The following is a 144179-nucleotide window of genomic DNA, read 5'->3' on the forward strand; positions in this document are numbered from 1 at the left end:
TTAATTCCCTCCTTTTTACACCTCTATTCTACAAAGATGAGGATGTTGGGGGTTGGTGGAGGGGAATGATGAGCAGAGTATTGATCTCATACCAGGTACAATTCTGCGGAAGGCTATCCTGAGAGCCAAAAGGCAATTCCATGTGAAGTTAGAGACATTACTGGATGCATGACAGCTGTGGCAGGGTTTGCATGCCATTATTTCCTATAAGCAAAACCTAACAGCATAAATTGCAGTGATGCTTCACTCCCCGATGAGCTCAATGCATTTTATGCAGGCTTTGAAAGGGAGAATAACACTATGCCTGTGCAAATCCCCATAGCATCTGATGACCCTGTGATCTCTGTCTCAGAGGCCGACATCAGAACATCCTTCAAGAGGGTGAACCCTTGCAAGGCGTCAGGCCCCGACTCTGTTCCGACTGACTGGCTGGAGTGTTCAAGGACATCTTCAAACTCTCACTGCTGCAGTTAGAGGTTCCCACTTGCTTCAAAAGAGCATCAAACATACCGGTGCCCAAGAAGAGCATGGTGAGCTGCCTCAATGATTATCACCCAGTAGCACTCACATCTATTGTGAAGTGCTTTGAGAGGTTAGAATTAACTCCTGCCTGAGCAAGGACCCAGACCCGCTGCAATTTGCCTACCGCCACAATAGGTCTACAGCAGACGCAATCTCGCTGGCTCTCCACTCTGCTTTGGAGCACCTAGACCACAGCAAAACGTACGTCAGGCTGCTGTTTATTGATTACAGCTAGGCATTCAACAACATCATCCGCTCAGTACTAATCAACAAACTTAAAAACCTAGACGTCCGTACCTGCCTCTGCAACTGTATCCTTGACTTCCTTATTGGGAGACCACAGTCAGTGTGGATTGGTAATAACATCACCTCCTCACTGTCAATCAACACAGGTGCACCTCAAGGATGTGTGCTTGGCCCACTGTTTTACTCTCTCTACACTCATGACTGTGTGGCTAGGCACAACTCCAATGCCATCTATAAATTTGCCGATGACACCACTGTTGTTGGCAGAATCTCAGATGACAATGAGGAGGCGTACAGCTGTACAGGATTGAGATAGCTTGGCTGGTTAAGTGGTGTCACAACAACAACCTCACACTAAACGTCAGCAAGACCAAGGAATTGATTGTGGACTTCAGGAAGGAGAACGCGGGAGAATACACACCAGTCCTCATTGAAGGGTCAGTGGTGGAAAGGGTGTGCAGCTTCAAGTTTCTGCATGTCAAAGTCTCAGAAGATCTATCTTGGGCCCAACACATTGATGCAATCATGAAGAAGACACACCAGTGGCTCTACTTCATTAGGAGGACAAGGAGATTTGCTATGTCACCAAAGACTCTTGCAAATTTCTACATATGCACGGTGGAGAGCATTCTGATTGGTTGCATCACTGCCTGGTACGGAGGCTCCAATGCGCAGGATCAATAGAGGCTGCAGAGAGTTGCAGACTCAGCCAGTTCCATCACGGGCACAACCCTCCCCATCATCAAGGACATCTTCAAGAGGTGGTGCCGCAAGAAGGTGGCATCCATCATTAAGGACCCTCTCCGTCTGGGACATGCCTTCTTCACATTACTACCATTGGGGAGGTGGTAGAGGAGCCTGAAGACCCACATTCAACATTTTAGGAAACCTTAAGAGCCATATTCAACATTTAGGAACGCTTTCCTCTCTGCCATCAGATTTCTGAATGGTCCATGAACCTCATTTTTCCTTTTTTGCACTATTTATTTACTTCTGTAACTTTAACTGTAATTTTTCATGTCTTATATTGTACTGCTGCAGCAAAACAACAAATTTCACAACATATCTCAGTGATAATAAACCTGATACTGAATCTGACCTGAAAAGAATGATGTCCCAGACAGACATCAGCAATCTCTCCTCAACCAGGGACAAAGTCCCAATGATGCAGGCAGAGGAAGCGACAAAATGGAAGGGACAGAAAGGAGGATGAGAGCTCACAGCTGGGAATATTCGATGGAAGCAACCAAGCCAATGTACCCTAGCTCTGGAAAACTAACAGATCGAAGTAACAGTAATACAGACTGATCTCACACGAGTGACACCACAAGCTTCACTGCATTGACCCAACTCCCTGAGGAGACCACTCCCGGTACCTAAGCCTGAATATGGGGCATCAGTTTACAAAAGCTGTGGGCATATAGGCTCAGGACAATTGATAATGACTGCGTCAGTGAACCCTGAACTTCGGAACACCTAAACTATGAATGTAAAGTTCAAATCTCTCAATGTGCGCAGTGTGAAAAGCAATATGCGATATGTAGCTACCTTGGAATACCTTGCCAAAGTCAAGGCGGATATAACCTTTCTACAAGAGTGTGGACTGCCACAACTCCAAAGCTATCAGAGGTGGTCGCGATTGTGGACACGAGTTGTCCACAAGATTGGGAGAGGCAATGATCGACACGCTTCTTGCCTAGGAGGCAACTTCTCAATCACTAAAGTCAAAGAGGTGGTGGTTGGTGGGCGTTTCCTCGTGGCACACGTAATTTACCAGAACACTCCGCTCCGGCAGATTGACACATATGCCTCGCCTGTGCTGAGCGTGCGTCTGGCCATCCTCCAGCAGGTCCTACCACTCCAGGTAATGTCCCAGCCAATTGTTCTGGCCAGTAACTTCAACTGCATCTCGGATGTGGCTGGACGATCCAGCAGTGCTGAAAACAAACTGGACAGTACCTCCAGACTCTTGATGGAAATGGTGAAAGAAGCAAAGTTGCACGACACCTTCAGCACCCCTGCAGGTGGAGCACAGTCGCAACCCAGCTGATCGAGATTGGATGGCTCAGCCTGGTCCCGGATAGACATCCTCTTTGTGTGGGAGGTAGTCATGGTCTGATCCACCAACGTCACACAGGTGTTAATCTCTGACCACTGCCTCCTTTGAGTTGACTGTCACTTACAGGAGTACCAGGAGGCAGGCAGAGAGATGTGGATATTCAACATCAAGCTGCTGACCCCCTAGAACATGGAGGAACTTTTACAGGTGCGTGACAGAAAATATCCTGACAGGTTGTATCTCAGGCTGATATGGCAACTGCTCTGGATTGTTAGAACCTGCAGAGAGTGGTAAACACTGCCCAGTCCATCACAGGCTTGTCACTTCCTTCCATCAAGTCCATCTTGGTGGTGTGTTGCACCAGGACAGCTAACAGTATCATTAGGGATGCCTGCCACCCTGGCCATTCCCCTTTCTCACAATTATCTTCTGAGAGAAGATATAGGAACTTGAGAGCATGGACATCCAGACTTGAGAACAGTCTCTTCCCCACTGTTAGTAGACTCCTGAACCAATCACCTCTTTCACATCCCCTTTCTGTTAGTGCTGCCATGTTGTTGAACCCTTAATTCTACCTCTTTTATTATCACTTTAGCATTTCCTTATGCATACTTCAGTTTCACAAGATCACAAGACAAGGGAGCAGAAACAGACCATTCGGCCCATCGAGTCTGCTCCAAGGAAAGGGAAAAAAGAAATGAGAAATGGGGAATGGGGAAAAAAAACCTATTCTAATGCCAATTTCCGGCCTTATCCCCATATCCCTTGATACCCTGACTATTTAGATATCTATCTATCTCCTCCTTGAACGCCCCCACTGATCTGGCCTCCACTGCTGTACGTGGCAAGGAGTTCCACAAATTCACCACCCTCTGGCTAAAGAAATTTTTCCTCATCTCTGTTTTGAAACTGTACCCTCTACTTCTAAGATTGTGCCCTCTGGTCCTGGACTCACCCACCAAGGGAAACAGCCTAGCCACATCTACTCTGTCCTTTCCTATCAATATTTTAAATGTCGCTATGAGGTCCCCTCTCATTCTTCTGTACTCCAGTGAGTACAGTCCAAGAGCTGACAAACACCCCTCATACATAAGCCCTTTCCTTCCTGGAATCATCCTCGTAAATCTCCTCTGAACCCTCTCCAACGTCAGCACATCCTTCCTAAGATGTGGGGCCCAAAACTGCGCACAGTATTCCAAATGAGGCCTCACTAGTGCCCCGTAGAGCATCATCAACACTTCCTTACTTTTATACACTATACCTCTCGAAATGAATGCCAACATAGCATTCGCCTTCTTTACCACCCATGGTGAAGGCTGAGGTGTACTCATGCTTCTTCTTCCAAAAGCTTCACTGGGGACCTCTGTGATCCTCAGCCTTATGGAAGAGGATGGCTCAGTAACATCATCACGGACGGACATACTGAGGATCTGCAAATCCTTCTATGCCAGTCTGTATGACAGATAGGCCACAGGCAAACACAGCCCCCCAGAAACTCCTGTCCCCTATCATGGAGGTCTTAGCAGCAAGCAGGAGAATCTGGAGCAACTACTGATGCTGGAGGAGCTGACTGGTCCCATCCATTCCTTTGCTTCGAATAAAATTCAAGGAAGTGACAGCTTACTGGCTGAGTTGTACTCGGCGTTCTGGTACTGGATGGGCCCAGACCTGCTGGAAGTGTACAACGCTATCCTTCTGGCTGGTTGCATTTCAGAATCCATGGGGAAGGGCATCATTAGCCTCATCTACAAGCAGAAAGGGGAAGGAATGACATCAGGAATTGGAGATCAATATCACCATTGAATGTGGATTACAAGATCCCATCCAAGGTTTTCGCCAACTAGGTCACATTGGCTCTGGGACAGGTGATCCACCTGCGCTGCACCAGGCAGGAAGATCTCTGACAGTCTTGCACTGCTCAAGGATATCATCACATACATTCAGCACAGAGGTGTGGACACCTGCCTGGGCAGCTTGGACTAGAAGGCCTTCGACAGGATGTTGCATACACACATGATGGACAAGCTCTCCAAAATGGACCTTGGGGAAGGAATCCCAAATTGGATTCAACTGCTCTGCACAGATATTCCTAATGCAATTCAAATCTATGGGTGAGAAACAGATAGCTTTCCCCATTAAGTCTGGAATCAAACAGGATTGTCCACTCTCCCCCATCTTGTTTGTGTGCCACAGAAAACTCTTTGTCGAATCCATCAGGAAGAACAAGAGCCTACCTGTACATGGATGACCTCGCCGCCTTTAGCTCAGCTCCATGGTCGGTTCACAGATTTATCACCATCTGCAACTAGTTTGAGTTGGCATCGGGGCCAGAGTCAAACACAGGAAAAGCGACGGAATGGTCTTGGCAAACTGGCCTGATCGAATCCACTGCCCCCTTCACCATCAGGTTTGACTACCTGAAGGTGCTGGGGCTCTGGTTCAGTGGCCGAGGCATGTAACAAGAATTGGCTGGAGCAGATAGGAAAGGTCAAGCAAAAATTGGGACAGTGGGATGGGTGCTCCCTTTCGATGACTGGGAAGAACCTGGTCATCAGGTGCAAGGTGCTGCTGTGTTTGGTGCAGCTGTGGCCCATTCCCCACAACACTACCCTGGCAGTCACCTAAAGCCATCTTCCAGTTTATCTGGGGTTCCAGAATGGAATGGGTCCAATGGGTCACAATGCACAAGTCCCTGCACAACTGGGGAGAAAGCGTACCCAACATCATGATTATCTTAATGGTTACTTTTGTGTGTGGCTGCATCAAGCTGTGCTTGGAACCAAATTACACAGGCACCAAGTGTCGGTACATGCTGAGGTTCTACCTGCCCCTGGTGTTGTGAAAGTTGGGCCTGTCCTCATTACTGCGCAATGTCCCAGTCAGCTGGGCAGCGGAATGAGAGAGAGCAGAGTGGTTGGGCTTTGGCTCAACAGGCTTTCGCGAGCCAGGGTAAGAGGCGAGATTTATAGAGCGGGTGTAAGTCACTGGTTTATTTATCTCAGTAGTATAATATTGGATAGTGCCATAGCATTATGCATCTGGGATTGGTCTTACGTTTGGAGTGCCAGATGTGGAGACCCTGGGAGACTACCAGCCTCCCCGATGACTTACATCTGCACAAAGTGCATCGAGATGCGGCTCCTCAAGGAACGTGTTGAGAGTCTGGAGCAGCTGCTCGATGACCTTCGGCTGATTAGGGAGAGTGAAACAGGAAATAGAGAGAAGTTAAAAGAGTTTGTAGAGAGTACCTCTGTGGCGGTCTCCCTCGAAAATCAGTATCTCATTTTAGATTCTGTTGGAGAGGATGACCCGACAGAGGAAGACCACAGCAACCGGGACTTTGGTACCGTGCCTGGTGCTGTGGTCCATCGGGGAAGGAGTAATGCAGTAGTTATTGGGGATTCTATAGTGAGGGGAACAGATAAGAGATTCTGTGAACCCGACAATGAATCCTGGATGGTGTGTTGCCTCCCTGGTGCCAGGGTATGGGATGTCATGAACCGGGTCCAGAATATTCTGAGGGGAGAGGGTGATCAGCCAGAAGTCTTGGTACATGTAGGTACCAATGACATAGGTAGAAAAAAAGAAGAGGTCCTGAAGGAGGAATATAAGGAGTTAGGAAGGAAGTTGAGAAGTAGGACCTCTAAAGTGGTAATTTCAGGATTACTACCTGTGCCACGTGCTAATGGAAGTAAGAATAGAAAGATATGGCAGATGAATGTGTGTCTGAGTGACTGGTGCAGGGGCCAGGGCTTCAAATTTCTGGATCACTGGGACCTTTTTTGGGGGAGGCATGACCTATTCACTTAGGATGGGTTACATCTAAACTCCAAGGGGTCCAATATCCTGGCGGGAATATTTAATTTAGCTGTTGGGGAGGGTTTAAACTAATCTGGCAGGGGGATGGAAACCAGGATGTTAGGATACAAGGTGTTAGGGTAGAGGAGGAGGTTTATAGAAACAAGTCCAAGATAGTGTGCAGTGAGGATGGTAAGAAGGACAGGCAGGTGAAAAGTCAGGATAATTTACTGAACAATAGAAGTACAACAAAATCAGTACTGATTTTCGCCTAAATGTACTATATTTAAATGCATGTAGCATTAGGAATAAAGTGGATGACCTAGTGACACAACTACAGATTAATAGATATCACATTGTGGCAATCACCGAGTCATGGCTTTATGATGGATGTGATTGGGAAGTAAATGTCCAGGGGTACACAGTGTATAGGAAGGATAGGTGGGTAGGCAGAGGGGGTGGTGTGGCCCTGATGGTTAGTAATGATATAAAATCAATAGAAAGGAAGGACGTTGGGTCAGAAGAAGTGGAATCCTTATGGGTGGAGCTAAGAAATAGCAAGGATAAAAGGACAATAATAGCAGTTATATATAGGCCCCCTAATAGCAGTCAGGATGTGGACTATAAGTTGCAGTTAGAAATAGAAAAAGCGTGTCAGAGTGACAACGTTAAGGTAATTATGGGGGATTTTAACATGAAGGTGGATTGGGAAATCCAGCAAGGCAGTAGATCTCAGGAGAGTGAGTTTGTGGAATGTCTACGAGATGGCTTTTTGGAGCAACTTGTTGATGAGCCCACCATGGGATCGGCTGTTTTGGATCGGGTGCTGTGTAATGAACCGGAGGTGATTAGGGAACTAAAGGTAAAGGAACCATTAGGAACTAGTGATCACAATATGATTGAGTTCAGTTTCAAATTTGAGAAAGAGAAGCTGATAACTGGTGTATCGATATTCCAGTGGAACAAAGGAAATTACAGTGGCATGAGAGAGAAGCTAGCCCAAATTGATTGTTAGAGTAAGCTAGCTGGAGGGATGGCAGAGCAGAAATGGATAGAATTTCTACAAGAAATAAGGAAAATGCAGGATAGATATACTCCAAGAAAAAAGGTTTAGAATGGAAAAAAGGCACAAATGTGGATAACGAGAGAGGTTAAGGCTAAAATAAGAGCAAAAGGGAGGGCATACAAGGAAGCAAGAATTAGTGGGAAAACAGAAGACTGGGAAACTTTTAAAAACCTGCAGAAAGAAACTAAGAAGGTCATTAGGAAAGAAAAGATGAATTATGAAAGGAAGTTGGCAGATAACATTCGAAAGGATACTAAGAGTTTTTTTAAATATATGAAGAATAAAAGAGAGACACAGGTTGATATAGGACCAATTGATAACGGTGCGGGAGAGATTATAATGGATGATAAAGAGATGGCAGAGGAACTAAATGAGTATCTTGCATCGGTCTTCACTGTGGAGGACATCAGCAATAGTCAGGGGTCTCAAGGGATGGAACTGCGTTCAGTTAAGATTACTAGAGAGAAGGTGCTAGGGAAGCTAAATGGACTAAAGACAGATAAGTCTCCTGGACCAGATGAGGTGCATCCCCAGGTTCTGAAGGAGGTGGCTTTAGAGATTGTCGAAGCACTAGTGATAATTTTCCAGGAATCGATAGACTCCGGCATGGTTCCGGAGAACTGGAGGGTCGCAAATGTAGTTCTGCTGTATAAGAAAGGTGGGAGGCAACATAAAGGAAATTACAGACCTATTAGTCTGACATCGGTGGTGGGAAAGTTATTAGAATCGATCCTCAAGGATGAGGTTATGGAATACCTAGAAGTGCCAGGCAAGATAGGTCCAAGCCAGCATGGTTTCGTGAAAGGAAGATCCTGCCTGACCAACCTATTGGAGTTTTTTGAGGAAATCTCAGGTAGGGTGAATAAGGGAGAGGCTGTACATGTTGTGTATTTAGACTTTCAAAAGGCCTTCGACAAGGTGCCGCACAAGAAGCTGATTAATAAGATGAGAGGTCATGGAATTACAGGTAGGATAATAGAATGGGTGGAGCATTGGCTGGTTGGCAGAAAGCAAAGGGTGGGAATAAAAGGATCCTGTTCTGGTTGGCTACCGGTTACTAATGGTGTTCTGCAGGGGTCGGTGTTGGGGCCGCTTCTTTTTACTTTGTACATTAACGATTTGGATGATGGAGTACATGGTTTTGTGGCTAAGTTTGCAGACGACACCAAGATAGGTAGAGGAGTAGGGAGTATTGAGGAGACAGGAAGGTTGCAGAGAGACCTAGATAGTTTAGGAGAATGGGCAAGAAAATGGCAGATGAGATTCAATGTTGAGAAATGTGCTGTTGTACACTTTGGAAACAGAAATAAATGGGCAGATCATTATCTAGAAGGGGAGAAAATTCAAAGTACAGAAGCACAAAGGGACTTGGGGGTACTTGTGCAGCATACACTAAAGGTTAAACACCAGGTCGGATCGGCAGTAAGGAAATCAAATACCATGTTGGCATTCATTTTGAGAGGCCAAGACCAGAGGGCACAATCTTAGAATTAGAGGGTACAGGTTTAAAACAGAGATGAGGAGAAATTTCTTTAGCCAGAAGGTAGTGAATTTATGGAATTCTTTGCCACGTACAGCAGTGGAGGCCCAATCATTGGAGGCGTTTAAGGAGGAGATAGATAGGTATCTAATTAGTCAAGGTATCAAGGGATATGGTGATAAGGCCAGAAATTGGGGCTAGAAAGGAATAGTGTTTTTTTTTCCTTTAGCTTACGGAGCAGACATTTTTGCCCCACTTCTCATTTATTTTTTCTTTTTCTTTTTCCCTTCCTTTTCTTTGGAGCAGACTCAATGGGCCGAATGGCCTACTTCTGCTCCCTTGTCTTGTGATCTTGTGTGACTTTGCTGCACTACCTGCCCTTTGTGGAAAAGTTCTTTCAGAGAAACGCCTTAAACTACAAGTCCATCAGGCAGTGGTCAGCACAGAATATCATGCAGGCACCCCTGTGGAGTGGTTCCCTGTCCAAACCACCTGGCAGAATGCCTCATCACCAGAACTCATCAACAAGCACCAAGACCTTGCCTGGCTGGCAATAGAGGAGCTCTCTCAGTCAGATTCTTCCTCCATGGGGGGAGTCTCATTCCCAACACAAGCTGCCCTCAGGATGGCTGCAATAAGAGTGAGATGGTCTTCGGAATTGTGTACTTGCAAAAATGGCCTGGAGAAGGATGCAAGTTGTTGTTATGGTTCATCCCAAGCAGCTGTGTAACAGAGGACTCTCTGATCTATGGGTTGTTCCCAGGGACACATACTGAGACAGACACCAAGTGCTGCTGGAAGATCAACTTGGTGAAAGACGTTCTTTGTTCTGCCCGAAACTTGTTGTTCTTCCAATACAATGAGATGTCCAAAAGCAAATGCTGCCAACTGGCACATTCCAGGCTGCAGGAGTACAGGCTGTGAGATGCACTGAAGCTTGGCGCAGTCAATGCAAAGATTTTGTGGGGAAGGACCACAGTCTAAGGTCCTTCTGCCATTGGACACTGAGGGGCTAAATCTGTTGGGGAAGACTTTCAAACACTTAATTTGTATCATCCCAGGAGGCCACATGATTGGTAATGGTGCTCTGTACACAGAATGCATGAACACTACAAAAGTATAGTGTCATAGAGTCATATACAGCACGGAAACAAGTCCTTCAGCCAAACTCATCCGTGCCAACCAATTTGCCAACCTGACCAAGTTCCATTTGCCTGCATTTGGCTCATATCCCTCTAAATCTTTCCTATCCATGTACCTGTCCAAATGTCTTTTAAATATTGTAATTGTACCTGCCACTACCACTTCCTCTGGCAGCTCATACCACATACCCACCACCATGTGTGAAAAAGTTGCCCCTCAGGTCCCCTTTTTGCTCTCACCTTAAACCTAAACCCTCTAGTTTTAGACATCTCTACTCTGGGAAAAGACTGTGACCATCCACCTTATCTATGTCCCTCATGATTTTTAAGGGCACCCCTCAGTCTCCTACGCTCCAGGGAGAAAATCCCCAGCCTATCCAGTCTCTCCTCATAACTCAAGCTCTATAGTCCTGGTAATGTCCTCACGTCCTGCACCCTTTCCAGGTCTCTCTGTTCTACAATACTCTCCATGGCCCTGATATTTACTGTGTTTAATCCTGCAACACGTCACACTTGTCCAGGTTAAATTCCATCTGCTATTCCTTGGCTCACTTTCCCAAAATAGAACCAATAACCCTGTGAATATAGACTGAATGACACTATGAATACAAAGAGAGCCATGCACTGTTTTTTACACTTGTAGAATTTGTTTATGAATTAAGTTTATTTTTGAAATTTAAAAAAATGGTCTTTGGTTGTACTGGGGTGCTTCTGTGGGACTGGATGGGCCCAGACCTGCTGGAGGTGTACAGTGGTTCCATCTGGCAGCATGAAGAAGGGCATCATAACCCTCACCCTCACACGGAAGGGGAGAGGGAGACCAGAAATCACTGTTGAATGTGGATTACATGATTCTGTCCAAGGTCACCATTAAGTGGATTAACTTTGTTCTGGGACAGGTGATCCACCTAGATCAGACCTGTACCATATTCAGCAGAGAGGCCTCTGATACACTTGCAGTGCTCAGGGATACCATCGCCTGCATGTAGGACAGGGGTTAGACAGGTGCCTGGTCAGATTGGACCTGAAGGCCCTTGAGAGAATATCGTACAGTACATGTACATGATGGATGTGCTCTCCAAAATGGACTTTGACGAGGGAATCAGCAATTGGACACAGCTGCTCTACACGGACATCAGCGGCATCCCCTTCAAATCTGGAGTCAGGCAAGGCTGTCTACTCTCTTCCACCTTGTTGGTGCGTTGTATCAAACCTTTTGCTGAATCCATCAGGAAGAACATGGGCATTAGAGGGGTGACAATGTCTAATCCCTGTCTTACATGCAGACGATGGTATCCCTGAGCACTGCAAGTGTATCAGAGTATGGGGGGCATTCAGATCAAAGCCTCCCTGTACATGGACGACATCACCATCTTCTGCTCGGATCCACAGTCAGTCCACAGACTGAGCAACATCTGTGACAAGTTTGAACTGATCTGGAGAACCAGAGCTAACCACAGCCAGATGGAGGCCATGTTCTTTGGCAACTGGCCCAATTATTGTTCTGTTCCATTCTCGTCAGGTCTGACTACCTGGAGCTGTCGGGAATCTGGGGTGGAGGAGCTGAGGCCTATGGCAAGAATTGGCTGGAGCAGATAGCCAAGTAGAAACAGAAGCTGGGAATGTGGGAGCAGCACTCTCTCGCTGGGCAAGAAGCTGGTCATCAGGTGCCAGGTGCTCTCGTGATGCAGCTGTGGCCCAAACCCTGCACTGTGGCAGGCACCCAAGCCATCTTCCATTTCATCTGGAGATCCAGACTGGATCGTGTTCCTCAGGTCATGATGTCCAGGACTCCAGAGAAAAAGGGGAGAAAAACATTCTCAACCTTGCTCTTGTCCTGATGGCCACCTGTGTGTGTGGGTCCATCAATCTTTGTGTTGAGTTCATATACACAAGCACCAAGTGTTATCAAGTGCAGAGGTTCTACCTGTTCCCAGTGTTGTGAACTTTGGCCCTGGCTTCATTGCTACTCAATATTCCATTCAGTTGAACCATTCAGCACCACCTGTCATTCCTGGAAAAAGTCCTGCAGAGGGACATCTATGGTGCATGGAATACAGGGAGAGCTGGTTAGGTGGATTCAAAATTGGCTTGGAGGTAGGAAGCAGAGGATGTTGGTTGAAGGTTTTTGGTTGGATTGGAGGTCGGTAATTAGTGGTGTGCTGCGGGGGTCAGTGTTGGGACCCTTGTTATTCATTATTTATAACAATGCACAAGGCTCGATCGGTAAATTTGCAGATGACACGAAATTAGGTGTTGTTGATAGCAAAGAAGGTTATCATAGATTACAAGGTGATTTTGATCAGTTAGGGAAGTGGACCAAAGCGTGGCAAATGGATTTCAATACAGGTAAGTGTGAGGTGATGCATTTTGGAAAGTCAAACCAGCGCAGGACTTATACTATGAATGGTAAGGCACTAGGCACTAGTATGGAACATAAGGACCTAGGAGTACAAGTGCATTGTTCGTTGAAAGTGGTGTCACAGGTGGAAGGATGGTGAGAAAGGTGTTTAGCACGCTGGCCTTCATCAGTTAAGGCATTGAGTATAGGAATTGGGGCGTCGTTGGTGAGGCTGCACCTGGAGTACTTTGCACAGGTTTTGTCACCCTGTTATCGGAAAGATGTGGCTAAACTGGAAAGAGTGCAAAGACTTACTGGGATGTTGCCAGGACTCAAGGGCTTGAGTTACGGGGGTTGGCCAGGCTAGGTCTTTATGAGCTGAGAATGAGGGGCGGCCTTATAGAAATGTTTAAAGTTATGAGAGGAATAGATAAGGTGGATACTAACAGTCTTTTCCCCAGGGTAGGGGAATCCAAAACTAGGGGGCATAGGATTCGGGTGAGAGGGGAAAGATTTAACAGGGACCTGAGGAGCAACTTTTTCAGAGGGTCGTGAATATATGGAACAATCTGCCAGAGGAAGTGGTTGAGGCAAGTACAATGGTATTACTTAAGAAGCACTTGAATAGGTACACGGAGGGGCGGGGCTTAGGGGGATATGGGCCGAACACAGGAAATTGGGACTAGCTGGGTCAGTACTGTGGTTGGCATGGACTCGTTGGGCCAAAAGGCCTGTATCTGTGCTATATTGCTCTATGACCACAAATCCACCAGTGGTTAGTGGGGTATGTTCCGGAGACTCTGCGGGAGGAGATGGTGGATTCTGTGGGATGATTTCCCACACAAACTGTCATAGACATCGCCAGGACTAACAAACCAAGATCTACCCATCAGATCCTTCCAATATGATTGGAGTCCTCAAATCCACCACATGCTGGCCTCAAAATGGCTATGATGTGGATGAGACGATCTTCCATCTCCTTGTGGATTACGCATTTGCCAAGGTCTGTAAAGGAACATAGTGGTCCTCACTGAGGTTCATCCAAGCAGCTGCATCACACAGGACTCCGCTTTACAAACACCAACTACTGCTGGAAGATCATCAACTTTGTAACAGGCACACCCTGGTCTCCCCAGACTTGTTGGTCTTCCAGTGTAAGATGTTCACAAGCAAACGCTGTTGACTGGCACATTCCAGGGTGTAGGAGTATGTGCTGAGGATTGCACTGAAGCTCAGTGATGCCACTGCAAAGGCTCTGTGGGATCCTGCTGCCACTGGACATTGAGGGGCTGGGTCTGTGTAACAGCCTCTCAATCACTTCAAGGATGCATTATTTAAGAAGGAAGAGAATGTATTGAATTGTTGGTAGAATGAATATAGAGACATGTCCTGGTTGTAACAAAAACAGTGGCCTTTGGTCACATGGTGTGACCTTGGAGCCAATCATGTAGGTGGTTGTTGAATATTTTCACTTCTTTATACTTCATATACTGTGGGAACAGACTGGATTACATTTTAAAGGGCCTTTTCTGAATTAAAAGTTTGGTAGGTGAGCTCAGTCCCATGGGTGGTTTGGCTGGCAGCACGTGGGGATTTTGAGACATTGCTTATGGTCCAGATGACTACATCTGCACAATGCGCCTCCAGTTGATTTCAGAACTTGAGTGGTACATCTACTAAAGCTGCTGCCTCTCAGCTCCTGTGACCTGGGTTCAATCCTGACCTCTTGTACTGTCTGTCTGTAGCTTGCACATTCTTCCTGTGAAAATTCTTTCCCCTGGGTGCTCTGGTTTCCGCCCACATCACAAAGATGTGCAGGTTGCTAAGTTAAATAGCCACTGTAAATTGCCCCTGGTGTGTAGGCAAGGGGTGGTAGAATCTGTGGGGAGTTGATGGGAATAAGGGGAGAGTAAAAATGGGACCTACAATAGAAGCACTACAGTACACCGACGAGACTAAAACTCTTATGTGGCAGCTTAAGGAAACGCATCAGCGAGGGAATGGGTGACTGCCAGGCATAAAAAGCAAGGCAGACGGGTGGACAAGAAGCCCCAGAGTACACCTCCCTCCAATGACATGGAAGAGAGCAAAAGGCTTTCTTTCCCACAGCAGAGGTGTCTAAATCAACAGGGTAAATGTTTAGGGTGAGGGGTTAGACGTTCAGAGGGGATCTGGGGAAAAACCCCCGGTGGGTGGTTGGAATCCGGAAAACACTGCGCGATGAGGTGGCGGAGACAGACTCACAGACTCTCACAACGTTGAAGTATCTTGACAAGCATCAAATAGGCTACAGACTACGGTGCAGATAAATGGTATTGGTGTAGATCAGAGAAGGTCAGCATGGACATGGTGGGCCGAAGAGTCTGTCTGTGTGCTGCAATACTGTTAAGGTGCGAAAATGCGCAACGTACCATAGTCACCGAGCCTTTCGCAGCCTGGCTGCATGGAAGTCTGCCGGACAGCAGTACCGAGGACACCTCCCGCGGCGTGAGGAGAGGCTCCAGCATTACTGTGCATCCACTGCGGACAAGCCGGCCTGTGGCGTGCACACCGCCCGGTGGGCAACCTGAGGGGCCAGCTTCGGGATCACCTTCCTGCCGCTACGGCGGGGCTGACACACTGAACCTGAGCGCGTGCGGCTCCAACAGCGCCCCCTCCCCCACGCGAGGGGCGGGCGCGACAGTGGCGGGCCGAAGGGGTGGGGAGAAAGGCGCGCGTCACGTCCATCAGCCGGCGTCCCGTGGCGTGGATTGTGACGTCCCGGCCCCTGCGCTGGGCTGCGGGAGACCCCTGGCGTTATTGCGTTGGAGACGCCATTGTTGTGGAGGTGGTGTCGGTTTGAAAGTGTCGGGGCTCTCCACCCGGGGACTGTGCGGAGATCGCCCGCCCGCGTCCCTCCACCGCCCCGCTGCTTCCGAGTGTGGTCGGTAGGCCGAGCGAGCGCTGCACTGCGACGATGTGTGTGAGAGCAGTGGGCAGGCCTTCCGCCAGCAACTGAGCCGGGCGCGGCCTTGTCGTCTCGCTTCCCCGGCCCTTACCCGGCGCCCTTCCTTGCCCTCTCCCGCCCACTCTCCGTGCCCCCCCTCCCCTTGCTCCCGCTCGCTCGCCCGCCTTCCTGCCTGCCCGCCCGCCCATGAAGCCGGCCGGCGCGTGAGGATCCACCGAGGAGGAGTGTGAGGCCCGCCCGCTGCCGGTCGTCGGTGGAGGCTCCCCGAGAGAGGCCGCCCGGAGCCCGGATCCTCCCGCCACCCAGTGCCTGCGGCTAGGAGTGCCTGGAGATCGCCACCGCTGCACCGCCGGAGGAGGGAACGCCGAGACGCAGACGTGGACCTTTTTGTGTTAGATTTAAACAAAAACTGCGGTCGAACTTGCTGCATTGCGGCTTTGTCATAAAACAGACCAGAGGGAAAACTCCATAGTTCCGGATTCTTTCCCTGGGAAGTAAATCCTTTGGACTTCTTGGACATTTAAACTTTACCATTGACTTTTGAACTATCCGGTTTATTAGTGAGTAAATCAGCTAGTATATAATTTTTGTGCAATGTGAAGTTAGAAGGAAGCCGGTTGCTTATTGAATTTCGGTCCAGATTAGTGTTTTTTTTAAATATTGCTATACAGCAAAATCTAAATACTTGAATTTCAGATATGGGAATTAAATTGTGAGAAAAGATTTTTTTTGTTTTGTGTTTTGCAGTGTTAAAAGGGTAATTTTTTTTGTGGGTAAGACTTGTCCCATTCAAAAAAAAACAGAAATGTCGTGTATACATTACAAATTTTCTTCTAAACTGAACTATGACACGGTCACTTTCGATGGGCTTCACATTTCCTTGAGTGATCTAAAGAAGACTATCATGGCCCGAGAGAAGCTGAAGGCAGCAGACTGCGATTTACAGATCACCAATGCACAGACCAAGGAAGGTAAATAAACTGCTGTGACTTTTTATTATTTCAGGAATTTATTTGTCCTTTGTTTTATTTTCTCGAAGCGCATTCTGTGGTAGACAAGATGGCGCGTGTTGCTGGACTTGTCTCATTTCAATAGGATATCTTGCTTACACGTCTGAAGGTACAGCAAGTCCGGGGCACTGGAAGCCGAAAGCTTTAAAATATATGCTGGATCTCACGTTTGTAGTTTTATCATGCTCCTAATTTTCTTAGTAGTTTTTACATTTCCTTTATCCTTGTCTATTGTCTATGGTTTTTAATATGAAAATGAGTTCCTTGCCTTTCCTTATTCTCAAACTGACCTTAGGCCCTCGAGGGGTTTATTTGGAGAACTGTAGTAAGCTTTAAAGTTACCCTAGGAAGAGCTCCTTCTGGGAGGTCTCGCCTACACCCACCTACAATCTATCAGGATGACGGTGAGGGACAATGTACTAAATTAAAAAAATACTAAACACAACGAGGCTGGGAGGTGTGTTGGAGTAGTTGAACTTGGTTTGAATCCTCATGAATAAAGTAGTTTTGAAAACTGGGAAGTACATTTTGGATGAAGTCATAAGTTAGATGCAATTACTGCATACTATTAAATGATTCTGCAAAGGTTTCATAATCCATAAGGTCTGCTGGTTTTGGTGTTTAAAATATTTTAGGGAAACTGATCTACCTGCATTTTTAAGATAAGATCTTTTATTAGTCACGTATATCAAAACACAGTGAAATGATAGATTAGTAAGATTGGTTTGTCATTGGGCTGACTGATTCAGAACAAAATTCAAAATCTGATAATCTAATTGTAGAAAATTCACGAAAGGAGGACTTCTGAATGTGTTAATGTTGAAAAAGCACCACCAATTTAAGCCCACTTTTCACTGATCCAAGGCTCTGTCCTTCAGTTCAACTCCATATCCTGGCACAGCATCATCAGGGTTTCTGCCTCTACCACCCTGCCAATTATTCCAATTATAGGCCCTCTGATTTTTCACCCTCAGTCAACGGGGAATGGGTCTTTCCTACTTATTTATATGGGCTTCACCTAATTTAATAGATCTCCATTCAGACTAAGACACTTCTGTTGCAAAGAAAGCAATCACAGCCTATCCGTCTTTCCCTGTAACTACAGTTCTCCAGTTTTAGCAACATTCTCACAAATCTCTATGCCTTCTCCAGTGCAACCACATCTTACTCTACATTCTTCTGAAGTCAAAATGCATTCTTCTTTCCTGTCAACCACATGGCCAATTTTTGTATTGTCTGTATATTTCATTGGTTCTCTCTCACCTCCCCAATATTTGTCTAAATCATTAATGTATACAATAAAAAAACAATTTGAATGAATCTTGAGCCTTGTGGGAGCCTGTCAGCCGTGAAAACATCTGTTAATCATACCTTCTTCCTGCCACTTTGCTGCTACCTGAGTCCCAGGTACATTTGCTCTTTTGATAAGTGTGCAAAACCTGATCAAAAACTTCAGTGAAACCCACATACACTACCTGAAACAGACTGCACTCATCACTCTTCTTACCATTCAAAAACAAATGGTTAAGTCAAAAACATTTCTATTCCAGAAGTGGCTGATTTTATTAATCTGCCTTTCCAACTGAAAATTTCATACTCTTTCCCAACTGATTCCAAAATTTCCACAGACTTTAACTGATTTCTCCCTGGCTTTTTAAACAAAAAATACCACACCAATAGTCCTGCAGCCGTAGATAATTGAAGAATGATGGTCAAGGCCTCTCCAGTTTCCTCCAGGATTGCTTTTGGCAACTGGGATATATTTTGGACATGCTGATTTATCCATTTTCGGATGTTTGATGTTTACTATGTTTAACTAATGCAGTATTTCACACTTCCACCTCAGTCATAGGAGTGGAACAATGCCAATCTTGTGTAGAAAACGGCTAAAAGGTCCTAATCAAGAATGCTATCAAAACTGTCTTGACACAAGGTTACCTCTTTAGTTCCTAATGGACCCTTTAAATTTTTTGATTTTCTGTAATCTTAACTGCCAGAAGTTCATGTCATCTTAACTTTCTAATTTCTCTTCAGTTTCATCCCAACACTTTCTTATTTCCTAGTAGGTTTCTATAATATAAAGTTGTCAGTATTCATGAACTTCCCTCTTAGCCAGCCTATTACGATGACTCTAGATGTGGCAGTACTGTCCTTTTTTGTTTGTGGGAACAAGGTTATGCTAAACTTCAGACTCCTTGAATGTTTCCTGTTTCTCTGAAGCAGGAAAACTTAAGTCTAGGCATGCCTTGCTGCCCAAAGTCAATCTGCTGCCATTTGACAAGTTTGTGTTAGTGAAGTTGTCCATTTAAGTGTTTGGTATACTTTCAGAGCCACTTCAGTCCATTGGATGCCATTTCTGAATCTAATGATAATGAACTGCTTGCATTGTTTGGTTAACTACACCATCCTCTTTCAAAACTTTGTTGTCCAGCCAAGTAAGAATATTGTCACCTGGTTTCACTCTTACCTAAGCAGTTTTACTTATTATTTATACTTCATCTAGAGAATGTTTAATCTGCTTTTAGTATCCTTCATGACAAGCCGAACTCCTCGGGTTCCCTGTCTGTATTGATAGTGCTCATCTCTCAGTCACCACTTTTAACCACCCCATCTCCTGCAAAATTGCTTGCCTGATAATCAGGGTTATTGAGATTTTCTTTTTTCAATGGCAAATCTAAAGTAATTTTTGGCTCTGCTACAAATTATGGTTGATGTAGTTATACCTATCTAGTGTATCAGGCTGTTCACAATGTTGATGTCTATTAAACTCAAACTGGTTAGCCTCTCATTTCCCACTCTGCTTAAGCACAAGCTCGCCATAAGCACTGCTGTCCGTGCCCTAATTTGCTCAATTTCCATTTTCCCACCATCTCTAATTACCAACATTGCCGCAACATCTCAGTTTTAAGATGTTTTGGTCTGTTTGTGGCTTTGTTCCTTTATAAGTACTCTATTCTTTTGTGTTGTATCCTCTTTACTTCCCTAAACTCTGGAGTTCCTTAAGTCTGTCCACCAACCTTTGAGACATTTTGTTGAAACCTGTATCTCTGACCCATCTTGTCACTTGGACGAATTTTGTTTCAGGTTGTCAATTTTTGCCTGATTACTTTCCTGTGAAAAGTCTCGGACATGTATTACATTGGTGGTTGCATAAGTGTAAATTAAATGAACGGTGTTAAGTCAATCATAACGCATGTTCTATTAAATCTTTTTGGTGTATGTGCAGTGTCATCTAAGATGGCTGTAGTATTTTGCATCTTGCTGTTTGAATGGCAGACAAATTAGTCATTATGGATGTTATTTTATGATTTGCATTTCTCATGTCACAAAAGATGGAAATTTTATAATTCAAACAATTTTGAATGTGGTTATTTGTAACTCTGTTTTAGCACTTAGTAATGCAGAAAATCATACATTGTAGGAAAATTAGAGGAGTTAGAGGCTGCATATTCAAGCTCTATTCTCCTGCAGCTATCCCCTTTTGTCTGGACCTTTTGTTGTTTTTAAAATTTGTGTGTTTAAGCAGCCAAAAGGGGAGGAATTTTCCCTTGGATTGTTCTGGAGTTGAAAGAATATATTAACTATTTCCTTCTAGAAAGGAAAGGTGTACATTTTAAAGCTAGATTACTTCTGAAACAGTGACAAATGCCTTGCGTTTTGCAAAAGTCTGTTTAATTCTGGCTTTTCGTTTTAATAATTCAATGGAGGGCAAAACTAATTTAGTTGTGTAATACTGTATGATATAACTTGAGTATGACTTGTATAACGAATTTCAGAATATCGAAAATTTAGCCTCTAAATGCTGTTAGGCTTGTGGTCAAGTGAGTGTTCTAGGATGAATTCCTCTTGGATCACAGCTGGGTCGTCTCCAGGTGCCTAAAATAATATGCGGAAAGAGTTTAAATCTCTAAGTTTGAGAATCAGTGTTTAGTATTAAAGGTCTGGTTTTAAAAGCTGTTGGCATTAAAATTGATCATGAAGTTGCCTGATAGGCATTGATCCATTCAATCCATCCAGCTCTTTCACTCATCAATTAGAACAGCAAACCTGCCTTTCTTGCCCACTTTGGCCAATGTGTCTTCAGTCCCACCTGAAGTTGGTTGCTTTTTAACTTCACACTAAAGTAGCCAGGCAAGTTATTTGGCTGGTTGTTAATTGTGAAGTTAGCATTGGTTCAGTTATAAAGCTAATAATGCCACATCCTGAAGATACCCAGCATCCTGAGGTTATGACCCCTGGTTCTGGACTCTGCAGTCCTTGTGAACCTCCTCCCTGCATCCAATCATTCCCCTCTGGGATGCCTAGGGTCCCTTCTCATTCTTCTAAACTCCAATAAATATAACCTTAACCAACCCAATCTCTTAATACATAATCATAGAGTTATATAGCATGGAAACAGGCCCTTCAGTCCATACTAACCAAGATGTCTAACTGAGCTAGTTCCATTTGTTTGTGTTTGACCTATATTCCTCTGTCCTGCTATTCCAGAAGTTGGTTTATTAAAAGCAAAAAACAAACTGCTGGAGGAATTCGGTGGCAGCATCTGTGGAGGGAAATGGACAGTTGATGTTTTGGGTTGACACCCTTCATCTGGACTGAGATTAGAGGAGGGATAGCCTGTATAAAGAGTTGAGAAGAAGTGGAACAAGAGCTGGCAGGCAATAGGTGGATCAGGTGAAGAGGGCTGATGGGCAGATGGAGGGAAGGATGGAAGTAGTGAAAGGCTGGAAAGTGATAGTTGAGGGCAAAAAGGGCTACAGATAATGGAATCCTAGAAAAAAAGGTGAAGCATGGGAGGTAGGGACGGTAGATGGGAACAGTGGGGGGGGGGGGGACGCGGAGAGGAGGGTACCCATTGGGAGCAGTGTGTGAGTGATGGGTAGGTGGCGGAGGGGGAAGAAACTGAATAATATGGGGCTACGTGGGGGAGGGTGGAGTTGGGGTGTGTGTAAGATGAACTGAGTAGACCAAGGAGGGGGGGGGGAAGAAGAGACGGGGAGCAGGTTACCTGAAATTGAAGAATTCAGCATTCATGCCATTGGGTTGTAGACTACCTGGGAAGAATATGAGGTGCTGTTCCTCTAGTTTGTGGTTTGCCTCACCCGGTGGTGGGGGAGGCAGAGGGCAGACATGTCAGTGTGGGAATGGGGAGGTGAATTAAAATGGCTGACAGGAGTTCCAGAAGGGCATGGTGGATGGAGTGCAGATGCTCGGCAAAGCGATTGCCTAGTCTGTGCTTGTCTTCAATTAGTTTATTAAATCTTTGTTGCATTCCCTGCATGGCAAACACCTCCTTTGTCAGACAGGAGATAAAAACTGCACATACAATTTAATGAGGGTCTCGCCAAGGCAATGTGTTGCTGCAACAAGATAGCCTTGCTCCTGTATTCTAAACTTGTAATGAAGGCCAACTTATTTGTCTTTCTAACTTGAATGTTTGTTTTTAATGGTGTATGATTCCCAGTCCAATCGCGAAATAATCAGTGGTTGTATTTTTAAGCAGAGTGCATAACCTCACGTTATCTACATGAAACTGCATTTGCAGTGCCTTTGCCCATTCACCTAACTTTTCTGAAAAACGTTGGAGGTTCTTTGCATCTTTCTCCCAGCTCATTCCCCTCTCCCACAACTCCTCCAGTCTTCTGTCATCTCTAAACTTGGATGTTACATTTGGGTTCTTCATCCAAATCATTGATGTATATTATGAATAGCTGGGGCCTGAGATCTGATCCCTATGGTGCCCCACCAGTCACTACCTACCACAGTAAAGAAGATCTGTTTATTTTTTCTGTTAACCAATTCTCAATCAATGCCTATATATTTCTAATCCTATGAGCTTTAAGTTTGCTCATTAATCTCTAATGTGAGACCTTATCTGAAGCATCATATCCAAATACACCATATCTGCTGTTTCTCTATTATTTATTCTATTGGTGGATGTAGACATAAGCATGTGTTTCAGAAACCCAAGCTGACTTTGTCCAATCCTTTTCATGCTTTCCCAGTGTTCCGTTCCATCTTTTAATATAGATTCTAGTATTTTATCTACTACTTATGTAAGGATTAATAATGTGCAATTCCTTTTTGCCTTTTTTAAAAATACTGGGGTTATGTTTGCCACTCCAATCTGTAGAAACTGCTCCAGAGTCTAAAGAATTTGGCGGATGACCACCAAAGTGCCCACTGTGAAGTTCATAAAAATGAATTTTTAGTTAAGTCAGAAGGTTTTGCCAGTTTGATGTCTCTGCCCATGTTGTCTTCATTGTTCCTTCTTATCTGGTCTGGATGCAGGCCTTTTTTGTTGGCCTGAAGCCTTTTGGACTCCAGCAGCATAATCTGCGGAATCTCTGGTACAGTGTGGAAAACTGTTGCTGCTGTCAGTTTTCTTGGCTGTCTAAATTGAGGGTAAATCAGAAATATTTTAAAAGCTTAAGTTATTTTAAGAAATGTTTTATTCTGAAAACGTTTTAACTGAAAACAAATTAGACATTGAAAAATAATTTGAAGCAATGAGTTTTACTTCCTAGTCTGCATTCCTTCAACCTGAGTTGAAGTCTGAGCACCTTTGCATCCACATTGAAGCATTGAATGACTGATTGCTGTACGATTTGAAAATCTCAGCATATGTGAAATACAGAAAATAAGTTTATTTTGGATCTCAATATATTTCTTCAGAATTTGAAACCAGGCTGTTAACCCCAGGATTTTAAGCAAAAGAAAAAAAAAAAAAAAAAATTTTTGACAATGATGTGGGAATAAACTTGAGGCTTTCCTGCATTGGCAGGATAATTGTATGTCTGTCCACTGTTCCATAAGCAGTGCTTATACTTTACTAAGCTACTGTATCCCAAGATGTTTCACTCTGATCAAATGTTCATAATGCTGTGTACTCATTCAAGATAAATCAGCATTGAAATATATAGAATTTTATGGTGGTATGCTTTAGGCTTGTATCCAAAACCTTTAAGTGTCAAGCTTCTAATCAAACAAACTAGAATAACTAAGAATATATAATGCACATAATCTGCAGCCATCTTCCAAATTGTTCCAATAAAGCCAACACTGTTTTAATGTAATATTTTCCTACTATTGACCAGAAGTCTCAAGACACCTTATCTAAAAGCCATTGCTGGACGAAAACATTTAGTTTGCAGATGAATTCATTAAAGTGAATAAATTAGTCATGCACCTTTCAATTATATCAAGTATGTCTAAGATTGAATGTTCTGGTTTTTATTTTGACACTTAAAGAATAATGGTCTGCTGATTCTTCACAGAATATACAGATGATAATGCTCTAATACCCAAGAATTCATCTGTCATTATAAAAAGAATTCCCATTGGAGGTGTGAAATCTGCTGGCAAATCATTTGTCATGTAAGTCTGCAATTTTGTTTTAACAATTAACTTACTGCATGTTTAAAGGGAGGCAAATTCAAACAGTTTGGCAGGATTCTTTCAGAGTTAAATGTATTCTTGAATTCTATTTTTGCAATTAACTTGCAGTTTACTGAATGCTTAAGGGATGCAATTTTACATTTATATGACTAATAGGCTCGGTACTGATTCATGAAAGTGAAAAGAATTGTGTGGAATAGATACTGTATAGTCTTTCAGTTTTTGATCATAGATACAGGGTTTTTCCATTTTATGTAATGTGGCAATATATTGGTCAAATATTTTGAATACTGTGATTCAACTGCTAGGGTTAGAGTTTGAGTCTGAACATACGATGATAGACCAAAACCTCCCCCGAGATTTGAACATAAAATTGTAGAGTACCACTCTTGAATACCAGCATGTTGAATGTGACGGAAATGTCTTGAGATAATGTGTTTTAGATAAATTGTTAAATAAATGCGGAGGCTATTTCAAGAAAGAGTATTGAGTGATCTATAGTGGCTAATTGTTAAATTTTAATCATTAAAAATACTGTCTTGTCTTTTTAAAAAAAAGTTTGACTTACTATGAACAATTTAGTTGCTGCATTATCTACATTACTCTGATTAAGTTTCCAAAGTACTTCATTAATTCTAAAGGGAGTAAATGCATCCAGAGGCTCCAATAATGCTGTAGAAATGAATGTCACATTTTATTATTTGTGTTGAAGGGAAAACCTGTCTATTTAGATTGTCTTGAAACACAAAACGAAAACTGCACATTAAATGCTTAATATTTAGAAATATAACTGGTACGGTTTCAAATTTGTTCTGTGAAGTTTAGCATTGCCTTAAATTTGGGGTGTTACTGATAAAGTCAATACAATTGCAGCAAAGCACAAGTTTGCAGAATGGACATGTATTTGCCAAGTTAATTTCATTGAAAAGTATGGTGCTGCTTTTTGCTTGGTGGATTGGATTTCACAAAGGAGGACACAAGTAACCTCTCCAATATGTTAGGAAACTGGGAGTCTAAAAAGAGAGGAACTGAAGGAAATCAGTAGTAAATATTGCCAGGAAAATTAATAGGGCTAAAAGCTGATAAATCCCCAGGGTTTTATCTACATCCCAGAGAATTAAAGGTAGTGGCCTTCAAAATAGTGGAAGCATTGGGAGTCATCTTCCAAAATTCTTTAGACTCTGGAACAGTTCCTACAGATAGGAGAGTGGCAAGAAAATTGTGGATGGCAAGAAAAGGTTAGAAAATCTTGAATTGTGTTCTCTAGAGTGTTGGCAGCTGAGGGGCAACCTCATAGAACTGTGTAAAGTTGAGAGGTGTGGACAGATAAGCAAGTCAGTCTTTTTCCCAGTGTTGAAATGTCAAATACTAGTGGACATCGCTATAATGTGAGAGGCATTTAGAACACTGGCCTTCATCAGTCAGGGCATTGAGTTATAGGAGTTGGTACACTATGTTTCAGTTATACAAGTTGTTGGTGAGGCTGCACTTGGAGTACTCTGTACAGTTTTGGTCACCCTGTTGTAGGAAAGATGTCGTTAAACTAGAAAGAGTGCAGAAAAGATCTGAGGGTGTTGACAGGACTGGAGGGCCTGAGTTATAGGGAGAGATTGACCAGGCTAGGTCCTTGGAGTGTAGGAGAATGAGGGGTAACCTTATAGAGGTTTATAAAATCATGAGGGGCATAGATAAGGTGGATGGTAGCAGTCTTTTCCCTAGGGTAGTGGAGTCCAAAACTATGAGGCATAGATTTAGGGTGAGAGGGGAACGATTTTAAAAAGACCTGAGGGGCAACTTTTCCATGCAGAAAGTGGTGAGTATATGGAATGAGCTGCCAGAGCAAGAGGTTGAGGCAGGTACAATAGTATCATTTAAGAAGTACTTGGACAGATACATGTAGGGGCGGGGCTTAGAAGGATGTCGGCCGAACACAGGAATTTGGGACTAGATGGGTGGGCACTGTGGTTGGCATGGACTTATTGGGCCAAAGGGCCTGTATCTCTGCTGTATGGGGCACGTTCTGGAGAGAAGAATAAATGAGCAGTAATGTTGTTAAACTTTGGAAACCATAGAAAAACTACAGCACAGAAAACAGGCCATTCGGCCCTTCTAGTCTGTGCCAAAACATTGTCTTGGAGTCTTGGTTACTTGATGAGTGTGGGTGTTTCAGAGGCTAGTGTTCATTGGGCAAATCTAGTTGCCCTTGGGAAGGATTGAGAAATTGGAGGAAAGATTAACAAACTGAAACTTAGGGAAAATGCAAGGGTGAAAGAAAGGTCTTTCCAATGATGGAAGAACCAGATAGAGGCTGCGTAGACCAGAACTAGTTTTTAATTTTTAGGTTCTGGGATGTGTGTATGGCTGGCAAGACCAACAGTTAAAACCCATCCCTATTCATCTTGAAGATGGTAGTGGGCCATCTGAAACTGGTGAAGATGCTTCTACAATGTTGGGTAAGATTTAGACTAGCAACAATAGATGAGCAGCATTCTATTTTCTGGTTAGGGTGGTGAATGGAAAGGAATCTACACACGGTGATATTTGTATGTGCCTGCTGTTATCATGATGCAGGTTACAGATTTCGGAGGCCTCATGAGTGCCATAAAAATAATTCAGTGGGAAATTCGGGTGAAATTTCTTCACTTGTGGTGAGAATGTGGCACCTGCTGTTGCAAAGAGAAATTGAGGTAAATAGTGTTGATGAATTTGAGGGGAATCGAGATGAACGAAAGCAGGAAAGCAAATGAGGGATTTAAATGGAATAATGTGAAGGTTGGGGGATTAGAAGTAATTGGGATCATGTGTTGAGCAGCATGAGTTGTGTACTGTGTTTGAAATATTATGTATCTATGCTGATGGGGTTAGCATAGATACATAATATGCTGGAGCATATCATTAATACATTTCAAAGCAGTAATTTTGCAATTTACTAAGGCATTGAGGCATTCCTAAGAGGTGCAATAGGCAGAATTTATTAGGTTGTATGTGTTTTGGTTCTTAGGATTTTGAGTGAGTTCTGCATTGACACATTTTTAATTGTCATAAGTCATAGAATAATATAGCATGCAAACGGGCCACTTGGCTCAGCATGTCCATGACAACCAGCAGTTGGACCATAGCTTTCTATGCCAGGGTGATTCAGGTGCTCATCTGGACACTTTTTAAATGTCATTAGCTTCCACCACTCTCTCTGGTAGTACCACCACTCTCTCTGGTAGTGTATTCCAGGTACTCACTACTCTCTGGGACGGAAAAAGTCTCCCCTTGTATCCCCCTCTAAATCTCTCACCCCTTACCATAAATTTATGTTCTCTAGTTTCGTCTATCTCTGATATGGGGAAAGGTTTCCTGCAGTCTACCCTATCTGTACCCCTCATAATTTTATATACCTCAATCATGTCCCCTCTTAACCACCTCTGCTCCAGGAAAAACAGATCCAGCTTCTCCAGTCTCACATCATGCCTGAAATACTCCATACCAGATGACATCCTGGTGAATCTGCATCCTCTTGAGTGCTGTCACTTTTAGTGTGGTGATCAGAACTGCAAACTGCTCCAGTTGAAGTCTTTATAAAGTTGGAGCATAACCTCTGTTCTTGTAATAATTGCCCTGATTAATGAAGGCCAGCATTTCATGTGCCTTAACCACATTATCTACCTGCTACTGCCATGTTCAGGGATCTTCAGGCTTGTACATCAAGGTCCCTCTGTTATTCAATAGTCCCTTGGACCCTACCATTTATGGTGTATGTCCTAGCCTCCTTAGTACTCCTAAAATGAATCACCTCACCTCACATTTATTAGGATTAAACTCCATCTGCTGTTTCTCAGCCCTTGCCCAACACATCAATATTACCCAGTAGCATAAGACAGCCCTTCATACTGTTGGCAACTTTGCAGATGTTACAATTGAAACCAAAATAATGGTAATACAGAAGCCAAATTCTGTGGATGGTTGAGATGCGAAACAAAGACAGAAAATTCTGGAAATAAGCATGTTGGACAGCATCTCTGGGAAGAGAAACTGCATATTCATGATTTTCCATCATTCTGAATTAATGGTAACACTGGGAATACTGTGCATTTCTGACACTTTATTCCTAAACTGAATGGAATGAACACAAGGCAAGTGTGAAAAAGACAAATACTTACAAATCTATAATTTAAAAACAGAATGCAGCAGAATTGTTGGACTGGGAGAAAGCTGCTGGGTCTGTATTGGACCAGGAATTTCTTGGACCTTTTTAATGTATTGAAATTGGGTGTTTGTAGAAGTTCTCTCTAAATATTTTTAGTCTTTCCCTTTTAGATACAATATTTAGTGCAATGTTGAATTAAGCCTGAAGCAATCTGGAAGTTAAATACTGGAGATGTTAATTACCTGGCATTGATTTAAGATTGATTTGAAATATTGAATTTAGGGGTTAAAATGGGGATTCTTTGGAGTGTAATATTTGTTGGTAGGTGATGCAGTGTACTTGGCCAAATTCCATAAGCAGCAATGGGATTTGGTCATGTATCAGTTGCTGGCTAAAATGAAAATTTTCTACTCTTTGCATGTCATGAAGTACACATTTACTTGAACCACTGAAATTGGCAGGTAGTGCTCCCCAGTACTTTTTGTTGGCTTCAAGTGGACAAATAGACAAATAGAATTTTAATTTTAAAAAAAAGTTTTAGTGCCATGTGAAGGTCCTGTTTCAGATAGTTTGTGGAGTAGTTCATAATTCTGTGACTGATATGTGACTGTTTTAGATGAAAGATTTCAGTATTTCAATTTCTTTCATTGTCAATCCCCAAAGGGGTGTTTTAACTCTGTGGATTAATGTGTTATGGATGGGTTTCTGGGTTGATGTGGAAAAATTGAAATAATTTCAAAGTTAGAATTTGGAATGTATTAGCCACAGAGAGAGACTACACAGAAGTAGATCCTTTGGCCCAGATTCTACCACTCACCTACTCACACTAGGATGAGTTAACTGCACATCTCTGGGTTATGCTGGAAACCTGCAGAAAACCCATAAGGTCATGGGGACCATAAACTTCACACAGACAGCACTGGCGGTCAGGATTAAACCTGGGTCTCTGACACTGAGGCAATGGGCTCTGCTAGCTGTGCTACCATATGATCCAATGGGGGTTTATGTTTTGGAGATTTATTACCTGCAATCCATCTATTGTCACTTAATAACTTTTAGCAAGAGGGATAAGACTGTAAGATTACTGCCATTTCAGCAATCGCCTTAATTCAGGAACACTTCTCAATAAGGGTGAATTGTATTCCCTTATTACTGATTCAGACAGTCTATGGTTTTTAAAGCTTCTATACTAGCCATTCCTAAGGAGTTCTCAAACCTTCCTTCATATGCCCACTGTTGCAATATTATCATTGAGAATTTGCAAAATACATGAATTCTCTCATTCATTTTGATGTTGTGTATTTTGTCAGGAAATCTCTCCAGATACAATTTTGATTGCAAAATGAAAATTGCATGACTGTAACAATTTAAAATACTTTTGCTTTCCAGAGATCGTTCTGAACCAACAAGTGGGACATCGAAAGCAGTATGTAAAACAAAAATACAATCTGAACCTTTCTATTGGTTAAATCTAAGTTACAATTTTTAAGAAATGCTGATTATAAGTCATTATGTTAATGATTTTGAGTCATTTTCAAAAATGCTTAAAGCAAATATACCATGATACATACTTGGCAAGGTCACATTTTGTAATGCCTACCAAAATAGGTAATATTTTTAAATACTGTTGGATAACATTTAGTGACGGTTGCCATACCTACACATTAATTGTGTGTGTGACCTGAGTGCAAGGTAAAGCACTGTATTTCATATTGAAACTGCAAGTTAACTTATTCAGGACTTGGTCTGTACAGATTGGTGTATGACTTTTTTTTTAAAGAGTCTGTGGTTCAACAGTTTGCTATGGTGAACATGGAAGTGTTCCTGTGATGTCTGTCTTTTAGTATTACGTGTATAGGGTATTTTGTGCATTTTCCTTCAAATAAAGAATGTTTGAAGTGTTTTATCTTCCATTTCACATTGTATCACTCAAGTTTTTAATGCTTTTATAGGTATGATTTAATGGTTAAATGCGTTGCTTTACACTATGATAAGGCACATGAAAACCATACTAGACGACCGCAATTAAAAATTAAATGCTGAATTTGTGCAGTTAACAATTCCTACTATAACTTATTTTCATAACAGCACATTTTATATTTACTTTGAGCTCAAACTAAAATTTGACGCGCATCAAGAAAACTGTTTTTAAAATTAAAAGTCATTTCAATATTTTGATTTCCCCCCCCCCCCCCCCCCCCCCCCCCCCCAACCCCCCACCCTTTCTGGTCACAGCTTCACAAATGGAAGTTAGTAGGCTTTTGTGGTGCTCTTAAGTTGAACTGGTGTATATTTTTATGTATGTATTGTAATAAGCTGATGTTTCATACATTATGTACTTGAATTCTCACTGGCACACCACAGAAATCTCCTGACTTGTCAATTTAAGGCTCAGATCTGGCTGTTTTGTTGTTCTGTGATCTTGATGTAAAAGTTGGTTTTGTTTGAGCCACATCATAAAATATGGATTCCTTAAATTCACATTAAACATACCTAGTTATTCACACATGGAATTAAGTTGTCTCCTAATAAATGTACCACTGAATGCTTGATTTGATTTTCTATATCCTTACAATGAAACGTCATGAAATGTAGACTGCACAGGTTTCTACCTAACTTTTTTTTTTGAGGATTATTTTGCATTGTTGGAACACCTTAACTGAGACAATTTAACATCTGCTATGGCTATTGCTTTGTTAAATTGGTTGTTAGTACAATGGAGTAATATTTCAAAAAAAAGGTTTTCCATGATAGTTTCATTAAAATTACAGTAGATTTGAAAATGAGATCAATAAGTTTTTTTGTATCATTGGCTTTATGAACCAGTTATATTTAGCCATTGCAAAGTATTTAGCACTACATGGATGTCAAAAGAATAAAAATATTTATAGTTGTTTTGCACTTGGAGCTAATGATTTTAGGAAGTCAGCTTTGGGGCTGAACAGCTGTGAATTCCATAAACGTTGCACTGACATGTCTGAGCACCATGTTGATTTTGCTATCAAATTCCTAAGCAATCTTGTCACTTGCTTGGCCCTTACCATGGTAGTGGAGTAGCTTTATTGTACACTTACTAGATAAATTGTGATATTTAACTGATGAAACCTATGGCTTTTGAAATTACTTTTTAAAAACAAAGCTGAAGCACGTTTGAACACATCAGGTGAATTTGGAAGTCTTTTTTGGTTTCAGTGAGTAGATCCATTTGACCCAGGTCTGAAGAGACCGTTTACTAGAATGTTAATTATGAAGTTTTCTAATGGGTTCCCTAACAGTATTTAATGGTTTAACTGATCTTATGAAAAGTAAACTAAGAGTCACAAAATAAATCTTTGCAAACTAAATCAAGCACTTTGGACTTGTATCAAAGTTGGAAGTGTTTCATGAGTGGTTGCTTTGAACTCCAACATCCACTTTACAGTGTTTCAACAAATGAGTGTGATGAATGACCAATGTCTCTTACTAATGGCATGTTATATTGCAATATTGTAACGGTATTTTCATGTCTGGGAAGCTTCATAGGCACTTTATCAAACAAAATCAGCCACCAAGCTATCAAAGGTTATGTTCACCTAACACAAAGCTCACTGGTTTTAAGGGACAACAATGAGAAGAAGAGTGCAGAGATTGAGGGAGAGAACTGCTCAGATTAGGGACTAGATAATTGAAGGGTTGACTGCCATTTGTGAAATGGGTGAAAATCAGATTGCTTGTGCCAAAAATTGAGTTGTAAGACTTGAAGTAAAAGAGGGCAAGTTTTGGATTTAACTACAAGGATAAGAATATTAAAATCGAGGCACTTTTTTCCTGGATGTAAAAAAAAGAAAACAGAGCATGCTGGAAAAACTTAACAGGTCAGGCAGCATCTGTGGAAAGGGTTAAAATTTTGGGTATGTGACCCTTGTTCAGAATATCTTGTCCTGATGTGAACTCTGAGACGTAGAGATACTGCATGAAAACAGGCCTTTCAGTCAAGAGTCTGCACCAATCATCAACTACTGATTTTGTTTTAGTTCTCCCCACATTCTCATCAACTCCCCTAGATTCTACCCCTCACCTATCTACTACACACTAGGGTCAATTTCCAGTATCCAATTAATCTACCAATCTGCACATCTTTAGGATGTGGGAGGAAACGCACCTGAAGGAAGCCCACGTCATCTTGGAGAATGTACTCCGACAGGGCCTGAGGTTGCGATTGAACTTGGGTCTCTGGTGCTGAGGGGCAGCATTTCTACCAGCTGCACCACTGCCGCTCCATTACTTAGTCAATTCTTTGTCTCACCCAACTGGGGATAGATACAATGCTGATGGGTGAATTGAGGGATACGATTTAGGATAAAGACCATGTAGTTTTGAGGTATGTTTTTCAGAGGGTAGAATGGGAAGAGGTGTGCAAAAGTAGATGTGACAAATGAAAAGACTAGTGTTTCAGTAATTGAGAGTTGGAGCCAAGCAATGTCACAAAGATGACATTAGTTCAAAGTTTGTCTTGGGCTCAAATGAAACACCCAAGATGACAAGTCTGGTTCTTCATTTCCAGATGATTGTTGACTGAGGCAATGAATTGGCTAAAGAATGGAGTTTGAATTGGGACTGAAGATAATTTGAAGAAAATCCCTGTTCAACAGAAACTTTATGGGGCCAGTGGCGTAATGATTTAGTGTGTGAGAATGAGTTCCGGAAAGGTAGTGGAGTCGTGCTCTAGGTAATTAGAGTAATTTAGATGTTGCAAAATGTGTAGATGAGAGAGCGATCCAGCAGTGGAAATGTGGGAATACTAGATATGAAGAGAAGTTGTAGTGGGTTATGGGTGGTTGTTGGAATGGAACACTAGTGATGTCTCAGCCAGCCAGAAGATGGTTGAGAAACTTTGATCAACAGTGTCAAAGACTCGATGAAGATGAAAAATAGTCATAACCATACAAGATGTCTAATTTTGATATGAGCTGTTTTGGTACCTTGATTGGACAGAAATCTGATTGGAGAGCTTCAAGTATATGGGGCTATTGTGATTTGGAAGATGGTAGCATTTCTGGAGATGAAGTGAGCAAGGAAGGTGGTGGAAACAGTTTGAACTTCATGGTGAGGTGGCTGTTGTATATAGTTGTAATGTGCATGGTTATGATGAGAATTTTTAATACCCACCACCCACAAATTTCATGGGCACACATGGGAAAGCATTATCTTGGTTTATATAAGAATTTAAAAAAAAAAGGCAGAATGGATTACAGTGTCATAATTTAAGTGAGCTCTTCAGTTCACCAGTTCTTCGTCATAGAGAACAGAAATGGGCCCTTCGGCACACTGTCCATACTGATCATCAATGACCCACTGACACTAATCCCACACTAATACCATTTTTTTTATTCTACTCTCTCCCCCCCCCCCCCCCCCCCCCCCCCGACATTCTTGTCAACTCCCCGCAGTTTCCACCACTCACCTACACACAGTGGGCAATGTACATTGGCCAAGTAATCTACCATTTTGCACATCTTTGGGATATGGGGGAGACAAGTGAACCTGGGGGAAATTCTGGTGGTCACAGGGAGAACATGCAAATCCACAAACGGTGGGTCTGGCCCTGCAAGGCAGCAGCTCTATTAGCTGCACCACTGTGCCACAAGTGGGTTGGTGGTGTCATATATTACACTTAAATGTTTCCTTGAGTGCCTATCTTCCTTTTGGTGTCTAGACATGCCCTTGATTTGATATTTTTGTCATCCTAATGTAAATTTGATAGTTTTAGAAACCTGTATGCTGTAATGTTTAACTCATTAGCTTGATATTTGTACCATTGTTTTTCATGTGATTGCTTTATCTATTTCTTTTACATGTAATGTTTGTTTACTGCTTCAAATTCATAGTATTTTTTTTATTCTGTTTTGTCAAGTTTTATCCCTTTGCTCACGGAAACAGCAGGGAAAGGCAAGAGAAAGAGGTGTCAGACCTAGTTGCCAGACTGCAGGGAAAGCTGAACGAGGTCAGTGTTGAGCAGTAGTAGAGGGATATACAATGCATTAAGTAGGTTAACTATGGAAGGAACAGAAAAGGTAGATGGATTTCAATGGAAGGGAGGTTGTTCTCTTATTCCTGGTAAGGCAGACTCTTGTCTATTTTTTTAAAAAAATTTATCCAAGTGAAAGCCCTTCTTGATGAATTTACTGTGCTGGATTCTTTAACTTGTATGTATAAAACTGCATATTCCTATGTATAAGGCTTTCCCTGGAATTATTGATTTTAAAAGTGGTCATGTTTAAATGAGGTTCAGAAACTGATGAAGAAATTTTTAGCCCGATTACCTGCCCCAAACAATTGCTTAAATTGTGTATTAATTGACAGTAGAGTGACCAATGTAATATTTTTATAGTATCAGGTTTTTGCTCAGCATTTATCGACATCCAAGCGGCTGACAAGCAAGGCTAAGCCACTGATACACACAATGAATTAGCATTTATTAACAGCAAACTGCTAATTTTAAACCTATTAACAGCAAATGATTTTCATTATGTCAGTGGTGATCATGGGAAACCAGATGGGCAGTGAGGATAGCAAGTGCAGGGAGGTCAGTGTCCTCTATTTGCTGTGCAACTGTTGAACTTTTGAGCTCAAGCCTCAACAACACTCCCATTAGAGCTGTGCTTGGCAATTTCCAACTTTATTTGTTTGAAAGAAGTATTTAACCAGTTTGTAATGGGTGGTACAGCTGCCTCACCATTCCAGTGACCCAAGTTTAATCCTGATGCTTGGTGCTATGTGGAGTTTACATATTCTCCTTGTGACTGCAAAGGTTTCCCCCAACATCCCAAAGATGTGTGGGTTGGTAGGTTAATTGGCAACTGTAAATTGCCCCTTGTATGTAAATTAGTGGTAGAATCTATGGAGTTGGGCTAAAAATAGAATTGAAACTTGGGGAAAAATAAAATATTGGGGTAGGATTGGTGTAAGCAAGTGATTGATGGCATGGCTTTGGTAGGCTGAAGAACCTGGTTTCATGCTGTATTCCTTACTATATCGGCTGTAGATAATGTGAATGCCAGTGAATAATTGTGTTTTGTCATGGAGCAAAGGGCCTAACATCAAAGACCAATTTATACATTCCATTTATTCTCTCCTCAATACTATCAACCAGCTAGATTCTACCATGCTGGGACAATTTACAGTGCCAATTAACCTACCAATGTGCATGTCTTTGACATTTGGCAGGAAACCAGAGTACCCAGAGGAGGGAGACCATGCAAACTGCACACAGTACCAGAGATGAGGATTGCTGGGGCTGTGAGGCAGCACATCTACTGTCTTTACCACTTTATTAAAAAAATAAAAATAGCACATTTTAAAAATTCTTCAAAGTTTGTGAATATCAGAGTATTCACAGGTATTTAAAAGCTTTTGGCAGGCTTTTAATCCAGGGAAGCATTCCTGGGATGTCTGAATTTTCTAATCTTGGTAGTTCCATTGTAACATCATTGAATTATTGTGGCAACCTTGTTTCTGGAACATCAGTATTGAACACTAGCTGTTAGTAGTTAATCCTTGTTCTGTTCTTAGGCATTTATAAAAACAGGTGGAAATTGGTTGATTTAAAAAAAGCAAAGAATGCTTGAAACACTCGGGTTGGGCAGCATTTGACAAAACTGTTTCTTTTTCCACAGATGCTGCCTAACTTCCTGAGTGTTCCCAGTGTTTTCTGTTTTTGTTCTGGATTTCCAACATCTGCAGTTTTTTTTTGATTTTCATTCATTAGAAATTGGTTTCTGTATTAAATGCGCAAAAGAAAAATGCATATTATTACTAAATAGGTTGACTTGAAATGGTGTAAAGTTTAAAAGTTATTTTAAATGATTGAATTACTCAGTTGCGAAATTTGGTGTTCCCCTTGGAGATATTTGGAACCTTTTGGAGTATAGCTGGCTAGTTTGGGTAGGAATAGGTCCTAATATGTAGAAAGGCTGTTCTTTAGTGCACAGTCACTCAGTGAGGCAGACTATTCTGTGAGCAGGATGTGGCCTGTGGGCCATAAATTGTTCATTGCTGCTGCAGCATCATGTTTAAACTGCCTTGATTTGGAAGAAACTATTCAAAGATTCTGCTGTAACAAGAGGCTAAATTGCTATGAGCTGGAGGTTCCCTGTGGTCTGATGACTTCATTGGGTGTAGGTTCAATGTGCAGTGCTTCTAGACTTTATTTCCTATACCTTAGACCATGTCCTGTGTTATCATCAGAAGGAGATTGTAGAGCAGGATCCTTGGATTTAGGCTGAAAGTGCGCAGGCAATAGTTGCTTGTAGGGAGCAGTTATCACAGTGGGTTAACTGGGCTGAATTTCTTTTGATATCAGGATCTGGTGTCTTGGGCAATGCAAGTGACCTACCCAGTTTAAAGTTTTAACTTAGCATTTTGGTGCCTGCTGGACCATTTTCAAAGCTACCTTGATATGTTGCTGAAACATTTTTAAGTTCCTGAATTAGTGTCCAAGGATCTTCACTATTGGCCTGGATTAAATCCCATTATAGAGGAATATGAATAATTAAATCTGGAATAAAAACTTTGGTAACCATTAAACTAGCAGCCTGTGGTTTATTATTGTCCTTAAGGGAAGGAACTCTGTCTTGACAAGGTCAAGCAAATTTAATTGTTTTTGGGTGATATGGATGTTACTGGCAAGACAAATATTTGTTCTTCCCCAAATGCCCCTTGAACTTTTATTTTGGCATTAAACAGATGGTGGTGAGTCAAATACAATGACAACAGATTCCTTTGCCAGCAACTCCCTCATAATTTTATGGTTATCGTTCATGAAACAAACTTGTTATTCCAATTTATTTTAGTTAGCAACAGGAGTATTGAAATTGTTGTGCGACTTGAGCTCCTCTGGATCATTGGGCCATAACTCTGGATAACATCCAGTAACCAAGTCATTAAGCTATCAACACTGCCATTTCATGGAGGAACAATGATGTCATTGTTCCCTAATGGTTTGGTTAACTTTCAGTTCCTGAATACACTCTAGCTGTTACATTTGGGTTTTCTGCAGCAGATGTCCTTCCTCCTTCTCTGAAAGAGAAAGCTTGCTTTGTATGGAGCTTGTGCCTGCTGCCTTTGTGATCTCAGGATCTGGTACTTGGGACAATGCAGGTGGTCTACCCTGTTTAAACTTTTGACTTAGCATTTTGGTGCCTGGACCGCTATTTTAGAATCTATTCAAACATCTGTTTAAAAATTCCATGTATTAGTTTGAACAGACCAAAACTGAAATGCACTTAATCATTTTATCACAAATTGACTGCTATGACAATGCATGTAATCCTACACCCCAAAACAGATATTGTGCAGCTTGCTTCAATCTATGGGTGAAGTTGATACGATTGAGTAGACTTGGTTTCTGTCAAATCTTCCCCTCACTGCGTCAAGGAAGCTCATAATGGTAACATCCATAATGAAGGCAGGACCTGTATAAGGATCCTTTGCTGTAGCACGGACAATGAATTGTGTGAAAGCAGCTTAACTAAAACCCCTTTGCTGTAAAGAAGACCCCTCCCCTCCCCAATAATCTGTCACTTCATAGGAAGGCTGTCTTTGTTCTCCTAATTTAGTGTAGACATCATGCAGGCAGCAGCTAGTGGGTCACCATTCAGGTGTTTTCAGATCGATAAAGCTTTTTCAAATATTAGATCACAGAACAACTTGACAGTTTTTAAAGTTGCTATATATGTGGTTTCAAATTGAAGGCATTCATTCACAGGTTATTGCTAACATCGTACAGGGATGCTAGCCAGCATACAAGGAATTATTGTAATATTGCTTACGCATGTAATTGATGATAGAACATAGAAAACCTACAGCACAATTCAGGCCCACAAAGCTGTGCTGAACATGTCCCTACCTTAGAGGGCTATGGGTAAGCCGAGTAATTTCTATCTTTCTCAGCTCCATGTACCTATCCAAAAGTCTCTTAAAAGACCCTATCGTATCCGCCTCCATCACTGTTGCCGGCAGCCCATTCGATGCACTCACCACTCTGAGTAAAAAAAAAACTTACCCCTGACATCTCTATACCTACTCCCCAGCACCTCAAACCTATGTCCTCTTGTGGCAACCATTTCAGCCCTGGGGAAAAGCCTCTGACTATCTACCCGATCAATGCCTCTCATATACCTCTTATCAGGTCACCCCTCATCCTCCGTCGCTCCAAGGAGAAAAGGCCGAGTTCCCTCAACCTGCTTTCATAAGGCATGCTCTGCATTCCAGGCAGCATCCTTGTAAATCTTCTCTGCACCCTCTGTGGCTTCCACATCCTTCCTGTAGTGAGGCAACCAGAACTGAGCACAATACTCCAAGTGGGGTCTGACCAGGGACCTATATAGCTGCAACAATATCTCCCAGCTCCTAAATTCAATTCCACGATTGAAGAAGGACAATACACCATATGCCTTCTTAACCACAGAGTCAACCTGTGCAGCTGCTTTGAGCGTCCTATGGACGCGGACCTCAAGATCCCTCTGATCCTCCACACTGCCAAGAGTGCTACCGTTAATACTGTACCTATCATCATAGTTGACCTACCAAAATGAACCACCTCACACTTATTTGGGCTGAACTGCATCTGCCACTTCTCAGCCCTCCACACTATCTACAACACATCCAACCTTTGAGTCATCCGCAAACTTACTAACCCATCCCTCCACTTCCTCATCCAGGTCGTTTATAAAAATCACAGAGTAAGGGTCCCAGAACTGATTCCTGAGGTACACCACTGGTCACCAACCTCTGTGCAGGATACGACCCTTCAACAACCTCTTTGCCTTCTGTGGACCAGCCAGTTTTGGATCCACAGTGCAACATCCCCTTGGATCCCATGCCTCCTTACTTTCTTAATAAGCCTTGCATGGGGTACCTTATCAAATGCCTTGCTGAAATCGATCAGCTTTAGCATTTTCAGGCTGGTATTAATGGGAAGGAATGCCAAGGCAGATAAATCTGTTTGAGGTGAGAATTGAACAAGCGTTGAATATAGAAGAGCAAACCTGTCCAAGCAAGATGCCTACAATCACTGGTACAACTGTTAGCTGTTGTGTGTGTGTTAGTCTTGGAACATGACATACGTTAGAAAACAGAACTTGGATTTGGAGAAATTTCGGTCATTGATCTTTTACTTGACAATGCAGGTTGATCTTTGATAGTTGGCCAGTCTGAGGAATGTCAATGGATAAATTGTTTGTGAAGCACCAAGTGGACTTGAAATGTCTAACGTGGTTGAAGTGTCATGTCTTGTGCATGAGGAGATCTAGCAATCCAACACTCTGCTACTGTTCTGAATGAATTAAAATTCAGGAAAAGGGGATTCTAGATATCAACTGGTGCATTTGCATGGATGTGTCCAAGATTGCATTGTGAAAGTGACAGGATAAATCTAAAGCTGTACTCCTGAGAAGACCACCCAACAGTGCTTTCAAGAAAATTTAAATGTCTTCTTTAGTCTTAAAACCATCTTTTGCTCCAAAAATCTTGTAAAGCAGATATTTTTTAAGTGGAGAGTGTTGCAATTGCCTATCATGTATTTGCAGTCATGATTTTTCTGAAGCCATAAATTATGCAACTTAGTGTTGGAGCATCAGGTCTGTAAGCCCCTTATTCCAACAATATTTGTCATCCACATTTTTTGATAATTTCTAAATGACAAGCAGATTTACCCATTTCCTCAAACATGGGTCTGTCCAAATTCTATATCCTTAACGTGTTATCAATTTTTTCCGGCTTACCATTTTTCCTGTGACCTAATACTATTTGCTCTTATTCTCTGTGATACCTGGGGACAAGTTCTGTCTATTGTCTGAGATCAACTTGAGAAATCTGTTGTGTCTTCGTAATTGTAATCCCTGTAAATGTCTTCCTAGCGAATCTTTACAGTCTTTTATGTATACACTTCCTTTAAATGTGCCCCAAACCGTCCACAACACTCAACATGTATAAAAGAACTAAAACAATGACTAATGTCCTCTCCTTGTATATTTTCTCCATCCAAAGTGGGGAAAAATGGTTCCAACTTTCATTTTAAGGCCTAACTTTGAATATGCTTCAGAGATCAGCTCAAAATTATGCCTTTTAGCCCACAAAAATCTGTGCTATCAAACAGTCATTTCTACTCACTTTATTCTCTCAATTCCCCTAGCACTTGCACTTAGGTCAATTTACACCAGCCAATTAACCTCCCAACCAGTGCATCTTTGGAATATTGGACCACTCGGAAAATCGAGCGGTCATTGCCCTATTCCACTTAACACCTTAACTCTTTTAATGTAAGTGCCATTCTGTTATGAAGTGTTGCTTCATTTTTAATTCTGCATTAACCTGCATCTTCTGCCTATTTCTCTTTCCAGGTAAAATGTTATGTTTCAATCCTTCATGTATTAATTCCTGATTCACAGGATCATATTTGTTGCTGTTCACATGCAAAACAAATTCAATGGAAATAGCTTTTTTTTGTCATTTCAAATTTGCAAATGTAGCTGTCCCTTATCATTGAGGCATTTGTGTATGATGGAATGCAAATAATTCCATTGGAAGTCCATGTTTACTGCTGTTTCTGCACAAGAGGAAAATAGCTTCATTCCTACAACACTTTTTTTCCCCCCAGGAAGTTTAAGTACCTGGTTTTTGGCTGAATGTAGGATTATTTGAGACAATGGCCTTGTGGAATCAAAGAAATTGTCTGAAAGTACAGAAATAAGTGGTCAACCTAGGTTTTAAACACCTGAAGCTAAATAACTAGTTGATATTCTGATATTATAACTGTTTTGCTGGTTTTTGACTTTTAATTTTATCAGTGTGTTATGGGAAGGGGTCCTGAAGCTTTGAGTCGTGCCCCTCTGTGACAATGACGAAAATCTTTGTTCTGTAAGTGGAGAGGTACAGAGAAAAGAAAAAATCAAAATAAGTTTTAAAAATTGATAATAGTTCCAGTCCAGCTGCCAAAAAAAAAATCACCACTTTCTGGTGCTGTAATTGATAATATGCTGTTTTTTTCATTGCTGTTTTGTCAATTAATTTAGTCTTTAATGTTGTTTACACTAACTTTTAATTGAATTATAAGTTATTATATGGGTAACAAGGTATTTTTATGCAGCATTTTAATCTGTTGAGGAATGTTCCAGGATGAAGAAAAAAAATAATTTATTTATATATGTAGCTTCCATCCATGTACATGACCTGCAGCTTTTAAATTTGTTTTTGTCCATATCAGTAGAAATTGCCTATTTCAACTTGTACTATAATTGCACTTTGCTGCTAGTAGTGACAGTGAAACGCTTTACCTTCAGTTTCTCATCCTGTTTTGTGTTCCACCCAAATCTGCTTCCCAAATACAATTAATCTTTTATATGTAAAATAGAAAAAAACATTTATAAGATAAAGATTAGATTGTGTGACATAAATGGGAGTCAATAATTTCCCTGCAAATATATAACATTTGCTTGTGGCACTGTGTACAGGTCTCACCACCTGTATAGAGTGCCATAGGATTGACATGTTTAGAAATGTTATGTCAATTTCCAATGTTCCTTTTCCCCACTATAAATAGTTTTGTCCAGATTTGTCATCTTCCAGGTGATTATCCATGCTGCAGAAGTATTGCAGTGTTGCAAATAATTCTAAAGTTTCCTTGAGTTTTTCACTTATTAAACATGGAACAGTACAGCACTGGACAAGCCATATGGCCCATGATGTTGTGCCAACCTTGATCTTGTCAAAGTGATTTTTAAAAAAAACAAACATGTATATCATTAGCTCCTAACTTTCTAACCTTGGCCTGATGACAAGTGTGATTGATTCCAAAAGCACCTATCATCTGTTCCAGAGTTTAACTTTGTGTCTCTTGGTGCATGTCTTGGGGAAAATTATTGTACTGTATTTGTGAAGAGGGAAATGTAGTTAAGAATGTAGGTTATGCCTTTCATCAGAACTGATAAAATGAGAAATAAGTTTTTAAATTAAAAAGAGGGGAAGAATTGTGAACAGAACTAAGGTTGAGGGAATGTCATTCAGTCTCTCCTTGTCCATGTCCTATCACAAACTTTCTCTTAACCTCGTCAACCTTCTTTGCAATTTAAACCCTGTTTTATTTTTGACTTTTCATCAGTTCCAGCTAATAACCTGAAATATCAATTTTATTTCTCTCCTGTTGTTGCTTGACTTGAGTATGTCTAGCAGTTTCTGTCCTTATTTCATATTTCTAACATCAGCAGTTTTTTTCACTAGGCTCACTTTGTAGTGCTGCTGGTCATTGTCATGGTGCATCTGAAACACGTTATCCTTTGTAGACACTATTCTTGCACATCAGCTCTTAAGTCATGTGGGTTTGGGTCTAAAAATACCTGGTTTGCCAAGCCTGCTCATTGTGTTTTAGTTTCAGCCTAACTTTTATGATTGCTTGGCAAAAAAAAGCTAAAACCCTTGCATGTATAAAACTTTTTTTTACAATTAAACCTGTCATTTTATTACACTAAAACCAATTGCATCACTTGAGTTATAACTTTAGTAATACTTCATCACCATTTTAATTTTTGATCTTCATATTCCTTGCAACTGCATGGATTTTGTCATATCCTAAACAGTTTTAAAACTTTTGTTCAAGACGCATGCTTTTTCTCTTGTAATTGCAGGATTGATAATTAGGTTTGGTATAAAATTCTTACTTGCTGTGATATTTTTTTCTGCAAGCCACACTTTCTTCAAATCCTTTTCTCTGCTGAAGCAACTATGGATTCACTTGCTGCTTAAGAGTTAAGCTTTTGCTGTGATAAACACTTCTATTAAAGTGCACTGTTATATTAGTGATTTTCCTCTTTTTCGTGCTTGTCTCTCTCTCACTCGCGCGCAGACACACACACACACACACACGTGTGTGTATATGTGTGTGTGTATGTGTGTGTATATATATATATATATACACACACACACACACACACACACACACACACACACACATATATAAAAAAAAATTGCGCACTAGATGTAAGGTGAGTTTGTAACTGGAACATTAGTAGTGACCAGGTATCTATTTGGGTTAAAAATATGTGCCTTATCATGGTTTAAATGTGAATGTCTGTATTTAATTCTTCCATTAACAGATTGATGACTCTGGAACCTCTATCTCACTGGCCCAGCTTACAAAGGTAGAAAATGTTTTTATTTTGTTGTTGTTAGTGGTGATTTTTTTCCCCTGCAAATTCAGTTCATTATGATTTAATTGTATTAAACAGCTCTCTAATCTGTAATGTGACATATGGTACACAGTGAATTTACTTCAATGCCTTGTATTACTTTGCGTTATGTTACTTGTTCAAATGCATTTATTTTGTCACTAAAGGTATTGTAATTGTGTGTAAATGTTAATAATGGAGCATTAACATATTCTGAATATCCTGTAAAGAGTAAGTGAAATGGGGTGATGGAAAGGGAGTCCCTCGATAGCCTGACCTGGGTACCATAGTACTCACCTACTTTGGTCAGTTTTGAAAATACAAGTAAAGCCTTGCCTTAATGTTGTCTTTTTAATTTGAAATGTGGTGATTACTAAACTGGTTATCTCACCCTTGGCTTTGAACACTTCACCAGTAAAGAAGGTGGTAGAAGAATGAAAAAGCCCGAATCACTGGATACAGTGATTGGTATGAAGGTTCTCACCTTTCGCACCATCAAATCCGTGTACGGCTGTAAATAAAAAGACTGTTATCTCAGCAACACATCCAAGAATTGAAAGCTTCTGTGATGTTATCAAAAGTATAAATTCTTTGTGTAAACTTTACCTGATTTTTTTAAAGCAATGTCAATGCAGTCAAATAAGTCAATTTAATAAGTGTATGACAATCCCCAGTGTTGTACTGACCCAGCTTAGTTTTGACCATGTAAATGTAAACCACTAAATAAAATAAAATTTATTTTCTCTTAAGACCAGATGTTGGAGAGGATGTATATGGGTGGTCATTTGTTTGAACACAGACTGTAAACCAATGTGAAATTCGTTTGCTGACTCTTTATATAGTTGCTTCATAGGAAGAGACAAGTATTATCATGTTAGCACATGCTTGTGGCATAGGGTTAAAAAGGTGTGCATACCAATTACTGCTCAGTGTGCTTACATAATCTTTTTGTATTTAGCCTTCTGGTGTGTAGAAATATGTGGATAATCTGAATTTAAACCAAGTGTGCATTAAGCACATTCCCATTTGTAGAGCTGCAGAACCATATGCCCATTCACCAGTATCTGCAGTTGACCGTGACATTCATGTTTTATTAAGTAAAGTTGCTGTTTGGGTTCAAACAAATCTGTTTGTATAAGTAGTACAGTAAAACCTTGATAGGATCATTTACTGCATCATGGAACTAGAACTTAAAAACCTGGAAAGTGGGTGAGCAGTGAGGTTTTCTCATCTGTGGGGCTCTTGGCATGCAAGACTCAACATTGTGTTATTAAGTGTTCCAGTGGGAATTTCCTTTTCAAGCACTGAGATTTGTACACTGAAATCGTGAATGGTTTTGCAATACAATGCTTTTTTGCTAATAGCTTCTGAAATAAATTGAAATGTATGTGAATTCTTTCCAAAATGAAGCGGTTGCTCATGAACATTACATTTGTTCTCAGCATCGCAAATCACGTGGTCTATTATGACAGATAACAAAAGTTCAAAAGTGAGTAGTGTCCCTCCCTCTCAGTTGTTATGCCACGTGAATTTTCTCATCCAGGTTCGTAGGTTGCACTTGTACTTTCTGGAAGAGAATGAGGACTTCCTACTGAGTTAACATTGTCTCTGAAGCTCTGGGCCTGGCTTGGAAATCTGAGCAACTATCAAGAAGTCATTTCCTAGTTATGGCCCATGTTCTGCGAAATTCTGAGGATTTGTCATCAAAAAGTAATTTAGCTAACAAGAAAATCATCTGAAAAACTGCACAATGGTACATCAAGTGCAAAAATCCAAGAAGGAACCTATTTTCTATCCAGGCAAATCTCCAGATAAGATGAGTGCTTTTGGAAAATCGTGGAACATTCATGACAGTATTAGCGCTGGACTATGCTGAGACAGCATTTAGGGTCACAGAGATATAATTGGTATTTCTCAACTAAGCATAAAATCTATGAAGTCCTTTTTACAGAAGAATCAAATCTGCACCAGATTATGAAGGTAAGTGGTGCATCGATATCCTGGTTCCTTACTGAGAGGCATTAGTCTTCCAGCAATTGGGAAACCAGAACCTTGCTCACCTCACCACCAGCTCTGAACCCCAACCCCTCCCTTAGCTGAAGCATACATTCCAAATCTGGTAAGTATCACTAGATAATAAAAACAATCTATACTGCTGTGTTTAATAATTGCATATCTTATTAACACATTCACCATGTGAACAAACTACAATATTTGAATGTTGGCTGAAACTTCTGAAGATCATGTCTGTATTCCAAGTAGTTTGACTTCTCAATTTGTAATTGTTCCTGAAATCACTTTTCAGTCACAACTTGTAGAAGACCCTTGCCACATGAGCACAAACTTTAAAAAAAAATTAGCTGACATATTTTTCCCCTTATTGATATGACACCTGTATTCTGCAGCACCAATAACCAGCATTAAAATTGCTTTCTCTTCTCTGAAATTAGTAATGGTTTATAAAGTTAATCATATGTTGTGTTCATCATTCTTCATGTCAATGATTCCTGCAATTTACCCATTTTCCTTTTTGGTGATTCCCTCCTGATTTGATTTCTGTATTGTATTCTACCAAGTTTCAGCATGGCAGTGTTGAATATAATTATGGCTTGGTGTCATTGCTATAGTCCTAGCTTTTTTTTAATCCTTTATATATAAAGCAAATTCTGGAGATCACTGTGGGAGTACTGCTTTAGGAAGGAAAATCTCAGTGTGTTTAATTTGCATCCTTGAACCTGTCTGGAGTCACAAAAGGATGAATAAGTAATAAAACAGCAGCACCAAAAGCCCTGTGGGTCAAGTAACAAATTACAAGCCCACTTTCTGGTCACCTGGAATTCTCAGCTGAAATGGAAAATTTTGCCACGAAGTAAAAATCCTGAAGTTGGAGGGTACTCTGATAGAAAGAAGCCATTAATACAGTGTTTAGCAGTGACAATACTTCTGTTTGAAAAATAAAGTTTAACCATTGTGCTTATAGTTTGTTTTAGTAGAAAGTATGACTTCAGGGAGATAGGATGCAAGGGCTTGACTTGATTTGCAAAAACCCGTCGGAATTGTGTTGTACTATCCAGTTGAAGGGACTGCTTTCTAGAAAATGTAAAAAGAGTTGGATTTGCACCATTTATCTTTTTCAGGATATCCTCGAAGTCTTTGGCTACTGGAATATCTCTGCAGAGTAGTTGCAGTTTGTACAATAGGAAATGTGGTAGAAACTCCCCAGAAGCAATAACTTAAGTAATCTGCCTTGTATTAAGGAGTAACCTTCGTTAGAGTAGCAGTAGAAATTCTAGCTCTTTAATATTAGATCTTTCTCATCTATATGAGATACTCAGGTTATGTGTGAATATGTGGGTAATGATGGAAGGTTGTGTTGGCCAGTGACCTCCATAACCTTGTGTCATATGTTGTCATAAGAGCAGGAGAGACAGGATGATAACTTTTTCATGCACTGGTGTGGTGATCAATAACTCTTGACTTAAAATGGTGTAAAAGTGAGCTGCATTAAAGCTTTTAAAAGGGAAGTGGATTTGAGGGAAAAATTCATAGGGGAAAGAATGGAGCAATGGGTGAGGATTGGTTAGCCATTCTAGTGTTATTAGGTTGTCAGATTTCATAGTTGGAAGATGTGCTGAGTTATGGAAGTTCATTAGAGTTTTCAAACCATTTTCAGGATTGGGGTTTAGAGTCTGCTGTGGTTATGGTGATGGCTATAGGAATGGTAGAGGCAGGCAATGGTTATTTCTCTTTTGTGGGAGGGAGATTACAAGTTTCATTGTGGGAGCTGATCTTGATGATTGGGATATTAGGGTTCACCATATTTAAGGGAGTATATTGTACGAGTCACTATAAATAAAAACTAAATGGCCAGAATAGACGCAATTGGCTTAATGACCTGTTTCTATTGTTTCTCCAAAGTTTTGATCATTTGTAGTTTTTAAGGTGGACATTTTCAGAGGAAATATGCACATTCTGAATGTGTTGGAGGTTAAATCATCGTTTTAATAACTTTGCAGTCTTTGGTGTGAGCAGGATGGTCTAGGTTTTTGTGCTGCTTTAAAATTGCAATAAAATCCCACTGGAAAATAATTGAATAATCACTAATAACCAATGATAATGAGAGAACCTCATTTATTGCTCTCCTGTTACCCTGCTTTGTTTCTTTAGAAACACATGCAGCCCATTTAGATTTATCCAGGATTCACGGGCTTACCACATGGTCCCACATTCTCAGTCTATCTCTTTTCCCCCTTGTCCCTTCCAACACTGGGAATTGCAGTGTTTCCCTTGGGGGCGGCACCACAATTGAGGCTCTTTCTTGGGGAAAATTGAGTACTATAACATGTTGCCTCTGGTTTGTATAATCTGTCCCTCTACAATGTAGTTTGTTTGCATTTGATCTTTATAGCCTGCCATCGATCTGCATTGCAAGAAAAACACTAGTTTGAATATTCAAATTTACTCATCCAAAGAGTTTCGAGTAAATGGAGGCTCAGAAACTGGCACTTTGTAAAGAAGTAACTGTTAATTCCAATGAAATGTCAGCAGGATTGATCTTACCAAAGGTTTTACTGTACATGTGTATGTTTACTGTTTGTGTCTGAGATGGTGCCCAAGGTTGTGTGTGCAAGTTGTGTAGAATGGAACCCAAAGAGCCAGCTATGGGAGCATCAAAGGATTGTTTTATTATAGCTCTTGGGCTGTAGGCATATTACTGTTCTCATGAATGTCACATAAATGGTGGAAGAATACATCCCCTTCCCTTACCAAACAACAAGTCTGCAGTTGCTGTTTTTCATCAATTCCAATTTCTTAGTCAATTGTAACTTTTTGGAGCTATTTTTGATCCTGTTGCTCAGAGGCTGTGATCTTGATTCTGAAGTGAGGGTGACGTTAATGCAACTTCAACCATTGGCTGAAGTCTTGTCTCCTCTAACGTGTCAAAGTTCTTTGAACTATGGACCTCATTATTACTGGCCAAGAAGCCCCCAAATCATCCACTTAAATATAAACAAAAGTATTTGTTTTTATTGTTTTGCAAGATCTTTTTAATTAAAGTTTCATTTGGGGTTGATTGAAGAATCGCAAAGAGACACGAATCTCAAGAACTTCCATGAGATGGTGCTGATAATTTCATTGGGGTCCTGAAATTGATTTGTGTATGATGTTGTTAACCTTGGAAGTATTATAATTAGCTGCAGGTAACAGGCTTGAGGAACTCCCACCCTAACTCCCTACCTCTTCCACCATTTCTTGCTGTCGAGCCAACCTCATTTTCCTAGGATCATTGGCAAACTGGAACAAAGGTGGTATCTTTAGGTAGATTTGTTGATATTATAATAGCAATAAATACAGGGCTTCCTGCTGCTCTTTACAGGATGTGGACTTGAGTGTATAGAAAATTCTGGGTAACTACTTTTTTTTATAACACACACCTGTCAAACAGACGGCCAATCTGGCTGAAGCTAACGCCTCAGAGGAAGATAAAATTAAGGCAATGATGACTCAGTCTGGTCAAGAATATGATCCAGTCAAGTGAGTTGGAAAGATGCAAACTTAAAATTTGGTGGTAATTTTAATATTGTTTTATAATCCACCGATGACACTGTGTATTAACTGTTGGCTAAATTTCTTTTTCTAGCTACATGAAGAAACCTTTGGGTCCTCCACCTCCAACATATACTTGTTTTCGTTGTGGAAAACCTGGCCATTACATTAAAAACTGCCCAACAAATGGGGTGGGTAAAACAATTTCAATCTTTTAACGTTGTTGTAATAGTACTGTGTGAAAAGCAAAAAATAGATGCTGGACATCTGGGGAAGAGAAAAAAGAAATTGTGGAGATGCTCAGCAGGTCAAGGCAGCATCTATGGAGAAAGAATTTGTATTTTGATTGGTTTGCTGCGTATTCCTGGATTTTCTGTTTTTAAAACTGTGTGGCTTTTGAAGGATTGCTCCCTGCCTTCTCTGGCTTGCTCCAGCAATAGTCAAACCAACAAAATGGGTTGGTCCAGTGGGGAATGCTTCAGAAAATTATCTACACCTAGAGAAGAGCAACATTGCAGCAGGCTGTGATTGTATTGCTTTAGTGTTCTTTCAACAACATCCTCAGACTTGGAGTCCTAGTCACTTGTATTCAAATCTGACAGCATTGGGCAGTTCAATTGCCTGTTGTTTGCTGCTGGGATGAATGGATTTCCTTTTGACCTATTGTAAGAGTTGGAGTAATTAACAAGTAATACCCTTAATTTTGTTTGGACCTATAGTCGGAGTGAGCATCCAGTTTGCCATGCGAAGTAAACTCTGGGATTACAAAGCACAGTGCAGGAAATTGACCAGTTTTTGATGCATTCTTGTCTCCACAGTGGTTGCACAACTGGGTTTTTGTAACAAATGAGCTTCCAAATCGAGATTAAGGCTCTATGATGCATGTTCAAGTGGGGACTAAAGTCCCTACAACTACAGAAAATTACTAGTATTGCTGTCTGTGGGAAAGATCAATTGAAGTGATGATTTTTAAAATATATTTGTGAAAAAAATTTAGGACAAAAATTTTGAAGCTGTGCCAAGGATTAAGAAGAGCACGGGCATTCCCCGCAGCTTCATGGTGGAAGTTGATGATCCAAATATGAAGGGTGCAATGCTTACCAACACTGGGAAATATGCCATACCCACAATTGATGCGTAAGTACTGTAAAATTTATCTCCACTACTGAGCTGCTGATTTGTCTTAGTTAGTCGGTCTTGGTCTTGTGTATGTATTGGGCACTTTTAATTAATGTGATGCAAGGATTAAGTTGTTCAGGTCTATAAATCTTCACTTTAACATTTCCTATGCAATCTTATGTTGCTACTCTGCATAAAATATTTAAATGTAAGCTTGTGGGATTTCAGCAAGTGGTGAAGTAGGGGAAAGAGTTACTGTTCTTCAAATAAAGTTAAATAAGTGAAATCACTTATCAAACTGAATGTAGATTTGAACAGTAAAATTATAGAGAGCAATACAGCATGGATACAGGCCTAATTAGGACAGCTAGTCCTAATTTCCTGCGTTCTGCCCATATTCCTCTCAGCCCTGCCCCTCCATGTAACTGTCCAAGTGCTTCTTAAGTTATACTGTTGTACCTGTCTCAACCACTTCCTCTGGCAGCTCATTCCATGTACTGACCACCCTCTGCATAATAAAGTTGCCCTCAGGTCCCTTTTTAAATCTTCCCCCACCCCCCTCACCCTAATCCTATGCCCCCTAGTTTTGGACTCCCCTACCCTGGGGAAAAGGTTGTTACTGTCCACCTTATCTATGCCCCTCATAATTTTAAACATTTCTATAAGCTCGCCCCTCATTCTCCTACATTCTAAATAAGAGACCTAGCCTGGCCAACCTCTCCCAATAACTCAGGCCTTTGAGTCCTGGCAAAATCATCATAAATCTTTTCTGCATTTTAACCATGTCTTTCCTATAACAGGTTGAACAAAACTGTACACAGTACTCCAAGTGTGGCCTCACCAACAACTTAGAGTTGTGGAGGCTGGATGACTGGAGCTACTTAAAGAGATACATTTTTGAATGATCACGAAATTCAGGGTTATGGGGAACTGGCACAGAAGAGGAGATGGGGCCTGGGATAAGTCAGCTGTAATTTTGAATGGTGGGGCAAGCCTGAGGGACTGAGTGACCTGTTGCTGCTCTTCTATTCTTATGTTCTTAAGCAGATACTACTAAAATTTTAGTAGAGATGGTGTTAGGGATGAATAACTAAGTTCTAGAAAAACAGGTGTGCTTGAAGTGAACAAGTCACCTGGTCTGGAAGGGGCGCATCCATGTGAGTAGTGGGGCTGGAGTCTGAAGAAGGGTTTACCATGTACAAGATAACTAAGAACTAGCAAATGTAACAGTGCTCAAAAGGGGTGTAAGGATATGGCTAACAACTACAGGCTAGACATTGTAGCCTCTGTTATGGGAAAAACTTCTCGAAGCAATAATCTGGGGGAAAATTGCTGGTCACCTAGAGAAGTCAATTGATGCAATATTACAGATTTGATATTGGCAAATGACTGACCATAATTTGATTGTTTTTGAAGTAATGTGGTTTATGAAGACAATGCAATAGATGATGATCATGACTTTCACAAGGCTTGTATTAAAGTCCTGCACAAAAGGCCAACGAGCCAAACTGAGGTCACTGGAATAAAAAGGTCAGCAGCATGGATTTTTAAATCGGCTCCTTTTAGTCTAAAAGATTGTCAGTAGTCTTTTCCAGCGTCAGTGCTAGGACCACTCCTTTTGCTGTTGTGTGCAGTAAAAGTTCTCAGCAGTCACAAAGCCAGATTGAATAGGTGTTGGTTAATTAAATATGCCAGTTAATCAAGTGTTGTTCCAGTCAGTTACTGGAACATGCAAAATTCTAAAATGCTGGATAACTTAGCTTTTATTTTATTATTAAGAATGAAGGGTAAAATTACTTTCATCCAGCTGACAGTTACTCCCTCCTCTGTACTTTAAGACAGTTTGATTAATTTTTTTGTGGGCTACCTTAAGTGAAGAGAGTGAGCACTGGTTATCATTATGAATGGAGATCATTTCATCATTTAACTGCAGGGTCATTATCCAAAAGGTTAAAATTTTCACTGGTAATCTTGTTCTCATTTTCAGCATTGACTCCATTTTAGATGGTTGGGTATTTGTTGCCTTTGCTTGTCTCAGTAACCCAACTTTCATACATTGTGTATTCTAGAGAAGCATATGCACAAGGCAAGAAGGAAAAACCACCGTTCTTGCCAGAGGAGCCTTCATCATCATCTGAAGAGGAAGATCCAATTCCTGATGAATTGTTGTGCCTTATCTGCAAAGATCTCATGATGGATGCTGTTGTCATACCATGCTGTGGAAACAGTTACTGTGATGACTGTAAGTGATTTTAAATAATCAAAGTTCAGTGTCTTGGAGAGGAACATGGAGTTGAGGATCAAATTGTTATGGTCCATGCAGGAACAGGTGATAAAAGTAATGTGGGTAGAAGATCTCCAGAGATTAATAGGGTTCAGGCAAGAAACGGAGCCACAAACATTCATCTGAGTACTGTGACCACCTGAAAATTGTGATTGGATCAGATAGGTTAATGTTGAATGCTTGCTTTGCTGTGAGTGGTATGACAAGTCACTGGCAAGTGCTTTCCTGTTGGTTTGAGAATTGGGCCATGACCTGCCAAGGTTGAAAACTCGAGGCCTTGAACTAAAATGGGGTGAGGGAGGAAGAGGGATTTAGAATAATAAAGGGGAAGGTGTGGCGGCCCACATGCGGAACTCGAACTGCCATCGGGTGCCGTGGGCGCATGTGCGGAGGTGCGCCTTGAACTACTTCCCAGGGGTGGACCTTCTGGGAACGTTCTGACGTGGTCGGGGCCCGCGTGGTGGCGGGGGCTTGTGGGTAGAGTGTTTTTGGCATGCTTTGGTGTGGTTGAAGTAAAGTTTCTGGAGATCAGCTCTCTCTGCCTCCGCGTCATTCTTCCGTAGCGTGCCGCAATCAGCTACATATTGGTGACCCTGACGTTCCAGCGCCCAGGCATGAGTTCGAGCATCTCAGAGCGCGGTTACTCTGAAGCTCCCGACTTTCTGGGTCACTCAGCCCCACATTTGGTTCGAGCAGGTTGAGGCCCAGTTCGCCATCAGAGACATTACATCCGACACCACGAGGTACTACTACGTGGTCAGCGTGCTTGACCAGGGCACGGTAGGCCAGATCGTCGACTTCCTACGCCGGCCACCAACGGAGGATAGGTACCCTAGGATTAAGGTGCTCCTGATCCATACTTTCGGACTCTCCCGCCACGAGCGAGCCACGCGGCTCCTACACATGGATGGTCTGGGTGACCGCACGCCATCAGAGCTCATGAATGATATGCTGGCGCTCGTGGATGGCCATAAACCATGCCTTTTTGTTTGAGCAGTTGTTCCTCGAGCAACTGCCAGAGGACATTCGCCACCTCCTCACGAGTGAGGATTTCAGTGACCCAAGGGGGGTCGCGGCCAAAGCAGACGTCCTTTGGCAGAGCAAGCAATGTGGAGCAGCCTCCATCAACCTGGCCACGACCGCGCGGTTCAAAGCCCAAGGCCCCGCAATTGAAGCCGTTGAGACCCATGGGGAGAAGGACGAAGCTTCAGATCAGTGGTGTTTCTTTCACCAAAGATGGGGTTCAGGCACGTGCCGCTGCCATGTGCCTTCCCGGAAAATGCCGGGGCCAGCCATCGCTAGTGGCTACAATAGCTGGCCACCGAGACGGCCTCCTCTACCTCTGGGACCGAAACTCACGGCAGCGCTTCCTGGTAGACACCTGGGCCGAAGTGAGCGTACTTCCCCCCTCGAACATTGACACTCAACGTGGTCCCAGGCCCCGAGCTCGCCGCCACAAGCGGCACCAGCATTCGAACATGCGGCTCGCGAACCATCCCACTGCATTTCGGGTCCAGCCATTTCACTTGGACTTTCACGTTGGCAGCGGTGTCGCAGCCATTACTAGGGACAGATTTCCTATGGGCCAACTGCCTCCTGGTCAACCTGAAAGCCTGGTGTTTGGTCCACACCAAGACATTCCAGACTTTCCAACTCGGAGAAGCCAAGCTACCAGCCCTCCAACTGGATTCCGTGACCCTCTCAGGTAACGAATTAGCCAGGGTGTTGGTGGAATTCCCCTCCATAGTCACCCCGCAGTTCTCCACGGCTGACCCCAAGCACGGGGTGCAGCACCACATTCCTACGCAAGGACAGCCGCTGCACGCCCGAGCTTGCGGGCTCCCACCCAACAAGCTCCACTCCGCCAAGGAGGAGTTCCGTAAGATGGAGGAGGTGGGAATCATCCGTCGCTCAGACAGCCCGTGGGCGGCACTGCGGAGACTACAAGAGGCTCAGCGACACCACAACCGCCGACAGATACCCGGTGCCCCACATCCAGGATTTCACGGTGAGCCTGCACGGAGCGACCATCTTCTCGAAGGCCGTCCTGGTCCGGGGATACCATCTGATCCCAGTGCACCCTGGCGACGTGCCCAAAACAACCCTCATCACCCTGTTCGGCTTGTTCGAATTCCTGAGGATGCCTTTCGGTCTCAAGAATGCAGCCCAAACTTTCCAAAGGCTCATGGACTCGGTGGGACGCGGCCTGGATTTCGTTTTCATTTACTTGGACGATATCCTGGTGGCCAGCAGTTCACGCCAAGTACACGTGGCACATTTGCGCCAGCTCTGCCAACGCCTAAGCGACCACGGACTGGCAATCAACCCAGCGAAGTGCCAGTTTGGGCTGACAGAGATCGACTTCCTGGGCCACAGGGTTAACCAACATGGCGCAGTACCCCTACCGGGCAAGGTCCAGGCCATCCGCCAGTTCCCCAAGCCCCGCACGGTCAAGGGCCTGCAGGAGTTCGTAGGGATGGTCAACTTTTATCATCAGTTTGTGCCAGTGGCAGCACACATCATGAGACTCTTGTTCAGCCTGATGGCCGGCAAGGCCAAAGAGGTGACATGGGACGCGAAGTCCACAGAGACGTTCGAGCAAGCCAAGGAGGTGCTGGCAAAGGCAACCCTCCTAGTACACCCGAGAGTCGATGTACCCACGGCACTCACCGTCGACACTTCTGACACGGCTGTCGGCAGAGTCCTGGAGCAGCTCGTCAAGGGCCAGTGGCGACCACTCGCTTTCTTCAGCCGGCACCTACGGCCACCAGAGGTGAAGTACAGCGCTTTTGACAGAGTTGCTAGCGCTCTACCCGGCTGTCCGGCATTTCCTTGAGGGAAGGGAGTTCGCCATCTATACGGACCACAAACCCCTCACTTTTGCACTGGCCAAGATATCGGATCCATGGTCAGCTCGGCAGCAGAGGCACCTGTCCTTTATTTCAGAGTTCACCACGGACATCTGCCACATCGTGGAGAAGAACAAAGTCGTCGCCGACACACTGTCTCACCCCTGCCTCCACTCAGTGGGCATATCGTCCTCAGGCATCGACTACGCAACACTGGCGGAAGCACAACAGTCGGGTACCGAGATCCCGGCTTACCGCACCGCTGTTTCGGGACTCCAGTTGGAGGATGTCCTCATCGGCCTGGCAGCGATTCGACTCCTGTGCGATGTGTCTACCGGCAGACCCCGGCCCGTGGTACCAGCAGCATGGAGGTGCCGGGTGTTCGACACGCTGCACGACCTGGCCCATCCGGGCGTCCATCAAGCTCGTAGCGGACAGATTTGTCTGGCACGGTTTGTGCAAGTAGGTCGAACACTGGGCCAGGACCTGCATACACTGCCAGACTGCCAAAGTCCAGCAACACGTGAAGGCTCCCCTCCAGCAGTTCCTGCCTACGCACAAGAGGTTCCAACACATCTACGTGGACATCGTCGGTCCCCTGCCAGTATCCCGGGGCACCAGGTATATCTTTACCATGGTGGACAGGTTCACCAGATGGCTGGAAGCCATACTGATGGCAGACACATCCAATGAGTCCTGTGCCAGGACTCTCATTGCGAACTGGGTTGCCAGGTTCAGCATCCCTATGGACATCACCTCCAACAAGGGAGCACAATTTGCATCTGGTTTGTGGACAGCACTGGCGCAGCTCCTGAACATCCAGCTGTATCACACCACAGCGTACCATCCCCAGTCCAACGGTTTGGTCGAGCGGTTCCACTGGCGTCTCAAGTCGGCCTTGATGGCGCGCCTCAAGGGCCCCAACTGGACACACGAGCTTCCCTGGGTTTTACTGGGCATCCGCACAGCCCCCAAGGAAGACCTGGGCACCTCCTCGGCGGAGTGGGTCTACGGCACTCCCCTGACGGTCCTGGGCAAGTTCATTCTGGGGTCCCGTGGTCCGGAACAGTTTATTACAAAGGATAATAAACTGACTGGAAGATATGAAACAGTAAATAGTATGTGCAGCAACAAATGTCGTCCATGTGGGGGAAGAATGATAAATGATACTGCAATCACAGAAACATAGTTGACTGAAGAGTGGGACTGGCAGTTTAATGTTATGGGATATAGAAGTTTCAGATGGGGCAGAGGGGGGTGCAAAAGAAGAGAGGGAGCCTCACTTCTGATTTTAAAAATAATCGCATCAGTATTTTGGGAGGATATCCTGGAGGGATGGTCCTGTGAGGCTATTTGTATAAAGTTAGAAGTTGGGCTTTCTAATAATAGTGGGGACAAGAGGAACAGATAATGCAGGTGAATCACAAAGATATAAAAGCAATAGGGTTCTGTTCTGTATGGCTCTGTCAGGTTCTTTCTCATTTGAATACTTCCCGCTGTGCAGATGTAAACTAATCTGCAAGTAGATGCTTCCATTCTACCTTTGCTAGGTCCTGTTTTATTTTAATGAAATTTACTTTCCTTCAGTTTAAGACCTTTCTTTCCTGGTCTATCCTTATCTTTTTGATAACCACTTTGAAATATACAGAGTTATGGTCACAATCTCCAAAATGCTCTGATGCTGATATTCCCTCCACCTGACCAGCCATATTCCCCAAGACAAGGTCTGGTGATGCTCCTCTTGTTGGTCTTTCTACATACTGTGTCAAAAAAAACCCTCCTGGGTGCATGTCAAAAATTTTGCTCCCTCTAAGCCTTTTATTGCTAAGGCAATCCCAGTTAATATTCCTGAGTATTATAACCCTATTTATATTGCATTTCTGTGCTATCTACCTACATATCTGTTCCCCTATCTCCTGTTAACTGTTAGAATGTCAGTAATACACCCTCAGCAAAGTGACAGCACCTTTTTGTTCCTAATCTCTACCATTATGGCCTCATTTGACGAGTCTTCTAGGATATATTCAATGCATTCCTTGACAGTGCAATTCCACCTCCTCTTGTACATGCTCCTCTGTCTCACCTGAAAATTCCTTAGGAACATGAGAAAACAATTAGCATGTTTAAAAAGTTGTTGTGAAATATCCTTGGCCAATATGATTAAGGATCCCATCATTCTTCAAGTATATTAGGAGAAAGAGGGTAGATAGGGAAAATTTCTGGATAGTCCAGTGAATACCAAGAAAATTAAAATCCCTGGGTCTGCTCAGGGCCAAAAGGGATAATCTATGGGTCAACCCAGGGCACTGTGAGGAGGCACAGGTAAGAACAGGCAAGGTTTTATTTTGTTGCTGATCCTTGATTCAGTGTATGCAGGATGGCACTCATCCTGCAAAATGTGGGAAGTCAGGGAACCTTATGGTCTTCCTGATGACTACATCTGTAGGAAGTGCACCCAGCTGCAGCTCCTGTCAGACCAGGTCAAGGAACTGGAGCTGGGCTTGGATGTACTCAGGATCATGAGACTTTTACTGAGGTGGTCACGTGCAAGGTACAGGCTTCAGATGGGTGACTACTAGGAAAAGTAAGGGGAGTAGGCAATCAGCGCAGGGTTCCCCTGTAGCCATTCCTCTTACTAACAAGTATACTACTTTGTATACTGTTGAGAGGAATGGTCTTTCAGTGGCTAGCAGCAGTAGTCGGGCCTCTGGCTCTGTGGCTCAGATAGAAAGGGCGATAGTGATAGACTGGATAGTAAGGGGGACAGACAGGAGATTGTGTGGCCGCAGAAGAGATGCCAGGATGGTATGTTGCTTCCTGGGTGCCAAGGTCAAGTATGCCTCTGAGCGGCTGCAGAAGATACTTGGGAGGGTGAGCAGCTAGAAGTCCAGGTACATGTTGGTACAAACAACATAGGTAAAACAAGGGATGAGATCCTGCAGAATGAGTATAGGGAGTTAGGTAAGAAGTTTAGAAGCAGGACCTTCAGGGTCGTGATCTCTTGATTACTCGCTGGTGCCATGTGCTAGCAAGGACAGAAATAGAACAACAGGCCAGATAAAGTTGTGGCTCAGGAGCTGGGGCAGGGATTCAGGTTCTTGGACCATTAGAATCTCTTCTGGGGTAGAGGTGACCTGTATAAGAGGGACAGGTTGCATTTGAACCAGAGAGGGATTGATATCCTTGCTGGGAAATTTGTGAGTGCTGTATGGGAGAGTTTAAACTAGATTGGCAGGGGGTGGTAGGACTCTGAGTAGGAGCAGGTCATAGGATAAAGCAGTAGCCAGCATAAGCAAGTTTAATAATCAGGATAGCCAGGGAGGGGCACAGTAAAGGCAGGGCAAAGTATACTCAGTTAAATTGCATTTATTTCAATGCACAAGCTTTAACAGGTAAGGCAGACGAACTCAGAGCGTGGGTTGGCTCTGAGGACTGGGGTGTTTATAGCCATAACAAAACTATGGTTGAGGGAAGGGCAGGACTGGCTGTATTCCAGGTTACAGATGTTGCAGTCGTGATGGGTACAAGTAAGCAAGGAGGGGGTGTTGCCTTTTTGATAAGGGAGGACACAATAGCAGTACTTAGCGATGACATTCTTGGGGGATTGTCCATTGAAGACATATGGGTAGAAGAAGGGGAGGGTCACTCTAGTGGGGCTATATTATAGACCCCCAAGTACACAGTGGGAACTTGAGCAGGTGTGTAGAGAAACTGCTCATTGCTTTAAGAATAATAGGGTTGTATTAGTGGGAGATTTTAATTTTCCTGGTATTGACTGGACTACTCAGAATGTTAAGGGCCTAGACGGGGTGGAATTTGTGAAATGTGTCCAGGAAAGTTTCCTGACTCAATATATTGAGGACCCTACATAGGAGGATACAATACTGGATGTCCTCTGAGGGAATGAGGTAGGATAAGTAACGGAAGTGGCAGTCAGGGAGCACTTTAGCTCTAGGTGGCCATATTTCTATTAGTTTTAAGATAGTGATGGAAAAGGATAGGACAGGTCCACAGGTTAGGGTCTTAATCTGAAGCAGGGCTAATTTTGGGGAAATTAGGATTTAGGAGGTTGATTGGAGGAGCCTGTTTGAAGGGGAAAGAAATGAATAGCAAGTGGGATGCTTTTGAGTGTGATATCAATTCCAGGAGCAGCATGTTCCTGTTGGGGTGAAGGGTAAACCTGGCAAGTTTAGGGAACCTTGGCTGACAAAATATATTGAGGCTCTGGTCAAGAAAAAAGAAGCATACATTGTAAGGAGGTCAGGGATGATCCCTTGATGACTATAAAAAGATTAAGAATATCCACAAAAGGGAAATTAGGAGGGCAAAGAGAGGGTATCAGATGGATCTGACAGGTAGGTTAAGGAAAATCCCAAGAAGAGTAAAAGGGTGGCCAGGGAGAGACTAGATCCCCTTAGAGATCAGCAGAACTGCCTGTCTTTTGAGCTACAGGAGATGGGTGGGATTTTTAACCAATGTTTCTACTCGATGTTTAAAATTCTAAGGACCAGGATTTGTATATGTTTGAAAAGGCAGGGACTGATTAGGGATAGTCGACATCTCATTAATTTGATTGTGTTTTTGAGGTGGTAACAAAGGCAGGGTAGGAGATGTTGTTGACTTTAAGATATCTGACAAGGTCCCTTGCGGTACGCTCATCCAGAAGATTAAGATGCATGGGGTCACCGGTGACTTGGCAGTTTGTATTCAGAATTGGCTTGCCTATAGGCAGAGGGTAGTGGTCAATGGGACTCATTGTCGCTGGAGGTCTGTGACGTGGTGTTCTGCAGGGATCTGTATTGGGACCTATGTTTGTTATAAATATAAATTACCTGGATGGATGGGTAGTAAGTTTGCAGACAATACAAAGATTGGTAGTGTTGTGGGTAGTGTAGAAGATTGCCAAAGGATACAGCGGGATATAGATCAGTTGCAGATATGGCCAGAGAAATGGTAGATGGAGTTTAATCTGGCCAAATGTGAGGTGTTGCATTTTGGAGATCAAAAGTAAAGGGACAGTACACTGTTAATGGCAAGACCCTAAACTCTGTTGATATACAGAGGGATTTTGGGGTCCAAGTCCATAGCTCCATGAAAATGGCTACACAGGTTGATAGGGTGGTAAAGAAGACATATGGCATGCTTAGTCGAGGCATTGAGTTCAAGAGTCAAAAGTTATTTTGCAGCTTTATTAAAAATCTAGTTAGGCTGCATCTGGAGTATTGCATTCAGTTCTGGTCGCCCCATTATAGGAAGGATATGGGGGCTTTGGAGAGGGTATGGAAGAGGTTTACTAGGATGGAGACTTGAGATTCTGCAGATGCTGGAATCTGGATGGTTTACCAGGATGCTGCCTGGACTAGAGGGCAGGTTCTATAAAGACAGGTTGGACAAACTTGTTTTTTTTTCTCTCTGGAACATTGTGGGGAGACCTGATAGAAGTTTATAAGATTAGACATAAATAGAGTAGACATCTGGTATCTTTTTCCCAGGGTTGAGATATCTAATACTAGAGGGCATGCATTTAAGGTAAAATGGGGTAAGTTCAAAAGAAATGAGGGGAAGTTTTATTACACAGAGAATAGTGGTGCCTGGAATGTGCTGCTATGGGTGGTAGTAGAGGCAAATATGATGGAGGCATTTAAGAGGCTGAGAGAATGGAGGATATGGATGTTGTGTAAGCAGAAGGGATTAGTTTAGTTAGGCATTTAATTAGTTCGGCACAACATCATGGGCCATAGGCCTTGTTCCTGTGTTGTATCCTGCATGGTAGGCTGGTCTAGAAGGTTAAAGCACATGGCATCCATGTGAGCTGGCTACTTGGATCCAAAATTGGCTTGTTGATGGGAAGTAAAGTAGATAGGCAGAAGGATGTTTTTCTGATTGGTACCATGGTGACCCATGCTGAGACACTTGCTGCTTGTGATTTAAACAACTTGGATGTGAATGTACATGTGATTAGTAACTTTGTGGATCACAAGAAAATTGGTGTTATGGAAAGTGGAAAAAGTGTATTTAAGGCTCTGAAAGATGTGTATCAGGTGGACAGTTGGCAGGTGGAATTTAATCCCAAGAAATTCAAGGGGATGTATTTTGGGAAGTCAGATAGGAGTAGGACATATACAGTCAATGTAGGGTACGGGGAAATGTTTATGAACTGAGAGAACTTGGGGTCTGTGTCTGTGGTTCCCTGACAGTGGCAACACTGGTTGAGTAGGTGGTGAAGAAGTTTGCCTTCGTAGGTCAGGACATAGAATATAAGAGCTGGGATGTTTATGTTGCAACTTTACAGAACACTCGTAATGCCACAGTTGAGAAGTGTGTGGACTTCTGGTCACTACACTGTAGGAAGGATGTGGTGTTCTGGAAAAAAATGCAGAGGAGATTCACCAGGATGGTGTCTGGATTGAGGACTTTAGTTATGTGGAGAGATTGGAGAGGCATGTAGACACTTAAATAGGCAAGGCATAGAAGGTTATGATCCTAATCCAGGCAGATGGGAGTAGGTGGACAAAATGACCAGTATAATTGTGGTAGGCTGAATGGCCCATTTCTGTACTAAGTTCAGATGAGAGGCACAAAATAGATATAGTTGCTTTGATCTTACAAATATTACCAAGGGGGCAGAGTCTCAGGATAAAGTGGTATTTAAGACACATGCATCAGAATCTCATCATAGCTGTGTGTCTGTCTGCTGACCTGTGAAGTGTGTTCAAGATGGGGATTGTTGGATTACTACAAAATGAGATCTGTTGAATAGACAAGAGTTGAGGTCTAACGACCATATCTAGCATTCATCTTAATGGCAGAATAGGCACCGAGAGCTCTATTATCTGCTCCCATAACTTGTATTGTGAGCATAAGTCACTGGGTGTGTTTTTTACATCAGTGATCTGAGTGTGAGCATTTTTATGTTTTACTGCTAACAAATTGGTTCTTTTTCTCCTACCGCATGCAGGTATCAGAACATCACTGCTGGAGTCTGAGGAACACACCTGCCCTACCTGCCACCAAACAGATGTTTCTCCTGATGCTCTAATTGCAAACAAATTTTTAAGACAGGTATACTTGAGTTTTGATGGTCAGCATAATGCTTCAATTGAAAATCTAATGGCCAGTATTTTAAACTTGAATAAAACAAAATGGATTTATCAATCATCTTAAATGTTAATAGGTTAATCCCTGTACAATTTTGATTTGGAAGTCTGTTGTGTAAACCAAATCCATAAGTTGTTAAAACAAAATTCTATAAATTTTAATTTCATTTGGATGAACCTTTTGATGGTGCATGGGAACAGAAGAGGGTGGAATTTCTGAACAATCACTGCAGTTAGAATTCTTTTACAGGCTGTCAACAACTTCAAAAATGAAACTGGCTATACAAAAAGAAGTCGTAAACAGCTGACCCAGCAGCAGCAACGGCTATCTTCTCATCAATTGCAAAATCAGCAGCCCAGCTTGAGGCCATTGCCTCCCATCAACCCTCAGCCCGTTCTGCCCTTAACCAGAGCAGCCATCTCAAAGTCAGCAGATGTGCCAGTCACCAATGCTCCTGCACCTGGGCACGTTTCTGTCCCAGTTGCCCTTCCAAGTGCAGCTTCTGCCCCTGCACGTGCTCCTTCTCCTGTGAAAGTGAATCGAGATTCCTCTGCTGCTAGCATCCCTGCTCCAGATGTGTTGACAGCTGTTGTTCATGTTCATCAGTTACCTTCAAAACATGAGGAAGGAGATATTCTGTAAGTTTCATTCTTAAGAACATTTTAAAGATTGTTACAGCATCTTATGAGAAAATCATTTAGTAGGCCATGCATTAGAATAAGGATTTCTGCACAGGAGTAGCTGTAGGCCCATTATTCGTGTGTCTCTGGTACATATTAAATCATGTGGTTCTGTGCCATTCTCTATTCTAATCAGTATTTCACCATGCTTCTCCTTCAGTATAGAGTGTGACAAGATTCAAGTTATGTATCTAGTTGCTAAATAAGTTATGTATAAGCCATGAGTGAATCACAATATATCACTGCCAATTTCTCATCCTTTCACTGAAGTTCCCACTAAAGTTTTTAATAAGCTCTTGAACAATTCCAAAATGTGTCCATCATGATTTCTAGAAGACTATTCAAAAGAAATCAATCATGATGTCACAGTTTGATAATCTAATTGTCCATATATTTCAAAACTTAACCTGAACATTTTCTAGTATTATTTGACCAGCTGGGTGAGCTTGTTCTAAACTTCAGAATCCTGCTTGGATAACACTGATCCTTCCTTCCCTTCCAAAAACCTGTTAAGTTTCTGCTAGATTTTTGTTTCCTTTCTAAAGACTTTATCTTCAAATGATTTTCATGATTATCCCATTTAAATTGAAAGATGTGAGTGCAGTTTGAGATGACAAGCTGGTGAAAATAGATTGGGAGCAGATGCTTGCAGGTAAAACAGCATTCAGCAGAGTACTTAAAAAGGAAATTAGAAAGGCACAAAAGGGGCCATGACACATCAATGGCAGACATGGAAAAGAAAAATCCCATGGCATTCTATAAGAATATTGAGAGAGAGTAACCAGGGTATGAGTAGGTCCTCTTAAAGATTGAGGGGACACTCTATGCATGGAGCAGGGGATAAGGGTGATGATTTAATGTTTCTAATTTGTATTCACTCATGAAGTTTAGGGTGAGGGACAGTGGCATTCTGGAGCATGCTAAATGATATGGGATGGATAAGTTCCCAGGGCCTGATAATGTATTCCAGGCTCCCATGCTCCCATGAGAGGTAAGGAAAGAAACTGTTGGGCCCTGACGGGCATTGTTTTGTTTTCATTAGTCATCTGTGGATGGAGGATAGCAAAAGTTCTTCTCTTATTCAGGAAGAGCAATTGGGATCAACAATTAACTACAGGCCAGTGAATCTTAGTATTGTTATTATGTTATTGCAATGCATTACAATAGTAGTATTGTTATGAGTCATCACTGATGGGGAAACTATTGTGGGGGAAAAAAACCCAAATGACAGGATTTATCTTCTCTTGAGAAGATGAGGATTGAATAGGGATAGTCAGTATAGCTTTGTAGGAAATCCTGTCATTCAAATTTGTATTGTTTTAAGGAGGTAATTAAGCATATTGATTAAGGCAGTTTTGCCCTAAGACATGTTGCCCAAGTGGACTTCAGTAAGCACTCTGCCAGCAGGTCCAAATGGTTAGAGCTCATTGGATCCAAGCAAGCTGGCAGATTGAATTTATAATTGGTTTGAAGTAGGAGGCAGAAGGTGGTGTATAACTTTGACTCTCGGTGCTTCTTAAATGTGCTCTCATTTTAGAAACCTCCACATAGGAAAAATACTTTTCCTGTCTATGCTGTCTTTCCCCTCAATGTTATTTCTCTATTGGGTCACCCCTCAGCCTCCACCAGTCTAGAGAAAACAAAGTCTGATAGGGTGGTGGAGGCAAACTCATTGGGGGCTTTTAAGAAGGGCTTGGATGGGCATATGAATGAGAGGAAAATAGGGATATGGGCATTCTGTGGGTAGGAGTGATTAGCTATGTCGGCACAACATCGTGCGCTGAAGGGCCTGTTCTGTGCTGTACTGTTCTATGTTCTAAAGCCTATCCAGTCTATTCTTACAAATGAAAGACTCCAATCCAGGCAACATCCTGGTGAACATCCTCTGTACCCTCTCCAGCACAATCACATCCCCCTTAAAGTGTGATGAGCAGAACTACACACAATACTTCAGATTTGACCTAAACAATAAAGTTGGAACATGACCCAGTTCTTGTAGTCTGTGCCACAACCAATGAAGGCAAGCATCTGGATGCCTCCTTCATCAACATATCCACCTGTGCTGTCACCTTTAGGGATCTCTGGATTCGTACCCCCAAGGTCCCTCTGTTCATCATCAGGCCCTATGCTTGTTTGCCCTTCCAAGTGCATCAACTCACATTTGTCAGAATTAATTTCCATTTGCCATTGCTTCTCTCAACTTTCCAGCTGATCTACATCTTAGACAACCTTCCTCACTATCTGTGACACCACCAATTTTGGTACCATACCTCCTATATTTACCTCCAAGTTGTTAATGTACATCACAAACATCAAAGGTCATAGTACCAATCCTTATAGTATGTCACTGGTCAGATTTCTAGTCAGAATAGCAATAGTCCACACTCTGGTTTAGAGGGTCTCTGAGGGGGAGTTTTTTCCCTCCAAACAGAGTGGTTAGAGTCTGGAATGTGCTGCCTGAAGAGGTGGTGGAGGCAGATGCTCTCATGCCATTTAAGAAGTGTCAAGAGTCATAGTTATACAGCACGGAAATGGGCCCTTCGGTCCAACTCGTCCATATGCTGTTCAAGGTGCATTTGCCTACGTTTCACCCATATTCCTTTAAACCTTTCCCATCCCATATACCTGTCTAAATGTCTTTAGTGATTGTACTCACCTCTACCACTCCCTCTGGCAGTTTATTCCATATACCCACCACCCTCTGTGAAGAACTTGCCCCTTGGGTCCTCTTTAAAATCTTTCTCCGTTCACGTTAAACCTATGCCCTCTAGTTTTAGACTCTCCTACCCTGCGGAAAAAGACTGACCATGCACCTTATCTATGCCCCACATCATTTTATAAACCTCCACAAGGTCACCCCTTAGTTTCCTTCATTCCAGGGAAAACAGTCCCAGCCTAACTAGTATTGCCTTATAACTCCAGCCATCCACTCACAACATCCTTGTAAATCTTTCCTGCTCTACCTTAATCACAATCTGCATCCACATAACGTGACATCCCAACTCTTGTTCTCAGTGCCTTGACCAAAGAAGGCTAGCATGCCATACACCCTATATGATTGTTGTCACTTTCAGGAGCCACTAGGTCTGTCTATTCTACAACATTCCCTCAGGCCCCGCCATTCACTGTGTATGTCCTGGCCTGGTTGAGCTTCAAAATGCATCACTTTGCACTTGTCTGAGTTAAATTCTGTTTGCTGTTCCTTTCCCAGTTGATCCAGATCCTTTTGACAACCTTCTTTACTGTCCACTTTTGGTGTCATCCGCAAACTAACTTATGCCACCAACATTCTCATCCAAAATATCAATATAGATGACAAACAATGGGACTTAGCAATGGTTTTGGCCTCCAATCTGAAAAGCAACCCTCTACTGCCATCCTCTGCCTACTGCCACCAAGCCAATTTTGTATCCAATTGGCTAGCTCAGCTGGGTCCCATGTAATCTAACCTTTCAGACCAGCCCACTGTAGGGGACCTCGTCAAAGTCCTTGTTAATTCTGGTCACCTCTTCAAAAAAAAAACTCAAATCAAATTTGTGAAACATGATTTCCCACACAAAGCCATTCTGACTACTGGACAAGTACTTAAATCACCTAGTCATAAAAGGCCAAGAACCTAATGCAAGTAAATGGCATTAGTGTAGGTAGATACAACAGGAACCTGCAGGGCCTGGTTCTACGTTGTATGACTATGACTCCGGAACATTCAGAAAGTGACAATGGGGGAATTAAAGCAATCTTGAATATAAAGGTAGGTTTCATGGTTTATTCCTGTGGAACTACTGGATTATTGGGTTCTTAAAAATACCGATCTGATTCACTAATTTATAACCCCAGACCACCACCAACAAAGAATGAGCCATTTGGTTTAAGAGCCTTGGGGGATGACCAATAAATGCTGCCTATACCAGCATCCTCCACATTCCATCGTGAATGTGTCAAGGTTCCAAAGTACTTTGCAACCAATCATGCAGAATCAACAGACCCTTCAGCCCACCATGTTCATGCCGACCAATTATGTACCCAACTATACCAATCCCATTTACCAGGCCCAGATTTCTATGCCTTGGTGATTCAAGTGCTGATTAAGTTACTTAAATGTTGCCTACATTACCCACTCAGGAAGTGCATTCCAGATTCCAGTCTCTTAACTGGAAAAAATTCTTCCTCCAATCTCATTTTAGCCCTTGCCCATCTATTGTTCTCGTTTTAGAGACCTCTGCTATGGGAGAAGTTTCTCACTATCCACCTTGTATATACCCCTGCCCCGAGCATCTTGTGTTCCAAGGGGTCCTCGTCATAACTGCTTTATCCTGGTCAACATCCTGGCGAATCTCCTCTGCACCTTTCCTGTATAATCCTGTCCTTCCTATAGTGTGGAACCAATTCTGGATCCAATTTGCTAACCTGCCTTGGATCCCATGTGTTCTAACTTATTGTACCAATTTCCCATATGGGTCCTTGTCAAAAGGTCTTAGTGAAATCCATGCTCTTACTACTATATTTTGTTACCTCTGGGTGGGTGGGGGGAGGGGAGGGTTGGGGGGGCGTAGGTGGGGAATACATTTCAGTCAAAATAGACAGAATCTCTCCCTAACAAATTGTGCTGACTAACTTTGATTAATCCATGCCTTTTGAAGTGTATATTAATTTTGTCCCTCAAAACTTTTTCCAATAATATCCCAATCACTGATGTTAGAATCATTGGCCTGTAATTACCTGGCTGACACCTGTTGCCCTTCTTGAATAACAATAATACATTTGCCATCCTCCAATAATCTGATGCATCACCTGTGTAGTCATAGATTTAAATATCTCCATCAGGGCTCCAGCAATCTCATCCTTTGCCTCCCATAGTATCCTAGGGTACATCTCATCAGACCTTGGGAATTTATCCACCTTTAAGCTGATTTAAGGCCTCTAATGCCTCCCTTATTTTTAATGATAATATCTTTTAAAATTTCACGGTCCCCTACCCTGAATTCTCCAAATTAGACTGATTACAGACAAGAAGTATTAGTTTAAGCCAAAGCACAGATTGTCACTAATTGGGCTCTCCTCTTTCCCAGGTTACCCTCTTTAGGAGCATTCTTACAAAATGCTTTGTGTTTTCTATGACTAGTACTTAATGGCTTCACGAATTTGTCTCACTGCTTCATTTCTTTCTGTTCTAACTCTTTGCAACTTTGAGCAATGCATGTTGTCATCCTAAACTTTAATTGTTTCCACAACTCTTCTACCACCCTGCGCTTCCTACCACTTTTCAAAGTCTATTTAAAATCCTAGACCTTTATTCTGTACGCCAGTTATTTAATGAGATTGGCGAGAGATGACTCCAATTTTTTTAATAAGTCTTTAATGTGTTGGCTGCAGAACTAGGTTTTTTGTTATATTGCATGAACAATTCATTTATTGTCTGTGTTGTGTTGAGTGATCTGGGGTGGGAAATCCATTTATAATTTTAACATAAATTTAGATGTTTACACCTTCCCACAATAATAAGTTTGGAAGTTAAACCTTGAATGTACTTGAAAACAGCAAATGTTATTTCCCTTTTAGTGAAATTGGCAAATCAACTGTGACTGTTACTTCTGGAATAACGACTGCCAATCCGTCCATGCCCACAAGCAGCACCTCTGCACTTAAGGTAAGGTACTGATCTTGTTTATGTAATAGTTAAACGTTGTTTTGCATGTTTCACTGACATGTGGTAGTTAACCAAATTTTTACAAAGTACCTTCAATGCCTAATGCTACACAGCAAGCCATGACGGCTGACTGCTAGTTTCCCCATTGAAGCAGTCAGCTGTTGTGTTGAGGCCAGTTTCCCCATTCTGTTCAACAGCATTTCTCACCAGGCATGAGAAAACAAAGGGTTAACGGAAGGCCAAGAAGGAATATCATTTCAGTGGACTCAAAAGGAAAGCCAGCAAAATAATTTTGTCAAACAAGTTACAAATGTAAAATTAAAAACAGAAAATGCTGGAAACAGTGGATCAGGCAGCATCTCTGAAAAGAGACATGGAGTTAATATTTCAGGTCAAAGGCCATCATATTAGGGAAAAAGTGAGAAAAAAAAATTATAGTTGCAGAGAAGGTGACAAAGGATTGGATAGGAGAAAGTATGCATATCTGCTAGTGAGAGACCAGGGTTGCTGTCTTGAGCTTTTGATGAAGCTGTCTGGTTGATAGGTTAATTATTGCAGTTAAAGAAAGATAAAACACTGGAACATGTAAAAAAAAATTGAAATGCTGAATGCTGAGAAATGCCCAATGGGTTAGATTGTGTTCGTGGAGACAGAAAAATTGAGTTGATGTTGCAGACAACCTATAGCAGAACTGGTCAGTTCCTTCTCTCTCATATCTCCAACTTCTCATCTACCCACGAGATGAGTTAATGGCAACATTGGCCTTGTCCTTTCTTTCTTGTTTAATTTTTTTTTAAGTTTCCAAATTAATACAGATTAATATATAACATCGATGTTTGTATATGTAATACAAGGAGATCAAGAGAACAATCATGACGTAGATAATCATAAAGAACAATACAATATAAGAAAAATCTGTAGATCTCACGATCTCAATAAATATAACACAAAAGAAAGGAAAGAAAAAGATTTGTGTATATAAAAGAAAATAAACCCAAATCAATAAAAAATTATAAACAATATATCAAACCAAAGAAAAATTTCAAAAAAAAGACAAGAAAAAAGGAAAAAAAAAAGACTGGACTGAAATTTCTCAATAGAAACAGAGCAATATTATGTCGTCAACATTCCTCTAAATTGGAAAGTTATTGAAAAGGGATCTATATCATATGAAAATATTGAATAAATGGACTCCAAATGTCTTCAAATTTAAGCGGAGGATCAACAGTACCACTCCTAATTTTTTCCAAGTTTAAACATGATATAGTTTGAGAGAACCATTGAAAAGTAGTAGGGAGTATTGGATCCTTCCATTTAAGCAAAATGGATCATTTGGCCATTAATGTAACAAAGGCAATCATACCGTAAGCGGAAGCAGATAAATGGCCAGACTCTATCCTTGGTAATCCAAAAATTGCAGTGATAGGGTGAGGTTGTAAATCAATATTCAATACAGTTGAGATGATGTTAAAAATGTGTTTCCAATATTTTTCCAAAAGAGGACAGGAACAAAACATATGTCAGAGAAGCCACATTCGATTTACATCTGTCACATATAGGATTTATATGGTGATTAAAAACTGTCTGGCTTATCTTTTGACATATGGGTCCTATGAACTGCCTTAAACTGTATCAAAGAGTGTATGGCACACATTGAAGATGTATTAACTAAATGAAGAATTTTCTTCCATATCTGTGTAGGTAAAGATGTCTGGAGTTCACTTTCCCATTCATTCTTAATTTTGTCTAGTGATTCTGGACATATTTTCATAATTAAATCATAGATTATTGCTATCAAGCCCTTCCAATAAGGATTAAGACCTAAAATTTTTTCTGTAATTTCAGTTTTGTATGGTGTCGGAAAAGAGGGTATAGTAGATTTCAAAAAATTTCTAATCTGCAAATATCGAAAAAAGTGTGATCTAGACAAATTGTATTTGTTAGACAGTTGTTCAAAAGATGAAAAACAGTTAAAAACAGTTATCAATGAATAAATCACGAAAACATACTATTCCCTTCCTTTTCCATATAGAAAAAGCTGAGTCAACTCTGGACGGTTGAAAGAAAAAATTAGATTGAATGGGACTTGACAAATTAAATTTATTCAATCCAAAAAATTTGCAAAATTGAAACCATATTCGTATTGTATGTTTAACTATTGGGTTAATCATATGTTTACTTAATTTGGTAAGTGCAAAAGGGAGTGAAGCTCCTAAAATAGAAACTAATGAAAATCCAAGTACTGATTTGATGCTCAAGGTGTACCCATTTGGGACATTGAATTACTTCTAAATCTTGTATCCAAAAAATTAAATATCTGATATTAATTGCCCAATAATATAGCCTAAAGTTAGGCAGGGCCATACCACCATCCTTTTTTAGTTTTTGTAAATATTTTGGTTAACCTTGGGTTTTTATTCTGCCAAATATATGAAACAATTTTAGAATCAATAGTGTCAAAAAAAGATTTCGGGGCGAAAGTTGGAATCGCTTGAAATAAATATAAAAATATTGGTAAAATATTCATCTTAACCACATTAATTCGGCCTACCAATGATAGAGACAGTGGGGACCATTTAGTAAATAATTGTTTAATGTGGTCAATTAAAGGCAATAAATTAACTTTAACTAAGTCCTTATGTTTCTTAGTAATTTTAACACCTAAATACATAAAGTAGTCAGTTACTAATCTAAAAGGTAATTGCCTGTAAATTGAGGTTTGCATATTTAATGGAGACCTTGTCCTATCACAGGTATTCCTTCCAACCCCTGTCCCAAAAAGATTAAAACTAACTTGTGTTTCTCTTTTCCCATTTCTGATGAGTCTTCAACCTGACACATTAACTGTTTTTCTTTCCATGGTCTGCCTGCCTGCTCTGCTGAGTGTTTCCTGCATTTTTTTTGTTCATCACTTCAGATCATCAACATCTGCAGTTTTCTTTTGAATTGCATTGAGTTATTGAAACGTCACCGGTATCATGATTTGCACAATCATTGTGCAGATCAATGTTCATTACACTATGATAGTGTGATGAGCTGTAAACATTGATCTAAAACATTGGTTGAAATTGTGCACTTTAAATGTGAGGTTTCTGTACAGTCTGTCTCACTGATAAATCATGCATCTCCTACTTGCCAAGAAGTTAATGTTTCCTTTTAGTGGATTGCTGCAAAGTTGTAATTTCTGGTCACTTCTGAAGTGAAGTGTTGAAATTTTATTCTGTGACATGAGATGTTTGACTATTGATATCTTGTGCACTTAAAGTTTGGAATGTTGGAAATTCGTACTCCTGGTTGGAATTTAAATCGCTAGGACTCCAATGTGAATAATTGAGGAAGAGCATAGTTCACTGGTCTATACTTGGTTGAAAATGTAAATTTAGGGGCCAGTTTCAAGATCAGTATTCCACTGAGATGCATTTAACTCTCACCACAGCAATAGAATCATAGTCATAGAATCAGACTGCACAGCAACAGGCTCTTTCAACCCATCTCATCCATGGCAACTGCAAAATCCATTTACCTGCATAAGGCCCATATGCATTTACACATTTCCTATCTATACACCAGTCCAAATGCCTTTTAAGCAATGTAATAGTATCTGCCTCCACCACCACCTCTGGGGAAACTAGCGGTCATGGCTTGTGGTGTAGCATCAGGCATTGCTTTTTACAAGGTACCTTCAATCTAGAAAGGAAAGGAGAAGTTACACAGTTAGTGGTAGGCCCCTTAATAGCAATGAGGTACAGAGGGATCTTGGGATCCAGGGCCATAGTTCACTGAAAGTGGCTACGCAAGTGGATAAGGTGGTAAAGGCGGCATATGGAATGCTTGCTTTCATTGGCAGGGGTGTTGAGTATAAGAGTAAGGAAGTCATGCTGCAGCTATATAAAACTTCAGTCAGACCACACTTGTGCAGTTCTGGCAGTGTGCAGATCTGGCTGCCCCATTATAGGAAGGATGTGGAGATTGTAGAAAAAGTGCAGAAGAGGTTTATCAGGATGCTGCCTCAATTAGAGGATATGAGCTATAAGGACAGGTTGGACAGAACTTGGGTTGCTCTCCCTAGAGCATCGAAGGCTGAGGGAAGACCTGATAGAGGTTTTAAAATTATGAGAGGCATAGATAGGGTAGACAGTCAATCTTTTCCCCACTATACAAATGTCAAACATCAGAGGACATGCTTTTGAGGTTGGGGGGGGGGGGGGTTTTAAAGGTGACATGAGGGGCAAGTTTTTTTATGCAGAGAGTGGGAGGTGCCTGGAATGGGTTACCAGGGTAGTAGTGAAATTAGGCATTTAAGTGTAGTTTGAGGCTTCTGGATAGGCACTTGAATATGAAAGAAATGGAGGGGTATGGATGATAAACAGGAGGAGGATAGATAGTATAGATCGGCACAACATCATATGCTGATTGGCCTGTCCAGTGCTGTATAATTCTATGATCTAATTAAAACTTGGTTTCATGGTTAAAACTATTGGATTATTGTTTTAGAAAGCTTTAAGGGACTTTAGGGATGACCAATAAATGCCAGTTTTAACCCCATTTCTCTCTGCCAGTCAGTGATGTACCATTAAGCTTGATTGTTATTATATTGTATTTTCAGGGTTATCAGGTTCCTGTTCTCGGTCATCCTGCTTCACATGGACAATCCATACCTACGACAGGTTTGTCACTTAGGAAATGCTTGTCAGATTGATTTCTAATTGTAAAATCTGGTTAAACATCCCATTAATTTTGTCTTTAGGTCAGCCAATGAGAACGAGTGGTGTTCGACCACCAGGAAACAGATCAGGCTGGGAAGTGTAAGTAAGAACTACTACGTCCACACTCTGGAGTAGTATCTTCTGGCTAGAGAACCGTAAAAACATGAGAAGTTGTATTCTAATGTTTTTGAGAATTGTTTCCTTTTTGGTGCAGCATGCATTTCCCCTGACCCACCCAGACCTCCTAAATTGACTAGAACAGAATAAGCATAAAGGTCCATGGTTTCTCCATTAATTCTATCATGTTTCAACTATGGAGAGACATCTCTACTGCATGTTCCACAAATCATTATGGTTTCTGTGTGCAATTCATACCTTGAAGTGTCAGGCTTTGGTACTGTCCATTGCACCCACTAAAATCATGGGGCAAGATTAAACTGCACTCCTTTCTCTTGGGAATTCTTGCAGCCTAATTACTCACCTGGCTAAGCTGGATTCAGAACCAGAGCATTATCAAAGGGGATGGAAATCAAAAATAACTGCAGTGCTGGAAATCAGAAATAATAGCAGGACATGCTGGAAATGCTCAGCAAGTCAGACGACAACTGTGGAAAGCGAAAGAGTTAACATCTTGGATCTGAGATCTTTTGTCAGAACTGTTATCTTCCGTTTTCGCCCTCCAAGCCACTCAACATAAGTGCCAAACTAAAGCTGTTTCTTTACCTATTGTGCAGTTTTGGCTGATTTCTAATTATCACTTACGGGTTGGTGGTCACAGAAGCCACCTGCTACGGTGGGAATTCATAGTCTGGCCACATCTGGATCTCTAGGTATCAGTCCAGTAACAACTAGTGAACATTGAAATAATAGAATCCTGAGAATCACACCTGCTACGTCATTCAGTATAAAACTTATCCTGGATTGAGTTCCAAACCCTGTGACCTTGGGTTGTTCTGTGCTTGTAAAGTCTGCAGCAAGTGGAAGCAGCCTCTGAGTTTCTGCCTTGTCAATCCCTCACCGAATCACCACATTTTCCTAACCTCTAGGGAGCTTCGGCCCATTCCACTTGATCTATCTTCACAAGGCAACCCTCATCCCTTGAATCAAACTAATAAATTCACACCACACCACCTCCAAGGCAAACCTGTTCCTCCACAGGTCCACTGTATGTCACTGACACACAAATTCTGAATGAAATAGTTCTGCTTTCTTCCAGTAAATCAATTTGCCATCTAGCTTTAACATGTTACAGTGAGTGCAATTTTGAAAGCAGTTTTAATGTTTGTGGAACAGTGCATGGTAGTGTGTAGTGGTTAGCGTAATGCTACTACAGTGCCAGCGACGCGGTTTCAATTCCAGTCAATGTCTGTAAGGAGTTTGTGTGTTCTCCTTGTGACTGCGTGGGTTTCCTCTGGGTGCTCCAGTTTCCTCCCACATTCCAAAGACGTGCAGGTTGGGAAGTTGTGGGCATGCTTGGCGCCGGAAGCATAGTGACACTTGCGGGCTGCCCCAGAACACACTATGCAAAAGATGCATTTGACTGTGTTTTGATGTACGTGTGACTAATAAAGATATCTTATGTAGTGTGATTTATCAAGGACATTGCTTCCGGTTCAATTTGTGGATTTCAGCAGCCCACGTGCATCTGGAACCAGTGTTTCTCCTAGTGCTTTTTATTCAAGATTTTCCAAAGGGCATGGAGGCATTTACTTGAAAATGTTTTAAGTATGTCTATTGGTGCATCTGTATTTATGGTAACTGCTCCAAGTATTGACAATCAGTTTTAGGTGCTTGTCCTTTGTCTCATCATTTGTTAATTTGTTTAAATCTGCTTCACTAGACCATCCAACAGAGGGCATCAGAGTGATCGGGTTCCAAGAAGTCGGACACAGGGAATTGCAAACCCTCCCCCTGTCTACGTGCCTCCCCCAACCCTGTATCCGCCTCCACCTCACCCAGTTCCTCTTCCTCCAGGGGTGCCTCCCCCTCAATTTCCTCCACAGTTTCCTCCAGGCCAACCACCACCTACAGGATTTAGTGTCCCTCCCCCTGGATTCCCTCCAGCACAGGCCACGTTATCTGCCCCATGGGTACCTCCAGCTACTCCAACAGCTCCTGCCAGTGTCATACCAACTGTCACACAAGCACCTCCACTGTCCAGGGAGGAGTTCTACAGGGAGCAGCGGCGACTAAAGGAAGAGTAAGTAAATGAGCATTGATTTTGGAGTCTGTAGTATCTGTCCTTTCCAGATACCACCATGGTCCTGATGCAGGGTTTCAGCCTGAAACATCAACAATTCCTTTCTTCCCACAAATGTTGCTCGACCCACCATTGTTACCACCATAAAACTCTTAGTCTAAGTTTCATCTTTATATTTATTGGTGTCATTCAGTTAAGAACAGCCTGTGCGGCAGCGCAAGTTGTACATCTTAAGGGATACATATTGCCTGTAATTAAGCTCTGTGTTATTGTAGTCCAGCTGTATTTTAAAATTATTTCAAGAAATGCATAGGTTCCAAACCACTACAGCTTTACCTATAATTACAAAACTTGCAATAAGATACTATTTGATGTGCTTAGGTAGCAGAGTTAAACAGAAAGCATGTAGTGAAAGATGACACACTGTGACCATCATACAGTGATAGAATCATGGAGTGATTCTGGAAAAAAGAATTGACCATCTCTGCCCCTCATAATTTTATAAACCTCTAGAAGGTCATCCCTAAGCCACCTTCTGTTCCAGTGAGAATAAACCCAGCCTATCTAATATCTCTTTATAACTACAACCCTTCATTCCAGGCAACATCCTGGTGAATCCCTTCTGCACTCTCTCTATTGCTAACCACATCCTTCCTGTGTAGTGTGACAACCAGAAATGTACACTATATTCCAAGTGTGGCCTAACCAATATTTTGTACAACTGCAACATGACATCCCAATTCTTATACTCAGTGCCTTAGCCCACGAAGGCAAACATACAAAGTGTCTTCACTATGCTATCCACCTGTTATGCCACTTCCGGGGAGCTATGTACATCAATGCCTCTAAGGTCCCTGATCTCTGCTCTACATCTAACAAAATTTGATCTCCCAAAATGAAATACTTCACAATTGTCTGGATTAAATTCCATTTGCCACTGTTCCACCCAATTCTTCAGCTGATCTATGTTCCACTTTATCTTTAAATAACCTTTGTTGTCTGAGTCCATCTATTTTTGTGTTATTTGCAGACTTATTAATCATACCCCCTACATTCTCGTCCAAATAATTTATACAATATGTACATAAATAATATGACAGACAACAAAGAACCAAGCACTGACCCCAGTGGCACACCCAATTGTTATAGATCTCTGGTCGACAAAACACACATCCACCACTACCCTCTGCTTCCTATCACCCAACCAACTTTGGATCCAGTTCACCAACTGGTCTCAAATCACTTGTGCCTCAACCTTCTGGAACAGTCTACCATGTGGGACCTTGCCAGTAGCCTTAAAGTCCATATAGACAACGTCTACTGCCCTGCCACCATCAATCTCCTTGGCAGGCACGGTGGTGTAGCAGTTAGCGTACTGCTATTACAGCGCCAGCGACCCAGGTTCAATTCTAGCCATTGTCTGTAAGGAGTTTGTATGTTCTCCCTTTGTCTGTGTGGGTTCCCTCTGGGTGCTTTGGTTTCCTCCCACATTCCAAAGACTTACGGGTTCAGAAGTTGTTGGTACTGGAGGCGTGGCGACACTTGCGAGCTTCCACCAGAACATTCTACGCAAAAGATGTGTTTCGATGTACATGTGACTAAAAGATATGTTATCTTTATCTTCTCAAAAAAAAAACTCAATCAAATTTGTAAGACAAATCTTATCCCTACTGCCCTTCCTGAACAGGGGGACAATTTTAGCTATCCTCCAGTGTTCTGTTACCTCACCCATGACCAACAAAGATGCAAAATTCTCTGAGCCCCACCAGTCTTCTCCCTTAGCATCTTGGGATAGATCCTGTCAAGCCCTGGGGATTTATCCACTCTAATGTGTTCCAATATTTCTAGCATTTCCTCCTTCCTGATATAGATCATCAATGTGATTTGCTGGGTGAAAGATTTGAGGGCCCTCACATTAATTGATTCAGTTTTTCTTCTCTTTCATCCCTTTGATACTTCAGAGAGAAGAAAAAGTCGAAACTTGATGAGTTCACCAATGATTTTGCTAAAGAGTTAATGGAGTACAGAAAAATCCAAAAGGAACGCAGACGCTCCTACTCCAGGTAATTAGTTATAATAGAATCCATGAGTTCTTTCGAGCTCATCCTGCAGCAGGTTAAAATAAAAATTCTGAAATTCAATCTTTGTTTGGCCTGTAAAAGGAGACATAAGCTCATCAGACAGCTATTGGAAATACAGGCATAGCAAAACTGGCAGTCTTGTGAAATTAAGCCTCCTCACCAGCTTGATTTCTTCCCCGATCTTTGCACCATTCTGTTGTTTTTGCACTCGTTATGTTTATTATTACCATGTATACTGTTTACTCTGTAAGCTTCACGTGAGCAAGGAATTTCATTGCACCCTGGTTTATGTGACAATAAATTAATCTGAAATCTTTCTAGAGATGTCTCTCAACCTTCATTTCTATGATGAAGTTGCAGAGTGAATGCAGTAATATCATCCAGTTAATCACTATTCCCCCCCCCCCCCCCCCCAGGAGTTTCTGTAGAACACAATAGTCCGTGGATTTAAAAACCTGTATTATAAATTGTTATGAGCAACACCAGACTTGGCCTTAGAATAATCTCACCATTGTTGATTCATTGTTCAAGAAGGGAAATGGGGATAATCCTGGAAACTATAGACCGGTGAGTCTCACGTCCGTGGCAGGGAGCTATTGGAGAGGATTCTTAGGGATAGGTTTTATGAACATTTGGAAATCTCTGGCCTAAGTAGGGGCAGTCAGTATGGCTTTGTGTGGGACAAGTCATGATTTACTAACTTGATTGAGTTTTTTTTGAGGAGGTGACAAAAGTGATTGAGCGTAGAGCTGTAGGTGTTATCTACATAAGGCATTTGACAAGGTCCCACGTGGTGGTCTTATCCAGAAGATTGAGATGCATGCGATTCATGGTGGCCATTTGGATTCAGAATTGGCTTGCCTGTAGAAGATGGAGGATAGTGATTGCTGGGACTTGTTCTGGCTGGAGGTCCGAGACTAGTGGTGTTCCCCGTGTGTGTGGTGGTTAGCAAGTTTGCAGATGATACAAAGATTGGTGGCATTCTGCATAATGTAGAAGATTGCCAAAGGATACAGCGGGATATAGATCAGTTGCAGATATGGACAGAGAAATGGCAGATGGAGTTTAATGCAGCCAAATGTAAGGTGCTGCACTTTGGGCGATCAACGAACAGTACACTATTAATGGCAGGATCCTTAACAGTGTTGATGTACGGAGGGATCTTGGCCTCCAAGTCCATAGCTCCCTGAAAGTGGCTGCATAAGTTATTAGGATGGTAAAGAAAGCGTATGGCCTGTTTACCTTTATTAGTAGAGGCACTGAGTTCAAGAGTCAGGAAGTTATGTTGCAGCTTTACAAAACACTGGTTTGGCTGCATCTGGAGTATTACATTCAATTCTGGTTGCTCCATGAAAGGAAGGATGTGGAGGCTTTGGAGAGAGTACAGAAGAGGTTTACTGGGTGCTGCCTGGATTAGAGGGCATATGCTATAAGGAGAGGTTGGGTTGTTTTCTCTGGAACGGCAGAGGCTGAGGGGAGACCTGATAGAAATTTCTAAGATTATGTGAGGCATAGACATCTGGTATCTTTTTCAGGATTGAAATGTCTAATACTAGAGGGCATGCATTTAAGGTGAGAGGGCAGTATGTTTAAAGGAGATGTGCAAGGCAAGTTTTTTTTAAAGTGGTGGGTGCCCGGAATGCATTCCTGGGGTGGTGGTGGAGGCATTTAAGAATGGTGGGATATGGACATTGTGTAGGCAGAAGGAATTAGTTTTAGGCATTTAATGACTTGTTTAATCAGTTCGGCACATCACCATGAGCCAAAAGGCCTTTTCCTGTGCTGTACTGTTCTATGTTCTAACAATTGATGCTACTTCCTGATCTTTGAGGTGCTGAAATCTGATACTGCTACTACTTGGGGCTCTCAGGCAGCCTGATACTCTTCCTTCTCCTTCCCCAGACCTCCTGATGTTTCATGTTTCCATTCCCTAGCTTGACCTGTGCTTCCTGGCTATAGCCAGCTGGTGTTACTGGTTCTCTGCAACTTCAGTTCTTCCTTCTAGTCAGCTCCTGTCTCCTGCTCACCTCTCCAACTCAAATTGCCATTGCTGAAGCTCTGGAATTTGTCCAGCTATGTTTGTTGAGTTGAAAAGTTCTGAAGAGAATATTTTCTATTTCAATTTTATTGTGGCTATTATGCACATTGGTTAACATGTACAGTAGAAGCTATTGTACAGCAAAGTAACTGCACATCAGTACCACAGAGAAAATGCTTCAAGAGCTTCAGTATTTGAGCCTGTCATAATCGTACATATTGTCACTGTTCCTACCTGCCTTCAAGAGTGCTCACCAAAATAGGGACTGGCCCACTGTGCCAGTGCTTTCTCCACATACAACTTTTAATTGGTTTTAATTGCAGAAACCAGACTAAGTAACTAGTTTCAATAGTTATTCTGTGGAATTCAGTTTTTAAAACTCTGAGGGCCATTTTAATCTGCATCTTTAGAGCTTTTTAAATATCCCTGATTTTTCTCCCACCTAGTTTTTTATTCACTAAATATTATTAGAAATTTTCACCTTTTATCTTGATCTTTTGAGTCTCAAGTCCAATTTGATAACCCCTCTTCTACCTGTATCCTCCTTAGGTTTTGAAAAATTAAAGCCACATTTGACTAAGCCATAACTAAATTGTCACACCTCGGGATCGCATACCACATTGATAGGAGTTTTCTACTATAAGTGGGCTACCTCCTTGTCTAAAGACTCCTGTGTTGTTGATTGCGTTCATTTTGAGCTACTGCATTTCATATTTCATCTGTTTTCACTTCCTGCTCAGGTCCCGGTCACGTTCATATAGTGGATCGTCATTCAGTGGTAGCTCTTACTCTTATTCCAAGTCGAGATCTCATTCCTCACGATCTTATTCTCGATCAGTCAGTCGATCCCCAAGTCGTTCCTACTCAAGGTCACCTTCATATCGAAGAGGCGGTGGGAAGAGTAGAGGTTATCGATCAAGATCCAGGTCTCGTGGATTTCATAGGTCCAGGTCCAGGTCACCATCTTACAGAGGATATCGCTCCCGTTCCCGATCTCCAAATTACAAGCCCCATTCTCCTTACAAAAGAAGTATCCCACAGGGTGAAAACGATCGTGAATATTATGATCGTTACAGAGAACCACCACCACCATTTGACTACAGAGAACTTTATGATAGACCTCGTGATCCAAGAGATTCTTACGAAAGGGAGCGGTACAGAGAATGGGAGAGGCGATGCAGAGCATGGTATGAATATTATAAAGGGTACAATGGTGGTAATCAACCACGACCTCGTTCTCCCACAAATAAGGACCATTTCTCTCCTGAGCGCTTTGTTCCACCTGGCACTAGGCGCGACAATTCACCTCACACTCGGGGCCGCAGGGACGAATATCCAACGGAACAGTTACCTCGGCGTAATGTAGGAGGTGCCAGCAGTTATACTGAAAAGTACTCTTACAGAGAGAGTCACTCTGTAAAGGAACTGAGGGGGTCAAAGGAAAAAGAAGCAATGAGCCTTCGCCCTGACTCAAAAGGTGCAAAGCACAAAAAACACAGGAAGAGGAAAAAGGATGAAACTGAGCCAGTCAGTAACCTAGAGTCTTCTCGGGATGGGAAAAAGGCTGTGGAGACTGTTGGTGAAGACAGCAAAGGGTCTTCCTTGTTTCTGCCTCCCAGCAGAGATGATGCCACGCCTGTGAGAGATGAGCCCATGGAAGGAGACTCAGTTGCTTATAAGACTGCATCTGACAAAGACAGGAAAGAAAAATCAAAATCAAAAACAGAAAAGCTGAAGCGGAAAGCAGAGAGTAGCGTGCTGAAAAAGGAATCCTCTGGGAAAACCACAAAGGCACCGCAAGAGAAGCCTCTGGAGAAAGAGCGGGATAAATCACCCCATAATGAGCCTGGCATGAAGAAAAATAGGGAGGAATGTCCTCCCAAGATTGAGGGTGTGAAAATCCACCCCCTGCCAAAAAGTGAAAAGTTCTTCCTGCCAAGGAAGCTGCAGCTCAAAATGGGCCGGGAATACAAAGAAACAAAAACTGCAAAGGAGGAAAAGCAAAGGAAGGATTATCCCAGGGAGGAAACGAAACATGAGAAGCATGAGAAAACTGTCAGCAGGGATGAAAAATTGAAAAGGACAGTCAAAGCAGATGATAAGCCTGGTAAAGCAGAGGCAAAAGCTGACAAGCGTAAGAGGAAAAGTGATGAAAAGGTGACCGACAGAGAGCTTGGAACACCTCCAACTAAATCATCAAAAGTGGAAATACCAGAGGCAGCAAAACCCTCAGTGAAACCCAAGTCTTCATCTGGTACTGAGAAAGCAACAGAAAATCTTGTAGAATTATCTTGTGAAAATGAGAAGGTCACTCCATCAAATCTCCCAGTGAGGAAGATCAAAATAAACAGGGAAAGTGGCAAAAAGATTCTGAGTGGGGAATCCCCAGCTGCTCAGGAGGAGGTGTCAGAGTTATCGGAAGTAAACGGTGGAAAATCCAAATCAGACAAAGCGAGAACCAAGGCAAAGAGGAAAGTGACTGGGAACGAGACAGCTGGTTCAGTCCTGGTAGATTATACAAGGTTAGCAATTTTCTTGTTTGGATTTGTTGATACCAGGTGATCTGGGTTCTTGGGAGCTAAGCAAGGCCCATTTATTGATTATGGACTTGGTTGTCACAGCCACATTTTGACAGAGTTCTGTTGTTGGCGATACTGATTTTAAATTACCCCACAATAATTGGGTGCTGAATGTGAAATATTGCAATTGTAAAGAGGCAGAAAGCATGGCTCTTTTCCCCGTAGATGTGAATTTCTGGTTATCATTAAACATATTTAGCTGAAATTAGATTTGCTCTGAAAAGTCATCTTCAGTGTAAGAATGCTGCATTCTTTATCTTCGTGTTTCTCACAAACTGCCTCCCTTCTGCAACACCATGCTGCTGACCCTAGAGGTTGCAATCAAGCATGTTATAGTTAATCACGTCATAATGCTGAATGCTTGGTGACATTGCTCAAGAAAATGATAGTTGTTATACCAAATTCTTAATGCTTTGGATGCAGTGTTGGAGCAATGTGAGCATGTTAAGCCTGACTGAGAAGACCATGGTAGTTTCTCAGGTTCTGTACATTCCTATATTTTCACAAGTTAAGATTTCAGGGGCTTTTTCCTTTAATAGTACAGCAACATACATCCTGGGATCTTAGGTAGAGTCTGTGAAACCACAGTGCTGACATTCGCTCTCCTTTCTGTTGGGATTTCCTGCGGGAAGCATGAGGGGGATCACTTTGGTGTGCGGCACACTTCTCTTTTTCATTGGATGAGCCTTTGTGTAAATTGTAGCTATTGATGTGACAGGAGGCAGTACTGACAGTAAAGGTGTAATTATCCTCTTATTTTTCACTCCCAGCACCAGTTCTGCTGGAGGGAGCCCCATTAGGAAAGCTGAAGAGAAGTTGGATGCAAAGAAGACAGTGATCAAGACTATGGAGGAGTACAACAGTGATACCAGGCCCCCAGCTGAAGATGAAATTGTCATTGTCCAAGTCCCTCGGTCCAAGTGGGAGAAGGAGGATTACGAGACAGATGAAGACGAAGGAAGGGCAGCAGCAGTTGCGGCTGCACTGAATGTTGGGAAACCCACCAGTTCTGGGCAAGGTGTGAAGCCTGCAAACCCAGCAAAGCAAACTGAGAAAGATGCTGCTGTTGCTGAGAGAGCTCCAAAAACTACTAAAGAGCTGCATGTGGAGGAAGCTCAGCAGGAGGCCAAAACCCCAGGTAAAAGCTCTGTGCTCAATGAGAAATCTACAAAGACCAAAGATAAGGAGCATGGTATGTCAGACAGAGAGATTTTGGAGAAGAAGAAAGCAGCCATTCAGCCGGACAAGCCAACAGTTGCTGAGAGGGATATTGAGGCAGCAAATGGAAAGAATCTGCCTACAAAAGAGCGGCAGGCTGAAAAACTGGAGTCGGGTAGCCGAGGTACCTCAAACAAAGACTTGCTTGCTAATGTTGATAGCAGCAACAGGCATGGCCCAACCAACAAACAGAGAGAGGAGAGAAGCCGAGATACAAGGAGGCGAGACTCCCCCAGCAAGGACGAAGAGCTGATACATGGTCAAAAGGGAAGAGAACAACACACAGAGAGCAGAAGAGGCAGTACTGAGCCCAGGAAAATCGATCACAATTCTGAGAAAGACAGGAAGCCACAGATGGATCACAGAAGTGGATCAGAGTCCAGAAGTGGCACTGAAGAGGTAAAATCTATTTCTTCCAGCCGAGGCAAGGAGAAACACATCTTGGAAACCAGGAGCAATAAAGACAGGCAAGTAAGTGGGAGTAAGGTGCCTCCTCAGACTGAAGGATCAGCCGAAAAGAACGAGCAGGAGCTTTCTGTGGGGCGGGGGGACAAAGATCACAGCCGTTCCAGACCCCCAGGATCCCTCAACCGCTCATCCCGGATGACCCGCCATTCCTTAGATATGGCCAGGGAAACGGATGAGGCTGCTTTTGAACCAGATTACAGTGAGAGTGACAGTGAAACCGAAGCTGAGCATCCACTAAAGGATGGAAAGGATGTGAAAGAAGCCACAGGTGAAGAGAGAGAGGTCAAGGGTGTGTCTACAGGCTCCAGGAACAGTGCGACTAAAAGCCATACCCAGAGCAGCCCAAGCCCCAGCTGTAGTCGCAGCCACAGCCCAAGTGAAAGTCAGACACGCAGTCACAGCAGCAGTGCCAGCTCAGAGGACACACAGGACAGCAAAAAGAAAAAGAAAAAAAAAGAGAAAAAGAAGCACAAGAAGCACAAGAAGCACAAAAAGCACAAGAAGCATCTTGGGGTTGACTTGGAGCCAGACAAAACTCAGAAACACAAACACAAAAAGAAAAAGTCCAAAAAAAGCAAAGACAAAGATAAGGACAAAGACAGTGACCAAAAGGTCCGATCATCTGTCATTGTACGAACAGCAGAAACGGATTAGACAGATGTCTGGAATGTTTGGTCATACTTTCCAACAAGTACTTTGGAAGCTTTGTAAATATTCACTCAGACATCGCTATTCTGCGCTGAGTCTACTGAACTGCAATTCTGGAGATTTTGTTTTCTGTAATATTGAAGGTTTATAAATTAGCAGTTTTTGTACAGAATTATGTTTGACCTGAGAATGGTCAGATTATGCTGCAGCATTTTTAAGTGAACTATCAGACCACACTGGGAACTACTGTGAAATTTTCACTGAACTTTTTTTTTAATAGCTGTGTATACAAGCTGACAGTGTAATTAATGTAAATGTTTTGCTTGATGATTTGCAGTACAAAGCCTCACTGTGTCATCTTTTGACTGAATAAATTTTCATTGAATTCATTATAGTCGTTACAAATGCTTGTCATTGTGTTTTTCCCATTTCCAGATAATGCAGCCAAGTATTTCATTCCTCACTTTTAAATTTTTTTTCTTTTTTAGGGCGGCACGGTAGCGTAGCGGTTAGTGCGACACTATTACAGCGCCAGCGATCGGGGTTCGATTCCCATCGCTGTCTGTAAGGAGTTTGTATGTTCTCCCGTGTCTGCGTGGGTTTCCTCCGGGTGCTCCGGTTTCCTCCCACATTCTAAAGATGTACGGGTAGGTTAATTTGAGTTTAAAATGGGCAGCGCAGACTCGTTGGGCCGGAAGGGCCTGTTACCACGCTGTAAATAAAATTAAAAAAACAAATAACATTTGACTCAGAAATAGAATTTTTGAGGACTGGGCTAATAGAGTCATAGTCATGGAGTTGTACAGCCCAGAAGCAGTCCCTTTGAACCAATACGTCCATGCTGACCAAGTTGTCTAACTGAGCTAGTCCCATTTCCCTGTGTTTGACCCACATCCCTCTGAATCTTTCCTATCCATGTAACTGTAAGTGCCTTTTGAATGTCATAATTGTACCTGCCTCTGCTGCTTTCTCTGACAATTCATTCCACACACCCACCACCCTGTGTGTGTGTGGGGTTGGGGGGGGGGGGGGGGGGGTGGAGTTGTCCCCTTCCCCTTTCATCTTAAAACCTACGCCTTCTAGTTTTCAACTCCCTTGCCCTGGGAAAAGGACTGTAACCATTCACCCTATCTATGCTGCTCATGATTTTATAAACATCTATAATGTCAACCCTCAGCCTCCCACGCTCCAGGGAAAAATGGCCCAGCCTACCCAGTCTCTCCTTGTAACTTGAGCCTTCCAGTCTGGGTACATCCTTGTGAATCTTATTTTGCACCTTTTCCGGCTTCTTATAGGCAACAAGAACTGCACACAATACTGGCCTCACCAAACTCTCACACAGTTGTAACATGAGGTCCCAACTCTTGTACTTGATACCCCAACTGAAGCAAGCATGCCAAATGCCATCTTCACTATCCTGTCTACCTGTGGTGCCACTTTTGGGGTACCCCAAGGTCTCTCTGTGCTACAACTCTCTCCAGGGCCCTGTCATGTAGTGTGCAAGTCCTGCCCTGATTTAACTTGCCAAAATGCAACACCTCGCACTTGTCTGAGTTAAATTCCAACTGCCATTCCTTGGCCCACTTTCCAGTCAATCTAGATCCAGTTGTAATCTTAGATAATCTTCACTGCCCGCTACACCAATTTTGGTGTCATTGACAAACTTTCAAACCATGCCAACTACATTATATAGTGAATATTTATTTGCTCAGAGCCCTGATGCACTCTCTGACTTTTACTGGATCTTTACCACACACAAATGATGGAATGGTGTGATTCTTGGAGGGGAATGTGCTGGTGGTGGTGTGACCATGCCCCTGTTGCCTTTGTTCCAGATGCTAGAGTTTGTGGGATTGGAATTTTGTAACAGGTATACTCTGGCTTCTGGTTGTGGAGAGAGTGAATACTTGGGATGGTAGGTGGTGTCCCAGTAAAGAGAGCAGCTTGGTCTTGATTGTGTCAACCTCCTTCACAGTTGTTGAAGCTGCAATCATCCACGAATGTGGAGTATTCCATCATGCTCCTAACTTGTGAATTGTAGATGGTGGAAAGGCTTTGAGGAGTCAATTAAGTTTATTGTCAAGGGAACATCTTATCCTACTAGGGAAATAGTCACAACAGCAGGATAGAAGCTGTCCTTGAACATGGTGGTATGTGCTTTCAGGCTTTTGTCTTATCTCTGATGGGAGAGGGGAGAAGAGAGAATGTCCGGGATGGGCAGGGTCTTTGATTTTGCTGGCTGCTTTACTGAGGAGATGAGAAGTATGGACAGAGTCTGTGGAGGGGAGGCTGGTTTCTGTGATGTGCTTAGCTGCATCCATAACTCTGCAGTTTCATGCAGTCCCAGTTGCCACACCAAGCCGTGATGCATCCAGATAGGATGCTTTCTATGGTGCATCAATAAAAATAAGTGAGTGTCAAAGGGGATATGCCAGATTTCTTTAGCCCCCTGAGGAAGTAGAGGCACTGGTGAGCTTTCTTGGCCATGTTATTGAACCACGTGATGATCATTCCTAGTAACTTGAAGCTCTCAACCTTCTTGACTTCAACACCGTTGACGTAGACAGGAACACATGCACCGTTCCCCTTCCTGAAGTCAATGACCAGCTCTTTTGTTTTGCTGACATCTGTAGAAGTTTGTTAGTGATTGGTGACAAGCTGAACCTCAGCCTTCTAAGAAAGTAGATACTGGTGTGCCGCCTTTGTGATTGCATCTATGTGCTGGGCCCAGGACAGGTCATCCATTATGTTAACACCCAGGAACTTAAAGCTGCTTGACCCTCTTCACCACCAATCCATCAATGTAAACTGGTGTACGTTCACCCTCCTCTTGAAGTCAACAATCAGTTCTTTAGTTTCACTGATGTCGAGCAAGAGGCTGTTGTGGGTGTCCTATCTTGCTCCTGTACACCAATTCATCACCACCTGTGATTCACCCAGTGCTGTTGGTGAATTTGCATATGGCATTAGAGCTGTTTAGCCACACAGTCATCTATGTATAGAGAATAAAGCAGGGGTCTAAGCATGCAGCTTTGAAGTTTAGCTGTGTTGATGGTCAGTGAGGAGGAGATGTTACCAATCCTCACTGAAGTCTGCTGATGAGGAAGTTGAGGATCCAGTTACAGAGGGAGGACAGACACCCAGATCTTGAAGCTTGAAGATAGGTTTGGATGAAATAATTGTGTTGAATGCTGAGCTGCAGTCGACGAACAGCCTGGCATATGTGTTCCTGTTGTCCATATGGTCCACAGCAGAGTGAAGAGCCAGAGAAGTCACATCTGCCACTGACCTGTTGTGGCAGTAGGCAAATTGAAGATGATCCAGGTCATCTCTGAGGCTTCATGCCATAGCCAACCTCTTGAAGCACTTCATTACGATTGACGTAAGTGCTACCAGACACTTGCTCGTCTTGGGCACTGGTGCCTTTTTGAAGCAGGTGCAAACCTCAGATTGCAGAGGTGAGAGGTTGAATATGCCATGGTGGTATTGTGGCTGGTCCAATTAATTTTAAAGTCGATGGTGCCTCCTAGAGCTATTGATGGTGGGAGGCAGTAATGATGCCATTAAGTGACATGGTTTAGAGAAGGCTGAGGAAGCTGGAATCAAACTGGGTGCATGAGGACTAAAGGAGCCAGAAGGAAACTAAGGAAGGGACTTAAGAGAACTAGAAGGGTTCATGAAAAGTCCTTGGCGAGTAGGATTAGAGAATCCCAAGGCATTCTACAGGTAGAGCAAGAGGGATAACTAGGGAGAGGGTGGGGCCACTCAAGGATAAAGGAGGGAACATGTGGATGCGGAGTATGTGGGTGATATCACTATTTACTGAGGAGAAGGATGTAGAGGATGGTGAGCTCAGAGTGGAGCATGCTGATGCTAGGGCATTTTAAGATTAGGAAAGAGGTAGTGTTGGGTCTCTAAGAAAAAATTAAGGTGGATAAGTACCCAGGGCCTGATGGGATATACCCCAGATTATTGAGAGAGGTGAGATGAGATTGCTGGGGCCTTGACTTTGTATCTTCTTTGTATCTTCGTTAGTCACAGGTGTGGTGCTGGAGGACTGGCAGGTAGCTAATGTTGTTCCTTCAAGAAGGGAAAGAGGGATAATCCTGGAAATTATAGACCGGTGAGCCTCACGTCAGTGGTAGGGAAGCTATTGGAGACTATTCTTAACGATAGGATTTATGAGCATTTGGAAAATCATGTCCTAATTAGAGACAGTCAGCATGTCTTTGTGCGGAGCAAGTCATGTATGACTAATCTTGATTGAGTTTTTCTGAGGAGGTGACATGGTGATTAATGAAGGTAGAGCAGTGGATGGTACGTACGTGACATTCAACAAGGTTCCGCATGGTAGGCTCATACAGAAAATTAGGGTGCAAGGGATCCATGGTGACTTGGCTGCTTGGATCCAAAATGGGCTTGTCCATAGAAGACAGTGTAATGGTGGATGGGTCTTACCATTGGAGGTCTGTGACCAGTGATGTTCAGCAGAGATCTATACTGGAACTGTTGCAGAGATTGGCAGAGAAGTGACGGACAGAATTTAATCTGCGCAAGTGTGAAATGCTGCATTTTGGGAGATCCAATATAAGGGGAGAGTACACAGTTAATGACAGGATCCTTAACAACACTGATCAACAGAGGGATCTTGGGGTCCAGGTAAATGACTCCCTAAAAGCGATTGTGCATGTTGATAGGGTGGTAAAGAAGGTGTATGGTAAGCTTGCTATGCTAGATAAGATCTTTATTAGTCACATGTACTTCGAAACACAGTTTGTGCATGTTTGTGTAGAATGTTCTGGGGGCAGCCCGCAAGTGTCGCCACTCTTCTGGCACCAACATAGCATGCCCACAACTTCCTAACCCGTACGTCTATGGAATGTGGGAGGAAACCGGAACACCCGGAGGAAACCCACGCAGTTGTGGGGAGAACGTACAAACTCCCTACAGCGGCAGGAATTTAACCCAAGTCGTTGGCACTGTAATCGCGTTACGCTAACTGCTACACTACTGTGCCTGCATTAGTCGAGGTGTTGAATTCAAGAGCCAGCATGTTATGTTACAGCTTTTAAAAAAAACTCTGGTTAGGCCTCATTTGTTCATTTCTGGTTGCCTCATCATAAGAAAGATGTGGCGGCTTTGAGGAAGGTGCAGAGGAGGTTTACCAGGATGCTGCCTGGTTTGGAGGACGTGCTATGAGGAGAGGTTGGACTGGGGCTGAGGGGAGATTTGACGGAAGCTTATGAAATGATATGAAGCATAGATAGATAGCCAGTATCTTTTTCCCAGGATTGAAATGTCTAGCACAAGAGGGCATGTCTTTAAGGTGAGGGGGGAAAGTACAAATGAGATGTGTGAGGCAAGTTTTTTTTTTACATAGTGGTGGTGGTGGAGGTAGGTAGCATAGGAGTGGTTTAAGAGACTCAGGCAGATGAATATGCAGAGAAGGGAGAGATATGGTCCAAGTGTGGGGAAGAGGGATTAGATTAATTAGGAGTCATTGGTTTTATTAGTTCGGCACAACTTCGTGGGTCAAAGGACCTGTTCCTGTGCTGTACTGTTATATGGTTAGCAGTTACATCCTCTCTTGGAAATGATCTCTTGGAAATGACTGACAATATACTGTAAATGATCCATCAAGCAAGATTGCTCAAGTCCTGCTAAATGCAGAAGTGGTGAACGTCAGCAAACATTGCCATGGGGAAGGCAGGTCATTCATGAAGTAAATGAAAATAGTTGGGTCCAAGACACTGCTGGAGGGACTACACTGATGTCCTGCTGTTGGGATGATATGAGAATAATAAACACTTGCTGTATTCGAATGAGAGTGATCAGTAATCGCCAGTGCCTTCAGTGTGTAGAAATGTCAGAAAAACTTTTATGGATATTCTCAAATTCAAGGAGATATAATGCCCCATTGTGAATGGGGACAAAGGGATAGCCTTCTTCCAAAAGACACAAGTTGAATTCCCACATGAGTACACTGATTTTTCAAGCATAATTCACTTGACATTAGCCAAACCAATGTAAAAATTTGAGGGATTCGAGGGAAAATTGAATTGAAATAGTTGTATTTATTGTAGGCAGAGCCATCTTGTGAATATTTCGAAGTTAGATGCACACCTAGACAAAACAGCAATTTATGGTCATTGCTAATTATGTCCATTTGCATCCATCCAAGGATATTTTTAATATTAAATTTTGACACTTTAATAAAATAGTTTTATGTATTAAGAATATGAATTTAATACAAAACTAAATAGATCAGTTAAAATAAAGGACGAGCAGATTTTCAAAGTTATTTTCATTTTTATTTACAATCATTGCAGTTTATGCATTGACACTGAAAATGGTTATTAGGGCAGCAGAGTTGTGCAGCTGGTAAAGCCACTGCCTCACAATGCCAGAGACCTGGGTTCGATTCTGACCTCCGGTGCTGTCTATATGGAGTTTGCACGTTCTCCCTGTGATCGTGTGGGTTTCCTTCGGGTGCTCAAGTTTCCTTCACATCCCAAAGACGTGCGGGTTAGTAGGTTAATTAACCACTTAATTGCCCCAAGTGTGTAGGTAAGTGGTAGAATCTGGAGGAAGTTAATGGGAATGTGGGAGAATTTAAAAAATGGGATTAATATCAGATTAGTGAAAATGGTGGTTGATAATTGCTGCAGACCCAATGGACCAAAGGGCCTGTTTCCAAACACTTTCTAGGACTCATCCTAGAAAGACCCATCCACAGCTATACTAGTTACTGTTAAATATATTGAGTATTTTATTTTAAATAGAAGGAAATTAATTAAAATGCTATCCAACTGCATAGATTCACAGAAGATTATGATGTAGTTTGAATGGAAACCTGGACCAAAACTAACAAACTTGTGAACAGGGTGTCCAAAGTGAAAATTCAACAGTGAGATCAGTAACTAAGAATCATTGACTTGTGATCTGGGACTTAGGATTTTTTTAACAAATGGAAACGTTGTCTATCTGATAGGACCATTTATAATTTTAAAGCGCTCCCTTCCCAAACTCCCTTTTTCTGGCGATGATTCCCTCTCCCACCCCAGCCTGTTTATCCTTGTCCACTCTGTTCTTGCAGAAAATTGTATCGTTTTGCACTTTCTCCAGTATGCCTGCACACATTTTCCACAGCGGAATTTCCTTACACAAATCTTAATCCTTACTCTGCTAATTCATACTCTGGCAAAAGACACAACTGTCAAAGTTGCTGTAAAAGCAAATGCTTTGGAATTGGTTTTAATACAAAAAAAATCAAGCTGCAGGTGCTGGAATCTGAAGGAAAAACAAATGTTGGAAGAATTCAGTTGCTCAAACAGCATCTATGAACAGAAACTGGTTGACCTGTTCTGAGGAAGGGTCTCTGACCTGAAATGTTAACTGGTTTGTCGTTCAAGAGATGCTAAGTGACTGGCTGAGTTCTTAAAGCATTTCTGCATCAACAGAGTTTTGCCAAGTGAGAGGTTTTAAAAAGGAACATGCAGTTGGTATTCAGATAAGAGGTGAGAAGAGATGAACAATGTATAATCTGTATTTAAATTCCTGTGCTATGAAAGTCACTAGCACAGTTGCAGTTCTCCATCCTTGTGGTTCTGCTGGTTATATGTGGTAACACAGCCGTTGTTTCTTGTACCTTTGCCTGTGTTCTGGTCTGGAGTATAACAGTGAAGAGAATCTGCTGCTGACTCCCCATCTACTGCACCGGGTTTTCAGTTGACTGCCAGGAAAACTTCCTGGAATGTTGGTTAGTGTAACTCTTGGGAAGTTTTCTCACCTTCCTCTATAACCTCAGCCACACAGAAGATTTCAAAACTAAAATCAGAACTTTGTTTGGAAGCTGCATTGTTCAAATGGACGGAATAGAATGAGATTTGTTTGAACATTTGCAGATTCTGAGGAGATGGAGCGAGACAGATATGCAGGCATAGAGAGAGGGGGGGAGAGACACAGGCAGAATGAGACTGAGACCAGTGAGTTGAGAGAGTGAAGGGAAAAATGAAATTCTAGTGCAGGTCTCCGTAAGTAACGAGGAGGTACTTGATGCCTTAGCAGGCTTAAAGGTTCATAAATTCCCAGGGCCAGATGAGATTTATCCCAGGCTGTTATGGAAGGCAAGGAGAGAGATTGCTGAGGCTCTGATTGAGAATTTTAAATCTTCACTGGCCAAAAGTGAGGTACCAGATGATTGAAGGACAGCAGATGTGGTTCCTCTTTTCATGAAAGGCAGCAGAGAAAAGCTGGTAATTACAGACCTGTGAGCCTAACATCATTAAGAGGGAAGTTAATGAAAACGTTGAGGGACAGGATTACTGATCAGAGATAGCCAGCATAGTTTTGTCAGGGGCAGATCCTGTCTGACCAACTTTTTGAGGAGGTAACAAAGTGTATTGACGAGGACAGTGCAGTAAATGTGGTCTACATGGACATCAGTAAGCTCTTTGACATGGTCCCACTTGGGACACTGGTCAAAGAGCTTACTGAAAAAGATAAGATATCTTTGAGTCACGTGTACATCGAAACACAGTGAAGTGCATCTTTTGTGTAGTGTGTTCTGGGAGCAGCCCTCAAGTGTTGCCATGCTTCCGGTGTCAACATTAGCATGCCCACAACTTCCTAACCCGTAAATCTTTGGAACGTGGAAGGAAAGCAGCCAGAATTGAACCCGGGTTGCTGGCGTTGTAATAGCATTACGCTAACTGCTACAAAATGGGATCCAAGTCTTTGGTAAATTGGATCCAAAACTGGCTTGGCAATAGGCGACAGAGGATGATGGTAGAGGGTTGTTTTTATGATTGGACACTTGTGACTGTTGGTGTTCCACAGTGATCGGTGCTGGGACTCTTACTGTAATGTATGTGAATGTAGATGTGGATGTAGGAGGCATGGTCTGTAATTTCACAGATAACACAAGGATTGGTGGGGTTGTTGACAGTGTGGAGTCTTAGACTACAGGCTGATATTGATGTGTTGGTGAAACGGGTTGAGAAATGGCAGATGAAATTTAATCCTGATAAATGTGAGTTGATGTATTTTGGGAGTACTGATGAGGCTGGGACGTACACCATGAATGATAGGGTGTACAGAGGGACGTAGAAAAGCACATCATGGACTGAAGGGCCTGTTTCTGTGCTGAACATGATGCCAAATTAAACTAAATCTTTTCTGCCTGCATATGATCCATATTCTTCCATTCCCTGCATATTCATGTGTTTATCTAAAACACTACTATTATATCTACTTTCACCACTACCCCGGCAACCCATTCCAGGCACCTACAACTCTGTGTGTGTGTGGGGGAAAAAAAAACTTGCCCCACAGATCTCCCTCTAGTATTTAATATTTCTACTTGAGGAAAAATATTCTGACTGTTTTCCCTATTTATGCCTCTCATAACTTTATAAACTTCTATCAGGTCTCCTCTCAGCCACCGATGCTCCAGAGAAAACAACACAACTTTGTCCAACCCTCCTTATAGCACATCCTCTAATCCAGGCAGCATCCTGGTAAACCTCTTCTGTACCTTTTCCAAGGCTTCCACATCTTCCTGTAATGGGTGATCAGAACTGCACACAATACTCCAAGCGCAGCCTAACAGAAGTTTTATACAGCTGCAACATGACTTCCTGATTCTTTTACCCGATGCCCCAACCGATGAAGGTAAGCATGCCATATGCTGTCTTTACCACCTTATCCACTTGCGTGGCCACTTTCAGAGAGCAATGGACTTGGACCCCAAAACCTCTCTGCACATCAATGCTGTTAAGGGTCCTGCTATTAACTGTATATTTTCCCCTTGCATTTGACCTCCCAAAGTACAACACCCCACAAGGATGTTGCCAGGACTCGAGGGACTGAGTTATGGAGAGAGGTTGAGCAAATTGGGACTTTATTCATTTGAGTGTGGGGTAATGAGGGGTGATCTAAGATAGTATGTAGTGAAGATGGTAAGAAGGATAGACAGGTGAAAAGTCAGGATAATCTGCTGAACAATAGAAGTACAACAAAATCAATAACAGATACCGGACTAAACGTACTATATTTAAATGCACGTAACATTAGGAATAAAGTAGATGACCTGGTGGCACAACTACAGGTTAATAAATATGACATTGTGGCAATCAACGAGTCATGGCTTCATGATGGATGTGATTGGGAACTGAATGTCCAGGGGTACACAGTGTATAGGAAGGATAGGCAGAGGGGGAGGTGTGGCCATGATGGTTAGTAGTGATATAAAATCAATAGGAAGGAAGGACATTGGGTCAGAGGAGGTGGAATCCTTATGGGTGGAGCTAAGAAATAGCAAGGGTAAAAGGACAATAGTAGCAGTCATATATAGGCCCCCAAATAGCAGTCAGGAAGTGGACGATAAGTTACAGTTTGAGATAGAAAAAGCATGCCAGAGTGACAATGTGAAGATAATTATGGGGGATTTTAACATGAAGGTGGGCTGGGAAATCCAGCAAGGCGGTAGAACTCAGGAGAGTGAGTTTGTGGAATGTCTAAGGGACGTTTTTGTGGAGCAACTTGTTGATGAGCCCACCAGGGGATCGGCTGTTTTGGATTGGGTGCTGTGTAATGAACTGGAGGTGATTAGGGAACTAAAGGTAAAGGAACCATTGGGAACCAGTGATCACAATATGATTGAGTTCAGTTTCAAGTTTGAGAAGGAGAAGCTGATAACTGGTATATCGATATTTCAGTGGAACAAAGGAAATTACAATGGTATGAGAGAAGAGTTGGCCCAAAATGATTGGAAGAGTAAGCTAGCTGGAGGGACAGTGGAGGAGAAATGGAAGGAATTTCTACAGGAAATAAGGAAAATGCAGGATAGATATATTCCAAGAAAAAAGGTTTAGAATGGAAAAAAGGCACAAATGTGGATAACGAGAGAGGTGAAGGCTAAAATGAAAGCAAAAGGGGCGGCGTACAAAGGAGCAAAAATTAGTGGGAAAACAGAAGACTGGGAAGCTTTTAAAAACCTGCAGAGAGAAACTAAGATCGTTAGGAAAGAAAAGATGAATTATGAAAGGAAGTTGGCAGATAACATTCGAAAGGATACTAAGAGTTTTTTTAAATACATAAGGTGTAAAAGAGAGACACGGGTTGATATAGGACCAATTGATAACGGTGCAGGAGATATTATAATGGACGATAGAGAGATGGCAGAGGAATTGAATGAATATTTTGCATCAGTCTTCACCGTGGAGGACATCAGCAATGTGCCGGTTAGTCAGGAGTCTCACGAAATGGTACTGAGTTCAGTTAAGATTACTAGGGAGAAGGTGCTAGGAAAACTAAATGGGCTAAAGACTGATAAGTCTCCCGGACCGGATGAGGTGCATCCCCGGGTTCTGAAGGAGGTGGCTTTAGAGATAGCGGAGGCATTGGTGAGAATTTTCCAGGAATCGATAGATTCTGGCATGGTTCCAGAGGACTGGAGGGTCGCAGATGTAGTTCCACTGTATAAGAAAGGAGGGAGGCAGCATAAAGGAAATTACAGACCTATTAGTCTGACGTCAGTGGTGGGAAAGTTATTGGAATCTATCCTCAAGGATGGGGTTACGGAATACCTAGAGGCGCAAGGCAAGATAGGTCCTAGCCAACATGGTTTTGTGAAGGGAAGATCCTGCCTGACCAACCTATTGGAGTTTTTGAAGAAATCACAGGTAGGGTTGATAAGGGAGAGGCGGTAGATGTGTATTTAGACTTTCAAAAGGCCTTCAATAAGGTGCCTCATAAGAGACTGATTAATAAGATGAGAGGTCATGGAATTACGGGTTGGATAACAGAATGGGTGGAGCATTGGCTGGTTGGCAGGAAGCAAAGAGTGGAAATAAAAGGATCTAGTTCTGGTTGGCTACTGGTTACTAGTGGTGTGCCGCAGGGGTCAGTGTTGGGGCCGCTCCTTTTTACCTTGTACATTAACGATTTGGATGATGGAATAAATGGTTTCGTGGCTAAGTTTGTGGATGACACCAAGATAGGTGGAGGAGTCGGGAGTATTGAGGAGATAGGAAAGTTGCAGAGAGACCTCGACAGTTTAGGAGAATGGGCAAGGAAATGGCAGATGAGATTCAATGTTGAGAAATGTGCAGTTGTACACTTTGGAAGCAGAAATAAGCGGGCAGATTATTGTCTAGAAGGAGAGAAAATTCAAAGTACGGAAGTACAAAGGGACTTGGGGGTACTCGTGCAGGATACCTTAAAGGTTAACCACCAGGTCAGATCGGTGGTAAAGAAAGCGAATGTTATGTTGGCATTCATTTCGAGAGGTATAGTGTATAAAAGTAAGGAAGTGTTGGTGATGCTCTACGGGGCACTAGTGAGGCCTCATTTGGAATACTGTGCACAGTTTTGGGCCCCACATCTTAGGAAAGATGTGCTGATGTTGGAGAGGGTTCAGAGGAGATTTACGGGGATGATTCCAGGAATGAAAAGGCTTACGTGTGATGAGCGTTTGTCGGCTCTTGGACTGTACTCACTGGAGTACAGAAGAATGAGAGGGGACCTCATAGTGACATTTAAAATGTTGATAGGAAAGGACAGAGTAGATGTGGCTAGGCTGTTTCCCTTGGTGGGTGAGTCCAGGACCAGAGGGCACAATCTTAGAATTAGAGGGTGCAGTTTCAAAACAGAGATGAGGAGAAATTTCTTTAGCCAGAGAGTGGTGAATTTGTGGAATTCCTTGCCATGTACAGCAGTGGAGGCCAGATGAGTGGGGGCCTTCAAGGAGGAGATATATAGATATCTAAATAGTCAGGGTATCAAGGGATATGGGGATAAGGCCGGAAATTGGCATTAGAATAGGTTCTCCCCGCCCCCCCCCCCCATTCCCCATTTCTCATTTTTTTTCCCTTTTCCTTGGAGCAGACTCGATGGGCTGAATGGCCTGCTTCTGCTCCCTTGTCTTGTGATCTTATAGAGGTGTATAAAATCGAGGGGCATAAATAGGGTGAATGTACACAGTCTTTATCCCAGAGGTAGAATCAGAATTGGGTTTACTATCACTGACATATGTCATGAAATTTGTTGTTTTGCAACAGCAGTACAGTGCAAGACAAAAATTAATACAAGTTACAAAAATAAATGTGCAAAAGAGGAATAATGAGGTAGTGTTCATGGACTGTTCAGAAATCTGATGGCGGAGGGGAAGAAGCTGTTCCTGAAATATTGAGTGTGTGTCTTCAGGCTCCTGTACCTCCTCCCCAGTGGCAGTAACATGAAGAGGGCATGCCCTGGATGGTGAATGTCCTTAATGATGGATGCTGCCTTCTTGAGGCACTGCCTCTTGAAGGTGTCCTGTATGGCGGGGAGGGTTGTGCCCATGATGGAGCTGGCTGAGTCTACAATCCTCCGCAGCCTCTTTCGGTCCTGTAGGCGGTGATGCAACCAGTCAGAATGCTCTCCACTGTACATGTGTAGAAATTTGCAAGGATTTTTGGTGACATACCAAATCTCCTCAAACTCCTAATGAAGTAATGCCTCCTTCATGATTGCATCAGTGTGTTAGGACATAGGTTTCAGGTGAGAGGGTAGTGATTTAATGGGAACCTAAGGGGCAATTTTTTCACCTAGAGATTGGTCAGTATATGGAATGAGCTGCCGGAAGAAGTGGTTGAGGCAGGTACAGGAACAACATTTAAAAGGAACTTGGACAGGTACATGGATAAGAAAGGTTTAGAAGTTTATGGGCCAAACACAGGCAAATGGGACTCGCTTAGATGAGAACCTTGGTCAGCATGCTCCAGTTGGGCTAAAAGGCCTGTTCCTGTGCTGACCTCACACTTAAATTAAACTCCATCTGCCATTTCTCTGCCCATATCTGTAACAGATGTGTTCTGCAAGTGATGACCACCTTCATCAACAACACCAATCTGCAAACTTACTAACCCACCACCTACTAATCCATATTTATGTATCTATCACAAACAACAGAGGCCCCAGCACCAATCCCTGCAAAATACCACTGGTCACAGACCTCCAGCCAGATTACGTCCTGTCAACCACTGTCTTCTATGGGCAAGCCAATTCTGAATCCAAACTACCAAGTCACCATGGATCACATGCATCTTAATGCCCTGGTGAGGCCACATCTGGAGTGTTGAGTGCAGTTTTGTCCTTGTGAACCTTGAACAGATATTCTTGCAGTGGTGGTAGTGCCACAAAGGTTCACTGAACTGAATTCTGGGATGGCAGTCTGACAAATGAGGAGAAATTGGGTCAGTTAGGGCAATGTACATTGGGGAACAGGAGAATGAAAGGGGATCTAAAGGAAACCTGTGAAATTCAAACAGGATAACAGAGTAGATTTGGGGAAGATGCTTGTGGTGGTTGGAAAGTTCAGAACCAGGGCTTGCAGCCTCGAGATACATGGTGTGTCAGTTAAATGTGAGAGTTCTTCACCCAGAGGCTGGTGATCTACCAATAAGGCAACAGAGGCCAAGTCAGGGATTAAATTATATTTGTCAATGATGGAACAAAGAAGGGAGAAGGCAGGAACAGGACTGAAGTGGATGAGCAACCAGGATCATGCTGACTGATCCAGAGGGTCAACTCCAGCTCCTCCTGTCTGTGTTTAAAGCTGGCGCCAGCACACTGGGTCCCTTCATCCAGGTCACAGTATGGATTCTGAATGGTGGAGGCCACAGCACTGAGCTCTGAGGTTCTCATTACTGATTGCTAATTCAAATTTGACCCATTTATCCCAACTCGATATCCACACAGGTGTTTTAACCTAACCTTGTGCAGCACATACAATAGTATCAAGTGCCTTCTGGAAATCCAAATACACTGCCTCTGATGCACTCCTTCCATCCACATGGTTTGTTACATCCTCCAAGAACTCAAGCCAATCTGTCCAGTAAAACGAGAAACAATATTGAACTTGCTCGATTGTCCGGACTTTTGGATCATAAGATGCATCCTTTTCATAAGTTCCAACACGCGTGTGGGCCTTCAGTTTCCTGTTCAAAGAAGTTAAGGAACCAGTTAGGTTTTCTTTTAACAGCTTCATGCAACATTTTATAGTGCCAACCTGCATGATATGTAACATAACGTTCTCCATAATCACCTGGATGGGATATTTGTTGCTTGCCCTACAAGTGACTGCAGATGGAAACCTCAAATTAGTCTTGACTGGACAAATCTGGACCAAATGTGCGTTAGTATCATGAACTGGAGAGCTCCTCCTTAGAGCCAGCACAGGTACATTGGTCCAAATGGCTTTCTCTACTATGCTTACCTGCTTAGAGAAGAGATAATAGACAGAACTTGTTGGCTGAAATGAGCTTTACCTGATACTGAGGCAATTTAGTTACAGAATAGTTCTGTCAGTTCGTGGAACTCTGATCACAGCTGTAAAATTCAGAGTGTCCTGTGCTGTGGGACCTCATTGGTTGGCCAGCTAAGTATCTGGGGCTGGGGACAGGAGCACAGCAAGAACACTCACCATGTGTGGAGACAAGGACTGAGATCAGTTAAGTGTTTAATGACTAGTTTATATAGTTCAGCACAATGTCCTAGGCCAAAAGGCCAGTTCCTCTGCTGTACTGTTGTATGTTCTATGTAAATGCCTAACTAATTGCATGCTCTGTACATTCATGTGCCTATCTAAGAACCTCTTAAAATCATTTGTTGTATTTTCTGCCTCCTCCACCACCACCCCTAGCAGTGCATTCCAGGCACCCACCACTCTGTGTATAAAAAAAAACTTGCCCCCCCCTCTCAACTTAAATGCACGCCCTCTATATTAGACATTTTAACCCTGGGAAAAACATACCGCCTGTCTATCTATGCCTCTCATAATCTTATAAACTTCTATCAGGTCTTCCCTCTGCCTCCGCTACTCCAGACAAACCAACCCAAGTTTGTCTAACCTCTCTTTATAGCACGTGCCCTCTAATCCAGGCAGCATTCTGGTAAATCACTTCTGCACACTCTCCAAAGCCTCCACATCCTTCCTATAATGGGGCGACTTAAATAAAATACAATAATCCCAATGTAGTCCAACCAGAATCTTACAAAGGTGAACTCAGTGCCTTGACTAATAAAGGCAAACATGCCACGTGCTTCTTTACCGCCCTATCAACTTGTGCAGCCACTTTCAGGAGGTGACGAACTCGGACCCCATGATCCCTCAGTACATCACTGATGTTAAGGGTCCTGTCATTAACTGTATACTGGCCCTTTACATTTGGTAAATTGGTTTGTTATTGTCACATGTACTGAGGTACAGTGAAAATTTTTGTTTTGCATGCCATTCATACAGATCATTTCATCACATCAGTACATTGAGGTAGTACAAGGGAAAACAATAACAGAATGCACAATGTCCAGTCTTGACCATGGATGTCCAGTCCCTGTATACTTCCATCCCCCATCAGGAGGGACTCAAGGCTCTCTAATGCTTTCTTGACAAAAGACCCAACTGTTCCCCTCCACCACCACTTTCTTCCACCCAACTTCTCTTTCAGCTCCTGACACTTTCTCCAAACCAAAGGTGTAGCCATGGGCACTCGCATTGCTCCCAGCTATGCCTGCCTTTTTGGCAGGTATGTGGAACAGTCCATATTTGAAGCCTACACTGGTAATGCTCCCCAACTCTTTCTCCGCTACATTGATGACTGCATTGGTGCTGTTTCCTGCACCCATGCTGAGCTTGTCAATTTCATCAACTTTGCCTCCAACTTCCACCCTGCCCTCAAGTTCACTTGGTCCATCTCTGACACCTCTCTCCCCCTTCTTGATCTCTCTGTCTTCATCTTTTACAATCCACTGATTCCCACAGTTACCTTGACTACACCTCTTCCCACCCTGCCACTTGCAAGAATGCTATTTCCTTCTCTCAGTTCTTCTGCCATTGCTGCATCTATTTTCATAAGGCTTTCCATTCCAGGACATCTGAGACGTCCTCTTTTTTTCAGTAAATGCGGTTTCCCCTCCATTACTGTCAACACAGCCCTCACCTGCATCTCCTCCATTTCTCACACGTCTGCCCTCACCCCATCCCCTCCCTGACATAACAGGGATAGACCTCCCCTTGTCCTCTCCAACCACCCTATGAGCCTCAGCATCCAATATATCATTCTCTGAAACTTCCGCCATCTCCAACAGGATCCCACCACCTGGCACATCTTCCCCTCCCCTCTCCATATTCCTCAAGCATTGCACTCTCCTCGGCTCCCTTGTCTGCATGTCCCTCTCCACCGATCACCCTCCAGGCGCTTATCCCTGCAACTGTGCAAAGTGTCACAACTGCCCCTGCACCACCTCCCTCACCACCATTCAGGGCCCCAGATAGTCCTTCCAGGTGAGACAGCACTTCACCTGTGAATCTATCAGTATCATTTATTGAATCTGGTGCTCCCAATGTGGCTTCTTCTATATCAGTGAGACTTGACCCAGATTGGAGGAATCGCTTCGTCAAGCACCTTCACTCCATCTGCCACAATGGCCAGGACCTCCCAGTAGCCAACCATTTTAATTCCACTTCTCATTCCCACACTGACATGTCTGTCCATGCCCCCCTTTACTGCCACGTTGGGGCCAGATCCAGGTTGAAGGAGCAACACCTCATATTCTGTTTTGCTAATCTTCAACCTGGCTGCATCAACATCGATTTCTCTAACTTCTGGTAACAGCTACCCTCTGTTTTCCCCCCCCCCACCCCATTTTCCCTCATTCCCTTGACCCCTTCTCTTTTCCCTCCCCCATCCTCATGACCTGCCCACCTCCTTCCCTTTATTTTATGGCCTATCAGATTCTTCCTCCTCCAGCCCTTCGTCTCTTCCACTTATCACCTCCCAGCTTCTCATATCATTCTCTTTCACCCACCCTCCCCCACCCACCTACCTTCCCCTCACCTGCCACCTACCAGCTCGAGCTACTCCCCCTCCCCTACCCTTTTATTCTGGCTTCTGCCCTCTTCCTTTCCAGTCCTGATGAAGGGTCTCAGCCTGAAATGTCGACTGTTCATTTCCCTCCATAGATGTTGTCTGATCTGCTGAGTTGTTCCCGCAATTTTTGTTTGTTGCTCCAGATTTCCAGCATCTGCAGTCTCTCTTGTGTCTACAGAATGCAGAATAAAGTGATAGTTACAGAGAAAGTATTGTGCAGCAGACAATAAGGTGCAAGGCCATAACGAGGTAGATTGTGATGGTCAAGAGTCCATCTTATTGTACTAGGGGACTGTTTAATAGTCTTATAGCAGCGGGAGAGAAGCTGTCCTTCAGCCTGGTGGTACGTGCTTTCAGGCTTTTGTATCTTCTGCCCGATGGGAGGGGGGAGAAGAGAGAATGTCCGGAATGGGTGGGGTCTTTGATTATGCTGGCTGCTTTACTGAGACACGAGAAGTGTAGACAGTCCATGGAGAGGACACTGGTTTCCATGATGTGCAAAGCTGTGTCTACAACTCTCTGTAGTTTCTTGCGGTCTTGGGCTATACCAAGTTGCTATACTAAGCAGTGATGCATTCGCACAGGATGATTTCATTGGAGCATTGATAAAAATTGCTGGGGTCAAAGGTGACATACCAAATTTCTATACAGCCTCCTGAGGAAGTAGAGGCACTGGTGCACTTTCTTAGCCATGGTGTCTACTTGGTTGGACCAGGATAGACTATTGGTGATCTTCACTCCTAGGAACTTGAAGCTTTCAATCCTCTGTACCTCGGCACAGTTGATATAAACAGGAACGTGTGCACTGTCTCCCTTCCTGTAGTCAATGACCAACTATTTTGTTTTGCTGACTTTGAGGGAAAGGGAGAAGTCTCGCTAACTTCTTCCTATACTCCTACTCATCGTTATTTGAGATTTGGCCCACTAAGGTGGTATCATCTGCAGACTTATAGATGGAGCTAGAGCAGAATCTGGCATATAAGATAGGTGAACAGAGCCTGGATCAGTACATATGACTATGATGTTGTAGCCATTGATGTGGGCGGCACAGTAGCGTAGTGGTTAGTGCAACGCTATTACAGTGCCAGCAATCTGGGTTCGATTCCCGTGTCTGCGTAGGTTTCCTCCAGGTGCTCCGGTTTCCTCCCACATTCCAAAAACATACGGGTAGGTTAATATGGGTTTAAAACGGGTGGCGCAGACTCGTTGGGCTGGAAGGGCCTATTACCACATTGTAAATAAAATTTTAAAATTTTAAAAATTTTAATTACAGGTTTATGGTTGTGAGAGGGACAGGACCAGCACCTCAATGTTCCTGGATTTCAATATTATAGACAAGATAGTGAGGGAAGTAAAAGAGGAAGAGGAGTTGCTTTACTAATCAGGGAGGATGTCACAGCTGCACTCAGAGAGGACATACTGCAGAGCGCATCCACTGAGGCAATATGGATGGAGATCGAAAATAAGAACTGGTTATACTATATGCCTCCGAGTAACCAGTAGGAGATAGAGGAACAGATATGTAGACAGATTATGGAAAGATGTAAATGCAATAAGGTTGTTGCAGTGGGTGGCTTTAACTTCCTCAATATTGACTGGGACTTCCTTAGTGCAAGAGGTTTAGATGGGGCAGAATTGCGTCAGTGCATTCAAGAGGGTTTCTTGAGACAGTCCATGGATAGTCCAACTAGAGGAGAGATCATACTGGACCTTGTTTTGGGAAATGAGCCTGAACAGGTGATCGCAACTCCTTAAGTTTTAGGGTAGATATGAATAAGGATATTTCCCGAGTGGGAAAGTACTAAATTGGGAGAGGGCAAATCGTGACATTATTAGGGAGTTGGGAGCAGTTAATTGGGAACAGTTGTTATCAGGCAAGTCTACACCTGAATGTGGGAGTTGTTTAAAGAGAAAACATCCAAATTGGATAAAATGGTGTTTCCAATGCAGACTGCATCAATTCATTCCATTGCCACTTTCTACAATAAAACTATGTAGCGACTTGTTGAAAAACACTTTATTTTATGTCTTTCATGGTGCTGAGTCGTTTGGTAACAATTATTTGATTGTACAACTTGACACAAAATAGTTAAAGCTAATGATATGAGAAAACTTCCAAATTGGCTGGAACAGCATTTCCAAAGCAGACTGCATCTATTCATTCCATTGCCACTTTCCACGATACAATGATGTAGTGGCTTGTTGAAAACCACTTTACTTTATGCATTTTATGGTGCTGGGGTGTTTGGTAACATTCATATGATTGTGCAACAGAAAACAAAAAAGTTTAAGTCAATAGTATGAGAAAACTTCCAAATTGGCTATAACCCCGTTGACAGTGCAGACTGCATTAATTCATTCCATTGCCACTTTCTACAATAAAACTCTGTCATGACTTGTTGAAAACAAGTGTATTGTATGTATTTCATGGTGCTGAGTCCTTTAGTAACATTTATTTAAAGATCAGTTAAAGCCAATGGGGATGGGAACTGGAAGGATAGGTCAGTGGAAGAAGTACATGGAGTAAAGCCAGATCTAACATATAGTCAGGCTTTGAGGAAGAGTATAGGGTATAAAAGTAGTAAGGTGGATGGGCTTAAAGTGCATTTACTTAAATGCAAGAAGCCAGGAATAAGGGGGATGAACTGAGAGCTTGGATAAGTACATGGAACTATGATATTGTGGCTTTTGTGGAGACTTGGCTGTCACCAGAGCAGGAATGGATACTGAATATTCCAGGATTTTAGTGTTTTAAAGGGGACGGGGGGATGCAGAGGAGGAGGAAGAGGGGGGCGTTACTGGTCAGGGATACTATTACAGCTGCAGAAAGGGTGGATAATGTAGCAGGATCCTCTCCAGAGTCAGTATGGGTGGAAGTTAGGAACAAGAAAGTACTCTACTCAGAGTGTTCTATAGGCCCCCTGGTAGCAGCAAGGATACTGAGAAGCAGATCATGAGGCAGATTTTGGAAAGGTGCAAAAATAACAGGATTGTAAGCATGGGAGACTTCAACTTCCCAAATATTGATTGGCACCTGCATAGTACCAAAGGTTTAGATGGGGCAGAGTTTGTTAAGTGTGTCCAGGACTGATTCCTGTCACAGTACGTTGACAGGCCAACTTGAGGAAATGCATATTAGATCTAGTATTAGGTAATGAATTGGGTCAGGTGACAGATCTCTCAGTGGGTGAGCATTTGGGGGACAGTAACCACCGCACCCTAACCTTTAGCATTGTCATGGACAAGGATAGGGGCAAAGAGGACAAGAAGATACTTAATTGGGAAAGGGCAAATTATGAAGCTATAAGGCTAGAACTTGCAAGTGTAAATTGGGATGACATTTTTTGAAGGTACTATGGAGATGTGGTCGTTGTTCAGGGATCTTTTGCTGGATGTTAAGGATAAATTTGTCCCAGTGAGGCAGAGAAAGAATGGCAAGGTGAAGGAACCAAGAGAGGTGGAACATCTAGTTAAGAAGAAGAAGGCAGCATACATAAGGTTTAGGAAGCAAGGATCAGATAGGTCTCTTGAGGAATATAGGGTAGCAAGGAAGGAACTTAAGAAGGGGCTGAGGAGAGCAAGAAGGGTTGCTACCTGTGCCACATGCGAGTGAGGAGAGGAATAGGAAGATTAGGCAGATTAATACGTGGCTGAGGGGATGGTGCGAGAGGGAGGGCTTCAGGTTTATGGATAATTGGGATTTGTTCCAGGGAAGATGGGATCTGTTCCAACGGGACGGTTTACACCTGAACTGGAGGGGTACTGACATTCTTGCAGGAAGGTTTGCTAATGCTGCTCAGGGGGGTTTAAACTAAATTTTCAGGGGGAGGGGATCCAGAATGAGAGAGAGGATAGCGAGATGGAGGGTAGAGGACAGGTAGGAACTACACAATTTCGGAACATTAATACGAATGGAGAGAGGAGAAATGGGTTAAAAATCCTATATCTGAATGCATGGAGTGTCAGGAATAAGGTAGGCGAGCTTGAAGCTGTCACAAACCAGCAACAAAAGAAACACACTGAGCATGATTCAGTGTTAAAAACTATTTTATTAATCACTACTTATGATAATACGTAAAATAAAAGTAAAAAAAATGTTAGTATGTTAGAATTCAAGAATGTTAAACCTCGAACGTTAACCCCAAAACTAAACTCTTCGTGTGTGTGTGTGACAAAGTCCAAAACTCCCAGTTCCGGAATGGTTCTTAAAGTTCAGTTCCGCAAGCCATAAGGTGAAATATGAGCAAGGGCTTCTTCAACAACCACCGTTGTCTGAAGATAAGATGTAGATGTAGAAAAACATAGAGAGAGTACATACGAAATCCAAATGTTCCACGATGGAACCCAAACGACACTTCAGTGTTTACTCGGTAGTGACTTCCTCACCCTGAAAAGCATCCGAACCGTGGTCGTCCACACACAAATACTTGTTTCCTTCTACAGGTCAGCAACAAAGTGAACTCCACCGGATTACTTCCAACTTCCATACATGGATTTCAGTGGCAAACACAGTTATTGTTTCTCATCCATCGATAGAGAAAACAAGCAGGCTGGTGTCTCTCTCCCTTCTCTCTCTCTCTCCTTCTTCTTCTTCAACAACGTCATTACGTCCTTTATCTTCTATTGACGTAAGCACGCCCCACACACACATACACACACACTCTCTATCTTAAAGGGACTTTCACTGAGTCCGTAACAAAGCTCAGATACGAATGGGTAAGTATGAGGTTGTTGGGATAATAGAGATATGGCTGCAGGGAGATCAGACCTGGGAAATGAATTTTCAAGGGTATACATGCTATCGTAAGGACAGGAAGGTGGGCAGAGGGGGTGGGGTGGCCCTGTTGGTGAGGAATGAGATTCAGTCCCTTGCAAGGGGGGACATTGAATCAGGAGAAGTAGAGTCAGTGTGGATAGAACTGAGGAACTGTAAGGGCAAAAAGACCCTAATGGGTGTTATCTACAGGCCTCCGAACGGTGGCATGGATATTGGGTGCAAGCCGAATAGTGAGTTAATGTTGGCATGTGGCAAGGGTAATGTCACAGTAGTTATGGGGGATTTCAATATGCAAGTGGACTGGGAAAATCAGGCTGGTACTGGACCCCAGGAAAGGGAGTTTATAGAGTGCTTCCGGGATGCATTCTTGGAGCAGCTGGTACGAGAGCCAACCAGGGAGAGTGCTATTCTGGATTTAGTGCTGTGTAATGAGCAGGATTTGATAAGAGAACTTGAAGTAAAGGAGCCATTGGGAGGTAGTGACCATAACATGATAAGTTTTTATCTGCAATTGGAGAGGGAAAAGGGCAAATCAGAAGGGTCAATTTTGCTGTTGAACAAAGGAGACTATGGAGCCATGAGGGAGGAGCTGGCTAAAGTTGACTGGGCGGGCATCCTAGCACAATTGTCAGTGGAACAGCAATGGCAGGTATTCTTGGGAATAATGCACAAGGTGCAGGATCAGTTTATTCCCCAGAGAAGGAAAGACTCAAAGAGGGGAAAGGGGCCACCGTGGCTGACAAAGGAAGTCAGAGATAGCATTGTGTTAAAAAGGAAGAAGTATGGCAGAGCCAAGCTGAGTGCAAAGATAGAAGATTGGGAAATTTGTAAGGTGCAGCAGAATTTAACTAAAAAGGTAATTCGGGAAGAAAAAATGAGGTACAAAGGCAAGCTAGCCAGGAATATTAAAGAGGATAACAAAAGCTTTTTTAGGTATGTGAAGGGAAAGAAGTTAGTTAGGAACAATGTTGGGCCCTTGAAGACAGAATTGGGTGAAATTATTACTGGAAACAGGGAGATGGCAGTCGAATTTAATAAGTACTTTGGATCTGTCTTCACGGGGGAAGACGTAAGAAATCTCCCAGAGGTAAGGATGGACAAAAGGCAGAGGGTGACAGAGGAACTGAAGTGGATTGACATTAGGAAAGAAATAGTGATGGGTAGACTAATGGGGCTGAAGACTGACAAATCCCCAGGTCCAGATGGTCTGCATCCCAGGGTACTAAAGGAGGTGGCTCTAGAAATTGTGGATGCATTGGTGATCATTTTCTGATGTTCCTTAGATTCAGGGTCAGTTCCTGAGGATTGGAGAATGGCTAATGTTATCCCACTTTTTAAGAAAGGAGGGAGGGAGAAAACGGGGAACCAGTTAGCCTAACATCTGTGGTGGGGAAGATGCTGGAGTCCATTATTAAGGATGAAATAGTGGCATATTTGGATAGCAATGATAGGATTGGGTCGAGTCAACATGGATTTACCAAGGGCAAATCATGCTTGACTAATCTACTGGAGTTTTTTGAGGATGTAACCAGGAAAATAGACGAGGGAGATTCAGTGTATGTTGTATACCTCGACTTTCAGAAGGCATTTGATAAAGTGCCGCACAGGAGATTGGTGGGTAAAATTAGGGCTCATGGAATTGGGGGGTGGGTATTAACATGGATAGAAAACTGGTTGGCGGATAGGAAACAAAGGGTAGGGGTGAATGGTTGTTTCTCAGAATGGCAGGCCGTGACTAGTGGGGTGCCACAGGGCTCGGTGCTGGGACCGCAGCTGTTTACGATCTATGTTGATGATTTAGATGAAGGCATTGCGAATAACATTAGCAAGTTTGCTGATGATACAAAGTTGGGTGGCAGTTGTGAAGAGGAAGTTAGGAGAATTCAAGGTGATTTGGATAGGTTGGGTAAGTGGCCAGATACTTGGCAGATGAAGTTTAATGTGGATAAGTGTGAGGTTATCCACTTTGGGAGCAGGAACAGGAAGGCGGATTATTATCTGAATGGTGTGGAGTTAGGTAAGGGGGAAATAGAAAGGGATCTAGGAGTCCTTGTTCATCAGTCACTGAAAGTGAATGAGCAAGTGCAGCAGGCAGTGATGAAGGCTAATGGAATGTTGGCCTGTATTACAAGAGGAATTGAGTACAAAAGCAAAGAGATTCTTTTGCATTTGTGCAGGGCCCTGGTGAGACCACTCCTGGAGTATTGTGTACAGTTTTGGTCTCCAGGGTTAAGGAAGGATATCCTGGCTATAGAGGGCGTGCAGCGTAGGTTTATGAGGTTAATTCCAGGGATGTCGGTACTGTCTTATGCTGAGAGGTTGGAGAGACTGGGATTGTACACGCTGGAATTGAGAAGATTGAGAGGGGATCTGATTGAAACATACAGGATTATTAAGGGATTGGACAAGATAGAAACAGGAAATATGTTCCAGATGTTGGGGAAGTCCAGGACCAGGGGGCATGATTTAAGAATAAGGGCAAGGCCATTTAGGACAGAGGTGAGGAAAAACTTCTTCTCCCAGAGGGTTGTGAATTTGTGGAATGCACTGCCTTAGAGGGCAGCGGAGGCCAATTCTCTGGGCATTTTCAAGAAGGAGCCAAGGGAATCAAGGGATATGGGGACAAGGCAGGAACAGGATATTGATTGTTGAGGCTCAGCCATGATCTCAAAGTGGCGGTGCAGACTCGAAGGGCCAAATGGTCTACTTCTGCTCCTATTGTCTATTGTCTAAGGGGACATGAAAAGGCAATAAGCCAAGAAGGGTTCCTTAACCCAAGAAGGGTTAAGGAAAACCCCAAGGCATTTTTCACTTATGTGAAGGGCAGAAGAATGACGAGAGTAAAGTTAGGACTGATAAGAGACAAAGGTGGGAAGATGTGCCTGGAAGCTGTGGAAGTGCATGAGGTTCTCAATGAATACTTCTCTTCAGTATTCACCAACGAGAGGGGTCTTGATAAAACTGAGGACAGAGTTGGTAAGGGTAATGTTCTAGAGTATGTAGATATCAAGAGAGAGGATGTGTTGGAGCTGTTAGAAAATATTAGGACAGATAAGTTGGACAGAATATTCCCCAGGATGCTCCATGAGGCGAGGGAGGAAATTGCTGAAACTTTGGCTAGGATCTTTGAGTCCTCGTTGTCCACGGGAATGGTACCAGAGGATTGGAGGGAAGCAATTGTCGTCCCCTTATTCAAAAAAGGTAGTAGGGACAGTCCAAGGAATTATAGACCAGTGAGCCTTACGTCTGTGGTGGGCAAGCTGCTAGAAAGGATTCTTAGAGATAGGATCTATGGACATTTGGAGAATCATGGTCTGATCAGGGACAGCCAGCATGGCTTTGTGAAGGGCAGATCATGTCTCACAAGCCTGATAGTCTTCTTTGAGGAGGTGACCAGGCAGATTGATGAGGGTAGTGCAGTAGATGTGGTTGACATGGATTTTAGTAAGGCATTTGACAAGGTTCCACATGGTAAACTTCTTCAGAAGGTCAGAAGGCATGGGATCCAGGGATGCTTCACCCTGTGGATTCAGAATTGGCTTGCCTGTAAAAAGCAGAAGGTTGTGGTGGAGAGAGTGCATTCAGATTGGTGGGCTGTGACTGGCGGTGTCCGACAAAGATCGTTTTTTATGAATGACTTGGATGAGGGGGAAGAAGGGTGATTTGGCAAGTTTGCAGACTACATAAATGTTGGTGGTGTTGTGGATAGTGCAGAGGATTGTCGAAGATGGCAGGGGGACACTGATAGGATGCAGAGCTGGGCTGAGAAGTGACAGATGGAGTTCAATCTGGAGAAGTGTGAGGTGGTACACTTTGGAAGGACAAACTCCAAGGCAGAATACAAAGTTAATGGCAGGATTCTGGGTAGTGTGGAGGAGCAGAGGGATCTGGGGGTTCATATTCACAGATCTATGAAAGTTGCCTCATAGGTGGATAGGGTAGTTAAGAAAGCTTATGGGATGTTAGCATTCATAAGTCGTGGGATCGAGTTTTAAGAGCCGCGAGGTAATGATGCAGCTCTAAAGAACTCTGGTTAGGATACATTTAGAGCACTGTGTCCAGTTCTGGTCGCCTCATTATAGCAAGATGTGGAAGCGTTGGAAAGGGCGCAGAGGAGATTTACCAGGATGCTGCCTGGTTTAGAGAGTATGCACTATGAGGAGAGACTAAGGGAGCCAGGGCTTTACTCTTTTGAGAGAAGGAGGATGAGGGGAGACATGATAGAGGTATACAAAGTATTAAGGGGAATAGATAGAGTAGACAGCCAGCGTCTCTTTCCCAGGGCACCAATGCTCAATACAAAAGGGCATGGCCTTAAATTAATGAGTGGGAAGTTCAAGGGAGATATCAGAGTAATGTTTTTTATCCAGAAAGTGGTTGCAGCATGGAATGCGCTGCCTGGGGCAGTGCTGGAGGCAGGTATATTGCTCAAATTCAAGAGATTGCTAGATAAACATATGGAGGAATTTAAAATAAAGGGATATGTGGAAGGAAGGACTAAGATAATCTAAAGCGACCTTTAAAGTCGGCATAAATATATGGGCCGAAGGGCCTGTATTGTGCTGTACTGTTCTATGATTCTATGAAAATGTCCAAATGACCTAAGAGAGAGTTTTAAATGTACAATACTAACATTCATTCCGTTGCCACTTTCTTGAAAAAAACTATGTAGTAACTTGTTAAAAACCACTTTGTTTTATGTATTACATGGTGCTGAGTCATTTTGTATCACTTATTTCATTGTACAACTTACGCCTGAAAAGTTACGGCCAAATGTATTACAAAACTTCCAAATTGCCCTCAACCGCGTTTCAATGCAGCATGCTAACTTTCTACAATAAAACTTTGTAGTAACTTGTTGAAAAGCACCTCATTTTATGAAGTTCATTGTGCTGAGTCGTTTGGTAATATTTATTTGTTTGTACAACTTAAGTCTGAAAAGTTATAGCCAAATGTATCACAAAACTTCCAAATTGCCAAAACAGTGTTTTAAATGTAGGTGTTAACATTCATTCCATTGCCAACTTCTACAATAAATCTATGTAAGAACTTGTTGAAAACTACTTTATTTTATGTATTTCATTGAGCTGAGTCATTTGGTAACTTTTATTTTATTGTACGATTTAAGTCTGAAAAGTTATTGCCAAATGCATCATAAAACTTCCAAACTGGCTAAAATGATTTTTCAATGTAGAGTGCTTACATTCATTCCATTGCCATTTTCTACAATAAAACTTTGTAGTAACTTGTTTAAAACCACATTTGGCAATAGCTTTTAAACTTAAGTTGTACAAAGAAATAATTGCTGCCAAATGACCTAGCACAATGAAACACATAAAATGAAGTGATTTTGAAGAAGTTATAGTGTAGAAAGTGGCAATGGAATCATTTTCAGCATTTCACATTGAAAATGCTGTTTTAGCCAATTTGGAAGTGTTGTGAATTATTTGGCAATAATTATTCAGGCTGAAGTTGCACAATCAAATAAACATTACCAAACAGCTGAGCATCATGAAATACATGAGATAAAGTGGTTTTCAACAAGTTACTACAAAGTTTTATTGTATAAAGTGGCAATGTATGTAAACATTCTGCATTGAAAACGCTCTTTCAAACAATTTGGAAGTCTTACCAGAGGACCAGAGAACAATACAGCACAATACTGGCACTTCGGCCTACCATGTTGTTGCCGAGCTTTAAACCTCATCTAAGACTCTAACCCGTTCCTCCCACATAACCCCCTCTTTTAAATTCCTCTATGTGCTTATCTAATAACTTCTTGAACTTGACCAACATACCTGCCTCCCCCAGGCAGCACGTTCCATGCATCCACTACTCTCTGGGGAAAAACCTTCCTCTGATATCTCCCTTGAACTTCCCACCCATTACTTTAAAGCCATGCCCTCTTGTAGTGAGCATTGGTGCCCTGGAAAAGAGGCACTGGCTGTCTACTCTATCTATTCCTCTTAATATCTTGTATACCTCTATCATGTCTCCCCTCATCCTCCTTCTCTCCAAAGAGTAAAGCCCTAGCTCCCTTAGCCTCTTCTCATAATCCATACTCTCCAAACCAGGCAGCATCCTAGTAATTCTCCTCTGCACCCTCTCCAACACTTCCACATCCTTCCTTTTATGAGGCGACCAGAACTGGACACAGTACTCTAAGTGTGGTCAAAACAGAGCTTTGTAGAGCTGCATCATTACCTCGCAGCTCGTAAACTCGATCCCATGACTTATGAAAGCTAACATCCCATAAGCTTTCTTAACTACCCTATCCACCTGTGTGGTAACTTTCAGTGACCTGTGGATATGAACCCCCAGATCCCTCTGCTCCTCTACACTGCCCAGAATCCTGCCATTTACCTTGTATTCCGCCTTGGAGTTTGTCCTTCCAATGTGTACCACCCCATACTTCTCCGGATTGAATTCCATCTGCCACTTGTCAGCCCAGCTCTGCATCTTATGAATATCCCTCTGTAAGCTTCGACAGTCCTCCACACTATCCATAACACCACCGACCTTTGTGTCATCTTCAAACTTGCTCACCCACCCTTCTACTCCCTCATCCAAGTCATTAATAAATATCACGAAAAGTAGAGGTCCCAGAACCGATCTTTGTGGGATACCGTTAGTCATAGCTCTCCAATCTGAATACACTCCCTCCACCACAACCCTCTGCTTTCTACAGGCAAGCCAATTCTGAATCCACACGGCCAAGCCTCCCTGAATCCCATGCCCTCTGACCTTCTGACAAAGCCTATTCTGTGAAACCTTGTCAAACCATGTAGGCCACAACCACTGCACTACCCTCGTCAATCTGCCTGGTCATTACCTCAAAGAATCCTATCAGGCTTGTGAGACATGATCTTCTCTTCACAAAGCCATGTTGGTTGTCCCTAATCAGTCCATGATTCTCTAAATGCTCATAGATCCTACCTCTAAGAATCTTTTCCAATAGCTTGCCCACTATAGACGTAAGGCTCACTGGTCTATAATTCCCTGGACAAATTTTGTCCCCTTTTTTGAAAAAGGGGACAACATTTGCCTCCCTCCAATGCTCTGGTACCATTCCCGTGGACAACAAGGACTCAAAGATCCTAGCCAAAGGTTCAGCAATCTCCTCCCTCGCCTCGTGGAGCAGCCTGGGGAATATTCCGTCAGGCCCAGGGGGCTTATCTGTCCTAATATTTTCTAACAGCTCCAACAGATCCTCCCTCTTGTAGAAAGTTGCCTCTACATGCTCCAGAACATTAACCTTACCAACACTGTCCTCAGCTTAATCTCGGCCCCTCTCCTTGGTGAATACTGAACAGAAGTATTCATTGAGGACCTCACCCACTTCCACAGCTTCCAGGAACATTTTCTCACCTTTGTCTCTAATCGGTCCTACTTTTACTCTCGTCATCCTTCTGCTCTTCACATAAGTGAAAAAAAGCCTTGGGATTCTCCTTAACCCTACTCGCCAAGGCCCTTCATGTCCCCTTCTCGCTCTCCTCAGCCCCTTCTTAAGTTCCTTCCTTGCTACCTTATATTCCTCATGAGCCCTATCTGATCCTTGCTGCCTACACCTTATATATGCTGCCTTCTTCCTCCTAACTAGTTGTTCCACCTCTCTTGTCACCCATGGTTCCTTCACCCGGTCATTCTTTCTCTGCCTCACTGGGACAAATTTATCCCTAACATCCTGCAATAGGTCCCTGAACAACGACCACATCTCCATAGTACATTTCCCTTCAAAAATGTCATCCCAATTTACTCTCGCAAGTTCTAGCCTTATAGCTTCATAATTTGCCCTCCCCAATCAGATATCTTCCTGTCCTCTCTGCTCCTATCCTTTTCCATGACAATTCTAAAGGTTAGGGTGCGATGGTCACTGTCCCCCAAATGCTCACCCACCAAGAGATCTGCCACCTGACCCAGTTCATTACCTAATACTAGATCTAATATGGCATTCCCTCTAGTCGGCCTGTCAACATACTGTGACAGGAATCCATTCTGGACACACTTAACAAACTCTGCCCCATCTAAACCTTTGGTACTAAGCAGGTGCCAATCAATATTTGGGAAGTTAAAGTCTCCCACGACAACAACCCTGTTATTCTTGCACCTTTCCAAAATCTGCCTCCTAATCTGCGCCTCAGTACCCCTGCTGCTAACTGGGGCCTATAGAATACACTCCTGCTCCTTTCTTGTTCCTAACATCCACCCCTACTGATTCTAGAGAGGATCCTTCTACATTATCCACCCTTTCTGCAGCTGTAATAGTATCCCTGACCAATAACACCACCCTCCTCCTCTTCTGCCCTTCCTCCTTGTCCCTTTTAAAACACTAAAATCCTGGAATATTCAGTATCCATTCCTGCTCTGGTGACAGCCAAGTCTCTTCAAGAGCCACAATATCACAGTCCTATGTACTTATCCAAGCTCTCAGCTTATCACCCTTATTCCTGATATTTCTTGCATTAAGTAAATGTACTTAAGCCTATCCACATTTCTACACTGCTTCTCCTTCCTCAAAGCCTCTCTGCATGTTAGATCTGAATTTTCCCCATCCAATTCTTCCACTGACCTATCCCTCTGGTTTCCATCCCCCTAGCAAACTAGTTTAAACACTGCCGAACCACCCTAGCCAACTTGCCTGCAAGGATATTGGACCCCTTGGGTTTTGTGATATATTTAGGAATAACTTTTTATACCTAAGTTGTACAATCAAATATATGTTACCAAATGACTCTGCATCATGAAGTACATAAAATAAAGTGGTTTTCAACAAGTCACAACATAATATTAATTTACAAAGTGGCAATGGAATGAATGTAAGCAATGTACAATGAAAACACTTTCTAGCCAATTTGGAAGCTTGTTGTACATTTGGCAATAACTTTTCAGGAGTAAGTTGTACAATCGAATAAATGGTACCAAAAAACTCAGCACCATGAAATACATCAAATAAAGTGGTAATGGATTGAATGCAAGCAATCTATATTGAAAACGCTTTTCAGTCAATTTGGAAGTTTTATGATACATTTGGCAATTATTTTTCAGGCTTAATTGTACAATCAAATAAATGGTACCAAATGACTCAGCACCATGAAATACATCAAATAAAGTGGTTTTCAGCAAGTTACTACATAATTTTATAGTAGAAAGAGGCAATGGAATGATTGTAAGGAATCTACATTGAGAGAACTTAATAGCCAGTTTGGAAGTTCAGTGATAGATTTGCAAATAACATTTCAGGATTAAGTTGTACAATCAAATGTATGTTACCAAATGACTCAGCATCATAAAATAAATAAAATAAAGTGGTTTTGAACAAATCGCTACATGGATTTATTGTAGAAAGTGACAATGTAAAAGTGACAAGTAAATGTAAGCACTGTACGTTGAAAATGCTCTTTAGCCAACATGGAGGTTTTGTGATGCATTTGCCAATAACTTTTCAGGATTAAGTTGTACAATCAAGTAAATGTTACCGAACGACTCAGCGCCGTCAAGTACATAAAATGAAGTGGTTTTCAAAAAGTTATGACATAGATTTACCGTAGAAAGTGGCAATAGAATGAATGTTAACACCTACATTGAAAAAAACATTGTTTTGGCAAAAGGAAGTTTTGTGATACATTTGGCAATATCTTCTCAGACTAGAGTTCAACAATCAAATGAATGTTACCAAACGACTCAACATCATGAACTACATAAAATAAAGTGGTTTTCAAAAAGTCGCTACATAGTCTTAATTGACAAATTGACAAAGGAATGAACGTTAGTACTCTACAATGAAAACACTGTTTTAACCCATTTTGGTGATAAATTTGGCAATAACTTTTCAGACTTAAGTTGTACGATCAAATAAATGTTACCAAACTACTCAGCATTATGAAATACATAAAATGAAGTGGTTCTGAACAAGTGACTACATGGTTTTATTGTAGAAAGTGGCAATGGAATGAATGTAAGCACTCTACTTTGAAAATGTTTTTTAACCAATTTGGAAGTATTATGATGCATTTTCATCATACTGTCAGGATTCAGTTGTAAAATCAAATAAATGTTACCAACCTACTCAGCACCATGTCATCCATAAAATAAAGTGGTTTTCATCAAGTTTCTACATAGATTTATTGTAGAAACTGGCAATGGAATGAGTGTTAACATCTACATTGAAAACGCTGCTTTTTCAATTTGGATGCTCTGTGATTCATTTGGCAATACATTCTCAGGCTTAAGTTGTAAAATCAAATAAATGGTACCAAACGACTCCACACCATGAACTACATAAAATACAGTGGTTTTCAGCAAATCACTACATAGTCTTATTGTAGAGAGTGCCAATGCAATGAATGCTTGCATTCTACATTGAAAACGCTGTATTAGCCAACTTGGAAGTTTTGTGATAAATTTGGCAATAACTGTTCAGGCTAAATGTGCACAATCAAATAAATGTTTCCAATCGACTCAGCACCATGAAATACATAAACAAAATGTTTTTCAACAGGTTACTATGCACTTTTATTGTACAAAAAGGCAATGGTTTGAATTATTGAAACACTTTTCAGCCAATTTGGAAGTTTTATGATACATTTGGCAATAACTTTTCAGGCTTAAGTTGCACAATCATATAAGTGTTACAAAACAACTCAGCACCGTTAAGTACATAAAATAGAGTGGTTTTCAACAAGTTACTGCATAGTTTTATTGCACAAAGTGGCAATGGAATGAATATAAGAAATCTACATGGAAAACATTTCTTAGAAAGTTTGGAATTCTTGTGATACATTTGCCAATAACTTTTCAGGCTTAAGTTTTACAAATAAACATTACCAAACGACTCAACTCCATGAAATACATTAAATAAGCTGGTTTTCAACAAGTTACCAAGTATCATTTGAATGAATGTTAGCATTGTCCATTGAAAACGCTGCTTTAGCCAATTGGAAGTTTTAAAACCATAGAACCAGAGAACACATCAGGCCCTTTGGCCTACCATGTTGTGCCAACCTGTAAACCATGCCTAAGACTATCAAAACCCTTCCTCCCATATATCCCCCTCTTTTAAATTCCCCCATATGCTTATCTAACAATCTCTTGAATTTGACCAATGTACTTGCCCCCACCACCACCCCAGGCAGCGCATTCCATGCAACAACCACTCTCTGGGTAAAAAACTTTCCTCTGATATCTCCTTTGAACTTCCCACCCATTACTTTAAAGCCATGCTTTGCATTGCTCAGGTATTGAGCATTGGTGCCCTGGGAAGAGGCGCTGGCTGTCCACTCTATCTATTCCTCTTAATATTTTGTATACCTCTTTCATGTCTCCTCTCATCTTCCTTCTCTCCAATGAGTAAAGCCCTAGCTCCCTTAGTCTCTCGTCATAATCCATACTTTCCAAACCAGGCAGCATCCTGGTAAATCTCCTCTACACCCTTTCCAATGCTTCCACATCCTTGCTATAATGAGGTGACCAGAACTGGACACAGTACTCCAAGTGTCGTTTAACCAGTGTTTTGCAGAGCTTACCTTGCAGCTCTTAAACTCGATCCCACGACTTATGAAAGCCAACATCCTATAAGCTTTCTTAACTACCCTATCCACCTGTGAGGCAACTTTCAGTGATCTGTGGATATGAACCCCAGATCCCTCTGTTCCTCTACACTACCCCGAATCCTGCGATTAAACTTGTACTCCGCCTTGGAGTTTGTCCTTCGAAAGTGTACCGCCTCACACTTCTCCGGATTGAACTCCATCTGCCACTTCTCAATCCAGCTCTGCAACCTATCAATATCCTTCTGCAATCTTCAACAGTCCTCCATACTATCCACAACACCACCGACCTTTGTGTCATCTGCAAATTTGCTCACCCACCCTTCTACTCCTTCATCCAAGTCATTAATAAATATCACGAAAAGTAGAGGTCCCAGAACCGATCTTTGTGAGACACTGCTAGTCACTGCCCTCCAATCCGAATGCACTCCCTCTACAACAACCCTCTGCATTCTACACACAAGCCAATTTTGAATCCACACGGCCATGCCTCCCCTGGATCCCACTGCACTACCCTCATCAATCTGCCTGGTCACCTCCTCAAAGAATCCTATCAGGCTTGTGAGATATGATCTTCCCTTCACAAAGCCATGTTGGCTGACCCTAATCAGTCCATGATTCTCTAAATGTTCATAGATCCTATTTCTAAAAATCCTTTCCAACAGCTTGCCCACTACAGACGTAAGCCTCACTAGTCCGTAATTCCCTTCACTATCCCAACTCCCTTTCTTGAATAGGGTACAACATTTGCCACCCTCCAATCCTCCGGTCCCATTCCTGTGGACAACGAGGACTCAAAGATCCTAGCCACTGGTTCAGAAATCTCCTCCCTCGTCTCCCAGAGCAGCCTGGGGAATATTCCCTCAGGCCCCGGGGACTTATCTGTCCTGATATTTTCTAACAGCTCCAACAGATCCTCCTTCCAGTTAATGCTCCTGAACATTAACTTTACCAAAACTTTCCTCAGCTTCATCTTGGTGAATACTGAAGAGAAGTATTCATTGAGAACTTCACCCACTTCCACAGCTTCCAGGCACACCTTCCCACCTTTGTCTCTAATCACTCCTACCTTTACTCTCATTATCCTTCTGCTCTTCACATCAGTGAAAAAAGCCGTTGGATTTTCCTTAACCCTACTCGCCAAGGCCTTATCATGTCCCCTTCTTGCTCTCCTCAGCTCCTTCTTAAGTTCCTTCCATGCTACCTTATATTCCTCATGAGCCATATCTGATCCTTGCTGCCTATACCTTATGTATGCAGCCTTCTTACTCCTAACTAGTTGTTCCACCTCTCTTGTCACCCATGGTTCCTTCACCCTGCCATTCTTTCTCTGCCTCACCAGGACAAATTTATCCCTAACTTCCTTCAAAATTCCCTTCAAAAATGTCATCCCAATTTACTCTCGCAAGTTCTAGCCTTATAGCTTCATAATTTGCCCTTCCCCAATTAAATATCTTCCTGTCCTCTGTGCTCCTATCCTTGTCCATTACAACGCTAAAGGTTAAGGAGCAGTAGTCACTGTCCCCCAAATGCTCACCTACCGAGACATCTGTCACCTGACCCAGTTCATTACTTAATACGATCTAATATGGCATTCCCTCTAGTCGGCCTGTCGACATACTGTGACAGGAATCCGTCCTGGACACACTTAACAAACTCTGCCCTATCTAAACCTTTGGCACTAAGCAGGTGCCAATCAATATTTGGGAAGTTGAAGTCTCCCATGATAACAACCCTGTTATTCTTGCACCTTTCCAAAATCTGCCTCCCAATCTGCTCCTCAGTATCCCTGCTGCTACCGGGGGGCCTATAGAATACTCCCAGTAGAGTAACTGCTCCTTTCTTATTTCTAACTTCCACCCCTACTGACTCTAGAGAGGATTCTTCTACATTATCCACCCTTTCTGCAGCTGTAATAGTATCCTTGACCTGTAACACCACCCCTCTTCCTCTTCTCCCTCCCGCCCCCCCCATCCCTTTTAAAACACTGAAATCCAGGAATATTTAATATCCATTCCTGCCCTGGTGACAGCCAAGTCTCTGCAAGAGCCACAATATCATAGTCCCATGTACTTATCCAAGCTCTGTTCATCTCCTTTATTCATCACACTTCTTGCATTTAAGTAAATGCACTTTAGCCTGTCCACCTTACTACTTTTATACCCTATACTCTGCTTCTCCTTCCTCAAAGCCTCTCTACATGTTAGATCTGACTTTTCCCCATCCACTTCTTCCTCTGACCTATGCCTCCGGTTCCCATCTGTCTCGCAAACTAGTTTAAACCCTCCCGAACCACACTAACAAACCTGCTTGCAAGGATATTGGTCCCCCTCAGGTTCAGTTGTAACCCGTCCTCTCTGTACAGGTCTCACCTTCACCAGAAGAGATCCCAATAGTCCAAAAATCTAAATTTTTGCCCCCTGCACCAACTCCTCAGCCACGCATTCAACTGCCATCTCCTCCGATTCTTACCTTCACTATCTCTTGCTGGCAGCAATCCTGAGATTACTACCCTTGAGGTCCTGTTCTTCAGCCTTCTGCCTCACTCCCTAAACTCACTTTTCAGGACCTCATCCCTCTTCCTACCTATGTCATTGGTACCGATATTGATACCAACGACTTCTGGTTGTTCTCCCTCCCACTCAAGAATGCTGTGGACCCGATCAGAGACATCTCGGACCCTGGCACCTGGGAGGTAACATTCATGCTCACTTCCACAGAACCTTCGATCTGTCTCCCTGACTATCGAGTCCCCTATCACTATTGCCCTCTTCTTCTCCTCCTTTCCCTTCTGAGCAGCAGGACCAGTCCCACTGCCAGAGACCTGGCTACTGCTGCTTGATCCCTGTAGGTTATCCCCCTCAACAGCATCCAAAGCGGAAAACCCGTTACTGAGGGGAACAGCCTTCAGGATCCTCTGCACTATCTGCTTGTTCCTTTTTTTTCTTTTTCTCTCCCCTTACAGTCACCCTTCTATCTGCCTCCTGGACTTTGAAGTACTTGCTCTAAACGGGGTGACTGTTTCCCGATGCACAGCATCTACATAACTCTCTCCCTCCCTGTTTGAAGCTGCAACTCCAACTGATCAATTCTGAGCCGAAGTTTGTCCAGCCTCCAGCATGTACTGCGGAAGTGCACCCCAGCTGGGTCCACTAGCTCTCATATCATGCAGATGCAGCACATCACCATGTCCTCCATCTGAACTAGTTTTGTTCTACTTAAAATTTATAAAAATAACAGTTAAACTTTACCTTTACTTACCAGCTACTCATCCGCCTCGCACCGTTACAGCTTAATACCGTTGATCCAAAGCTCAATGACTCTGCTACCTATTACTCTGCCGCCCACTCTGACACTGCCCGGTGGATATGATATATTTTCTCATACATTTGGCACTAACTTTTCAGGCTTAAGTTGTACAATCAAATAAATGTTACCAAACCACACAGCACTATGAAATACATAAAATGAAGTAGTTTTCAACAAGGTACAACATAGTTTTATTGTAGAAAATGGCAAAGGATTGACTGTAAGCAATTTACATTGAAAACGCATTTTAGCCAGTTTGGACGTTTTGTGATACATTTGGCAATAACTTCTCAGACTGGAGGTTAGCAATCAAATAAATGTTACCAAATGACTCATCATCATGAACTACATAAAATAAACTGGTTTTCAACAAGTCACTACATAGTCTTAATTTACAAAGTGGTAAAGGAATGAACATTAGCACTCTGCATTGATAACGCTGCTTTAGCCAATTTCGAAGTTTTGTGATAAAATTAGCAACAAATTTTCAGGCTTAAGTTGTACAATCAAATAAATGTCACCAAACCACTCGGCAGCATGAAGTCAATAAAATAAAGTAGTTTTCAATATGTTACAACATAGTTTTATTGTAAAAAGAGGCAATGGGATGACTGTAAGCAATCTACATTGAAAACAATTTTTAGCCAGTTTGGAAGTTTTGTGATGCATTTGCCAATGACATTTCAGGCTTAAGATGAACAATCAAATAAAAGTTACTAAATGACTTAGCATCATAAAATACATAAAATAAAGTGGTTTGAACAAATGGCTACATAGATTTATTGTAGAAAGTGACAATGGAATGAAAGTAAGTTCTCTACTTTGAAAACGCTTTTCAGCCAATTTGGAAATATTATGATGCATTTGCCAATAACTTTTCAGTGTTCAGTTGTAAAATCAAATAAATGTTACCAAACGACTCAGCACCATGTCATCCATAAAATGAAGTGGTGTTGCTACAAAGATTTATTTTAGAAACTGGCAATGGAATGAGTGTTAACATCTGCATTGAAAAGGCTGCTTTATCAATTTGGCAATAGATTCTCAGGCTTAAGTTGTGCAATCAAATAAATGGTACAAAATAACTCTGCACCATGAACTACATAAAATAAAGTGGTTTTCATCAAGTCTTGTTGTAGAGAGTGACAATGGAATGAATGCTTGCATTCTGCATTGAAAACGCTATATTAGCGAACTTGGAAGTTTTATGATAAATTCGGTAATAACTGTTCAGGCTAAATGTGCACAATCAAATAAATGTTTCCAATCAACTCAGCACCATGAAATACACAAAAAAAATGTTTCAACAGGTTACTACGTACTTTTATTGTACAAAAAGGCAATAGTTTGAATGTATGCACTTTACATTGAAACACTTTCTGCCAATTTGGAAGTTTTATTATACATTTGGCGATAACTTTTCAGAAGTTGTATAATCAAATGAATGTTACCAAATGACTCAGTACCGAGAAATAAATAAAATAAAGTGGTTTTCAACAAGTTACAACATAGTTTTATTGTAGAAAGTGGCAATGGAATGAATGTTAATGTCTACATTGAAAACACTGTTTTGGTAATTTGGTAGTTTTGTGATACATTTGGCAATAACTTCCACGCAATCACAGCTGTCTGTAAGGATATTGTATGTTCTCCCGTGTCTGCGTGGGTTTCCTCCGGGTGCTTGGCTTTCCTCCCACATTGCAAATACGCACGGGTAGGTTAATTTGGGTTTAAAATGTGCGGCGCAGACTCATTGGGCCAGAAGGACCTGTTACCACGCTGTAAATAAAATTTTAAAAAAAATAAATGATACAAAACGACTCAGCACCGTGAGATATATATTCAATAAAGTGGTTTTCAAGAAGTTACTACATAGTTTTATTGTAGAAAGTGGTAATGGAATGAATGTAAGCACTACATTGAAAACATTTATTAGCCTATTTGGAGATAACTTTTCAGGCTTAAGTTGTACAATAAAAGAAATGTTAACAAATGACTCCGCATCATGAACTACATAAAGTGAAGTGGTTTTCAACAAGTCACAACACAGTCTTGTCTTACAAAGTGGCAATGGAATGAATTTCATAAGCAATCTACAATGAAAACACTTTTTAGCAAATTTTTAGCAAGAACTTTTCAGACGTAAGTTGTACAATCGAATAAATGTTACCAAACTACTCAGCTCCATGAAATAAATAAATAAAGTGGTTTTCAACATGTTACTACATAGTTTTATTCCAGAAAGTGGCAATGGATTGAATATAGCAGTCGATATTTAAAACGGTTTTTAGCAAATTTTTGCAAATTTAGCAAAGTTTTCAGCAAATATTTGGCAATTATTTGTCAAACTTAAATTGTACAATCAAATAAATGGTACCAAATGACTCAGCACCATGAAATGCATAAAATAAAGCAATTTTCAACAGGTTACTACATAGTGTTATAGCAGAAAGTGGTAATGGAATGATTTAAGTAATCTACATTCAAAGCACTTTTTAGACAGTTTGGAAGTTTTGTGATTCATTTGCAAATAACATTTCAGGATTAAGTTGTACAATCAAGTAAATCTTACCAAATGACTCAGCATCATAAAATAAATAAAATCAACTGGTTTTGAACAAATCGCTACATAGATTTATTGTAGAAAGTGGCAATGGAAAGTGGCACTGTACGTTGAAAATACTTTTTAGCCAATTTGGAAGTTTTGCCATGCATTTGCCAATAACTTTTCAGGATTTAGTTGTAGAATCAAATAAATGTTACCAAACGACTCACCATCATGACATCCATAAATTGAAATGTTTTTCAACAAGTTATGACATAGATTTACCGTAGAAAGTGGCAATGGAATGAAAGTTAACACATTGTTACGAACTGGGTTACTATTAGTGAATGTCCCTTTATGATAGAGCATAGTGGCGTGTGTGTGTGTGTGTGTGTGTGTGTGTGTGTGTGTGTGTGTGTGTGTGTGTGTGTGTGTGTGTGGCGTGTTACATCAACAGAAGATAAAGGATGTAATAACATTTTCGAAGCAGTCAGTCGGAGTCAGTCAGAGGAGGGAGAGAGAGAGAGACGCCAGCCTGCTAGTTTTTCTATCGGTGGATGAGAACTAATAACAGTGCCTGTCACTACAATCCACTTCTGGATTGTTGGAGTAATCTGCTGGAGTCTACTTTATCATTAACCTGTAGAGGGAAACAGGTATTTATGTGGACGGCCACGACTCAGATGCTTTTTGGGGTGGCAGATACTTCGGAACAAAGCAGTGGAGTTCACTTTGTTGTTAACCTGTAGAAGGAAACGGGTATTTGTGTGGACGGCCACGATTTGAGAGCCTTTCTGGGTGAGGAAGGTGCGGTGTAATGGTCACTGCTGTGTAAACACTGAGGTGTCGTTTGGGTTCCATCGTGGAACATTTGGATTTCGTAATTACTCTCTATTTTCTCTCTACATTTACGGTTTGTCTTCATTCAACGGTGGTTGTTGAAGAAGCCTTTGCTCACGTTTCACCTTATGGCTTGCTGAACTGAACTTTAAGAACCATTCCTGGACTTGGAGTTTGGGAATTTGCCACACACACACTATGAGTTTAGTTTTTGGGGTTAATATTTAAGATTTAACATTTCTACTTCTAAAACTGTAACATTTTTATTCTTATTCTTCTTACTATCATAAGTAGTTATTAATAAAGTAATTCTCAACACTTATCACATGACTTGGAGTGTTTCTTTTGTTGCTGGTTCGGAACAACATACACTGCTTTGGCAAATTGGAAGTTTTGTGATGCATTTGCCAATAACTTTCAGGCTTAATATGTAAACTCAAATATATGGCCCCAGATGACTCTGCACCGCGACATACATAAAATGGAGTGGTTTTCAACAAGTTACTGCACGGATTTATTGTAGAAAGTGGTAATGGAATGAATGTGAACAACTACCTTGAAAACGTTGTTTTGGCAATTTGGAAGTTTTGTGATACATTTGCCAATAACTTTTCAGGCTTAAGTTGTACAATCAAATAAATATTACCAAACGACTCAGCATCATGCAATAAATAAAATAAAATAGATTTCAACATGTTACTACATAGACTTATTGTAGAAAGTGCTAATGGAATTAATGTTAACATCTATCTACATTGAAATTGCTGTTTTGGAAATTTGGAAGTTTTGCGATACATTTGGCAATAACTTTTCGGGCTTAAGCTGTACAACCAATTAAGTATTACCAAGTGACTAAGTACAATGAAATAAACAAATAAAGAGGTTTTCAACAAGTTACTACATAGTTTTATGGTAAAAAGTGGCAATCGAATGAATGTAAGCACTGTAACTTGGCAATCTGGCAGCTTTTTGATACATTTGGCAATAACTCTCCAGGCTTAATTTGTACAATCAAATGAACGTTGCCAAATGACTCAGCATCAGGAAATACATAAAATAAAGTGGTTTTCAACAAGTTAGTACATAGCTTTATTGTAGCAAGTGGCAATGGAATGAATGAACATTGAAAACTCTCTTCTGACAATTTGGAACTTTTATGACACTTTTTGCAATAACTTCTCAACCTTAAGTGGTACAATCAAATAAATGTTACCAGATGATTCAGCTTCATGAAATACAGAACATAAAGTAGTTTACGAAGTGGTATTCGAATTAATGTTAACATTGTCCATTGGAAACGCTGTTATAGCCAATTTGGACGTTTTGTCATGCATTTGGCAATAACCTCTCAGGCTTAAGTTCACAATCAAATAAACGATATCAAAAGACTAAGAAGCATGAAATAAACCAATGAAGCACCGGGCAACACATGAAATAATGTAGGTTTCAACAATCACTAGATATGATTAATTTACAAAGTTGTAATCAAATGAATCTTAGCATTCTCCGTTGAAAAAAACTGTATTAGCCAATTTGGAAGTTTTGTGAATCATTTGCCAAAAACTTTCCAGGTTCAGTTGTACAATTAAGTAAGTCTTACCAAAAGGCTCAGCATAATGAAATGAACAAATAAAGTGGTTTTGAACAAGTTAGTACATAGTTTTATTGTAATAAGCGGCAATGGAATGAATGTAAGCACTGCACATTGAAAAGTATGTTTTCGCCAGTTTGGAAGTATTGCGATATATTTGGCCATAACTCTCCAGGTGTAGGTTGTACAATGAAATAAACGTTACCAAACGAGTTAGCCTCTGGAAATACATAAAATAAAGTGATAGTCAACAAATTGCTGCGGAGATTTATAGTAGAAAGTGTCAATGCAATTAATGTTTGCATTCTACACTTCAAGCGCTGTGTTAGCCAATTTGGAAGTTTTGTGATACTGTACACTACGAAATGAAGACACAGAGTCGCTGCTTTCCAAATCAGAGGTCGAATCCCGACAGGGGCGCGGTGCGCCTTTAATATCCCAAATCTTCTGGCGCTGCAGTGCCCGCGCTGACGTCACGCGCGGGTCACCTGACCTTCCCGCCCGCGGGCTTTCCCAGCCAAACGACGTGGAAGAAGGAGGGCCCCGCGCCATCTTGGATCGCGGCCTCCGACGACGTCGCGATGTCGGGAGCTGGTTGGATGCCGCTGAGGCGAGTCGCTGCGATACATTTGGCAATATCTATCTTGGCTTAATTTTAGAACCAAATGAATGTTGTTAAAAGACTCAGCACCGCCAATACATGAAATAAGGTGGTTTTCAACAAGTGACTGCATCGTCTCATTAAAGAAAGTGGCAATGGAACGAATGAATGGAATGAAGCAATCTACAGTGAAAACACTCATCAGCCAGTTTGGAAGCTTTGTGATACATTTGCCACTAACCTTTGAGGCTTAAGTTGTACCATCAAATCAATGTCTCCAAAGAACTCAGCATCATAAAATACATAAAATAAAGTGGTTCTGAACAAGTGACTACACCGTTTTATTGTAGAAAGTGACCATGGAATGAATGTAAACACATTACTTTGAAAATGCTTTTTAGCCAATTTGGAACTATTATGATGTATTTGCAAATAACTTTTCAGGATTCAGTTTTAAAATCAACTATATGTTACCAAATGACTCAGCCATAAAATGAAGTGGTTTTCAACAAGTTACTACATAGATTTATTGTAGAAACTGGCAATGGAATGAGTGTTAACATCTACATTGAAAATGCTGCTTTTTCAATTTGGATGTTTTGTGATACATTTGGGGTTAAGTTGTACAGTCAAATAAATGGTACCAAACGACTCCGCACCATGAGCCACATAAAATAAAGTGGTTTTCAGCAAGTCCTATTGTAGAGAGTGGCAATGGAATGAATGCTTGCATTCTACATTGAAAACGCTGTATTAGCCAACTTAGAAGTTTTGTGATAAATTTGGCAAAAACTGTTTAGGCTAAAGGTGCACAATCAAATAAATGTTACCAATTGCCTCAGCACCATAAAATACAAAAAATGAATTGTTTTTTCAACAGGTTACTACATACTTTTATTGTACAAAAAAGCAATAGTTTGAATGTATACTCTCTACATTGAAACACTTTTCAGCCAATTTGGAAGTTTTATTATACATTTGGTAATAACTTTTCAGGCTTAAGTGAATCAAATGAATGTCACCAAACGACCCAGCACCATGAAATACATAAACTAAAGTGGTTTTCAACAAGTTACAACATAGTTTTATTGTAGAAAGTGACAATGGAATGAATGTAAGCAGTCTACTTTGAAAACGCTTTTTAGCCAATTTGGAAGTATTATGATGCATTTGCCAACAACTTTTCAGGATTCAGTTGCAAAATCAAATAAATGTTACCAAACGACTCAGCACCATAAAATACAAAAAATGAATTGGTTTTCAACAAGTCACTACATAGTCTCAATTTGGAAAGTGGCAATGGAATGAATGCTAGCATGCTCTACATTGAAACTCTGTTTTCGCCAATTTGGAAGTATTTGGCAACATCTGTACAGGCTTAAATTGTACAATCAAATAAATGTTACTAAAACACTCAGCACCGCGAAATACATAAAATAATGTGGTTTTCAACAAGTCACTGCACAGTCTTATTGTAGAAAGTGGCAATGGATTGAATGCAAGCAGTCTACATTGAAAACGATTTTTAGCAAATTTGGAATGTTTTAAGATATATTTGGCAATTATTTGTCAGATTTAAATTGTACAATCAAATAAATGGTACCAAATGACTCAGCACCATGAAATGCATAAAATAAAGCAATTTTCAACAGGTTACTACATAGTGTTATAGCAGAAAGTGGCAATGGAATGATTTAAGTAATCTACATTCAAAGCACTTTTTAGCCAGTTTGGAAGTTTTGTGATTCATTTGGCAATAACTTTCCAGGATTAAGTTGTACAATCAAGTATATCTTACCAAATGACTCAGCATCAGGAAATACATAAAATAAAGTGATAATCAAACAATTGTTAAATACATTTATAGTGGAAAGTGACAATGGAATGAATGTTAGCATTCTATTTTGAAAACGCTGTTTTAGCCAATTTGGAAGTTTTGTGATACATTTGCCAATAATTTTTCAGGCGTAAGTTGTACAATCTAATAAACGTTACTAGAAGACTGAGCACCATGAAATACATAATGTAAAGTGGGTTTCAATAAGTTACATGAGGTTTCATTGGTTTCGTTTCGGCAGGTTTCGGGACTTCAGAACAGCTAAGTTTTTTTTAACAATTCTCATCAGGGATAGTGGGGCAGGACTGCACAGGTGCGTGATGTCAGCAGGTAACGTGCGGCAGTTTAAAAAGGAGACCGCCATATCCAGTGGGTAGCGTCGGAGCGGGCATTGGAGTGAGAGGTATCAGGCTTTGGTTCAAGGGGCTTCGGCGTGAAGGGGCGAGGAAAGGTAGGTGACTTGAGGAAAGGAAGTAATATGAGTGCAGTTTCCTGTACGGTGTCAGGTTTGGGAGTCCCCGGTGTCTCCCTGCCTCCAGGAAGGTGACATCTGCACCCAGTGTGTTGAGCTGCAGCTTCTAAGGGAACTAGAGATGCAGCTTGATGACCTTCGTATGATCAGGGAGAATGAGGAGGTGATAGACAGGAGTTATAGGCAGGTGGTCACACCAGGGCCACGGGAGTCAGGCAAGTGGTTCACAGTCAGGAAGGAGAAGAGGAAGAGTCAGGTACTAGAGAGTACCCCTGTGGCTGTACCCCTTTGCAATAAGTACTCCTGCTTGAGTACTGTTGGGGGAGACAGCCAACCCGGGGGAAGAAACAGTGGCAGTGTCTCTGGCACAGAGTTCGACCCTGTAGCTCAGAAGGATAGGAAAGGAGTGAGGAGGGCAGTAGTGATAGGGGACTCTATCGTTAGGTGGGCAGACAGGAGATTCTGTGGATGCACGAAAGAAACTCAGAAGGTAGTTTGCCTCCCAGGTGCCAGGGTCCGGGATGTTTCAGATCGCGTCCAAGATATCCTGCAGAGGGAGGGAGAACAGCCAGAGGTCATGGGACATATTGGTACCAACGACATAGGTAGGAAAAGGGAAGAGGTCCTGAAAAAAGACTATAGGGAGTTAGGAAGGAAGTTGAGAAGCAGGACCTCAAAGGTAGTAATTTCAGGATTACTGCCTGTGCCAGCAACAGTGAGTATAGGAATAGAATGAGGTGGAGGTTAAATGTGTGGTTGAGGGATTGGAGCAGGGGGCATGGATTCAGATTTCTGGATCACTGGGGCCTCTTTTGGGGCAGGTATGACCTGTACAAAGAGGACGGGTTGCACTTGAATCCCAGGGGGACCAATATCCTGGTGGGGAGGTTTGCTAAGGCTACTGGGGGGAGTTTAAACTTGAATTGATGGGGAGTGGGATCCAAACAGGAGAGACTGGGGAAGAGGTGTTTGGCTCTCAAATAGAGAAAGCTAGTAGTAGTTACGAGAGGGAGGATAGGCAGGTGATAGAGAAGGGACGTGCTCAGACCGGTTTGAGATGTGTCTATTTTAATGCAAAGTGTATTGTGAACAAGGCGGATGAGCTTAGATCTTGGATAAATACTTGGAGATATGATATGATGGCCATTACAGAGACTTGGATGGCTCAGGGACTGGAATGGTTACTTCAAGTGCCGGATTTTAGATGTTTCAGAAAGGACAGGGAGGGAGGCAGAAGAGGTGGGGGAGTGGCACTGTTGACCAGAGATAGTGTCATGGCTGCAGAAAAGGTGGAAGTCATGGAGAGACTGTCTACAGAGTCTTTGTGGGTGGAGGTTAGGAACAGGAAGGGGTCAATAACTTTACTGGGTGTTTATCATAGGCCGCCCAATGGTAACAGGGATATCAAGGAGCAGCAAGGGAAGCAGATCCTAGAAAGGTGTGAGAATAACAGAGTTGTTGTGACGGGAGATTTTAATTTCCCAAAGATCAATTGGTATCTCCATACAGTGAGGGGTGTAGATGGGGTGGAGTTTGTTAAGTGTGTTCAGGAAGGATTCTTGACATAATATGTAGATATACCTACAAGAGGAGAGGCTGTGTTTAATTTGGTATTGGGAAATGAATCTGGTCAGGTGTCAGATCTCTCAGTGAGAGAGCATTTTGGAGATAGTGATCATAATTCTATCTCCTTTATGATAGCAATGGAGAGAGATAGGAACAGACAGACCAGAAAGGTGTTTACTTGGAGTAAAGGGAATTATGAGGCTCTCAGGCAGGAAATTGGAAGCTTAAATTGGGAACAGATGTTCTCGGGGAAAAGTACGGAAGAACTGTGCAAATATTCAGGGGATATTTAGGTGGAGTTCTACATAGGCATGTTCCAATGAGACGGGAGTCACGAGAGGATACAGGAACTGTGGTGTACAAAGGTGTACAAATCTAGTCTAAAGGAAAAGAAAAGCTTACAAAAGGTACAGAGAGCTAGGTCATGTTAGAGATCTGGAAGAGTATAAGGATAACAGGAAGGAACTTAAGAAGGAAATTAGGAGAGCTAGAAGGGGACATGAGAAGGCCTTGGCAGGCAAGATTAAGGAAAACCTGTATGTGAAGAGCAAGAGGATAAGATGTGAAAGAATAGGGCCTATCAAGTACAGCAGTGTGTTATGAGAAAGGTTCTTTTGGATCTCAAAGATGGTATCTGGACACACAGTCTTTGTACTTTAAAAAGGAGAATTTTATTTACAAAGACAGACATGGTAACAGACTGACAAGGAACTCGCACACTCGCACTTGGGTGATCACGAAACGTCGGGGGAGTCGCAACGGGTGAAGTGCACACATGCTCACACAAATGCAATGAATGAGTACAAATGATCAGGGAGTGAAGAAATACATTGTCTGAATCCCCTGAATCTGGGAGGTTCTACGCTACTGGGAATCTACTTGGGATACTCCTAGACCCCTGTGGAAGTGCACCCTCTCACCTGTGGTCTCGACCCCATTTGGAAAAGAGAAAGAACTGCCCATGTGTACCATCTTTTATCAGGCTGGAACTGGGTGGAGCCCATTCAGGTAATTAAAACAAGCCAATGATTCAGGGTCAAGAACAAAGGTGTGTTACCAAGCCAATCCTTAGGTGTGCTCTTGATGGGTGGGACAGAGCCAAACCCTTGATTGACATTCCCCAATTGTCAATGCTATCATCCGACCATGGGAGTCAGTAGTGTTGTCACTGTCATCTGACAGCCATGGCCTTTCTTACTACACAGTGGGAAAGTGTGTATGGGTCCAGAAGAAATAGCGGTGGTACTTAATGAATACTTTGTGGTGACCCACCGTCAAGACAAGCGAACCGGCTCCAAAATCGGAGCGCACGTCGGCAGGAAGGCCAGCTGCAAAATGACGCCGGGCCTTCTTCTCCAACAGCGAGGGGAGAAAGCCCGCGCGTGGGAAGAGTTTGGTGACGCACCATGGGCGTCACTTCCGCCCAGAGAGCACGGGATATTAACGGGTTTAAAAAGCTAGTGCGGGAAGTTGAAATAAATTCAGTCTCCAGTTCAACCCTCCAACTCTATGCTTTTATTTTTTGCTCAGTGTGGAGCACTTCGCTTCAACTTTGCATCAGTATTCACGATGGAAAAAGATCTGGGTGATTGTAGTGAGGACTTGCAGCAGGCTGAAAAGCTTGAGCATGTAGATATTAGGAAAGAGGAAGTGCTCAAACTTTTGGAAAGAATCAAGTTGAATAAGTCGCTAGGACTGGATGAGATGTACCCCAGGCTGCTGTGGGAGGTGAGGGAGGAGATTGCAGAGCCTCTGACGATGATCTTTGCATTATTGATGGAGACGGGAGAGGTCCCAAAAGATTGGAGGGTTGCGGATGTTGTTCTCTTATTCAAGAAAGGGAGTAGAGATAGCCCAGGGAATTATAGACCAGTGAGTCTTACCTCAGTGGTTGATAAACTGATGGAGAAGATCCTGAGAGGCAGGATTTATGAACATTTGGAGAGGTATAATATGATTAGGAATAGTCAGCATGGAATATGCTGAGGAATATGATTAGGAATAGTCAAGGGAAGGTCCTGCCTTACGAGCCTGATTGAATTTTTTGAGGATGTGAGGAGACATCGATGAAGGGAGAGTAGTAGATGTAGTGTATATGGATTTCAGCAAGGCATTTGATAAGGAAAGTAAGGAGGCATGGAATCCAAGGGGACATTGCACTGTCTATCCAGAACTGGCTGGCCCACAGAAGGCAAAGAGTAGTTGTTGAAGGGTCGTATTCTGCATGGAGGTCGGTGACCAGTGGTGTACTTCAGGGATATGTACTGGGACCCTTACTATTTGTGATTTTTATAAACGACCTGGATGAGGAAGTGGAGGGATGTGTTAGTAAGTTTGCAGATGACACAAAGGTTGGATGTGTAGTGGATAGTATGTCAGAGGTTACAGAGGGACATAGATAGGATGCACAGTTGGGCTGAGAAGTGGCAGATGCAGTTCAACCCAGATAAGTATGAAATGGTTCATTTTGGTAGGTCAAATATGATGGCAGAGTATAGTATTAATAGTAAGACTCTTGGCAGTGTGGAGGATCTGAGGGATCTTCGGGTCTGAGTCCATAGTACACTCAAAGCAGCTGCACAGGTTGACTCTGTGGTTAAGAAGGCATACGGTGTATTGTCCTTCATCAATCAGGGAATTGAATTTAGGAGCCGAGAGGTATTGTTGCAGCTGTAGAGGACCCTGGTCAGACCCCACTTGGAGTACTGTGCTCAGTTCTGGTCGCCTCACTACAGGAAGGATGTGACAACCATAGAAAGGGTGCAGAGAAGATTTACAAGGATGCTGCCTGGAATGCGGAGCATGCCTTATGAAAGCAGGTTGAGGGAACTTGGCCCTTTCTCCTTGGAGAGACGGAGGATGAGGGGGGACCTGATTGAGGTGTATAAGATGATGAGGGGCATTGATCGGGTTGATAGTCAGAGGCTTTTCCCCAAGGCTGAAATGGTTGCCACAAAGAGGACATAGGTTTAAAGTGCTGGGGAGTAGGTATAGAGAAGTCAGGGGTAAGTTTTTTACTCAGAGAGTGGTGAGTGTGTGGAATGGGCTGCTGGCAACAGTGGAGGAAGCGGAAATGATAGGGTCTTATAAGAAACTTTTGGATAGGTACATGGAGTTGAGAAAAATAGAGGGCTATAGGTAAGCCTAGTAATTTCTAAGGTAAGGACATGTTCGGTACAGCTTTGTGGGCTGAAGGGCCTGAATTGGGCAGCAGGTTTTCTATGTTTCTAAGTTACTACAGAGATTTATTGTAGAAAGTGGCAGTGGAATGTATTGTAACATCTATTTTGAAAACGCTGTTTCAGCCAATTTGGAGGTTTTGTGATGCATTTGGCAATAACTTCTCAGGCTTCAGTGTACAATCAAATAAATGTTACCAAAAGAATCAGCACCGTGAAATGCATAAAATAAAGTGGTGTCCAACAAGTCACTACATAGTCTTAATCTATAAACTGGCAATGGAATGAATGTTGACATCTTCATTTTGCTAAGATTTGCTATACATTTGGCAATCACTTTCTAGGCTTAAGTTGTACAATCATATAAAATTACGAAATGACTGAGCACCGTGAAATACATGAAGTAAAGTTGTTTTCAACAAGTTACAATATAAAATTATTGCAGAAAGTGGCAATGGAATGCATGTTAACATCTACACTGAAAACGCTGTTTCAGCCATTTTGGAAGTTTTGTGAAACATTTGGCAATAACAACTCAGGCTTAAGTTGGACAATCCAATAAATGTTACCAAACGACTCAGCATCATGAAATACATAAAATAAAGTAATTTCCACAAGTCACTACATAGGTTTAATTTACAAAATGGTAATCGAATGAATGTTAGCATTCCCGGTTGAAAACGCTGTTTGAAGCAATTTAAAAGTTTTGTGATACATTTGCCAATAACCTTTGAGGCGTAAGTTGTACAATAGAATAAATGTTACTAAAAGACTCAGCACTGTGAAATGCATAAAGTAACGTGGTTTTGAACAAGTTAGTTGAAGTTAGTTGAACGTTAGTTTCAACAAGCATATGGAGGAATTTAAGATAGAGGGATATGTGGGAGGAAGGGGTTAGATAGTCTTAAGTGTGGTTTGAAGGGCGCCACAACATGGTGGGCCAAAGGGCTTATATTGTGCTGTATTGTTCTATGGTTCTATGCTACATAGTCTTATTGTAGAAAGTTGAAAAGGAATGAATGCAGGCATTGTACTTTTTGACAATTTGGAAGTTCTGTGATAAATTTGGCAATAGCTTTTCAAGCTTAAGTTGTACAAGTAAATAAACGTTACCAAATGACTCAGCATCAGGAAGTACGTAAAATAAAGTGATATTCAACAACTCACCACTTAGCCTTAATTTACCAAGTAGCATTTGAGTTAATGTTAGCATTGTCCATTGAAAATGCCGTTATAGCCTATTTCCAAGTTTTCTCATACATTTGGCAATAACTTTTCACATTTAGGTTTTACAATCAAATAGATGTTACCAAACGACTCAACACCATGAAATGCATAAAATAAAGTGCTTTTCAAAAGGTCACTACATAGGTTTAATTTACAAAGTGGCAATGGAATTAAAGTTACCATTCTACATTGAAAATGCTGTTTTAACCAATTTCGAAGTTTTGTGATACATTTGGCAAAAACTTTCCAGACTCAGTTGTACAATCAAGTAAGTATTACCAAAAGACTCAGCACAATGAAATGAACAAATAAAGTGGTTTTCAACAAGTCTGATTGAAGAATATGGCAGTGGAATGAATGCAAGCATTGTATATTGAAAACGCAGTTTTAGACAATGCTTTGCTATACATTTGGCAATAACTTTCCGGGCTTAAGCTCTACAATCATATAAACATTACAAAATGACTCAGCACAGTGAAATACATGAAGAAAAGTTGTTTTCAACAAGTTACTACATAGATGTTTTGTAGAAAGTGGCAATGGAATGAATGTACATCTACACTGAAAATGCTGTTTTCTTCATTTGGAAGTTTTGTGATGTATTTGGCAATAACTTTCCAGGCACAGTTGTAGAATCAACGAAGTGTTACCAAAAGACTCAACACCATGAAATAAACAAATAAAGTGGTTTTGAACAAGTAACTACATAGTTTTATTGTAAAATGTGGCAATGGAATGATGTAAGCACTGTACATTTAAAGCGCTGTTTGGGCAATTTGGAAGTTTTGTGATACATTTGGCAATAACTTCTCAGGCTTAAGTTGTACAATAAAATAAATATTACCAAACAACTCGGCATCATGAATTACATAAAATACAGTTTTCAACAAGTCACTACATTGGTTTAATTTACAAAGTGGTATTCAAATGACTCTCAGCATTCTCCATTGAAAACGCTGTTTTAGCAAATATGGAAGTTTTGTGTTTGCGAGAGGGATGGGAACCAGCGGAGTAGGTCAGAGGGAGAAGGGGATGAGGAAAAGTCAGATCTAACAGGTAGAGAGGCTTTGAGGAAGGAGAAGCAGAGTACAGGCTATAAAAGTAGTAAGGTGGATGGGCTAAAGTGCATTTACTTAAATGCAAGAAGCATCAGGAATGAAGGAGATCAACTGAGAGCTTGGATAAGTACATGGGACTATGATATTATGGCTATTACAGAGACATGGCTGACATCAGAGTAGGAATGGATATTGAATATTCCTGGTTTTCAGTATTTTAAAAGGGATGGGGGGAGAAGAGGAGGAGGGGTGGCGATACTGGTCAGGGATACTATTACAGCTGCAGAATTGGTGGATAATGCAGAAGGATCCTCTCTAGAGTCAATATAGGTGGAAGTTAGAAACAAAAAAAGAGCAGTTACTCTACTGGGAGTATTCTATTCGACCCCCGGTATCAGTAGGGATACTGAGGAGCAGATTGGGAGGCAGATTTAGGAAAGATTCAAAATGAACAGGGTTTTTATCATGGGAGATTTTAACTTCCCAAATATTGATTGGTACCCGTTCAGGCGGGGTGGAGTTTGTTAAGTGTGTCCAGGACGGATTCCTGTCAAAGTATGTTGACAGACCGACTAGAGGGAATGCCATATTAGATCTAGTTTTAGGTAATGAACCGGGGTCAGGTGACAGATCTATCTGTGGGTGAGCATTTGGGGGACAGTGACCACTGCTCCCTAACCTTTAGGATTGTCATGGACAAGGATAGGAACAAAGAGGACGGGAAGGTATTTAATTGGGGAAAGGCAAATTATGAGGATATAAAGCAAGAACTTAGTGTAAATTGGGATGACATGTGGTCGATGTTCATGGATCTCTTGCAGGATGTTAGGGATAAATTTGTCCTGGTGAGGCAGAGAAGGAATGGCAGGGTGAAGGAACCATGGGTGACAAGAGAGGTGGAACAAGTAGTTAAGAAGAATAAGGTGTAGGCAGCAAGGATCATATAGGGCTCGTGACGAATATAGAGTAGCAAGGAAGGAACATAAGAAGGGGATGAGGAGAGCGAGAACGGGACATAAAAACGCTTTGGCGAGTAGGGTTAAGGAGAATCTCAAGGCTTTTTTCTTGTACGTAAAGAGCAGAAGGATGGCTAGATTAAAGGTAGTTCTGATTAAAGACAAAGGTGGGAGGATGTGCCTGGAAGCTGTGGAAGAGAGTGAGGTTCTCAATGAATACTTCTCTTCAGTATTCACCAAGGAGAGGGGTCTTGATGACGCTGAGGACAGTGTTGGTAAGGGTAATGTTCTAGAGTACGTAGATATCAAGAGAGAGGATGTTTTGGAGATGTTAGAAAATATTAGGGCAGATAAGTCCCTGGGGCCTGATAGAATATTCCCCAGGCTGCTTTGCGAGGCAAGGGAGGAGATTGCTGAACCGTTGGCTAGGATATTTGAGTCCTCGTTGTCCACAGGGATGGTACATGAGGATTGGAGGGTGGCGAATGTTGTCCCCTAGTTCAAAAAAGATAGTAGAGTTAGTCCAGGGAATTACAGACCAGTGAACCTTACGGTTGTGCTGGGTAAGCTGTTAGAAAGGATTCTAAGAGATAGGGTCTATGAGCATTTAGAGAATCATGGACTGATTAGGGATAGCCAGCATGGCTTTGTGAAGGCAAGATCTTGCCTCACACGCCTGATAAGGTTCTTTGAGGAGCTGACCAGGAAGATTGATGAGGGTAGTGAAGTAGATATTGTCTGCATGGATTTGAATAAACGTTTGACAAGGTTCCTCATGGTAGGCTTCTTCAGAAGGTCAGAGGCCAAGGGATCCAGGGATGCTTGGCTGTGTGGATTCAGAATTGGCTTGCCTGTAGAAAGCAGAGGGTTGTGGTGGAGGGAGTACATTCGGATTGGAGGGCTGTGACTAGTGGTATCCCACAAGGATCGGTTCTGGGACCTCTACTTTTTGTGATATTTATTAATGACTTAGATGAGGAGGTGGAAGGGTAGCTTTGCAGATGACACAAAGATCAGTGGTGTTATAGATAGTGTGGAGGGCTGTCGAAGCTTACAGAGGGATATTGATAGGATGCAGAGCTGGGCTGACAAGTGGCAGATGGAGTTCAATCTGGAGAAGTGTGAGGCAGAGTACAAGGTAAATGGCAGGATTCTGGGTAGTTTGGAGGAGCACAGGGATCTGGGGCTCATATCCATAGATCACTGAAAGTTGTCTCACAGGTGGATCGGGTAGTTATGAAAGCTTATGGGATGTTAGCTTTCATAAGTCGTGGGATTGTGTTTAAGAGCCGTGAAGTAATGATGCAGCTTTACAAAACTCTGGTTAGACTACACTGTGTCCAGTTCTGCTTGCCTCATTGTAAGAAGGATGTGGAGGCATTGGAAAGGGTGCAGAGGAGATTTACCAGGATGCTTCCTCGATTAGATAGTATGGATTATGAGGAGAGACTAAAGGAGCTAGGGATTTACTCATTGGAGAGAAGGACAATGAGAGGAGACATGATAGAGGTATACAAAATAGTAAGAGGAATAGATAGCGTGGACAGCCAGCTCCACTTTCCCAGGGCACCAATACTCAATACAGGAGGACATGGCTTTAAGGTAATGGGTGGGAAGTTCAAGGGAGATGTCAGAGAGAGGTTTTTCACCCAGAAAGTGTTTGGTGCATGGATTTGCGGCCTGGGGTGTTGGTGGAGGCTGATACGTTGGTCAATTTCAAGAGATTGTTAGATAAGCATTTGGAGGAATTTAAGATAGAGGGATATGTGGGAAGAAGGAGTTAGATAGTCTTAGGTGTGTTTTGAAGGTCGGCACAACATGGTGGACCGAAGGGCCTATATTTTTCTGTATTGTTCTATGGCTCTATGGTTCTATAGTTCTATGATGCATTTGGCAATAACTTCTCAGGCTTAAGTTTCCAATCAAATAAATGTTACCAAACAATCAGCACCGTGAAATACATAAAATAAAGTGGTTTTCAACAAGTCACTGCATAATCTTATTGTAGAATGTGGCAATGGAATGAACACAAGCAATCTACTTTGAAAATGCAGCTTTAACCAATTTGGAAGTTATGTGATACTTTTGGCAATAACTTTCCAGGCTCTTCCAGGTAAGTGTTACCAAAAACTCAGCACCATGAAATAAACAAATAAAGTGGTTTTAATGAAGATACTACATAGTTTTATTGCAAAAAAGTCGTAATGGAATTAATGTTACCATTCTACATTGAAAAAAGTTATTCCAAATGTATGAGAAATCTTGCAAATTGGCTAAAACAGCATTTTCAATGGAAAATGCTAACATTCATTCCATTGCCACTGTGTATATAAAAACCATGTAGTGACTTGTTGAAAATCAATTTCTTTTATGTTTTTCCTGACGCTGAGTCGTTTGGTCACATTTATTTGTTTATACAACTTAAGCCTGAGAAGTTATTGGCAAATGTGTCAGAAAAGTTCGAAAAAGGCTAAAACAGTGTTTTCAATGGACAACGCTGACATTCATACCATTGCCACTTTGTAAATTAATCTTATGTAGTGACTTGTTGAAAACCACTTTATTTCATGTATTTCTTGGTATTGAGTGGTTTGGTAACCTTTATTTGTTTGTACTAATTAAGCCTGAGAAGTTATTGCCAAATGTATCACGAAACTTCCAAATTGCCTCAACAGCATTTTCAATGTAGAGTGCTTACATTCATTCCATTACCACTTTGTACTATAAAACTATGTAGTAACTTGTTTAAAACCACAATATTTATTTATTTTGTGTTGCTGAGTCTTTTGGTAACACTTAGTTGATTATACAATTTAAGCCTGGAAAGTTATTGCCAAATATATCGTGACACATCCAAATTGGCTAAAACTGTTTTCATTGCAGAGTGCTTGCATTGATTCCATTGCCACAGTATACAATGCCTGCTCGTCTGCTAGTCTTTATCGATGGATGGAAAACAATAACTGTGCCTTTCACTACAATTCACGTATGGATTTTTGGAATAATCCGGTGGAGTCCACTTTGTCATTAACCTGTAGAAGGTGTAGTCACTGTTGAGTAGACATTGAGGTGTCATATGAGTTCCAAAGTGGAACATTTGGATTTTGTACTTGCTCTATATGTTCTCTCTATATTTCCTCTTCACTCAACGGTGGTTTTGCAGAAGCCTTTGTTCATGTTTCACCTTACGGCTTGTGGAACTGAATTTTGAGAACCACTCCTGGACTTGGTGTTTGAGAATTTGCCACACACACTACGAGTTTAGTTTTTGGGGTTAACGTTAAGATCTATCACTTCTAACACTCTAACATTTTTACTTTTATTTTCCTTATTATCATAAGTAGTTATTAATAAAATAGTTTTAACACTTACTTATACATGATTCGGTGTGTTCATTTTGTTGCTAACACGTGACATAAGTTTTCCATGTGGGATGTTACCATTTATTCAAATGGCACTTGGTCAATTAAGATTATGCGGTGACTTGTTGAAAAACCACTTTATTTTAAATACTTCATGATGCAGAGTCATTTGGTAACATTTATTTGATTGTACAATTTATACCTGAGAACTTATATCGCAAAACGTTGAAATTGCCAAAAAAGTGTTTTGAATGAGGACTGCTTACATTCATTCCATTGCTACTTCCTGCAATAAATCTATGTTGTAATTTGTTGAAAATCACTTATGTTATGTATTTCCTGATGCTGAGTTGTTTGGTAACCTTTATTTGATTGTACAACTTAAGCCAGGAAAGATTTTGGTATTGGTTTATTATTGTCACTTGTACCAAGGTACAGTGAAAAGCTTGTCTTACAAACCAGTTCCATTATTACATTATTTCCAAATGTAACAAAATGCTTTCAAATTGGCTAAAAGAGCGTTTTCAATGTAGAATGCCAACATTCATTCCATTACTACTTTGGAAATTAAAACTCATAGTGACTCGTTGAAAATAAATTTATTTTATATATTTCATGATGCTGGTTCATTTGGTAATGTTTATTTGATTGTAAAACTTAAGCCTGAAAGCTATTGCCAAATGTATCACAAACCTTCCAAATTGCCAAAACTGTTTTCAACGTATATGTCAATATTCATTCCATTGCAGATTTCTAAAATAACTCTATGCAGTAACTTGTTGCAACCCAGTTTATTTTATGTATTTCATGATGCTGACTCGTTTGGTAATGTTTATTTGATTTACTACTGAAGCCTGATAAGTTACTGCCAAATGTATCACAAAACATTCAAATTGGCTAAAACGGAGTTGCAATGCAGATTGCTAACATTAAGACTATTAAGACTTGTAGTGACTTGTTGAAAAACACTTCATTGTTTGTATTCTATGGTGCTGAGTCGTTTGGTAACATTAATTTGATTGAAAGTCTTAAGCCTGAGAAGATGTTGCCAAATGTATCACAAAAATTCCAAATTGCCAAAACAGCGTTTACAATGCAGATTCCATTGCCACTTTCTAAATTAAACTATGTAGTCACTTGTTGAAAAGCCTTTTATTTATGTAGTTGATGAAGCTGAGTCTTTTGTTTATATTTATTTGATTGTACAACAGAAGCCTGGAAAGTTATTGACAAATGTTTCATAAAACATTCCAAATAGGCTACAGAACTTTTTCAATATAGTCTGCTACATTCAATCCATTGCCACTTTCTACCATAAAGCTATGTAGTAACATGTTGAAAACCACGTTATTTATTTATTTCGTGGTACTGAGTCGTTTGGTAGCATTTATTCGATTGCACTACTTACGTCTGAAAAGTTATTGCCAAATGTACTTTAACATTTCCAAATTGGGTAAAATGTGTTTTCATTTGTTGATTGCTTACATTCATTCAATTACCACTTTGTAAGTTAAGACTATGTTGTGACTTCTTGAAAACTACTTTATTTAATGTCATTCACGATGCGGAGTCTTTTGTTAGCATTTCTTTGATTGTACAAATTAGCCTGAGAAGTTCTTTCCATATGTATCATGAAACATACATATAGTGAGATGGCAAGGGAATTGAATGAATATTTTGCATCGGTCTTCACCGTGGAGGACATAAGCAATGTGCCCATTAGTCAGGAGTCTCACGAATTGGAGCTGAGTTCAATTGAGATTAATAGGGAGAAGGTGCTTGGAAAACTAAAGGGGCTTAAGGCTGATAAGTCTCCCGGACAGGATGAGGTGCATCCCCGGGTTCTGAAGGAGGTGGCTGTGGAGATAGCGGAGGCGTTGGCGATTATTTTTCAGGAATCGATAGATTCTGGCATGGTTCCGGAGGACTGGAGGGTAGCGAATGTAGTTCCGTTATATAAGAAAGGTGGGAGGCAGCACAAAGGCAATTACAGACCTATTAGTCTGACGTCAGTGGTGGGAAAATTATTGGAGTCTATCCTCAAGGAGGAGGTTACCGAATACCTAGAGGCGCAAGGCAAGATAGGACCTAGTCAACATGGTTTTGTGAAGGGGAGGTCCTGTCTGACCAACCTATTGGAGTTTTTTGAAGAAATCACAGGTAGGGTGGATAAGGGAGAGGCGGTAGATGTTGTGTATTTAGACTTTCAAAAGGCCTTTGATAAGGTGCCTCACAAGAGACTGATTAATAAGATGAGAGGTCATGGAATTATGGGCAGGGTAGCAAAATGGGTGGAGAATTGGCTGGTTGGCAGGAAGCAAAGGGTGGAAATAAAAGGATCTCGTTCTGGTTGGTTACCGGTTACTAGTGGTGTGCCGCAAGGGTCGGTGTTGGGGCCTCTCCTTTTTACCTTGTACATCAATGATTTGGATGATGGAATAAATGGTTGTGTGGCTAAGTTTGCGGATGACACCAAGATAAGTGGAGGAGTAGGGAGCATAGAGGAAATAGAAAGAATGCAGAGGGACCTAGACATTTTAGGAGAATGGGCAAGAAAATGGCAGATGAGATTCAATGTTGAGAAATGTGCAGTTGTACACTTTGGAAGTAGAAATAAGCGGGTAGATTATTATCTAGAAGGAGAGAAGATTGATAGTGCGGTAGTACAAAGGGACTTGGGGGTACTTATACAAGATACCTTAAAAGTTAACCACCAGGTTGGATCGGTGGTTAAGAAAGCGAATGCTATGTTGGCATTCATCTCGAGAGGTATAGTGTATAAAAGTAAGGAAGTGTTGATGAGGCTCTACGGGGCGTTAGTGAGGCCTCATTTGGAATACTGTGCGCAGTTTTGGGCCCCGCATCTTAGGAAGGATGTGCTGACGTTGGAGA

General features: G+C 42.0%; 1 protein-coding gene across 3 annotated transcripts; it reads left to right on the forward strand.

Moving 5' to 3' along the window:
- Positions 1 to 16035: 16035 nt before the first annotated feature.
- rbbp6 (retinoblastoma binding protein 6) lies at positions 16036 to 84878 on the forward strand. Of its 3 annotated transcripts, XM_052020776.1 has the most exons (19): positions 16036 to 16161; positions 16349 to 16572; positions 23889 to 23988; positions 29537 to 29573; positions 34041 to 34130; positions 43276 to 43320; positions 48794 to 48882; positions 48989 to 49085; positions 49892 to 50031; positions 52083 to 52255; positions 62105 to 62208; positions 62494 to 62882; positions 68484 to 68571; positions 73178 to 73238; positions 73319 to 73376; positions 75118 to 75477; positions 77439 to 77540; positions 80337 to 82118; positions 82946 to 84878. In XM_052020776.1, the coding sequence occupies exons 2-19, from the start codon at positions 16407 to 16409 to the stop codon at positions 84513 to 84515; spliced, it is 5451 nt and encodes a 1816-aa protein (XP_051876736.1). In that variant the 5' UTR covers positions 16036 to 16161; positions 16349 to 16406; the 3' UTR covers positions 84516 to 84878. The 3 variants fall into 3 exon arrangements, with proteins under 3 accessions (XP_051876736.1, XP_051876737.1, XP_051876738.1); XM_052020777.1 differs by lacking the exons at positions 16036 to 16161; positions 34041 to 34130 and having other exon boundaries at positions 16405 to 16572; XM_052020778.1 differs by lacking the exons at positions 16036 to 16161; positions 34041 to 34130; positions 43276 to 43320 and having other exon boundaries at positions 16405 to 16572.
- The last annotated feature ends 59301 nt before the right edge of the window (positions 84879 to 144179 follow it).

The sequence above is a fragment of the Pristis pectinata genome, chromosome 8 (assembly GCF_009764475.1).
Source record: "Pristis pectinata isolate sPriPec2 chromosome 8, sPriPec2.1.pri, whole genome shotgun sequence".
Taxonomy (NCBI): domain Eukaryota; kingdom Metazoa; phylum Chordata; class Chondrichthyes; order Rhinopristiformes; family Pristidae; genus Pristis; species Pristis pectinata.

Coding starts and splice junctions, on each gene's coding strand:
- rbbp6 (XM_052020776.1), top strand. CDS start 16,407: ATGTCGTGTATACATTACAAATTTTCTTCTAAACTGAACTATGACACG. Junction 68,572..73,177: donor GCAGCACCTCTGCACTTAAG/GTAAGGTACTGA, acceptor TTGTATTTTCAG/GGTTATCAGGTTCCTGTTCT. Junction 77,541..80,336: donor CGCAGACGCTCCTACTCCAG/GTAATTAGTTAT, acceptor CTTCCTGCTCAG/GTCCCGGTCACGTTCATATA.